We start from the raw sequence: 144,179 nt of genomic DNA on the forward strand, positions 1-144,179 counted from the left end.
AAGAGAATCACCTAAGCCCAAGAGTTGGAGATTCCTACCAGCAGTATGACACCACAGCACTCTACCGAGGGCGATAAAGTGAGACTCTGTCTCTAACAAAACAAACAAACAACAACAACAACAAACACATTGATTTTAGATCTCTTTTTGAAAGGTCCATGTGTGGGAGATGAGAAAGGCAAGATGGTGGAGACTGTTTACACTAAAGACATTTTAGCAACAGAACCTACAAAGAGTGTATCAACTATATCATCGACATCCAGTTCTTAGTCATTCTACTTATCAAAGAAAACAAGAAAAGAATTTTCTTCAGATATTCTTTGGGTGTAGTAACAATACCTTTTTTGGAATCAGCTTTTAGAAACTATAATTAAAGCTGTTTTATCGTGTTTATTAATTATTCTTATATAGTTAATCTCCCTGAAGCTTTATATAATTCTCTTTTTGTCACAAGCTTCCATTTCTCCCTAGGGCATTATGAATCCAAAAAGGTAAAGAGCTGAAGTGGTTAGAAACCATTGTATTGTAATACCTGTACAGCCAAGCATTTATTTTCAATTGAACTTAAACAATTACAATTTTTAACTTCCTTTACATTAGATAGAGCCAGCTATTTTAGAGGTTTTAGCTCTACCACTTGAAAAGAGTGAAGAAAAACAAAAACAGAAAAAAGATACATTTGTATTTCTTTCAGAAACAACACCAGGAATAGGAGGAGGTTTTTAATCAGCAGTTCCTAATAACCACCTGATGTTGCTGTCAAGCTGGCTAAGTTTCTGCCAACATTGGTGATCCTTTCATTCACCACTAGAGTGAAGTAGAGGAACCTGATGTTTAGAGAAGCAGCAAAACCTATTTCCCGTTTTCTTCCTTCAGCCAGATGGAAGTGCTTGCTGGGTGGTGTCATATTCCAGCACTTTGGTGCTGGTGATGCAAATCTTCTCTGCTCCACAGTAATTCTGTGTCACGGAATTGAAGAGACAGGAGTGAACCCTGCTTCATTTTCTTCCAAGTAAGCATGTTTAAGAGCTTCTCAGATCCTGAGACTAATGGTCACATAGGGGTAGGCTCCAGGGGAGGGGCAGAATAGGGCAGTGCTAGTAACAGGTGCTATGGGGACAAAAATCAGCAAATTGAGAAATAAGTGTTGAACATTGTACCCCTCCCCAATCTACTTTCCTTTATTTAAGTTCATCTTCATTTCCCTTTTTTCAACCAAGCAGTGGTTAATATGCAATTGAGTACAGCTCAAGTTTTTACCATGCAATCTAGCAAAACACCTAGACATCAGGGACTCCTTATCTTTGGTTACTTGTAAAATGAAATCTCTAGCTCGCACTAGGCTGTGTGGACAGGACTTGTATCTTTGTAAAGCAAATAGAGGCATTTCTCTTACTCTTTTCTGATTTCTCTCCATTTTCTTTTCCACTTGTAGTCCCTTCTTCTCTCAAGCTAACCGGAACCATGCACAAAACCATCCTTGGATAAATATAAACATCAACGCTTCAGCAGGTTAACTACCAGAGAGGTGTCTTAAAAAGGCGCGGTATATAAATGCAAAGTTTTATAGAGCCTCAGAGCTCTCTAAGAATACTGTAAATATCCTTGGTTTAATTAGTAGTCCTTGAGTTAGGTAATGGCCTGTGGCTTTCTGAGCTAGGCCTCTTGGGAATTCTAGTCTTCAGGGGCTACCTGCAACTATGATGTGCACATATACAATCTTTTTACACCCTGCATAAATCCTCTTCAGACCTTATCACGCTCTACTCACAATTATGGCAACACACACAGATTCTCATTTTCTCAAATTTTGAAAAACACCCGAGTGCCTAGCCTAGGTTTCAAATAAGATATTTTGGACTTGAATTGTCATCTTGGGTTCTACTTCCCCAGGGAAAAAATAAAATCCTAGATTGATGTTGAAGCCCATTCTCTTTTATGCATAACGGGGACTACTTTGTAGCTTTCTGGTGTCAGGGGAAATGTACTTCAGCTCAGCATTTCTGAACAAGCGCTCTCATGAGGACAGGTCAACCAATCCGGGGCTGTAAGCAGACTTTATAGGTTCGTTTGGGGCTGATAGGCCCTTGACTAGGTTCCCGGACCAGATACGTCACTTGGCTGAGTCTACAGTAGGTGGGGCGCGCTCACCAGCTCAGGGGTAGTGATTGGAAGTTTGTTGCAACACTAGGGAATCCAAGCAGCGAGCTGCACCTGGAGATACCCTTTTGCTTCGGGAGCACAGAACCAAAAGGGTTCACTCGAAGTGGCAGGGCATCAGCGAGGGAGATTCCCCAGATCCCTTGCGCCGGGCTTCTTTTCCCACGTTATTGGGAACGCGCAGGAAAGGTCGATCCAGAGCAGAGTGTCAGTTCTCGGCCTTTGGCTTGCTCTGTTGGTCGCATGCCCAAGAGTGGGTCCAGCCTGGGGTCTCCGTTCCGGTATTCTGCAAGAATTGGCAGCGGCCAGCAGAGCCGGGAGGCGGAGGCACGTGTTGGGATGTGGGTGCTTGTGTAACCAGTTCCGCCAGCGCTAGCCCCGACAGCGCTCCTCCGGGAGGCTCATCTGATCCCCTTTTCCCGCCGCGACCGGGATGGGACTCTGGTCCCGTTGCTTGCAGCCGGCCGAGGCTCCCTAGGCAAAGGACGCATAACACTTGCCTCCGGAGCTATCATAGGGGAGTGGGAATTTGGAAAGTTCCCCAACTAGAACACACGTGACCCCCTTCAGAAAGTAGTTCCGACTGCGGCCCGTGTATCCCTCCACCTCCTTTTGAACCCTCCAGAGCCTCCTCGCCCCGCCCACTCGCGGGGCTGCAGCTTCCTACCGTTCAGTACTTCGCACTCGGGCCGGGTAACCTCGGCCACGCGTGTAAACGGCCAGGCCTGGTAGCGCCAACCGGTTGCCCCGGGCGATCCGCACTGCCACGTTTTCTCAGAGGCCAAAAGGGGGCGGGGCAAGGTAGCCTCTAAGGACCGAACTTGAGTTCGACCTGGTGAATCCACCTGGAGCCGAAGGGGTAGAGATGCTCCACTCTCCAAGGCTAGCGGAGGAGGCTGAGGGGTGCGTCCCATTCACGGAATCTACTGTCGGCCCACCTAGATAGGTGTCCTTTGGGCCTTGGAAATTCAGGGGCGACGTGTTCACACCCTGCGCTAGGCTGGAAGCTTTTGTTTTTAGGGCAAACGAGCAGAGTTGCCGGGGAAGCGAGAGGTGGGGCCGTGGAAGGGAGCCGGATGAGGTGATCCACGCTGGAGACACAATAGGAGGTTGTTCTTTGTGCTAAGACTGACACCTTGAGGACAAGGGGGATGGGGAAATGGCTAGGCAAAGGCTGCGAACGACTGTGATCCGACAGCAGTGCAAAAGGGAAGAGTGGATGCCGGCCATTCCGGGGAAATCTAGGGGCGCAGTCAGGGAAAGGAGGTCCTCGCTGCAGGGACTGTCCCTGCATTTCCCTGTACACTTACTAGCGCGTTCACCTGGTCCCTTCCACCTGTGCAAAGGTAACCTCAGGCCGAGTCAGTGACACTGCTCAACGCGCCCGCTCAGCTTTCGTCATCAGCCCTCCACTCCCAACCCCAAGAGCCTGCCCTGCCTTGGGCTGGATTCTGGGCAGGGTCCGAGGCACAGTTCAATCCCCTAGCCCCGCGTTGCCGCAAAAGCAGCCGCGGCAAGTGCAGCTACTGACCCACGCCTGGGAACAAGCCCGAGCGAGCCCCCAGCAGTCATACTGGGCATGCTCAGTAGCGCCTGCAGGTTGGGGGCTCTGCGTTCGCCCCCGGAGCTGCAGTTCCAGCCCCCGCCTACTGCCCCCGCCCTCCCCACCCCGGCGTGGTCGCGTCCGCCTGGCGCTCACCTCCCGCCTCCCCTCTGGCTCCCGAGGCGACCGGACTCCCCGTGAGGCCGCGGAGGGGGCGGGCAGGCTGGCGGACGGTGATGTGGCGGGACTCTTTGTGCACTGCGGCAGGATACGCTTTGGGGCGCCGAGACGCGGCTGCGCTCAGTTCTCTCCTCTCGGAAGCTGCAGCCATGATGGAAGTTTAAGAGTTGAGCCGCTTGAGGCGAGGCCGGGCTCAGGCTAGGGAGATGAGAGACGGCGGCGGCCGCGGCCCCGAGCCCCTCTCAGCGCCCGTGAGCAGCGGCGGGGGCAGCGCCCTCAGGGAGCCGGCCGGCCTGCGGCGGCGGCAGCGGCGGCGTTTCTCGCCTCCTCTTCGTCTTCTTTTCTAACCGTGCAGCCTCTTCCTCGGCTTCTGAAAGGGAAGGTGGAAGCCGTCGGCTCGGGCGGGAGCCGGCTGAGGCGCGGCGGCGGCACCTCCCGCTCCTGGAGCGGGGGGGAGAAGCGGCGGCGGCCGCGGCCGCGGCGGCTGCAGCTCCAGGGAGGGGGTCGGAATCGCCTGTCACCATTTCCAGGGCTGGGAACGCCGGAGAGTTGGTCTCTCCCCTTCTACTGCCTCCAACACGGCGGCGGCGGCGGCGGCACATCCAGGGACCCGGGCAGGTTTTAAACCTCCCCTCCGCCGCCGCCGCACCCCCCCTGGCCCGGGCTCCGGAGGCCGCCGGAGGAGGCAGCCGTTGCGAGGATTATTCGTCTTCTCCCCATTCCGCTGCCGCCGCTGCCAGGCCTCTGGCTGCTGAGGAGAAGCAGGCCCAGTCGCTGCAACCATCCAGCAGCCGCCGCAGCAGCCATTACCCGGCTGCGGTCCAGAGCCAAGCGGCAGCAGAACGAGGGGCATCAGCTACCGCCAAGTCCAGAGCCATTTCCATCCTGCAGAAGAAGCCCCGCCACCAGCAGCTTCTGCCATCTCTCTCCTCCTTTTTCTTCAGCCACAGGCTCCCAGACATGACAGCCATCATCAAAGAGATCGTTAGCAGAAACAAAAGGAGATATCAAGAGGATGGATTCGACTTAGACTTGACCTGTATCCATTTCTGCTGCTGCTCCTCTTTGCCTTTCTGTCACTCTCTCTTAGAACATGGGAGTAGACGGATGCGAAAAATTTCGTAGTTGGGGTGACTATAACATTTAACCCTGGTCAAATTTATAGATCTTGCAATTTGTGTTTCTTTTCAGTGTAGTCAATCTAGGGTGTGTGGAACTCTTGCCTGGCTGCAAGTGTCAAGGCACCGATTGGTTTCTTTATCTGTCTATATGGTCTCTTCCTGAGACTATTGTCCGTTAATACAGAATACGGTACACTTTTAGTGGATTAGTGAGCTCGATAATCCAGTCTACTAAATGAACAAAAAAGCAGACGCTTTGAAGTTGAGCATATTTCGATTAAATCTTGGCTTAGGCCCTAGATCAAGGGTATAGATCAGATTAAAATGAAAATTTGTGTTGCACGTACGCATATTGCATCAGAACCTTGCAGTGATTCTTTTTAGTTTCCTGAGTTGCATTGATAGATTCTTTTATAACGTGTTGTGGACTGATTTGCATAACTTTATAGAAGCAGAGTCGATTTTCAGCATATATGGTGCGCGTTTGAAGGCAAAAGGTAGATTTTTTTTTTTAATGTCTAAGCAAAGTTAATTATAACTTTGAACTGCATTTGAAAGTTTTAGAGTTTGAAATCAATAGTTCTATAGTATACCTTATAAGGCACTTTTACTAGGTCTTTGTTATATTTGCCTTTTTCTCTTCCAGTGGGGTGATGAAGAATAATAGAGCATGAAATTTGCAGTTTGGTAGCATTTCATTTTCATTGCTCTTATCATACATAATACAATGACAATTGAGTAGTTTTTGACCCAAGTTGATAGTATAGTTTAGGTTCAAGGGTATTATGTGTAGCAGATGATGATTGCAGAGATTAAACTTCAGTTCTCACTTGAAATTTAAGTATTAACTGTGATGCCAGAATTGCTGTTCACCTATTTTAGTAGTTTTAGGTTTTCTGTCACTTTTTGGTATCTATTAATTTTACTCTGACTTGTGTAGAATGTCAAGTGTATATGACCAGTTAATACCCAGAAACATTGGTAAGGGTCGTTTACTCCAGCAGCAGATTGTAGGTATGTTAGCTCTTTTCTTACAGTGTATTAAATTTACTGAGTCAGCTTGTTGAGTGAGACAGAAAACTAAGGATTTTAACGGTGTATAGTTTTGGTTGTTCAAAAGTTAGGCCTTTGTACTTCAAAAGTTAGTGGTTATCGAAAAGCATTGGTTTTCGCAGTTTCGGGTACAACAAACTGGTTTTGATCAAGGATGAGGAGTAGAGCCCTCCTTTTTTGCAGAATGGAAAGTATGACAGGAATTGAGAGCTGTCACAGAATTAAGTTATTGGACTCTGATTGAGGTGGGGAACCTGCATCCTTGAGGCCACATGTGGCTTTCTGGATCCTTAAGTGCAGCTTTTTGACTGAATCCAAATTTTGCAGAACAAATCCTTTCAATAAAGGGTTTTATCCTATGAAGTTTGGATTTGGTAGAGGGGCCGCACTTGGAGTTCTGGAGGGCCACATTTGGCCTGGAGGCCACAGTTTTCCCGCCCCTTTTTATCAATTATCATTAAATATTTTGTTTAAAGGTAGAGTGACACGGAAGTGTCTTTCTGTCCTGCTAAAAATTATGGTGAAGATTTTTTTTTAGATGTTTTATATTAGAAGAGGTTTTATTCCCTTGGCTTATGTTAGCTGCATATAAATGCACATTTAATTTGCCCAGGTTTTCGTTTTGAAATAAATATAAAATTTACTGAAGAAGTAGCTTCATGAAAATTAATCTTCTGTTAAGTTTAAAATAACATTTTAAAAGCCTGTGGAAATTTTGGAGTCTGTGTTAATTGAAAAGGTTACTAAGGTTGAACTTGACCAGCTTGCCCAAAAGATAATTATGGAAAAATTCTTCTGATTTGCATTTTACTTCAAAAACAGTCCACAATTGGTGTGAATTAATGACCGTCGTGTAAATATATAGGAACAAAAGATTAAATGTTTATGTAACTTTTAAAAGTACGCCTCTATTCAAAAAAAATTAGCCGAATGCTGTCTGGGAGAGATTCTTTCAGCATTTAAGGTACATTTACATTATTTCTATTTTCTTTAGTTGATTTATCAGTGTTATAAGACCTTAAGTTTATTTTACCAGACTCTTACATGTGAGCAATGAGATGACTGAAAATTTCTTCTTTGATTTCATAGTCTCTACACATGAAATTTATGTGACTTAACTGTACTTTTAGTTATGAAATGCACAGAAAGCAGTATCAAATTTTGCATCAAATGACTGATAACAATTTCCAGAGTTGTGGTTTTATTGAGCCAAATGTTGATATGAAAAGAAGTCAGGAAAGTCAGTGAAGTGGTTGCTTTTTTTTTTGATCATTATACTCTCAATAATTTTGAAATATCAAACAAAGTAGTTTGCTTGGTTTCACTTTAGTGTCTTATGTTTGGGGGCAGGGGTTGGGGTGGGGGGCTTAAAATGGTCTTTGAAGACTGTCTCTGGCAAGTTGTATCTGTTGCGGCAGCCAACCCATTAAGAGTTAAATTCCTTTATGAACCTAGTGAGTTACAGTATTTTTATCTGATGAAGATTAATAATGAAGTCATTTCTTTAAGGAAAATTAACTGCAGTAATTTAGTTCTAAAATATTTTGACAAAATTGAATTATTTTAAAAATTTATTAGGGTTTTATTCTCGTTAGTCTGAAAGGTTGTGCTAAACTTGACTATACAAAGTTTGGTGACTTTAAGGTACACGGAAACTTTAGGCTTCTGTTGTATTTTTATTATTTGGTTGATTTGTATCTTTTCAAATACTGATCATCATAGGAAATACTTTTAACTTGTATAGTACAGTGAATATTGAAGTTAGCTAAATTACCTAGTAAGGTAAGTGATTGCTGAAACTAATGATGAAGTTGTTAAAAAAGATGGTATTTTACAATTTTTATTGTACATTGTATTTGCCAAGTTGTATTTCTTTCCTGAAAAACATGACCAGACCACCTAATTACTGTATGATAATTTACAAACTTCATTTTCTGTAAAGCCTGTTCAGGAGTAAAACACAACTGAAAGGAGTAATTTACAGTTTGTAAGTCTTTTAATATAAGGAAAAAAATTTTAGTACTGTCCATTGTAAATGTTTGCACAACAGTGCAGTTATCGGTGCAGATTATGTTGCTTAGAATATACTTAAGTATAATACTAAATGATTAATGGTAACAAAATATGGTGAGGTACAATCACCTTCATTTTAAACTAAATTTTAAAAAATAGTAGAGAAAGATTCCTTTATTTTCTTTTAGAATTTTATTTTAATAACATGGAAAGGTGATATTTTAATTTTTGTGCAGAACAGCATATTTGCTTTCTCAATAACCATATAAAAGATGTAAACTTTTTAGGGTTATGAAATTGCTTACTTTTTTTGGAAATGAAGCTGTCTTCAATTTTTGTTTTCAAATATTCTCATTTTAGAATTTGCCCCCATTTGCTATTTGTTCATTTGATGTAGCTTAATACTTTCTAAGAATTTTTAAGCCACTTCTAAAGTAATCAGTTCAGTTCAGTGATTTTTAATGGAGATATATTCATTATGGGAAAATCACTTCACAAAGTTTCAGTGGTAATTCACTTTCAGTAAACACTCCATTTTTACATTTTTATCTCAGTCTTTTCAGTAAGACAAAAACATGGGAAATGTTTTTATATCGATAGTGTATGTGAATTCACCGTTTGTAAAGAGAACTTTAGACGTGTGTGTGCATAGGATATAGTTTTCCATTTACTTGAAATGTAAGGTCTTTGCCATACGATAAGATTTAGCTTCCAGAAAATGTGTTGTTAAGGTAGTTTAAGAAATTTATTTGGTACCATTTTTTTTTTTTTTCTGTAGAAACCATTGAGTTAAAGAAACAGTTCTTAAGTTATATTGCATAGAACTCATTACTCCTCACTTTTCCCTTTTCGTTCTCTTTTTTCAAAATCAGCATTGAAGAATTCACTTTGTGGCTTGAATTCATTAAGAAAAGGTGTTAGGATTTGTTCTAAAAATAGCAGTTTGGTACAAAATGTATCAACTTGTGGGATTTGGGTCAGTAATGATTTCAGCAAATATTTAGTTCTGTTTTACAATTATTTTCTATCTGGTAGCTTTGAAACTAATGCAGTTACTATAGAAATAGCAATAATGTTGAGGTTAGACTAAATAACCTTAAGTTGGTAAGGATTTGCTGACCAAACTGACAGCTTTAATTCTCTTATATAGGCCTTATCACTGTCTTGCTAGGTGGTTAAAAATGTTTTGGTCTGTGAATAATGGTTCTTCTTAGAAATACTGAACTTACACATTCATGAATGTAAAATAGTTTCATTTGTCAGGATAGGTCAAATTTTGACTTTTCACAGTTCCTTGAAATTTTTGAATTTTCATTGGTTACAGAAGAGGTATTAGCATTTTATTCTTTTAAAATAATTTGCACTGGAATAAAAAAGGCTATTGGCAGATATTAATACAAGAAGAGTAAATGTAATTTGGGAGTGAATTAGTGTTAGATGAGAAGTTTTGATTTAGTATAATTAAGGAAGACCCTTCATTTGTAACAGTTGACATGAATGGACCTCTTCAAGGTATTAGGTATTCATATATTTGTTGGCAGTGTTAAGAATATCAAGAAGTGAATGTTGTGGCGGCACCTGACAGCAAAAGAATATTTTTGACCTGCATATGGTATGGGAAAGAAGCCTGTTGAGGCATTACGTTTTATTTATTTATTTTTGCTAGAGACAGAGTCTCACTTTTATCACCCTCGGTAGAGTGTTGAGTGCTGTGGCCTCACACAGCTCACAGCAACCTCCAGCTCCTGGGCTTAGGTGATTCTCTTGCCTCAGCCTCCGGAGTAGCTGGGACTACAGGCGCCTGCCACAACGCCTGACTATTTTTTTATTGCAGTTTGGCCGGGGCCAGGTTTGAACCCACCACCCTGGGTATATGGGGCCAGCGCCCTACCCATTGAGCCACAGGTGCCGCGTAAGCATTACATTTTAAATAATTATACATATAGAGTAGAATCTCTGTAAATTGAGCACTCAAGGAACTGTGACTAGTTAACATATGCAGGTGGACCACATAAGGAACCAGGCTTACTGTACTTACCTATGTGCTTGTAGTGCATGACTGGCTATGAATATTCGGTCATCTTACAGAGGTGGTCAATGTAGGGAGGTGGTCAACTGTAGAGGTTCAACCATAATTATCATTAGTAGTCATTTCTTAAAATACAAACAATGAGTCTAATTTATAAGGCTTCAAATTCTCTGTGTTGTTATGTAAATAAATACAAAGTTGGCAGAACTATCTTAGTATTTCAAAAAAATATTTTCTTCTCTTTAAAGAAGAGATTACCTTGGAAGATACGGTTTTATAATTTTAAAATAAGGTAAAATTTATTTTAAATTGCATTAAAATATTGAGTATATGTTTTATCTGTGCTTTAAGTATATACATTGTTTCATTTTAGATTTTAGTGAGGCAGTGTGGGTTCTGGAGCCAGACTGCCTGGGTTATAATCTTGGCTCTGTAAAATGGGGATAATAGAATTTACCACTTAAGTTTATCTTAAACAATAGATAATATAAGTAATTCTCTTAGCGTAGTACCTGCCCAGATTGTAAAATACTTAAATGGCAGCTGCTGCTCTTAAAAATTATAATTTCAGATGAACTATGTAGAGAATTATTTATATTTTCATTTATGGGATGAGCAGTAATTGTAACTAAATTTTCTCAGTTTTGGACACGTTAGAATTTTAATTGGCTCAAGCTGTAAGTGTTTTGTTTAAAAAATAGGGATATTCCTTTAGGAGCTCTGAATGTGACATGTCTGTGATTTTTCTGTTTTGTCACAAATAGAATGTGAAGTTCTACTCATATTGTTGACCGAAGTAAAGTTAATCATGCTAATCAAAAAATATTTGCTCAAAATATTTAAGATGAAATTATAGCATAATGAAGTAGAATTTAAAAATGAAAATGTATTAATATTAAATTTTCTTCAGTATTGAAGATAAATTTAAATATGTATTTTTATTCACAAAAAAGTAATCTGTGCCTCAAATGTAATAAAACTTGTCTGATAAGAGTTACATAAATTTTTATGAGTAAAAGTATATTTCTTAGCATTTTCTTTTAATTCAGCTTTTTGGAGGAGTTATGCAGCTGAATGCCAAGTTACAGTTATTACAATAAAATTTCTATTTAATGTAATCCGTAATGGGCTAATACAGGAACTTTAATGTTAAACCTCTATATTTCTGTGTCCCAGTTTCACATTTGGCCAAGATTCTCAGTATATTTTAGGCCCTAGGAATGAAAAGAAAGAGCTAAAAGATTATTTTTCTTTATACTTTCTTATCAAGTATGGAGAAAAACAGAATAAGCTTGCATTCTGCCCAGTAAAGACATAAGAATCTTTTTTTTTTGTTTTGCTTTGCCTTCTACTGGTCTTTCATCTGTATCACAGTACTCTTCAACAGTAAATCAGTTGATTTCCAATTAGGTTTTTTTTTTCCTGTTTTGTATTACAGAATAAATATACTCTAATTATATATGTGACTATCTGGTTATGTGATTTTTGTGTATTTTATGTGTTTTGTAAATTAGCTGTATTTTAATACAACTCTTTAATAATTGAATATGCTTTTTTTTTTTTTTTTTTTTTTTTTTTTTTTGCAGTTTCTGGCCGGGGTGGGTTTGAACCCACCAACTCCAGGTATATGGGGCCGGCGCCCTACTCCTTTGAGCCACAGGTGGTGCTGCCCTAAATATGGATTTTGATACCTGAGCACAAGCTGAGTTAAAAACCAGTTTCTCTTCCAACTCCCCCATGCACTTATTTTTTGTTTTTGCTTTATATCACTACCTACCTAAAACTTATTGTTGATTTAATATTATTATGGCCCTTCAGAATAGCTTAAGACTTTTATTTCCTTTGATGTTTGTAGATTTTTCAGGCTATAGTTCAGTAATATTTTCTCTTTAGTAGTAATTGCAAAGATTGTATTTTGTGACTTTTATTTAATATTTTCCATCTTTTGAAAAAGATGTAAATATTTAAGGTATTATGAAATTTATTGGGATTTGAATCAGGTATTCCTTAGATTAGATGTATTTTAAAGTGATTGATAAATATGGTATCAGGTTTAAAGTTGTCAACAACCTTTTGCTCATTTCAAAATGCAGTATTTTTCCCATTTGAAAGTCTTATGTCTTGAATTAGTGAGACTTCTTTTTGAGTGTTCTGGTTGCTCCAGACTGATTAGAGACTAAATAAAATAGAACTGAAAACTTTTAAAATAAGTTTTAGGGATGTTATTAAGCTTGATTTTTTTTTTTTTTTTTTTTTAGGTATTAATTTCTTAAATGTGTAAGTATGAATTATTTTATTCTGAATCTGTCAGATAGTGTTAAGTGGCATACTTAAGCTTTTCTTTTTCTCTCTTTCTTTTCCTTTTTTCATAATAATGGAAATAGTGCTTGTCAGGCTTATTTTGACCATGTAAAATTTATTCAACATTTTGACATAATTGTTTATGTAAAATGTTGAGGGCTGGAATCTAAGGTTATATTCTTTTTAATAAATGTAGTAGAATTAACTAGCATATTCTCTGACAGTGTCTTATTTGTTTAGTATTTTTTGTGTAACAAAACAATTTCTTAATCATTAGCTCATTTGATTTTGCAGAGAAAAATAGAGGTAACCTAAGAGGCAGACGGAGCAAGCATTACATTTTTCTTTTCTTTTTTTTTTTTTTGTGTGTGTGTATGTATGTGTCGTTTAGGAATTAGCTCAGTTTGAATCGGTAATATGTTGAAACCTTCTTGAGTCCAAAGAAGAATGTGGGGTTTGGGAGCACTTTGATGCAGTGTTTTTCCCATTATGTTACATAACAGGTTCTCATACTTTGGTGTCCATCAGAATAACCTGAAGGGCTTGTTAAACTATAGATGGCTTGCTCCATCCCTGAATTTTGATTTAGTAGGTCTGGGTTGGGGCCTAAGAATTTATAGTTCTAAGGATGATGGTGATGCTGCTGGTCTGGGAATCACATTTTGAGAACTATGATATTACCTTATCTCCCATCAAGCAAACCCTTAATATGTTATACTCCTTTACATAATAGAGTTTATACATGTAATGTCTCATCTGACCTGGAAACTCAAAAAGTTCAGCATGGAAAATATTATCCTTATTTTATAGCTGAGTCAGTGAAGTTAGAAAGGATGCGTGGTGGAATGGAAGAAGCATAGATTTGGAGTCCGTCAGACCTAAAGTATAGATTAACTCCCTGCACAGCCACTTACCAGTTGTGTAATAATAAAGGACACGCTGCTTAATCTTAGTGAATCCCAGTTTCCACAACCCCATTGTAGGGGAAAAATCCTTAATTTGTACTATGGTTTTTAGGTTTTATGAGGGCTTTGGTTGACATCCGGGGGTGATCCCCTCCTACCTGTTCTGGAATTTTTGGCAGTGTAGACATTTTGTTTTTTTGTCACCTCTGGGGCAGTGGGGTGTGTTATTGGTTAGTGGGTTGAAGCCAGCCAGGGGTGCTACTAACCATCCTACAGTGCATAGGACCCCTGCCCCACGATTATCTTGCCCAAAATGCTGTATAAAGTGTCTGGTATATGTATACTTTACCCTCTGGTGTGGAATTTAAGAATTACTAATAAATGTTGGAACCGTGTCTAGCATCTAGGTTTTGGGGTGACTGCTGCTAGGCCAGTATTCTTTCTGATAAGAAGTTTGTCACAAAAGGTATCCCTAGTAACAAAAAAGGTTTAGTTGAAGAGGTCTTACGTGTTCTTTGGCTGATTGTGAAAGTGTTGCTTTGAACTTCTGCTAGAAAAGGTTAAAGATTTTTTTTTTAACTTTTGTAAGTGTAATAGTGTATGTAGTATTAGAAGGAAGATACATAGAACTGCTAGCAAGATGGATATGCTTTATTAAAAGAAAGCAATTTTAACGTTACTTTGCCAGTACTTTTTAATCTTTTTTTTAGTTATGTAATTGCTGAGCTGCTAGGAGTTACTTTGCTCCCAGTATTTTTTTGTTGTTGTTTAATACATTCTTTAATCTTTTTTATTCTAAAGCTGCTTTTTGATATAGTCAGATATAACGATTAAATGTACAGACGTAAAATGGCAAATTTCTGACAAGTTATAAAAACTTTTCAAATCTTTTGAGGAGAAGAGACTAGGGCTGACTCTAAGGTTCTTTGATTCATGTGTTAAATTGTTTTCTAAGCTGTAGATTTGCTGTCTCAGCCTTTTGAATTAAAGTGCTTTATTTAAATTAAAAGCTTTAATTAATAAGAAATTTTAGGGAAAGAGTGGATTGGGAAGATGCCAAGGGAATAGCTTTAGTAAATTCTGAATTTTTGGTTTGGTTTTGTTTTTAGGGCCGACACACGTAATTACGAAAGTGTTCTAGGAATAGGTTGTTTGCTATGAATTTTTTCTGTTTGCTTAATTTTACAATTTACTTTTCTTCTAGCTTTGCACGTGCATAATAAAATGTCAAGGCCTTGTTTTTAAAATTCTTATGAAATGAAAATTTTGAGTGTTAAAATTCTTTTTGAAGTTACAGGAGCTATTCAGAGATACTGATAAATATTTTAAAACCAGAATAAATAATTAGCTAAAAAAAAACAACAGCATTCTTTGCTGTAATGTAAATGAATAAGGCTTATGGTATTTATTTCATAAATATAATAAACTCCATATAAATATTAAAAACTCCATATAAAAAACCCCATTTGCTTATTGTACTTAAGAACATTTTTTATAGAAACATGACTAAAGAGATTTTAAAAAATCACCCATTGTCCTACTTCTCTAAAATTTCGTGTTTTCATATTAGCTTCCAGTTTTCATTTGCATATATTTTAAAGTCTAATTCATTGTGAACTTAAGGTTGGTTTTTTATTTTAAACACAATTTTCATAGCACTCCATAATTGCCTTAATTATTTTAAATGGTGAAATCATCAGAAATACTTAATCATTTTCTTGTACTTATACATTAAACTCCTTTCCTTTTTGGGTGATATCTTTTCTCTTATTTTCTGATTTCTTTTTTTAGAGGAGACTTAAGATTTTCATGATTTTGATTCACAAAATCAGAATCTCTTAAATAAAAAATATCTGAAGTATTGGAGGCTTAAAACTTTTTTTTTTCCTAAATTACTTGTAGGACCTCTATTGATTACTCAATATTGAAAGCTTATTTTACTTATGTAAGTGAGACAAAATAAAATTTTATCTAAATACTTTTGACTTATCAATTTATTTTTCCTATTGTAGGAATATTATATTTTCTTGAAATTAAAGTAGACATAGAAGGTAATTTGAATAAATAATCCCATTAGTTTTATACTAAATTGGTTACAACACACTGTTGCTTTTTGTTTTTCAGTCAGAAGGGGTATTGGCTTGTAATGATATTACTGTTCTCTGAAGCATATTTTGGATGATATGGTTTATATTTGGATAATTGTTTAGGAAATTGATGTGATATTTATGTACATTTGCATTTTAATCAGTAGTAGTTTGTGGTTAAAAATTGCATTTGCTTTATCAGATTGTATTTTGAAGTATCAGATACTAACACAAATAATTTTATTAGGTAAATGATAATTCTTGTGTGTTTGTGCCTCAGGCCTTTTTATTTGATCATTTTTTAATTAATGGACTAGAACCAGTGTGCAAGCTAGTGAAAGTTGTAGGACTTATGTTGAAATAAATGATCTGACAAATGACTCCCTCCGATATCCAAGTGTAATACAGAAATAATTATTTATTGGGGAGGTATATTCATTAAATTCATGTCATTAGAAAAAATATTTTAAATATTAGGTAGAAACATTATTCTCTTTTTAAAAACAAAATTAACATTAAAGTAACATTTTCCAAACGAGACAAAATTGTTTCAACTCTTAAGTAAATTTTGATTTAGGTGTGGTATACATCTTCTTGGATGCTAATGAAAACAGTAATGGCAAAATATTTTATTTGAGAGTATATGTATAGGTTTTTTTGGCAACCCAAGAAACACTCTTACATCTGAGTAATTCTCATGGACTAGCTGTAGGACATCTATATAAAATAAATAACTAGTATACTGAAGTATGATATAATTTTGCATGTCTAGGCTGTAGTCATGTTTATGTGTAATATTGTAAAATATGGTAAGGTGTTTTTTAAGTCTATTTGAATTCTTTTTAATATTGAAAAGGTCACACAGATTGTGGTTATTGTGTAGTGTCCAAGAACTAAGGCCTGCCATCTGTTACTCAAATGCAGGGAAAAGTTAAGATAATTTAGTGATATAAGTGGTTTTGACATCTCTGTCTTTGGAATCACCTACTAATTATGTGAGTTTTTTGTTTGTTTGTTTGTTTTTAAGACTAACACCAAATCATAAACTTTTACAAAAATGAAACCTAATAGGCTACTGTTTATATTTTTCTACTAAAATACAAAGGTGCTGGTTGAGAACTAAAGATTATGTAATGAAAGCCTGGCTTTTAGTCATTCACTTTTACTAGATTGTTTGGATCGTTAACTCAAGGCATCATGTTTTATCTTGAGATACTAAGTTATGTAAGATTTTGATATGTTTAAATTGTAGTTTTCCTATCAAGTAGAGACATTTAGGAATTTATTACTGTAGAAAACAGGAAACTAATTTAGTAAGAATACCTTAAAGATTTGCTTTAAATATTTTTCAAGATCTCACTTTTTTTTCTTGTTCAACTTCAGTTTTGTTAGTATGCAAATGAGCTTCCCTATTTAAAATTTTGCTATTGAATTTTAAGCCACTCTAGAATTTGAATCTATAACTTTTCTGTTCACTGCTAGGCACTTGGTCTTACCAGGTTGTATAGAAGTCTTTAAAATTACATATTTGGCTTAATAGAATCTGATTAATCTATTTTTTTTTTATTATGTCAACATTGTTTTTATTTTCTTGGGAAGTTTATCATGCCAAGTAATAAAATATGATCAAAAATAATATTTACGTTTAAATGTGAGTTTGATTTTACATTTTCAAAAGATACTTTGTGTCTGGGGGCCAATGTATTTTGTGCAAGAAGCATCTTGTAAATTTTTAGATTAATATCTTTTAGAAAAGTAGATTGGTTTATTAGCATCAGTTTATAGACTTTGGTCAGGACTGAATTGTAGGCCTTGTAAAGAATGATACTATTTTGGACCTTTGTGGATAGACAGATGTGCACATAAATTATCTCTCTTAAGTAAGGCACACATGTAGGTAAGAATTTTATCCAAATACTAAAAGTTTGTCTGTTTACTTAATAGTATTAAAAGGGTACGAGGTGTTAAGAGTTACCATCCCTTGTTTTGATTCCTATGCTTCCCATTTAACTATTGGTATTTTTATTTTCCTGTGTATTGAACTTTGTGTTTTAAAAGTTTATTTACTAGTCGAAAAGGCTGACATTCTTTATATTTTTTTCTTTTAAGTTTTAGTTTAGTGCTTTTCTAAATTTTGTGTATAGTCTTTGAATATAAAGATTTCACAACCAATTATGATCAGTAATTGTGCTTTCCCACACAATTATAATAATTGGGTTCATACTAAAGTAGTATTCTTTCCATAACAGGCATTTATAGGTAGCTTACCAATAGTAAGTGTGTTATTTATTCAAACCAAGTATTGTATACTTATTCTAGTATCTAGTAGTGCATTTTATTTTACCTTTTTTTTTGGGACAGAGTCTCAACTATGTTGCCCTGGGTAGAGGGCCGTGGGGTCACAGTTCAAAGCAACATCTAACTCTTGGGCTTAGATTCTCTTGTCTCAGCCTCCCAAGTAGCTGGGACTACAGGCTCCCACCACAATGCCTGGCTATGTTTTTTGCTGCTGTTGTTGTAGTTATCATTGTTGTTTATCAGGCCCGGGCCAGGTTCAAACCTCCCAGCCCTGATGTATGTGGCTGGCACCGTAATCACTGAGCTACTGGCACCCAGCCTCTCTATTAGTGCATTTTAAAATTGCCTGTGATTAAACTTTAAACTATGGATTTGGACTAGTATTTTAGTATTTGTGATTTCAAAATTTTTAAATAATTTATTTTTCAAATTATTTTAAAGTTGAGAAAATGATTAAAATCTATCAGTGGAAATAGTAAATTTATAATATTAGAACAAGACAGTTATAAAATCTGTGATTCATTCATATTAATGGATGGACACACAATATATTTGTCTTTATATTTTAAAATTCACATACATTTCTAGTTCACTTTTTTCTCTAATCTACAATTCTGCACTTAGGCAAAGCTGTTTTTGCCAATTGGGAAAAAAGCAACTCATTTCCAAGTGATTTCCTGGGTTACAGTATAGAATAAAGAGATTTGATTTTATTATTTTCAAGCCAAATATAAAATGAAGCTGTTCAGCACACACTTGTTTGGAACTTATCTCATTTAAAATGTTTTCAAATGAACAGGACTTTCATTGAAAGGTAAATTTTGATTGTTAAGCAAATACAAGAGTTTTGCGATTATTGTTTATTAGGGAAAAGAAAACCCACTTGCTGGAGACACTTTTATATTAGAACTACGTTTTCTTAGTACTTAGTGTATATTAGGTTTTTAATATTGGTAAATGAGTTCATGTTTGTACCTACAAAATCAGTACAGATGGAAATTTTGGAATTTTTTTTTTCTTCAGGTAGAATATGTGAATTGGTACTACAACTAGGTTTTTGTTCTCAGACTACTTGGCATCTTTTGCACCTTATCTGTTAGAATGTTTTCATTTCTATAAAAGTTACTGGTCTTATATCTTTTTGCATAATCATAGAGTCACAAAAACCTAGCATCTTAGGGTAATCACTTTTGGTAAAATATATGATAAAAGCATGGCTTTTATAAGCAGAATGAACTATATTTATAAAAATGTATCATTGAATATAAATATTAGAGTAATTAAAAATACTCTCGGGAACTTCATAGTAATGTTGAACCAGTATAATTTTAACTTTTGCAATTTTTATATGCCTTATTGTGATTTTGCTATAGAAAATTATTAATAGTTAGCATTTGGGGACGGCGCCTGTGGCTCAGTCGGTAAGGCGCCGGCCCCATATACCGAGGGTGGCGGGTTCAAACTCCGCCCCAGCTGAACTGCAACCAAAAAATAGCCGGGCGTTGTGGCGGGCGCCTGTAGTCCCAGCTACTCGGGAGGCTGAGGCAAGAGAATCACTTAAGCCCAGGAGTTGGAGGTTGCTGTGAGCTGTGTGATGCCATGGCCCTCTACCGAGGGCCATAAAGTGAGACTCTGTCTCTACAAAAAAAAAAAAAAAAAAAAAAAATAGTTAGCATTTGGCTTAGTCCATGTATATAATGCTGTTGACAAGTATGTCTAATGCATTCATTGAGCTGGTAATCTTTTTGAAAGCTGTTATGTAAGTTAAATCCATGTTTTATTTGATTTAGTCATTAATGATCAGTCCTAAATTTCTTTTAGGGAGAGCAAAACTGTAGAGGAATATATGTATTGTGTGTTTTAACAGCAGCAGAGTTCTGAAACAGGAAATCGTATTCATCTAGAGAGCTGGGAAGAAGGTAATTGGTATACTCATTAAAACCAGTTAATTGGGCAACTTAAATTTTTAAAGGTTCACGATGTAAGCTTGACAGATTATTTCATAATAAACTGCCTATGAAAAGAAATTGATAAAGTTAGTTAGGAGGGCTAATAAGCCTTTACCCAATACAATGAGTACATTATACTTTGGATTTTAAAGTATTGCTAACATTATCAATGTAAAAAGAGAATTTTCTTGTTTTCTTTTCTTTTTTTTTTTTTTGAGACAAAGTCTTACTGTGTCACCCTCGATAGAGTAACTCTTGGGCTTAAGCAATTCTCTGGCCTCAGCCTCCCAAGTAGCTGGGATTATAGGCACCCACCACAATGCCTGGCTATTTTTTGTTGCATTTATCATTGTTGGTTAGCTGGCCTGGGCTGGGTTCAAACCCGCTACCTTCTGTGTATGTGACTGGCGCCATAACCACTGTGTTACAGGTGCTGAGCCAAGATATTTTTCTGAAGTACTAATTTGCTTAAAATTAAATAGTTGAGGTTCATAATCTTTCATTGTTTCTTTAAAAACTTAATTTTTTAACTGAGTATAATTTTAATATATCTGCTATTAATTGCTTTAAAATTAACTTAAATATAATGAGTTCAGTTGGAAAAAAAGTTAGTTCTATTTCAGGTTTGTCACAGAAATTATTTTTCTCTGTTAATGTATATGTGCACATATTACATAGTTGTAATCAGTGTTTTTGTCCTGTTCTATGGTCTGTTTTTTCACAAATATGATTCTTACCTGTTAATAGGTACTTACTTTTAAGGCTAGATAGGTAATATTTCATCAGGCTAGGCTGAATACCATGGTTTGCTTACCATACTGTTACAGGGTTATTTCTCTTTTTCTTTCTTATATAAACAACACTGTTGTGATTATCTGTATAGAATTTACTTTTTGTTTATTTTCCTAGAGTATATTGCTAGAATGGTACGGCTGGATTAAAAGCATAACAGTGTGGCTTGGTTCCATGGCTCATGCCTATAAATCCTAATACTGGGAGGCCAAGTGGGAGAATTACTTGAGGCCAGGAGTTAGAGACAAGCCTGAATAAGACTCTATTTCTACAAAAAATAGAAAAATTAGCCAGATGTGGTGGCCTCTGCCTGTAGTTCTAGCTACTCAGGAGGCTGAGATGGGAGGATTGCTTGAGCCCAGGAGTTTGAGGGTTCTGTGAGCTATTACAAGACCACTACACTCTAGCCTGAGTGACAGAGTGGGACTCTGTCTTAAGAAAGAAAAAAAAAATTATAACAGTTTTATAGTTCTTTCTTACAAGTTGCTAGATTTCTTGCTAAATGAACCAATTTATAGCACTACACAGTAGAAAAATTTCTAGCAATTCTTATGTTACTTTTGAAGAGTGTGATATTTCCATATAGAAAGTGAGATCATAACTTGTTTCTAAGCAAAAAATGTGCAAAAAACTTTAGCCATACCAAGATCATATAATATAAAAAAATGAAATATTAGCAATTAGGATTATTTGGAGAAGTAAAAACTATAATTAGAGTTCAGAGATTATTTGAGAGTCAGTTTGCCTTTCTTAAATTGGCAATTCTAAAAGATTAACTAGAAAGTATTAAAAGAAACCTAAAATTTGTGCTTCAGTTAATATATCAGAATTCCTTCTTTTGTAATTTGTTTATAAAAGCACCACACTGAAGTTGCCTCGTGAACTAAACAGGACGTTTTTAACTTATACAACCTCTAATAATCTCCTATTTACAATTATAGAGCCCTTTGCACTTTTATAGATTTAAAGATACTTTTAGATATCCATTTGGTTTGTCAGACAGTCAGTGAAGAGATTATAGCAAGAGCTATTATCATTATTGTGCAGAAGAACAAAACAAAAATATTTGAGACCCAGAGATTGAATGACTTACCTGAGGTCATAGGCTTTAAGTTGCACAGCTGGGAATGAAACCTTGGTCTTCTATATTAAATGACAATATTCATTAAGTGCTTAGTACAGGATCCAGGACCTCGTAAATATTTAAATGTTCGTGTGTTATTCCTTCTTTACTCTTAAAACTCCCACTTTGGGAGCACTCATTCTCTTTAAAAATTTTAGTTAAAGCTTTTATACCTATGTACGTTTTTCCCTTTAGAAAATAAGTTTTTAGCCTACATTAATTTGATCTATACAGGAATAAGCTTTATGTATTAAGACAAACTGTTCTTAAAAAATGAACAATTAGGACTTTATCCTCGAAAATTCAAGGAACTTCGCTATTTCTGCTTTGCTTTCAATGTGAATCTTCAACTAGGAAGGCAAAGCCATTGTCAACATTCAGCAAACTTAATGGGGAAAAACAAAATCTAGTAAGAAATATAAAATCTTTCATTAAGGAAGTCTTAAGAGTGCACAACAGTGATATTTAAAGCATAATTAAATTAGAAGAGTTGATAATAAGAATTTAACTGTGACATACTTGAAAGTATTTAAGTTTAAATTGGACAAAAGTTTGTTGAAAGAAATGTAAACCTGTTGATGTAACTTAAGAATTTCTTGTCCTCTCATAATAAGCCTGTGTGTTGGTTGAAAGCACTGACAGAAAGCAGGGAAAAGCTCCTGAAATTCCTGGTAAATAAAATTAATGGGTAAGTCCTAGTATTGACTAACTTGCTTATTCCTTTTATCTTCTCTTGTTTGACTTTATTCTTAGCTCAGTGTTCCTTTTATGAGCCAGACAATATCAGATTTACTTTTGATGCTTTTTATTTATTACCTCTCTAAAACTGCATTATCTTTTTCTATTTTGTCACTCACATGTTACAGCTTTATGTTGTTACTGCAACTTTTAGTTTACTGTAATTTTAAAAATAACATCTCTGGTCTCTAGAAATTATTTTTCTTAAAATGATTATGGCAGAATAAATCATGATTTGTAAATACATAATGTACATAATGATTTGTAAAATTAAATTTTAGTTTATAAGTTATTTAGTGATAAGGATGCATATGTATGTTAAACACTATAACTGCTTTATTTTTAGTGAACTTAGAATAAGATTTAGTATACATGTCAGGAACATATTCTTTTGTATTAATTAATTTATTTATTGAGACAGAGTCTTACTTTGTCACCTTCAGTAGAATGCCATGGCATCCCAGCTCACAGCAACCTCAAACTCTTGGGATCAAGCTATTCTCTTGTCTCAGCCTCCCAAGTAGTTGGGATTACTGGCGCCTGCTACAGTGCTTGGCTTTTTTTACAGATGGGGTCTCACTCTTGCACTGGCTGGATTCGAGCTTTGAGCTCAAGCAGTCCACCTGCCTCAGCCTTCCAGAGTGCTAGGATTATAGTGTGAGCCACCACATCTGGCCAGGAACATATTCTTATAAAACAGATTTATGGAGCTATTTTTAGTTTTATCCTATTTGAAAACTATTGTTAAATTTCTAGCATAATTTAAGTGCAAATGTAAATTTGAAATAAGATTTTATTTAGATTTTTGACTCAGAGGTTGTTTAATAAAAGATATTTTGTTAATTAGATGAAACTTGGAACATATTTTCAGTGCTTTCATTTATGACTGGAAACCTAGACAGACAATAAGAATTTACTTAGACCAAGCAAGGCTGCTCACACCTATAATCCTAACACATTGGGAGGCGGAGATAGGTATATCACTTGAGCCCAGGAGTTTGAGACCAGCCTGAGCAACCTAGCAAGTACATGAGAACCTGTCTCTATAAAAAATAAAAAAAATTATCCAGGTGTGGTGGCTACTTGGGAGGCTGAGGCGAAGATTTCTTGAACACAGGAGTTTGAAGGTGCAGTGAGCTGTGTTGATGCCACTGAACTTTAGCCTAGACAGCAGAGTGAGACCCTGTCTCAATAAATCAAACAAAAGATTTACTTAGCTGATAAAATAGCCCCATTATTATATGATAAATTTATTGTATTAGGGATTAAATTAACTTCTATGGACAGACTTTAGAACTTAATTACTATTAATTTTCTTCCTTTGCACATTATTCTGTGGTGAAAAAGGATCTTTGTATCACCAAAATCAAGACTGTTCAAACATGGTTATATGTAATTATCAAAATTCATCAAAACTAATCACTTAAGATCTGTGTATTTTGTTGTATATAAATTATACTCATTTAAAACAAAACAAATTTAATTCATCTGCTCAGAGGTGGAGGGGAAAAAACTGTTTAGTATATCTCAAATCTCCCGGAACTGTGGCAGCCATCCACCCTAGACAAGATAAAACGTGCCCTGTATGCATTTTTTCTACTTCTCTTCTTAAGGTGTATATAACCTTCACTGATACTGTAAGAAAATGATTTTTTTCTTTTGAAATAATATTTTACATATTTTAAATTTTATAATAAAACAAATACGGGATTTAGGTCAGGTATGGTAGCTCATGCCTGAAATCCTAGCACTCTGGGAGGCTAAGGCAGGAAGATCACTTGAGGTCAGGAGTTCCAGACCAGCCTGAGCAAAAGTGAGACCCTTGTCTCTACAAAAAAAAAAATGGAAAAATTAGCTGAATGTGGTGACTCAGGCTGGTGGTACCAGCTGTTAGGGAGGCTGAGGCAGAAGGATTGCTTGAGCCTAGGAGTTTGAGGCTGCAGTGAGCTATGATGACCCCACTGCACTCCAGCCTGTGATGGAGTGAGATCCTGTCTCAAAGAAAAGACATGCTTAAAAGGCAAATTGATATAATAAAGATTTCAAAGAGTTAAATTTCTGTTATGCTTTGATACTCTTCAGAAGGATTAGGTTATTTCACATGTCACTCATTGAAAAAAGTAGTAATGATGGCTTCTTATGGGATAAGGCAGTACCATTTGTTCATCACTATGTTATAAGTGTTGATATACTAGCTCATTTAATCCTCATAACAACTCTATATCTATATCTAACTATATCATACATATCTTTTTTAGCCCCATTTTACTTAGAAACAGGCACAGAGTATGTAACTTGCCTAAAGTTACACAGTAAATAAAGCTGGGAGTTTCAAGTTCAGGCTATTTGGCTCTAGAATATATGTCACTAATCATTGTGCCACACTGCCTGCAAGTAGATCTCTAGATGCCAGAAATATTCAGCTTTCCTTAGTCAGTATAATTCTTTATACTTAGTACTTAGAAGTCATTAGATTAAGATTTCACATTAAACACTCCATATTCAGAAAAATGTCAGGTGTGAATTTGTTTTGTATTAGAAATTATATATATATATTTTTTTTCTTTTTAGTTCCTCAATTCCTAGGTGGCTTAAAGTACTTTTTAGAAAAGTATGTCATAAAAAATTTTAGTGCATGTCATATGAAACTAACGCATAGAGAAGCATAAATGATGGATATTAGAAAATATATATATATATATTTTTTTTGTAGAGACAGAGTCTCACTTTATGGCACTCGGTAGAGTGCCATGGCATCACACAGCTCACAGCAACCTCTAACTCCTGGGCTTAAGCGATTCTCTTGCCTCAGCCTCCCAAGCAGCTGGGACTACAGGCACCCGCCACAACGCCCGGATATTTTTTGGTTGCAGTTCAGCCGGGGCCGGGTTTGAACCCGCCACCCTCAGTATATGGGGCCGGCGCCTTACCAACTGAGCCACAGGCGCCGCCTAGAAAACTTTTTTTATTAGTATAATTCTCAGCATAAGAAATATTTGGCTCAAGATTCAGTGCTCATTTAGATAGATGCCAACATTAGTTTTGTATTGTCTTTTAGAAATTTTTCAGTTTTAGCATTTCATTAGTAATGTAACTGTAAATTGGTAAAACGCTTTTATTTGAATGTGCTTTGAAAAATTATATTTTTATTTGGAAATACAAAACTCTTAATCTCTGGTGAGGCAATATGGTATTTAAAAGTTTAGGCTGTGGAGTTTTGTATATAACTTGGATTAGAATCATGACTTATTACTTATTGACTTTGGGACCTTGGGCAAATTACACAGTCTTTTTGACCCTCACTGTTGTCATCTGTGAGATTGTATTATTACATTATAAGATTGTTAGGATTAAGTGAGAAAGCAATGGCGTGCTGTTTGGCACAAGATACTCACAAGATACCAGTTGTCTATGTCTTTCTACTAATGGATGACATTGTGTTAGGTAAAATCTCAAACTGTATGAATAAAGAAGGTGAGAATTTGAGGCAAATGAAACCTTAATTAAAAGATTGAATTTCTAAACTCTGTTTAAAGGACTATGAACAAGATTATTGTGCTGCAAGGGGCTCCCATGTAGATCCTGGCCTTTGACTCCTTATCTGTCTGATTATTTTGAACGACCTGCCATAGCATCCTTAAAATTGTACCCCACATTCTTCAGATAGTTTGTGTGTAAGCTGCACTGAACTGCTTGCTTTTTGCTGAATATTAAAAAAATTTTTTTTTCTTTTTTAATTGGAAGTCTCACTAGGTATTAGTATTTTATGTATCTCCCTATCTCTGTTCTAGCCTCTGCTTGGAATGTTCTAACTACTATTATTTCTTTCTCGACCTATTGGTATCTAACTTACCTCTTAAGGATTATCTAATATATTACCTAGTTGGTGAAGCTTTATTTATGCTCACACAGAATTGATCCCTGCCTCTTTATCTCAAATATCTTGATCTTTTATATGAAAGAGGCTTTATCACTATTGTACATCTGAGTCCTCACATAGCCCTTTATTCTCAGACTCCTTACACAGAATGTTCACTGTGTTGTCTGTTTGAATAATTGTGTGAATGAAGTAGGGGGCCCTCTGAGTTTACATTAAAAAGTATGTACATTAAAAGTATGTAACACCCATTTATGTATAGTTACAGGCAAGTTTTCTTAAGCAAATCCTTTGCTACCTTATTTGCTGGTATGGTTTTAATGTCCTATCCATAACTCATATTCAAATTTAATTGCCATTGTGATGTTATTAAGAGATGGGACCTTTAAAAAGTGATTAGGTCACAAGGGTTTTGTCATTAGGAATGGATTGTTTTTTATCATGGTAGCAGATAAGATAATCTTGGGAGCTTTGCTCCCTTTTTTCTATTCATGCATTTCTTTATCTTTCACTTTCTATCATGGGATAACTCAGCAAAAAGGTCCTTGCCTGATGTAATGCCATGCCCTTTGACTTTGTAGCCTTTAGAGCAGTGAGCAAAATAAATTTTTGTTGATTGTAAGTTGCGTAGTCTGTAGTATTCTACAGCAGCAAAAATGGACTGAGGCTAATTTGAGCTTATTCCTGGCTAGGATGACCACATTTCAAGGTGGCTTTGTACTTCTGTGCTTTTCTGTGAGGAGAATGTCTTACTAGAAATCTTACTGAAATTAATGGTTTAGGGTAGATAAACTCTAGGGTTAGTGGTAATACTAACTATTATTATTATTATTATTATTTTTTTTTTTTTTGGTTTTTGGCCGGGGCTAGGTTTGAACCCGCCACCTCCGGCATATGGGACCGGCGCCCCACTCCTTAAGCCACAGGCGCCGCCCTATTATTATTCTTTTAATAAAGAATTGCATTGGGGTGGCATCCGTAGCTCAGTGGGTAGGGTGCCAGCCACATACACTGAGGCTGATGGCTTCGAACCCAGGCCCAGTCCAACTAAAACAACAATAATAACTGCAACAACAAAACAGCCATAAGTTGTGGTGGGCGCCTGTAGTCCCAGGTATGTGGGACGCTGGGGCAAGAGACTCGCTTAAGCCCAATAGTTTGAGGTTGCTGTGAGCTGTGACACAACAGCATTTTACCCAGGGCGACAGCTTGAGAATCTGTCTCATTAAAAAAATAATAATAAAATAAAATAAAAAAGAATTTCATTGTTCAGAAAAACATAGATGATTCAATTTATATTTTTGACCAAAATATATTTATATCATTTTTATAGGAATTCCAGAGTGATGGGAGCTACAACTGCTTTGCATTCTTTACTGCTGCTTCTGTGCCTTATTTTTTCCTGACATTTTCCATTGCCTTACACTTGAGGCAGAAATAAAAAGTAAAGATTTTTCACTTAGAAGAATGGCATTGCTCGGCTCGGTGCCCGTAGCTCAGTGAGTAGCGGGTTCAAGCCCAGCCTAGGTCTGCTAAACAACAATGTCAACTGTAACCAAAAAGTATCGGGGCATTGTGGCGGGTGCCTGTAGTCCCAGCTACTCAGGAGGCTGAGGCAAGAGAATCGCTTAAGCCCAAGAGTTTGAGGTTGCTGTGTGCTGTGATGTCACCACACTGTACCGAGAGCCACGTCTTAAGACTCTGTCTCCAAAAAATAAATAAAGAATTGCATTGCTGGCTTGGCACTGTAGCACAGTGGTTACAGTGCCAGCCACATACACCTACCCAGGCTGGCGGGTTCGAACCTGGCCAGCTAAACAATGACAACTGCAACAAAAAATAGCCGGCCATCGTGGAGGCTGCCAGCTACTCGGGAGGCTGAGGCAAGAGAATCGCTTAAGCCCAAGAGTTTGAGGTTGCTGTGAACTGTGACATCACCACACTCTACAGAGGGCGACATAGTGAGACTGTCTCAAAAAAAAAAAAAAAAAGATTGCATTGCTAAATTTAGGCTGGATCAAGCCTCTGCTCTCTTCTATTTTTTTCATGAATGAAATGTTTGGATAATTGGATAAGAGCTACATTTTTAGGTGAAGTTGTTTTCTTATATGAGAATAACATGGCTTGGCTTGGTGCCTGTAGCTCAGGTTTGAATCCAGTCAGCCAGGGCCAAAAAATAGCTGGGCATTGTGGCAGGCGCCTATAAGTCCCAGCTGCTTGTGAGGCTGAGGCAAAAGAATCACCTGGGCCCAGGAGTTTGAGGTTGCTGTGAGCTGTGATGCCATGGCACTCTACCCAGGGCGACAGCTTGGGACTCTGTCTCAAAAAAAGAAAAAACAACATAGCAGGTAACATTTGTGTTGTTAAAGTGATGATCATAATAGTTCTGGGGGGGAGTCTTTAGGGTGAGTTTTATGTGTTCTTTAAGTGGCAAAAATTGTTCCTGGGACATAATAAAATGTTATTTAAATCGTAGGTGCTTTAAATTTTTTTTTTTTGGTGTGGATTTAGCACTTTTAAAAACTATACACAGAGCTGATTCTTCCGGGCAAGATAATATTTTGCCATGACATTTAGTAAATAGACTTGGATATAATTATAAAGCACATAACTTTTAAAATCTGTTACAGAAATGGTACAGGTGTATTGTAACAAAAATAGGGAACAAAACAAGTTAAAAATGAGGGGGGAAACTATATTCTGACCACCTATAGGTTATTACTTTTAGTATGTTAGTTTATAATCATTTTTATCTGTTACACTGTACATTCTGCTTTGAAATCTTTCTCTTTTTTTAGTTAATTATATCAACTTTCCATTTCAGTAAATTTTCGTCTGATGAAATACCCGGATCACATTAAAATTTTTCTAGTTGGCTCAAAAATGTCCTTTGTGGCTGTTTTATCTAAAATAATATCCAAACCAGCATTGTACCTATGAAATTGACTGTTAGAAAATTTGTCTTTAAAAATCAAGGGCAGCCACCTATCCTCCTTTTTTTTTTTTCAAAGACACTTGTTGAAGGGAAACTGGGTCTTATCTTACAGACTTCTTATTTTGTCTAGTTTATTCTCTCAGATTTTCTTAAAATATTTCATAGATCTCCCATGTATTTCCTGCAGATAAAAATTTAAAGGCTTGATGGATTTAAGTTGGTATCTTTACACAGATACCATCATCTATGAGAGCCAATTATATGTGATCTCTACTTGACTCATGTTGATGCTGAAATTGGGCACTGAAAGTGGGCAGTGATGATCTTTTTGTTAATTGTTCAGTTACATGCATTTGTCTCCTTACATTACAAAATATTTTGTGTAATGTTTTGGTTCTATTAAAAAGTTCATTTCCTTGTCAACCGTTTACTGGTTTAGCACCATATGTTGATCTTTGCATATATCAGTTAATATCATTAGGCTTGTAAAATAGGACTTTTCTCATTCTATCCTTTTACATTTATTAACTGGTGTTTTCTGTAGAGTAGAGCCTGTTAAGTGGGGCTGTTTGGTTGCCCTAAGTAGAGTTACTACAGGAAAAGCAAGATGAATATTTGACTCTCTTTCTACCATTTTTCAAAGTGAAGAGCTAAGGTGATAAATGAATAAGGTATTTTTTGTTTTTTTTCTTTTGAGTGTCTTTATAGACTCAGGGATTTTTGTTTTGTTCAGGGTTTTAAAATTTATTTTACCATTTAAAATTTGTCTTTGATACTTAGGACATCACAGCTAGTCATTAGGACCTTTGTGCCAGCTCCTATGTCTATTTGACATAGACCATTAATCCTCTGTAAGCCTTTTTTGTTGTCTGGCACCAAAAAGCATCCCAGGTTTACCTGTGCTTTCCCTTCCTCAGACCGGGTATCAACTCCTTTTCCAAGAAGTTTGGTACCTTTTAGTGTACTATATTAAAGACAAAAATTTGTGTTCTAGGAGTGTTTACTACTGTTAGGGTGATGTTTCTAGGCCATTTCAGTGAAAATGCCTAAAAAATACAGGCTTTTTACAAACATACACTGATATTTTTAATTAATTTTTTACTTCATTTCTTGATTTTACAATTTTATCTCTTTTCTTATACTAATTGTGAATCTTAAAATTATTACCATAACTTCATTGCTTATTCTTAAAATAATTTGAGACTATCAATAATATTACTAAAACCAAGGTGGTGCCCGTAGCTCAGTGGGTGGGCACTGGCCACATACACTGGGACTGGCGGATTTGAACCCTGCCCAGGCCAGCTAAAACAATGACAACTGCAACAATAACAAAAAATAGCCAGGCATTGTGGAGGGTGCCTATAGTCCCAGCTACTTGGAAGGCTGAGGCAAGAGAATAGTTTAAGCTGAAGAGTCTGAAGTTGCTGTGAGCTGTGATTCCATGACACTCTCAAGCAACAGCTTGAGGCTCAGTCTCCAAAAAAAATATATGTATATATATTACTAAAACCAGTAAAGTGATTGAAAATAGTTTAATATTTTTACTAGTTTCTCATCATTCGTGTTACACGTGTGTTGAGGGTAGGCGCTCAAATTAAAGCAAATATATATGTAAATACCCTTTCTTCCGTCCTTCTACAAAAGATATACTCTGTATACATTATTGGGCAGAGTTTTTTTCTTTTTTTTTTTTGTAGAAGACAGAGTCTCACTTCATGGCCCTCGGTAGAGTGCCGTGGCCTCACACAGCTCACAGCAACCTCCAACTCCTGGGCTTAAGCGATTCTCTTGCCTCAGCCTCCCAAGTAGCTGGGACTACAGGTGCCTGCCACAACGCCCAGCTATTTTTTGGTTGCAGTTCAGCTGGGGCTGGGTTTGAACCCGCCACCCTCGGTATATAGGGCCGGCGCCTTACCGACTGAGCCACAGGCGCCGCCCAAGGGCAGAGTTTTTTCCTTAAAATATTCCGTAGATCTCTCTGGTCAGTACATAGTTATCTTACAGATAGAACATATAGTTTATAATAACCTTTTTTAAAAAATTAAAGTATCAAAAGCTTTCAGCAATTTGATAACTTTTTGGATTGAAAATATTACTGAAGTCAGCTCAATAATGTGAAGGTTGTAGAAAGAAAGATAATGTGAAAAGGGCAGTGGATTAGATTCATTTTGAATTGTATTTGGAAGATAAATGGGTTAAGAAGTGGATGAACAGACATTATTACAGATAATCTTAAAGGGCGGTTTTAGGCAGATTAGCTTTCTTTTAATTGTTGTACCTGAAAGTAGGGAACACTTTCTTTTTTAGATTAGAGAGGATTGATGGAGCTCAAGAAAAAATGAGAACTGGTGTGATGGATGGGCAAGAATCGTAAAAACATAGATTGTTGGTGATTTTTATAGTTGCACATAAATTCTTCTTGAGTGTTGAGGTTTATTTTTACGCAAATACAGTCTGGAACATAATTGAATGTAACACACAACTTGGGAGTTAAGGGTACGAACCCCTGCCTACTTGAAAATTCAGGTATGACTTTTGATTCCCTCAATTTAAAGTTTTACTAAATAGCTACTAGTGACTGAAACCTTACCAAGAATATGTGTCATTTATAACACATATTTTGTGTATGTATTACATAGCATATTACTAAAATAAGCTAAAGAAAAAATGTTCTTTAGAAAATTATAAGGAAGAGAAAATGTATTTACTGTTCATTAAATTAAAGTTGATTATCATAAAAGTCTTCATCCTCATCATCTTCATGTTGAGTAAGCCGAGGAAGAAAATGGGTTGGTTTTGCTGTCTCAGGTGACAGAGGTAGAAGAAAGTCCATATTGAAGTGCAAGTGCATAGTTTAAACTCAGATTCTGCAAGGGTCAACTGTGCATTGATTGGAAGGGGGAATAATAAATTTTCTATCTCATTTCAGTATTATCAAGTCATAGATAGCAAGGCATGGAATAGACCTTAGTGGTTGGTTATCTCTTTGAACCTAATCATCATGTACAATAGAGAACTAAGGTCTAGAAATGTTAAGTGTCTTGTTCAAATTATATGGATCACTATGAAAGGTTTGAGGCAGACTGTTAGGGTGCATTATTTCACTTCCAAGAAACATGGTCGATAGTGTACTTTCTGATTGGTGAGTGCAGGTTTCAACTTGCTTGGCTTATTGGTGTTGCAAGGAGAGCTTCATTTGTTTCCATCCACATGGCTATTATGTTTCTTGATTTGTGTGTCTCCAAACTTCAAAAATGACCCATGTATAACAGGTTAGAGGCACAGCCAGCTCTTAAATCTGACTTCCTGAGTCTTATTGTATCTACTATTTTACTACACTGTGGTGTCTTCTTTGGCTGTGAAAAAATAGAAGTTGAACTGTTAAGTCATTTTAGGCAAGTGTAGATTTTTTTGTTTTGATTTTTTGCTTTCGTTCCAAAATACTTTAGTTCTGTGATTTCAAAGCCCTTGGCTTTTGTTTTTCTTCTGTACCTAAATACTGTAAATATGCAGGTTACTTTTTTTTTTTTTGCCTTATATTCATTTTTAATGTACCAAGTACAGGGATTTGAAAATTATTTTGCTAATTGTTTTAAAAGTTTTGAGGTTCTCTTTTGCAATTAATGTATTTGTCACTATTTCTTAATTGCCCATAAAAGGTTATAGATAAAATACATTGATGGCTTTTAATTGTTGTACCTGTAAGTAGGGGACGCTTTCTTTTTATAATTAGGTAATATTTTAAATATGTGCATTCTTGCCTATTTCCTTAATTTAAGTACTCAGATATTTATCCAAACATTATTGCTATGGGATTTCCTGCAGAAAGACTTGAAGGCGTATACAGGAACAATATTGATGATGTAGTAAGGTAAGAATGCTTTTGATTTTCTGTTTCAAATATTAATGTTTATATTCTTGAATTTTGATTTAGAAAAGATTTTTAAGCCACAGAAAAATCTTATTGTGGTGCTTTGTAACTCCTTTTTTTTCCTTAATGTGCCTTATGGCCTTTCATAGGATACACCTCATTTGATAAGAACTAACCTTATACATAATCAGGTACTTATGTGATGTGATTTCTTGGACTCAATAAAATTCCTTGCACAAAGTTAATGCCTGGATTCCATTACAGTATGATTTTTGGGTTTTATTTCACAGTTGAGGATTAAAGCTTAAAATCCTTGGGTGGATTTATTCAGTAAAACTTATTCATGTTAAGGTGTAGATGACTAATACTGTGGGTATTTTTATGTAGAACAGTTTTTAATGGGCCATGCATTTGATACAAGGGATATAGAAAGGAATTGCCAGGTGTAACAAAGTCTAAATTAATCAGTTTTATTATTTTGCATGATTTTCTAAGTATAATTATCATTCAGTTGAGAACAATGTATTTCTCAAGGCTAACTTAAATATTGCTTTTAAAATATACTTACGACCTAAGAATACATGGTATATTTTATAGGGAAGTAATTTATGTCTGCTATGTAAGAGGTCTTAATATACTTTATGTTTTCAGAGCAAAAAAATATGTATTTATGAATAAATTAACTTTAAATTGTCAGTAGGAAATTTAATGACTTTCAAAGTTTAAATTCTGAGCCAGGCATGGTGGCACACACCTGTAAGTCCTAGCTATTTGGGAGGCTGAGATGTGTGGATCACCTGCACCCAAATTTTTAGGCCAACCTGGCAACATAGCAAGAGCTCATCCTTTTTAACATGTTTTTATTTTTTATTTTTTTAGAGACAGGGTCTTGCTCTATTTCCTAGGCTGTAGCCTGATTTCCTGGGCTCAAGTGATCTTCCTATCTCAGCCCCCTGACCCCTGAGTAGCTGTGACTACAGGTGTGAACTAGTATGCCCAGCTCATTTTTTTATCTTTTGTACAAAGAGACAAGGTCTCACTATATGGCCCAGGCTGGTCTTATACTCCTGGCCTTAAGTTATCTTCCTGCATTGGCCTCTCAAAGTTCTGAGATTATAGATACAAACCACTGTGCCTGGCCTGAAGCCTTATCTCTTAAAAAAGAAAAAGTTCTCAGTTATTTCTTATATAGTATTTCATAAAACTTCCCATTTAAATTTTTAGTGCTAATGAGAGTTAAATGTTAAAATGGATAGGAAAGTACTTATTTTTTTTTTTTAAGATAGTATCACTTGGTCACCCTTGGTAGAGTACCGTGGTGTCTTAGCTCACAGCAACCTCAAACTCTTGGGTTCAAGTGATCTTCTTGCCTCAGCCTCCCAAGTAGCTGGGACTTCAGGCGCCTGCCACAATGCCCAGCTATTTTTTTAGAGACGGGGTCTCTCTCTGGCTCAGGCTAGTCTCAAACCTGTGAGCTCAGGCAGTCCACCACCTCTGCCTTCCAGAAGCTGATGAGCCACCACACCCAGCCAGGAAGGCACTTTTTTTTTTTTTTGGCAGTTTTTGGCCAGAGCTGGGTTTGAACCTGCAACCTCTGGCACATGGGGCCACCACACTACTCCTTTGAGCCACAGATGCTGCACAGGAAGGCACTTTTTAAAAGCAATATGCAGATATAGAATCCTTTCGTAAAAGAGTAACACTACCTGTCCCCTTTTATGAGCCAGTCATAAGTTGTTTCAGTAAGCAGTTAATATTTAGTAACTTGCTTATAACCACAATATACTTACATTTTGCAGTATTGAGTTGTTTTCAGTTGGAGTTTGGTAGTATTTATATTGTATTCAAAATTAAACTTTAATATCTATAAGAACTGCAAAAAAAACCCCTACTATTTTATAGTTTCTATTAAAATTATAGGTGTTGCATGGAGGTATTAGAGGTGCTGATTCAGAACTTAAAGAGGTGGTACCCGTAGCTCAGTGGGTAGGGTGCTGGCCACATACACCCAGACTGGTGGGTTTGAACCCGGCCTGGGCCAGCTATACAACAATGGCAACTGCAACAACAACAGCAACAAAAATAGCTGGGTGGTGTTGTGGGCACCTGTAGTCCCAGCTGTTTGGGCGGCTGAGGCAAGAGAATTGCTTATGTCCAAGAGTTTAAGGTTACTGTGAGCTGTGTTGCCAGGGCACTCTACCAAGGGCAACATAGTGAGACTCCTTCTCAAAAAAAAAAAAGAACTTAATAGGGAAACGAATTTGCCTTCTCATAGTTAGGCAAGACATAGTTGGAGGATGCTTAACATTTAGGCTCCTAAGAGCAGTAACTTAGTATAACTTGTGAGAATAACCTATTTAAAGAAAATGGAATGAGCCATGAAAAAAGAATTGACAGAGGTAAAATTTGAATCGAGAGATGGAGAATCTGGAACACATGTGGTATAGTCACTACACGTGTATTCTTTGCTATGGTGCAGAAGTGTTCATCAGGCCAGGAAGAAAGACCTCACAAGATGATCTACTTCACATTACTGTATTCAACTAAGTACCAATTCAACCCAGCCAGATAGTGCTCATGCTGAGAAATAGTATGAGTACTCTGAATAAAGGGCAAGTTTTCTAACTATGGTAAGGATATCCTCATGGTAAATTAATATAGTTTGATGGTTTTTACATTGGTCACTTCTGAGTGTGTATTAGTCACTGAGGCCAGCTGATTGTCGTTTAAGTTACTGATGTTCAGTTTCTAGACCTGTACCACTGATGATCATCAGACCTTAGATGATAATAACTTAACTAAGAAAAGACTATAGTGGGAACCAGTTTTGTCCCTCATCTTCTGATTTCATAACTTCTATCATACCTCTGAATTAAAAAACTGACATTAGGTTTATGATCATTAATCAAGGCTATATTTTATTCTATCTAGCTTTATCTAGCTTGTTTTATTCTAGCCTTATGGCTTTCAAATATGCTTTCCTAAAAAATAGTTTGTGTCTGGCTTGTTTTTTAGCCAATTGATATTGCTACATGGCATAGTGGCAGTTTAATAGTGTATCAAACTGAAGGATTATCAGCTGAATGTAACAGTTATGCTGCCCTTGTTTTGTTTGTCTTGTTCTTTTTTTGATTGTAGGATAAATGGCCAATAAGGCTTTGAGAGCTTCAATTGCCCAGCACACTCTCCTTCTTTTATAAGAGAAAGAATGAATAGTAACTAGGAAGGAAGGTGTAGTTAGTCCTTCCGTAAATGAAAAGGAAAATAAGTAAGTCCTAATAATTTGCCTTTTAGCATTAACCTCTCTAAGGTATAGCTGTTTTCTAGTACCTGAGTGAGTGATTTCCCTGATTGGTTTACATTATGTTGGGGACAGTATTAATAATCAGTAATTATTCTGTTTTTGGTTCAAAGGTGACTATGTCTCAGTGAAAAATGTGTTTTTATTTCTGTATACCTTTACTTTTCTGTTAAAGCTATTTTCAGTTGAATTTTTCTTTGCCCTCACTATTTAAATGTCCAAAGGATATTTAAAATTATTCTTTTTTATTTAAACCAACATTTTTCCTGTGATGTTTTTCCCCCAAACGGGAAATATTGTGCAGAGTCCAGATTTTTGTTAACTATTGTACTACATCATTGCTTTGACTAAAATAAATTGCAAATACATTCATATTTAAATTGTTTAGTATTTAAATGTTTGGGGGATGTGCTTTACTATGGCAATGTGAAATTTTATACTTGAGGTACTTGGAATACAGATTTCTCTTTTTGAGAATATCCTCTAGGCTTAGGTGTAAACGTAAAAAATAAGCCGAAGATGAGGGGAAGTGTACCAAGCTGAACATTTTTACTATGTTAAGTGGAAATGTTTTGCTTAATAAGCAGTCCTAATTGACAGGGCAGGACAGAGACATCTTACAGAAGGGAAGTTAAAGAGCTTCCCAAGTTGTTTTTTTCTTCCTTTCTTCTTACTACTGCCCCTTTTCTTCCTCCTTTCTTGTTTTAAAGCTCTTGCCTTGACATGCTGGAAGTATGAAACAGTGTTTTATTCAGATAATCAATTATTCTTTGACATGTATGTTAATCTTGTCCCTTGGGCTAGTATTGAAGTTATCTAATTTATGTTATCTGGTATAAATCCAAGTAGTCTTTAACAAATTGGTACTTCATGTGTTCAAGAGGTGTAACTTAAGATCTGTTTTGTCTCTAATAAAAATCTGGAAAATGTAGTTTTAATAGAAGTTAACTGGATCTCTCACTGCAGAAGTTTTAAAATGCACTATGCCTTATAATCTCCTAAGAGTGAGATTCTACTATGCTGCTTTTCTTTTCCTATTCTTCTCTTTTCTTTCCCTTTCCCTGTGCCTCCTCTTTCATTTCTTTTGTTGTACATTAAATAACATCTCATTTTCACAGAGCATTGTTTGGGAAATTTTATAAAATGAAAAAAGATGCATGTAACAATATTTTACTTTCCGTAACTTTAGGAAATAATACATATTTTTTCCATTTACTAGGAAGTTTTTGGAAACTTCCAAAAAACTTACTATATTTTGGAAATATAGTAATCGAGAAGATTACTATATTTATAGGAAAATAACTGAGAGTACAATCTTGTGATATGTAATGATTTTTTATAAAACAATTTATTGTCTGGTTTGGCGCCCATAGCACAGTGGTTATGGTGCTAGCCACATACACTGAGGCTGGTGGGTTCAAACTCAGCCCGGGCGGGCTAATCCACAATAACAGCAGCAACAAAAACTAGCTATGCATTGTGGTGGGTGCTATACTCTCAGCTACTTGGAAGGGTGAGGTAAGAGAATGGCTTGAGCCCAAGAGTTTGAGGTTGCTGTGAGTTGTGATGTTACAGCACTCTACTGAAGGCGACAAAGTGAGACTCTTGTCTCTAAAAAAATCATAACTATGATAATAATAAAGGAATTAAGAAGAGATTATTTAGAGGCAAGTGTCAATATAATTTAGAGGAAAGTGTATCAGTTCCGTTCTTCCCTTCTAACATTTTCTGACTTCTTCTCTTGTATTATCTCCCTGTTTCCTACTTTTTTCTTTATTGAGATGACATTCACGTAACACAGAATTAATCATTTTAAAGTGTACAGTTCAATTAATACTTTCACAATGTTATGGAACTACCACCTGTATTAAATACCAAAACATTTTTGTCACTCCAAGAGAAACCACTGTGCCCATTGGCTGCTGTCCACTTATTGTGTTAGTCTTATTTTCTTACAAATGGGGAACCTTCATGAATTAGATGCTGTTTATTATCATCACCAATCTGGGTTTTGTTTTTTGTTTTGTTTTGTTTTTTTGGTATTTTAATATAGGTAACGTTTTGAGCATTTATTTGCATATTATTTACACAAGTAACTGTTATGTAAGCCTATGTCATCTTACTAAATCTGTACAGTAAGTCTGTCCCTATTTCATAGATAGCTTAAAAGAAGTTAATTTTCCCATGTGCCATAACTCTGGTAAGTAGTGAGGCTGAAGGTTGAGTCCAGGTCTTTTAGATTCCAGAGCTGATTTCCTTAGTAACTGTATTTCGTATATATCAAAAGACCCAAAGTGGAAATTCTTGAGCTTATCTAGCCTGTTGATATCCTTTGTTTGGTCTAACAAAGTGTTGGTTCATGTGGGGCTTACCACTGGAATTTATTGCCTATATTTAAAAATCAAGGGACCTCACATAAAAAGCCATATTTCTAGCTTCTGTAAAGTTGGTGGATCTGGACAAAACTTAACTTACATTGCTGTGTGGCAAAAATTAGCAGGAGTTGTGTAGTGCCTGACTTATCCCTGTTTGTTGCCATTTAGCTTCTATACTGCTCTTTCCTTAAATTGTTTGAACAACTACCAGGCATTTGATTCTGTATAATTAACAGAATCAGTATGTAAACCTGTATGTTTAAGTTACTACATTATTGGTACATGTAAAAAGACTGCTTTAGATGTTTAGTACAGTATTATAGAATGTTGTATGCAAATTGTATCTGTTAAAATGTACTTTAAGTCTGGTAGCCAATAAACAGAATCCATACAGAGAAAACAAAGGGGAGAAATCAAAAAAATAATAACTAGAAAATTTCTTTAGGATTTGAGTCTTTAGGTGGTACTAACTGTAGTAAATGAAAGAAGTTTCATATGAGGCAAATTATTATGAAATTTCTTTGACATCATTGGGAGTAAAGACAATATAAAGAAGGCTTTTTTTTTTATTGTTAAATCATACCTGTGTACATTAGTGTAATCAAGGGATACAATGTGCTGGTTTCATATACAATCTGAAATATTCTCATCAAACTGTTCAACGTAGCCTTCATGGCATTTTCTTAGTTATTGTATGTAGACATTTGTATTCTGCCTTTAGTAAGTTTCGCCTGTACCCATTCTAAGATGTACCGTAGGTGTGGCCCCACCCATTACCCTGCCTCTACCTTAACCTCCCCCTTCCCTTCCCCTCCCTTGGCCCTTTCCCCATATTCTTGTGCTATAGTTGGGTTATAGCCTTCATGTGAAAGCTATAAATTAGCTTCATAGTAGGGCTGAGTACATTGTATACTTTTTCTTCCATTCCTGAGATACTTTGCTAAGAAGAATATGTTCCAGCTCCATCCACGTAAACATGAAAGAGGTAAAGTCTCCATCTTTCTTTAAGGCTGCATAATATTCCATGGTATATATGTACCACAATTTGTTAGTCCATTCATGGGTCCATGGACACTTGGGCTTCTTCCATGACTCAGCAATTATGAATTGGGCTGCAATAAACATTCTGGAACAGATGTCTTTGTTATATTGTGATTTTTGGTCTTCTGGGTATAAACCTAGTAAAGGAATTACAGGATCGAACGGCAGGTCTATTTTTAGGTCTCTAAGTATTCTCCAAACATCCTTCCAGAAGGAACGTATTAGTGTGCATTTCCAGCAGCAGTGTAGAAGTGTGCCCTTTTCTCCACATCCACGCCAACATCTCTGGTTTTGGGATTTTGTTATGTGGGCTACTCTTACTGGGGTTAGGTGATATCTCAGAGTAGTTTTGATTTGCATTTCTATGATGATTAAGGATGATGAGCTTTTTTTCATGTGTTTGTAGATCTTGCGTCGGTCTTCTTTAGAGAAGTTTCTCTTCAAGTCCCTTGCCCACCCTGAGATGGGATCACGTGTTCTTTTCTTGCTAATATGTTTGAGTTCTGTGTGGATTCTGGCTGTTAGACCTTTATCGGAGGTATAACCTGCAAATATTTTCTCCCATTCTGAGGGCTGTCTGTTTGCTTTACTTACTACATTCTTGGCTGTGCAAAAGCTTTTTAGTTTGATCAGGTCCCAGTAGTGTATTTTTGATACTGCTTCAATTACCTGGGGAGTCCTCCTCATAAAATAATCACCCAGGCCGATTCCTTCAAGAGTTTTCCCTTGAAGGGGAAAAGTATTTTTATAGTTTCATGTCTTAAGTTTAAATCTCTTATCCATTGAGAGTCTATCTTAGTTAATGGTGAAAGATGTGGGTCCAGTTTCAATCTTCTACAGGTTGCCAGCCAGTTCACCTAGCACCATTTGCTAAATAGGGAATGTTTTCCCCACTGAATGTTTTTAATGGGCTTGTCAAAGATCAAATAATGGTAAGTAGCTGGATTCATCTCTTGGTTCTCTATTCTGTTCCAGACATCTACTTCTCTGTTTTCGTGCCAATACCATGCTGTTTTCATCACTGTTGATTTGTAGTACAGTCTCAAGTCTGGTAGCGTGATTCCTCCTGCTGTGTTTTTATTGCTGAGTAATGTTTTGGCTATTCAAGGTTTTTTCTGATTCCATATAAAACCAAGTATTATTTTTTCAAGATCTTTAAAATATGACAATGGAGCTTTAATAGGAATTGCATTAAAATTATATATTGCTTTGGGTAGTATAGACATTTTAACAATGTTGATTCTTCCCAGCCATGAGCATGGTATGTTTTTCCATTTGTTAACATCTTCAGCTATTTCTTTTCTTAAAGTTTCATAGTTCTCTTTGTAGAGATCTTTCACGTCCTTTGTTAGGTATACTCCCAAATATTTCATCTTCTTTGGCACTACTGTGAAAGGAATAGAGTCCTTGACTGTTTGTTCGGCTTAGTTATTGTTGGTATATATAAAGGCTACAGATTTATGGGTGTTGATTTTGTAGCCTGAGACATTGCTGTATTCCTCGATCACTTCTAAAAGTTTTGTAGTAGAATCCCTAATGTTTTCCAGATATACGATCATATCATCTGCCAAGAGTGAAAGTTTGATCTCTTCTGACCCTATATGGATACCCTTGATCGCCTTTTCTTCCCTAATTAGCAATGGCTAAAACTTCCATTACAATGTTAAAGAGCAATGGAGACAATGGGCAACCTTGCCTGGTTCCTGATCTAAGTGGAAATGATTTCAATTTAACTCCATTCAATATGATATTGGCTGTGGGTTTGCTGTAGATGGCCTCTATTAGTTGAAGAAATGTCCCTTCTATACCAATTTTCTTAAGTGTTCTGGTTATGAAGGGATACTGGATGTTATCAAAAGCTTTTTCTGCATCAATTTAAAGAGTCATATGGTCCTTATTTTTTAGTTTGTTTATGTGTTGAATTACATTTATAGCTTTACGTATATTGAACCATCAGCCTTGAGACCCTGGGATAAATCCTACTTGGTTGTGGTGTATAATTTTTTTGATGTGTTGTTGGATTCTGTTTGTTAGGATCTTATTGAGTATTTTAGCATCAATAGCATCAATATTCATTAGTGATATTGGTCTGTAATTTTCTTTTCTTGTTGGGTCTTTCCCTGGTTTGGAGATCAAGGTGATGTTTGCTTCGTACAATGTGTTGGGTAATATTCCTTCTTTTTCTATATTTTGGAAGAGGTTTAGTAATATAGGTACTAGTTCTTCTTTAAAGGTTTGGTAGAATTTGTGACGTAAAGCCATCTGGTCCTGGGCTTTTCTTTCTAGGAGATTTTTGTATAGTTGATGCTATTTCAGAACTTGATATGGGCCTGTTCAACATTTCCACTTTGTTCTGGCTAAGTCTTGGTAGGTGGCGTACTTCTAGGTATTGGTCGATTTCTTTTGGCTTTTCATCTTTCTGAGAGTAGAGTTTCTTATAGTATTCTTTAAGGATTTTTTGAATTTCTGAGGAGTCTGTTGTTATTTCATCGTTACCATTTCTGATTGATGAAATTAGAGATTTTACTCTCTTTTTCCTGGTTTGGTTGGCCAAAGGTTTATCTATTTTATTGATCTTTTCAAAAAACCAACTTTTGGATTTATTGATCTGTTGTATAATTCTTTTGTTTTCAATTTCATTTAATTCTGCTCTGATTTTGGTTATTTCTTTTCTTCTGCTGGGTTTGGGGTTGAAGTGTTCTTCTTTCTCCAGTTGCTTGAGATGTCCCATTAAGTTATTAACTTCCTCTCTTTCCGTTTTCTTGAGGAAGGCTTGCAGTGCTATAAATTTCCCTCTTAGGACTGCCTTTGCTGTATCCCAGATATTCTGGTAATTCGTGTCTTGATTGTTGTTTTGTTCCAAAAATTTGGTAATTTCCTTCTTAATCTCATCTATAACCCATATATCTTTCAGCATAAGATATCCTTATCCTATCCAGCATAAGGATATTGCTGGATATACGTGGTATCCTTATGCTGAAGTTAGGTAAGGTTGTTTAGCTTCCATGTTTTTGTACGGGTATGTAGGTTCCTATTGTTATTGAGTTCAACTTTTATTCCATGATGGTCTGAGAAGATGCGAGGAATAATTTCTATTATTTTAAATTTGCTGAGGTTAGATTTGTGGCCTAGGATGTGGTCGATTTTGGAGTATGTCCCGTGGGCTGATGAGAAGAATGTGTATTCAGTTTTGTTGGGATGAAATGTTCTGTAGATGTCTGTCAACTCCAGATGTTGAATGGTTGAGTTTAAATCTAAAATTTCTTTGCTTAGCTTCTTTTTGGAGGATCTGTCCAGCACTGCTAAAGGGGTATTAAAATCTCCCACTACTATGGAACTGGAGGAAATCAAGTTGCTCATGTCTGTTATAGTTTCTCTTATAAATTGAGGTGTGTTCTGGTTGGGTGCATAAATATTAATAATTGAAATCTCATCATATTGAGTATTACCTTTAACAAATATGAAGTGTCCATCCTTATTGCATCTGTGAACAGGATTGCAACGCCTGCTTTTTTCTGCTTTCCATTTGCCTGGAGTATAGATGACCATTGCTTCACCTTGAGTCTATATTTGTCTTTTAATGTAAGATGCGATTCTTGTATGCAGCAGGTATCTGGCTTGAGTTTTTGTATCCAGTCCGCCAACCTTTGCCTCTTTAGAGGACAATTTAAACCATTCACATTAATTGAGAATATTGATAAGCCTTTCGAGAGTCCGGTGGACATTTTTAATCCTTTTGTGACTGTGGAAGTTGGAATTTCAGCAAAATTTTCTGGGTTGGATTACTTTTGTGGTGGAGGATTATGCTGGTCTGTATGGAGGATAGGTCTGAGAATATACTGGAGAGCTGGTTTAGTTATGGCAAATTTCTTCAACATGTAAATGTCATTAAAGTATTTAATTTCTCCGTCATAAATGAAACTCAGTTTAGCTGGGTACAGGATCCTGGGTTGAAAGTTATTTTGTTTTAGGAGATTAAAAGTCGATGACCATCCTCTTCTAGCTTGAAAGGTTTCAGCAGAGAGATCTGCAGTTATTCTAATGTTCTTGCCCTTGTGGGTGATGGTTTTCTTTCGTCTGGCTGCTTTCAGAATTTTCTCCTTCATTTTAACTTTAGTGAAATTGATTATGATGTGTCTGGGGGATGTCTTATTTGGGTTGAGTCGTGCTGGAATTTGAAACTGTCTGCTATCTGAATTTCGGAATCTCTTGGCATGTCTGGAAACTGGAAAGTTCTCCTTCATAATCTTATGGAGAAGAGACTCTGTGCCTTGCAAAGCCAGTTCGCCGCTTTCGGGGATCCCAATAAGATGAATATTGATTTCCTTCGAATTATCCCAGAGCTCTCAGAGAGAGTGATCTGTTTTTGCCCTCCATTTCTCTTCTTCTTTGAGAAAACTTTGTCTTCAATGTCAGAAATCCTTTCTTCTCCTTGCTCCATTCTGTTACTGAGTGATTCTGCTGTTGTTCTCTGATCTTTGAGGGCTGCAACTCCTTGTCTCAATGTGTCAGAAATCTTTGGTCATTTGGTCTTTGAATTCGTTGAATTCTTGAGACATCTTTTGGGTTACTGCTTGGAATTCTAATTCGATCTTATTTGCTATCCAGATTCTGAATTCGATTTCTGATATCTCAGCTATTTATTTGTGCATGGGATCTTGTGCCGTATCTGCCTCATTGATCCTTGGGGGAGTTGATCTACTCTGATTATTCATATTGCCAGAGTTTTTCTGTTGATTTCGCCTCATGATTGTTTTTCACCGTTGCCTCTGACTGTCCTCAGAGTTGGAGGTGTCTCTCCAAGATTAGACCCCAGCGGGATCACTCTTATTGTTGCTGGATCTTTGTAGGGAGTGACCCTTTGTAGTTTTCTGGGGCTGCCCCAGCCAGTGATTTCTGGTTGTGGAAGCAGCTCCGGAGTGTGACACCCGGATCCAGCAACAGGGCGGGAGGTGGTGTGCACGGTTCTGGGAGTGCCTGGCGCCCAGTGACTTTGGCACAGAGAGCCCAAGGCTCCAGCAGTCTCTGTCGGGTTGAAGGGCTCTGCGCAGAGGCAGGGAGGGCTCCGGAGGGCATGCGGCTGCCAGAGTCCCTGTCCAGACGAGCAGGCTGGTGTGGAGGCAGGGAGGGTAGAGGAGGGAGGACGCAGGGTTGCACGGCTCCCGCAGTTCCTGGTCAGGGCATGCGGAGGCCCAGCGGGTGTGGGTCAGGGGTCGTGGTGCAGCTCTTATGGAGGTCCGGGCGGCGCCAAGCCCAGGAGTTTGAGGTTGCTATGAGCTGTGATGCCACGGCACTCTACCCAGTGCAACAGCCCGAGGCTCCAGTCTGCCAAAACCAGTCTCACTCTGCCCCTGAGGGTGAAGGCTGTAAGCAGGTCAGTCCCCGCCTTTAGGCTGCTCAGTCACTAGGTTAGTAGCTTCACCTCCAACCTTGCTCTGCGAGCCTGAGTGCGGAGCTTGCTGGGGCAGTTCTCAGAATGGCTCCCTGCGACCCACAGCCGAACACTATTAGGTCCGTCCGGCTCAGCGGCTCAGTCTGGCACCCTAGACAATGCTCAAAGTTCTCTGCACTCCTGCTCAAGCTCTCCCCAAGGCAGTTCAACTGAGTGCCAAGTCCAAAAACAGTGTAACAGTTCACAGGTGAGGCCTTTCCGGTTTGCAGTCTCATTGCTGCTTGTACTTACAGCTGCCGACAGGATTAGGTTGATGGAACATATGCAACCCCTTGCCAGTTTTCCACTGTTTTTGTCCTCCTCTTGGGATCCAGAAGTCCCTTACTGACTCTGTATCCTCACAGGGATGATTATAGGCAGACCCCACCAGCCAGAGATGCCCGGAGTCTTATCTCCCCCGACTCACCGTGCCCAATTGCAGGGAAGCTGTTACTTGGCCTCCATCTTGCTCAAAGCCCCCCCCCACCCCAAGAGGGCTTTTAGGCTCTTAGACTCGGTTATGGCGCTAGCCACATACACTGAGGGTGGTGGGATTTGAACCTGGCCTGGCCAGCTAAACCACAATGACAACTCTAACCCACCCACCCCACCCCACCCCAAATAAAATAGCCAAGCTTTGTGGCAGGAGCCTGTAGTCCCAGCTACTTGGGAGGCTGAGGCAAGAGAATCACTTAAGCCCACGAGTTCGAGGTTGCTGTGAGCTGTGACGTAACGGCACTCTACTGAGGGCAATATAATGAGACTCTCAAAAAATAAATAAATAAAAATAAAGGCTTTTGGGATCATTTAGGAAGGATTATCATTATTAATAGCATCTAACTTCTTGGTTAGATGAAAGGCAAAAGATAATGAAACACCCCTTCAAAAGCTGTATGTTCAGCCTATAATTCTGTGTTCAGCCAAACTGTCAATCAAGTGTGAAAACAGAAAAAAATATGTATTCATGATAAACATTTTTTTAGGAGAGTACTAGGTGATATGCTCCAGCAAAACAAGGGAATAAACCAAGAAAGGAAAGAAAAGGGTTTGAGTACACAGTCCAATTAAAAGCTACCAGTTGTGATGAGAGCAAGAGAGGGCTTCAGTAAGAAAATTCTGAACTGATAGATGAATGTTGAAATATTTGGGGGAAAATGCAATAAATTCTGAGAAAACTAAACAAATTTTAAAAAGTAAGCAAATATTAACATTGTTCAATTGATTTAACCCCAAATCGTGATATTATTACATTGAGGAGAATAAAAGAAGTGAAATGTATATGTGGAGTACTACTAGTTTCGGAAGCTTCTGTCGTGGCAGGAAATGAATAGGTAACAAATCTATGAGAAGCAGTATTAATATTTAGAAACTGAATTAAATACAAGGAAAAAGAATCAGTAGTTAAGAATGGTTGCATGGGGGGAGAAACAAGAATAAGGGTTTGAAAATGGAGACAGAAATGAGTCGTTTGTGTTTTTTTAATTATGATAATATATATATTTTTATATACGTATAAAAATGTAACACTATTTCCCATCCCCTCAGCTCCTGGTAACCACTGTTGTACTTTTGTCTTTATGTATATGATAATTCTAGGTACCTCATATAGGAGGAATTGTACAATAATTTGTTTTTTCTTGTGACTGACTTATTTTACTTACCATAATGTCCTCAAAAATCAGTTGTGTTATAACATAGGACAGGATTTTCTTTTAAAGGATGAATGACATTCTATTATGTGTATATGCTACAAGTTTGTTTATATGTTCACCGATGGACACTTGTATTGTACCTTTTGTCTATAGTGAATACTGCTGCTGTGAACATGTGTGTGTAAATACCTGTTTGAGTTACTTGCTTTTATTTCTTTGTGTTTGTATACCCAGATGTAACATTGCTGAATCAAATGGTAATTCTGTTTCAATTCTTGAGGAACCACTGTACTGTTTGCCACAGTGGCCACATGATTTTGCATTTCTACTAGCAACGCACAAGGGTTCTGATTTCTCCAAATCCTCACCAACCATTTTATTTTATTTTTTTGAGACAGAGTCTCACTATTTTGTCCTCGGTAGAGTGCCATAACATCACAGCTCACAGCAACCTTAAACTCATAGGCTTAATTGATTCTCTTGCCTCAATCTCCCACATAGCCAGGACTACAGGTGCCCGCCACAATGCCCAGCTATTTCTTTGTTATTGTTGTTGTAGTTGTCATTGTTGTTTGTCAGGCCCTGGCTGGGTGTGAACCCGCCAGCCATGGTCTATGTGGCTGGTGCCCTAACCGCTGAGCTACAGGCTCTGAGCCCTCACCAACATGTTTTATTTTGTTTTTTTTTATAGTAGCCATCCTAATGTATGTGAATTGGTATCATTTTAATTTTGTTTTTCATTTCCCTAATGATTAGTGATTTGAACGTTTTCCTGTGTATCGTCTTTGGAGCAATGTCCAGTCAAGCCCTTTGCCAGTTTTTAGATGTATGTGTGAGGGGGTTGTTATGTTTTAGGGGTTCTTTATATGTTCTGGATGTTAATCTCTTTAATGTGATTTGCAGATACGTAGTTGACCATCTCCCTACATTCACCATCTCCTTAAGTTGACCTCATTTTCATAGACCAGACATGCACCACGTGTACTCAGTGGAAGTTTCTTATGTTGGCCACATCCGTATGTTGACCAGTTTGTTAAAATCCTGTAGATGGGCAGTGCCCATAACTCAGTGGGTAGGGCTCCAGCCACATACACCCAGGCTGGCTGGTTTGAATCTGGCCCACGCCAGCTAAACATTGACAACTGCAACAAAAAAATAGCTGGGTGTTGTGGCTGGCACCTGTAGTCCCAGCTACTTGGGAGGCTGAGGCAAGAGAATTGCTTAAGCCCAGGAGTTTGAGGTTGCTGTGAGCTGTGACTCCAGAACACTTTACCAAGGGTGACATAGTGAGACTCTGTCCCCAAAAAAATAAAAAAGAAAAAGCCCCTACATGGTCAACTTACAGAGATTCTACTGTATTTTTGCTAATTTAGTAGGTTGCTTTTTTGATGTTTGCTTTGCAGAAGCTTTTTAGTTTGATGAAGTCCAACTTGTCTGATTTATTTTCTGTGCCTTTGGTGTGACATTTGAAAAAGCATTGTCAAATTCATGCCATGAAATTTTGCTCCCATGTTTTCTTATAAGATTTTTATATTTTTAGCTCTTTCATTTAGGTCTTTGATACATTTTGAGTTAATTTTTGTATAAGGTGATAGCAAAGGGTCCAGCTTCACACTTTTGAATGTGGTGTCTAGTTTTCCCAGTCATTTTTGTTGAGAAGACAGTCCTTTCCTTTTTGGATTGTCTTGGCACCCTTGTTGGATATCATTTGACCGTAGATACCAGGGTTTGTTTGGTCTATGTTTGTCTTTATGGCACTACCACACTATGTTTATTACTGTAAGTTTTGAAATCAGGAAGTGTATGTCTCTAACTTTGTTCTTCTATTTCAAGATTTTTTTTGCCATTCAGGAGCTTTTATTAATTTTAGGATGTATTTTTCTATTTATGAAAAAAATTGGTATTTTGATTGGGATCTCATTTAAAAATTGGACTAGGTAGTATCGACATTTTAATAGAGTTAAGTCATTTATTTCATCTATGAACTTAGGATGTCTTTCCATTTATTTATGTCTTTAATTTCTTTCAGCAATGTTTTATAGTTTTCAGCATGCCAAGAAATCACTTCTGTGGTTAATTCTTAAGTTCTTTATTCATTTTGATGGTATTGTAAATCTAATTGTTTTGTTAGTTTCCTTTTTGAATTCTTCATTTGTGGAGTATAGAAATGAAACTTATTTTTTGTATGTTAATTTTGTGCCCTGCTTCTTTGCTTAATTAGTTAATCAATCATGGAATCCTTGGGGTTTTCTACGTCTGAAACCGTGCCATATGAAAACATATAATTATACTTGCTCCTTTCCAATTTGGGATGACTTTTATTTCTTGTTCTTACTTATTTCTGTTGAGCACTCAATATTATGTTGGACAGAAGTGGTGAAAGCAGGTATCCTGTCTTGTTTCAGACCCCAGAGGAAAAGCTTTCAGATTTTCACCATTGAATATAATGTTAGCTATGGGATGTTCATATATGGTATTACTTTATTGGCATAATTCCTTTTTATTCCTAGTTTGTTGAGTGTTTTAATGATAAAGTGGCATTGAATTTTTTCAAATGCTTTTTCTGTGCTAGTTGAGGTGATCTTGTGTTGTTGTTTTTTTTCTTCTTTCTGTTAACATGGTGTATTGCATTGTTTTTCATTCTTGCATTACAGGAATAAATTCCACTTGGTCCTCATATGTAATCCATTTAATATGCTGTGGAATTCAGTTTGCTGGTATTGTGTTTTTTTGAGACTTTTGCACCAGTGTTCATAATGGGTATTGGTCTACAATTTTCTTGGAATGGCTTCATCTGATTTTGGTATCAGAGCAATGTTGGCCTCATAAAATGTGTTGGAGTTCCCTCCTCTTCAATTTTTGGGAGAAATTTGAGAAAAATTTGTATTCTTTTAATGTTTGATAGAATTCATGAGTGAAGTCATCAGGTCTAGAGCTTTTCTTGCTGTGGAAGTTTTTTATTATTGACTAAACGCCTAACTAGCTATAGGTCTATTGAGATTTTCTACTTTTTTGTGATTCAGTCTAGGTAGATTTTGTGTTTGTAGATATTTGTCCATTTAATCTAGATTATTTGATTTATTGCCACACAATTGTTCGTATTACTCTTACTATCTTTATTTCTCTAGTATTTCTAGTAATAGTGCACTTTTATTTTGGATTTTAGTGATTTGAGGCTTCTCTTTTCTTTCATAGTAAATCTAGCTAAAAGTTTGCCAATTTTATTAATCTTTCAGAGAACCAAATTTTGGTCTCATTGATTTTTTTTTCTATTATTTTTCTATTCCCTATTTTGTTTATATCTGCTCTAATATTTATTTCCTTCTTTCTGCTAGCTTTGGGTTTATTAATTCTTTGTCTCATTCCTTAAGGTTTGAAGTTATATTGTTGACTTGAGCTCTTTTTTCTTTTGTAATGTATAAATTTCCCTCTTCGTACTGATTTCTCTGTATCCCATCACTTGGTACACTGCATTTTTATTTGTTTTTAAGTATTCTCTAAGTTTCCTTGTAATTTCTTCTTTAAGAATATTTTTTGTTAATTACCACAATTTTCTGAATTTTCTAGTTTTTCTTTTTTGATTGATTTTTAATGTTATTCTGTTATAAAACAGTGATTCTCAACCTTCCTATTGCCGCGACCCTTTAATACAGTTACTCATGTTGTGGTGACCCCCAACAATAAAATTATTTTTAGTTATTACTTCATAACTGTAATTTTGCAATTGTTATGAATCGTAATGTAAATATCTGATATGCAGGATGGTCTTAGATGAGCCCCTGTGAAAGGGTCGTTTGACCCCCAAAGGAGTTGCGACCCACAGTTGAGAACTGCTGTTATAGAAGATACTTATATGATGTCTATTAAAATTTTATTGAGTGTTTGTGGCCTAAAGTCAGTCTATTCTGGACAAATTTCCTATATTTAATCCCCTAAAATTACAACACGCTAGTTTTGTTTGTTTCTTCAATTTTCAGGGTATTTCTGTCCTGGAAATCCAGCTTACAGTATAAATGGAAGATCTTCTCAGCCTGTGTTTTTTCTCTGGGCATGTGGAGTGACTGTCTGAAATCCCTGTATACATGGTTCCTTTCCAATGTTACCAACTTTAGATGTCTGGCTCCTAAAAGGCTCCTAAAATAACTTTGAATCTTTAAGTCTCCTGAAAACTATTTCAGCTGGTGGAGGTTGCAACAGTGGCGGCCTGCCCCTGTGTTGATATATCCATGATCAGAAGCAGCAATTAGCAATCAGAACATAGATTCCTGGTATTTGGAGGACAAGGAAGATCCTTTTTGCCAGCCTTGACTCTTACAAGCTGGATGCAGGCTGCTCCAGAAACATGTGCATGGCCGTCTATTGTGGAGGTCAGGGATGTGTAGCTACAACTGCATTAATTGCTGAAATTGGCTCATGCTAACTGTGATTTACCATCCAAACCTTCCCTAAGGAGCTGACAACCTTTGCAATGACTCCATAGTTCTAAAATTGTTTCACCAGATAGAGTCTGTCACTACATTTGTTGTCTAGGTGGGGAGATGGGTTCCTTGTGCTTCTTACTCTGCCATATTTATTTGACTAATTTTTTATTATAAGCTTTTTATATAATTTGAATTATGTACATTTATATATTTAGACAAAAGTAATTTTAAAATGTACTCTTGCAGCTTGTTTAAATCTTTTTCATAGTAACTCTTTAAAGCAAGTAAAGAATTATTAAAAATAGTGTTCTCAAATGTGAGTTACTAATGAATTCTGATTTTTTTTATATTGAAATTACTTCACGTAAGGTATAGTTAGAAAGATTTATATTCTAGATTATCCAAGTTCTGAGAGATTACCTCTCTGCTTTTGTCTATCTAATTTTTTAGTTCTGCTTTCCAAATATCTATAGGCAGATTTTCCCATATCCCTTTGGAAAGTGCTGTTTTCTTGTCCCGTCCCCCCCACCTTTCCATTGTGTCAGACTAATAAGGCAATAAGCCAACTGTGGATATGAAATCCTTGGGAAGAGTGTGGAGGAAGAGGGAGGGGCAGCCATGGTGAATGTTTTCTTAAGTAATATTCAAGTTTTTTGAGAGATTAGCACCTCCCCTTCTTAAAATGCTATAATATACCCTTTTAAATAGATTGTTTAATTCTCCTGTTGCCCACAGTGCTATATAAGATACCAGAAAGCTCACATATTAAAGGAAATGCCCAAAAAAGTGTGTTTTCACCATCTCTTGCTCACACCAAAATTACAGAAAAATAAAACAAGTTAGCGTTCTTGGTTTGCAGATGATATAAAGTGGCTCTAATTTACATAATCAGAAAGGCATTTTTTTGAAAAGTATTTGGTAGCTCATAGCTTAAGAACCAATCTTAGAAGATGTTTAAAAAGCTTAAAAGCAAAGGATGGTCAGGAAATTGCAACAAGAGCTCTCTGCGCAGGTCACTGCTGTTTGGACGCCTGATGTACTAGGTACTGCTGCCATGACTCAGTACTGGTGACTCTGCTTATGAACTTTCAGCTCTTTTGGTGATCTCCATGGACAATCTCTGACTCTTCTGTACCTTGTCCTCACTCAATAGGATTCAGTGTCCAAAGCAAAAGGGCATAATTAGTATTAGCCCTGTACATGTGATGAAAGAAGAATGAGGAAAGAGATATCTGTTTCTAATCCCTGGAAATTATTTCCAAATTGGAATGGTATTTGATTGCTGAACAGACTAAAGATGACAAATATCCCCTATAAATTTTTCCTACTTTTATGTTCCCTATCCTTTAAATCTTGTTTCCAATTACACCTACAATGAAAAGCTTTATATATTTTTTTACAAATTATTTTGTTTACCCACTTTAAAAACAAAAATGCAAATAGGAACATACTGCACACTGTTCTATACCTTGCTTTTTTTTTCATTTAATGTATCTTAAGACTCTTACATGTTGATGTTGATACATAATCTGATTCTTTTTTTTGTTTTTTTTAATTGACACAGAGTCTTACTTTGTTGCCCTAGAGAGAGAGAGCTTAACAAAGTAAGCTCACAGCAGCCTCAAACTCGTGGGCTCAAGCGATTCTCTTGCCTCAGCCTCCCAAGAAGCTGGGACTACAGGCACCTGCCACAAGGCCTAGCTAATTTTTTTTTTTTTTTTAGCAGGCCTGGGTCCCAGTTCAAACCCACTAGCCCTGGAAGCCCTGGTGCATGTGGCTGGGACCCTACACACTGAGCCACGGGTACCGCCAATACCTGATTCTTTTATTGTCTACCTTTTATTCTACTGTATGATCATATCATAATAAACAGGTCCTTATGATGGATATTTTGGTTATTTCCAGTTGTTTGCCATTGAAAATAGTGTTCTGATAAACATTTTCGCACTTGTATTTTAGTGTTCTTTTCCAAGTACATTCTTAAGGTAAATTCTTAGTAGTGAAGTTGCTAGGTCCACTGCATAAACTTTTGCCTTCAAATATGGTATTTTATATTCTCACCAATATATTTAAGTGCTTCTCTTCCCACTCCCACCAGCAAACTGAATATTATCAAACTTTAACTTTTTGCAATTTGTTGACCAATAGTGGTATCCTATAATTAGATTTCTTTTCTTTGTGAGGTCAGGCCTCTTTTTGATATATTTTTAGGGTATTTGTGTATACTACATATATGTTTAGTGACCCTATCTTCAACCTGCTTTTCTTTTAGGTTATTTGTTGTTTTTCTTTTTTTTATTTTTATTTTTTTTTGAGACAGAACCTCAAGCTGTTGCCCTGGGTAGAGTGCCATGGCATCATAGTTCACAGCAACCTCAAACTCCTGGGCTCAAGCGAGTCTCCTGTCTCTGCCTCCCAAGTAGCTGGGACTTACAGGCGCCGCCACAATGCCCGGCTATTTTTTGGTTGCCACCATCATTGTTGTTTGGCGGGCCCGGGCTGGATTCAAAACCGCCAGTTCAGGTGTATGTGGCTGGCGCCTTAGCCTCTTGAGCCACAGGCGCCGAGCCTTTTATTTTTTTTTTTTTGTAGAGACAGTCTCACTTTACTGCCCTCGGCAGAGTGCCATGATATCACAGGACTCACACAGCAACCTCCAACTCCTGGGCTTACGCAATTCTCTTGCCTCAGCCTCCCTAGTAGCTGGGATGACAGGTGCCCACCACAATGCCCGGCTATTTTTTTGTTGTAGTTTGGCCGGGGCTGGGTTCAAACCTGCCACCCTCGGTATATGGGGCCGGCGCCCTAGTCACTGAGCCACAGGCGCTACCCCATTTGTTGTTTTTCTTAATGAACAATAAGGAAACTAGTTGTACTCTTTCTTCAATTTTATCATGACTGCCTCAGTTGCTATTTAAATTTTGTGATTACAAGATTCAGATGAAGCAGTGTATAGTATAAAGATCTTGGTGGATCATCTTTTGGTTTGAATTATTGATTGCTATCTGCTGTACTAATATGTATAATAATAGAATATCAAAGATTTTTCTATTGATAGCTATTAAGAAAATTCTTTTAAAAATAGCTTTGCTTAAATTAGCACATAGAAAATGTTTTTAATCCATAGAAATGTTATGTACTCATTACTCCTGATTTATTGAATTAGAGGAATATTCTCTTAGAGAAGATGGAAGTAAAAGAAGAATTTAGGAATTCCTGCTTTTTTTTTTTTTTTTTGGAATTCCTGCTTTTTTCCCTGTCTCTAGCATTATACAGCTGTTTAACTTATGGAATTCTAATTTCTTTATTTTCTTTTCAGTCTCCCCTCCTCCAAGCCTTTTCTTTTGTTTTTACCATTTTGATATTCCTTTGTGTATGCTGCTGTTAAATATATTCATCTGAATATTCTCCCACTCCTTTTTGCATACACACACACCCTTTAAACCTGAGCTTTGTGTAAATTCTCTGCAGCTATGTTGGTTGGTCTTAGATAATTTCTGTTTTTCCTGCTTTGTATTTTTAAAACTGGAATCTTTTGTTTTATATAGAATTTTAGGTTTTAAAGCTTCTAATGTCTTTTAGATTGAGTTATGAATTCTTAGTCTGTTCCTTAAACGAAGCTTTTGAAATCTGTTTTACTGATCTCTATCATATCTAACTATGCCAGTATTTCCTTCCTTGTCTGACGTGAACTCTAAAATTATATGAACACTTTCTCCCTGTTTCCTGGCATTTGCACTTCAAGTTGTTCCTCATTCTAAGTTAGAAATAGGGCTAAAGTTGTAGTTTCTTTCTGCTCTAATGACAAAAGAAAATGAAGTATATTAAGAATTTGTTAGAAAACTGCATATAGTTAAAAGTATTTTGGTAGATATTTTGAGAGGTGCGAAGTCCTTGTTATTTACTGTTTCTATGCTCTATTCTAAGATTATATCCATTTCTACTACCTGAGGAGACGTGTATTGTGCTTCAGTGGATTTTTTTTATATATATAGATATGTAGCAGGGTGTCTAACATGCAGCCTGTGGACCCCTTGTTGATTTTGGGAGGACTTATTTTGCTTGTCTATGGTGTCAGGTATCACAAAAAGTTGGCAAGGACCTTTTTTGCTAATCAGCTTTCGTTAGTTTTGTTACCGTGAGGCCTAAGACAACTCTTACTCTTCCAGTGTGCAAGAAAGAAAAAGGGTCAGACACCCCTGTAAGAGCTCTATCCAGTTGGTAGCCACAAGCTACGTGTAGCCATTATATTTAAATTTAAATTAGTTAAAAAAAAATAAATTTACTTATTTGCATTAGCTACATTTCAAGTGCTCAAAAATAGTAGCATGTGGCTAGGGACTACCGTATTGGACAGCATGGAGACAGAACATTTTCCTATTGGATAGTGCTGTTCTAGGCAATTGGTGCTATTCTGCTTTTCATTCCAAAATGTTCTAATTTCTGACGATAATGTATTCCTTTTATTTCTGTTCTCTGTTGTTAATCAAAAGAAATTTGAGGTTTGTTTGAATGTAGGCTATATTTTACAAACTGATACTTACAAATTAATTTTTGAGGTATGATTTGTATGTAATAAAATACCCATTTTAAACTTAAAGTTCACTGAGTTTTCACACACACCCATGTAAACACCACCAAATTAAGATTTAGAATATTTGTTTTATAAAAAGTTGCCTTGTGCCCATTTGCAGATAGTCTCCAAACCTGGTCCCAAGCAGTCTCTGATCTGCTTTCTATCACTATAGAAAGTTTTACCTGTACTAGAATTTCGTATTAAATAGTCATAATATATGCACTCCTTTTGTCTTCTTTCTCTTAGCATAATATTTTTGAAATTCATCTTTTGCTTGTATCAGTAATTTTTGTTGCTAAATAGTATTCCTTTGTATAAATACAACACATTTATCAATTATGGTAGACGTTGGAGTTATTTTCAGTTTGGGTTTATTATGAAGAAAGCTGCTGTGAGTATTCATGTACAAAAGTTTTGTGGACATACTTTTTTATTTCTGTTGATTAAATACTTGTGAATAGAATGTTGAGTCATATGAATCTATCTAAGCACAGGAAAAAAATTTTGTGACCTTTGGTTTAAAGATATCTCAGACAGACCATACATAATTTACCATATAAGAAAAAATGGACAAATTAGACTTCATCAACATCAAAACTTTCGCTCTTCGAAGATTCAATTAAGAAAATGGAAAAGCAGCCAGGTACTGTGGCTCACACCTGTAATCCTAGCGCTCTGGGAGGCAAGAGAATCGTGCCAAGAGTTTGAGGTTGCTGTGAGCTCTAACACCTTGGTACTCTACCCAGGGCAACAGAGTGAGTCTCAAAAAAAAAAAAAAAAGAAAGAAAGAAAGAAGAAGGCAATCACAGTTTTGTAGAAAATATTTGCAATTTGTATATCTTACAAAGGACATGAACCTGCTATATATAAACTTTCTGAATTTCCTCAGTGAGTTACAGGTCTCTTCTTCCAATGTGTTCTTTTCCTTCCAGTTTTATGCCTCTGTAGAGAGAGTAGATTTTCTTAAGTACTAGGAATCACTAGTTTGGAGCAGAATCATGAGTACTGTTCTTTTTTTTCTTTAACCTGAGGTGATGTAAGAGAAAGTAGTACTGTGCAAATAAAGAGTTACAAGTCCATTTTCAATAAGATAGCTACCTTCTTGTATTGGATATATAACTGATAAAGTAATTCTGACAACTGGAAGGTGACCAAGAGCCAGGTAAAGATTAGAATGTTGGAGCAGTGTTGAGGTGTTTTATTTCTTTTTAATGACCCAAGTCTATGTATTAGTAACAGCAGTAAAAGCTGTAGTTATACTAGGGTTCTAAGATTGATTAAGCATGAATACAGCAGGAGAAATATGTATGGTTACCAACTAGTAAGTTCGCTATAGGAAAAAGCAAATATTTTGTTTTTTTCATTTACTGATTTTTCTTTTTCACCTTTCTTAGGATTAGTAGGAGCTGTCCAATGTCCGTTGGTTGTTTTGTTAAAAGCTGGTTCTCTACCAAGTTTATTATGATGCTAGGAGCATTCATTATTGTGGTTGTCATTAACTTGGAGTTACCACTGTGGCTACAGTAGTGTTTGTCACATAGCAAGTGCTCAATAGATATTTGTTACATTATTTTTTTGAAAATATAGTCTGCCACATCTTTCTTCTGCAATCTCCAATCTTCTTTAAAGATCATTCAGTGGATTTTTTTCCTCAGATATTATATTTTTCAGGCCTAGAATTTCTGACTTTTATATTTTCTTCATCTTTGTTAAGACTTTTCATATTTTGACTCATTATAATCATTTCCTTTACATTCTTGTATATATTAATATTAGCATCCTTTAACATCCTTTTCTGCTAATTCTAAAATCTAGTTCATCTTGGAAACTGATTGTATTGACTGCTTTTTTTTTCTTAGTAAAAAAAGTGACCTTAGTAGGTCACATTTTTCTGCTTTATTTAGTAAATTTTAATTATGTGTTGAATGTCATAGGGATTCTGGATTGTTCCTTTAAGGGTGTTAAGTTTCATTTTGGCAGGCATTTAAATTAGTTGTTGATCTAGTGTTGTTGTAGTTGGTGTTCCTTGTTAGGGCTGGCCTAATTCAGATTAGTCCTTTATCCTACTGCATGGTCCTTACTTCCAAGGTGTGGCCTTTCTGGAGTCTCAGCTGAATATCTGAAGAGCCCAGGCTAAAATCAAGGAGTGGAGTGTTTTTTTCTTAAGGATCATAGCTTATTTGCAACACTGTAGTATGATATAAAAATAAGTTAGAAATATGCTTGTATTACTGTATAACATAATTTTTCATATTAAAGTTCATGAACTCTTTTTTGTTTTTTCTTCATCTCACCACATATGTGTTTTAGGACTTCCTCCCAGTAGTTTTATTGTAATTTTGGTTACACTGTGTATCAATATTGAATTTGTATGTGATTATATAAATACTATTCACTTAAGCATTGTAGTATATTGGGACTGCTTTTTCCTGTATGTTGTTTTCCCTGGAGTTGTAATTGTCTCTTTTTTCACTTGTTTAGTTTTCACTGTTGTTAATTTTAATTAATAAACTTACCTTTAATTGTATAAACTTCAACATATTTGATCATACTTGGTATTATATCCATTTCATCTTCTTCAGAAGCCTTCTGATCTGCCTAATGTGCTTAAGTGCTCTCTAGACTCTCTGTATGACTGTTTGAGATGTCCTTTCACCATCATTCTGGGGATTCTCTTTGCCTCTCCTTCAAGTTGAATTCTTCACTTCCTAGAACCTATTGTCATTTTTTATGGTTTCCCACCTTCATTTTGGTGGAACACATCTTTTAGTCACTTCAAAAGTGTAATGAAACCAAAATTCTTAGAGATTTTGCCTATTTTAAAATGCCTTTAGGGCGGCGCCTGTGGCTCAGTGAGTAAGGCGCCGGCCCCATATGCCAAGGGTGATGGGTTCAAGCCTGGCACCGGCCCCATATGCCGAGGGTGGTGGGTTCAAGCCCAGCCCCAGCCAAACTGCAACAACAACAAAAAAATAGCCGGGCGTTGTGGCGGGCGCCTGTGGTCTCAGCTGCTCGGGAGGCTGACGCAAGAGAATCGCGTAAGCCCAAGAGTTAGAGGTTGCTGTGAGCTGTGTGATGCCACGGCACTCTACCGAGGACGATAAAGTGAGACTGTCTCTACAAAAAAAAAAAAAAAATGACTTTAGTATATAGTCACACTTGAATCATCTTGGTATAGAATTCTAGGGTGAGAATAATTTTTCCTCAAAATTTTTCTCTATTATTTTTTAGCTCCTAGTGTTGCTGTTAAAAAAGGTAATGTCATTTTGCTTACAGATTATTTTTATGAAACCACTTTCTTCTCAGGCAGCTTTTGGAATCTCTTATTTGCTTCATCAGTACTCAGAAATTTCACAAAGATATGCCCCTCTTTGGGTCTATTTTCATCAATTTTGCTAAGTACTAATGCATCCTTTCGGTGTGAAGCCATGTCCTTTTAGTTTGGAATATTTTTCTTGAGTTATATCATTGATTTATTCTCATGTCTATGTCTCTGGAACTCCTAATTATGTGTTGAACATCCTGGACTCCAAATTTTTTTTTTTTAGTCTTTTGTTTTTTATTTATTTCTTAGCCTTATAGTCTTCTAATCCTTCTATTGCCTACCTCATTGGATTGAGGATTAAAACATTAATATATATAAAGTGGTTAAAACAATGGTTGGCATGTAGTAAGTGCTTGTGTTAGCTGTAATTGTTGTTCAGTTTCTTAACTATCTTGAGGGAAAGGTTTTTGGTCTTTATTGTTTGACTTATTAGCTGTACATGACCTTGGGCAAGTCCTATAAATCTCTTCGAGACCTGCTTTCTTCTTCTGTGAGTAAGCCCTACCTCTCAGGTGTTTGTGAAGGTCTAATGAGAATATATATGTGAAAAACTTAACAAACTTTTTACAGAGGTAGTAGTTAGTTAATACTTGCATCTTGAAGTATCAAAAGTCTGATTGACAGGGTTATATATTAAGAAGTATTTGCTATGACTTTCTTGAAAATCTGTGTGAACTAGGTAAACTTGAACTAAATGTTAAAGCTGCTTTTTAAAGAAATTATTTCTTTTCAGTCTTACATTAGATTGAAGACAGGATTATGAAAATATTCTATGAAAAGCTGTGTCTTTACTTCAGATTGTATAAATCTATGTAATGTAATAATTATATGAGAATGACATGATTACCAGCCTAAAAGCATGGAATATTCAATTATTTATTTGGATTAATAAATTGTTTGGATTATTTATTTATTTTTGCTTAAATGGTATTGAGATTAGGAAAAATAGAATCTGTCTTTTGGTTTTTCTTGATAGTATTAATATAATTTCAAATGTTAGCTCGTTTTTGTTAATGGTGCCTTTTTGTTTGTTTTGTCTTAAGGTTTTTGGATTCAAAGCATAAAAACCATTACAAGATATACAATCTGTAAGTATGTTTTCTTATTTGTATGCTTGCAAATATCTTCTAAAATAACTATTACCTATAAGTTATTTCCTTGTTAGAATGAGAGTTAAATAATATTCCTAAAGCAATTAATTCAAAAAGTCTGATTGAAAAACATTGTCTGATCATTGTTAGAACATTGTTAGATTTAGAAAGTCTAGTGGTGAGGTAAAACAATGTTGGCATAGATTCATGTTACTTGATCTGCTTTAAATGACTTGTCATCCAGCCCATCTTTGAGCCTGTAACCATGTGGTAATTTGAAGTATTATTCACAGGAGAGCTTCTGTTAAAGCATTAATGGCATCTTCCATGGAGGTATGCTCTAGAACAAATGTAATTTTGTTTATTCTGTGTCTCTAGGTCAATGACCTGAAAAGCTATCATTAGGATATTCTTTAGCTGTATATAAGAGAAATATGTTATCTAAAAATGTTGAATTGGGTGGTTTCTGTTGTGTGGGAAGGGTTTTAAGGATTGCCCACTAGGTAGAGCTAAGTGACAATTAACTTTTCTTTTTCTTTGACTTTGGGGGTAAAGATGTGAAAAGTTAAAAAAAAAAAAAAAAGGAAGGAAGGAAAAAAGAAAATCTTCAATTATGAAGATATAGTTCTTTCCCGAAATACTGCCAATATTCTAAATTTTTTATTAAATTTAATAAAATAAAAAATTGAATGTTAAATTAGCACATAAAATGTTATTTTTCTCCCTGGCCCTTATCTTTACCATGTGATACCTATAAATTATAAATAGGAAATTTTAAAATGAAAAGTTATGTATACTAATTCGCTGTTAAAATTTTTCTGTAGAGTTTATTTGTGAAGTGTAAGAACAAGATTCTCCTCTGTCTCTGGTGGGCATTTAAATCTTCACCAAAAAAGATGAAAGCTTCTATGTGCCTTGCTGGCTTGCAGAGTGGTTTTTTTTTTTTTTTTAATCTTTAATTCAGTAATCTTTCTGTTCTTAGTGTACTTTCCTCAAAAGTACTGAGAATGAGTAGACACTGACGTTGTTAGTCTTAGTGAGCTTTCACTCATTTTCTCAGATTCATAAAGAAGCAAATATTTGTTGAGTGCTTACTGCATTCTAGAAATTGTAAAACACGTTGAGCATGGAGGTAAGATGTAGTTCCTGTCCTCATGTAGCCTTATATCTAATGTGAAAGGTAGACAAAATATTATAGAAGAGGTAATTCTTGTATGGAAGAGAGCTGTGAATAGTGGAAATGGTAAATAGTAATTCTTTCACTAGCTCATAGTGAAAGAAGGTTTGATGAAGAAGGCTTGTTTGAGCAGAGGTGAAAAGGATCAGTAGGGGTTGATCCTCAGGAGAGGAAATGGATGGCATTCCAGGCTGAAGGAATGGCAAGTAAGGTTATTTGCATAATAGTGTTTAGATTTTAGAATATGGTAGGTAAGTCATTATGATCAGACTGTGGTATATGTGTGGGGAGAATTACAGTGTTAATAGATAACAAGATAAAATAAAAGGTACAATAGAAACTTAAGTTTACGTGGACCGAGCTTATAAATTGCCGGTGCATTTAGGGCGTCTTCCTCTTTTCCTCATGAACCTCTATGAGCCTCATCGCAGGAGTCATAGTGTTTCTTTAGAGGCAAATAACTACCACAAAGCTGTGTACTTTTTGCACAACTAGATTCAGCCCAGTTAGATTTAAAAGAAAAAAAAAAAAAGGACAACTATCATAAGCTAGAATTCACTAAACAAGTCACTTAGACTTAGATTCTCAGTATTGGGCGTTTAGAAAGTGCCAGAATGGAGGTTGAAAGACACTAAAGACAAATTCTTCCTTTTTCAAAATGTTATTCTAGTTTTACATATCCAGAGAAAGGGAAGGAAATTCTTTTCATTACTATATGTATTAGCTTCCTGCTTCTAGAACTTAAGACTTAGGCTCATAGTATCAGTATTGTAAGCCGCTTACATTATTATGGTTAAAATTGGTGTTGGGGGATAGCCAGGGAACTTGACTGCCTATTTGTTTTTTTATTTCCAAACATTAGACTGCCAAGTTAATGAACTATCTCTTTATTAGCTGAGTATAATTTTTGTTTGTTTTAACGTCTCCAAGTTTTACTGACTTAGAAGTTTCTAGAACTACCAAATTGTAACATGTTTTAGTTTCTGATGGCACTTTCTCATCTTCTCTACCTTCTTTCTGCCCCTGTTTATATTTCTGATTCTGGTTGAGTCTGGCAAGCAGCAGGTGTTTCTGTTTTATTTATTTTATTTTTAGAATTAGAATTCCATGTGATGTAAATATCTTTGCAAACACACAAATTTGAACATCTGAAAATATTTATGCTAGGCATAACTATAATTAACAGTGTTAAACTTTTCATAGGAATTATGGTATATATGGATAAAGAAGAGTTGTTAATGTAGACTTTCTAATAATTTAACCATATCTGTTTAAATCTCTGTATTTTTTCAGGCATTTAAGAAAGGAAAAAATTAGCTCCATAACATTAATCAGATTTAGGCATACTGATAGTTAATCAGTTTGTTTTCTGCATATATATTTCATTTTTGTTTCTTTCATACAACCTGCAGTCTAGAAGGGATGCGGGAAGAAGGGCAGGTTGGGAATAAAGGCAAATATAGTTTTTTTGAGGAACTTAAGTATGCACTGGATACTAATTTTTAAAAGGCATTATACTGCATATTCTATTTGACATACTCTTCATCATTTTGTGGTAAACCTTTGTTTAGCTATTATTATCTATTAAGTTTTCTTTTGAAAGGTAGGAATAGCTTCGTTGAAGACAGCAAAGAAGAGACCTATCTACCTTCCTAGCTAATTCTGTAGCAAGTCTGCAAGTCTTCACTTCTCTGGAAGCTTTTCCTATTAATCTCATCCCTTCACTTTGTCTATTAATTCATAAAAACTCGTTTCCAATGCTTCTTCATTTCTCTTATCTCATATAAGCAAGTATGAGGTAATGATGAAAAAAGTAGTATCTTTTGAGTGTTAGTTACAAGGAAATATAAATGGTTAAGCCCTATTCGCTATTTGTGTATCTTTAATTTCAGTTTGTTGAGAGACTTATGACTAACATACAACAAAAAATGTTAAAAGAATATGTGTGGGGGGGAGGAAAAGCAGGAAGAGGGACGAAGGCGGGGGTGGGGCCTTGGTGTGTGTCACACTTTATGGGGGCAAGACATGATTGCAAGAGGGACTTTGCCTAACAATTGCAATCAATGTAACCTGGCTTATTGTACCCTGAATGAATGCCCAACAATAAAAAAAAAAAAAGAATATGTATGTATGTGTATAAAGAGGACATTTATCAGACAAGGTTTTAATTAAGAATGTCTTCATCCTCACCCTGTCAGTTCTGCCCCTGAGTTCATTTATCATTACCAGTCCCAGCATATGCACACCTGTATTCCCTATGCTTATCTGTAAAGGTTTTCCTAACTTTTTCTTATTTTCTATTGTCACTGTTGGTTCTTTTTTGTGATAAATACTGCTAGGAAGGCTGGCTTTGGCAAAAATTTATTATTGCTTTTGTATAGAAAGTTTTTGTACATTTTGTTAAAAGTGGAATTATGGAGTAAGTAGTAGAGAAAGTTTGACTTTTGTAATTAGAGATACTAAGCTTTAATATTGGTTCTTTGATTTACATATTGTGATTTGGAGCAAGTTTTTAAATGTTCTAAATCTCCACTTTCTCATAAAATGAGGAAAACATTAACTATTATCACATTTGTGAAGATGAAACAAAAAACATGGAAACATCTCTGTAAGGCGTGTGCATGTAGTAGACACTTAGTGGTCATTATTTACACTTTTCTTCTAGATACTTCTCTTAACAGTAATATTTGAGAACCATTTTATGAGGGAGAGCTTAAGCAATATTTGCAAACCAGACATTCTGAGATCCTGAGAAAGTGTGGGAATTTTAGAGAACTGAAGCTGCTCAAAATTATGTTTATTTTCTATTGTGCTGTCGTAAGACCAGCTAATTAGATTCTGTTTCTTAGCCCTACAACTCTCTTCTACCCTCTAAACCTTTACATTATTCCTTATAAAATAATTATGAATTCTTCACAATTCTTAACTATTGACCATTTTTCCTCTTTAGTATGTACCCAATAAAACATAAAATATGAGCATTTTCATGGCCGGTCCTCTTTCCCTGTCATATTTTTCATTAGTGGGTATGAAATTATTTAGCAAGGATGCATATATGTGCATGTGTCATAATTAAATAAATTTTCTTTCTGGCAAAGCTTAATATACTAACTTATATCATGCTAAAAGGAAAAAAAAACTTGTTTTGAGTGGTAATATGAAAGTTGATTTATTTCGGTTCTGGCCAGTTAGAAACCAATGGATTGCAATTTGTTTATAATTAGTTCAGCCTTCATTCAGAGTTGGTTTTGAAACTGTATAAAGTAGAGAAACTATATAGATGTTTTCAGAGTTTCTAAATGTATAATACAAGTCCACAATCACTTACTTGAAACTTTTGGGGCCAGGATACCTTTCAGTAGTCAGAATTTTTCAGTTTTCAAAGTATATGTATTACATAAACACCACAGTGGTGTTTGAGACAGTACATAGAATGAAATGGGTTCACTGAGTGCATTAATTTAAGACTGTACACAGTCGCATAATTTCAGATCAGGATTTGCTGCAGTTGAGTCTGCCAGAAGCTTAGAAAATGTTAGATGTTTTGAACTTTCAGAATTTTGAAATTGGTTAAGGAACTTATGAACCTGTATTGGTTTTTAAAATGCTATGTTTTTATTTTAAATAACTTTAAACTTTTTGTTTTCATTAGTAGTTGGAGTTACCAGGATGCTACTGACCCCAGCTGATATAGAACCTCTTTCTGTGCCTTTTAATGTTTATAAACGTGGCCAATTAATTATTAATAAGCCAGTGCACAATGACAAACATGACTATTAAAAGGACAAATACTGACATATTTTAGTAATGCGAAATAAGCATTTTACTCTTCTGTACTGATTTTATTTTTTTTTTCATTACTTCAGACTTTAATTAAAACTTGTAACCTGACAGATTATTGAAAAAGATGAACTGTAGCTTTTCAAAAAGGAGAAAGATCTGGCTTTAAAAAGTTTAGGGAGCATTATGTACAAGTAGATTAGCATCATTCAGTTTTCTTTACATTTCTTTTACCTTTCTGCTTTTAACATACATCTTTTTGAAGAATAGTTTGAGAATTGTATATGCTCAACTCTGAGGTAAAGATAATACTGAAAATAGTTGTTTATATTTTCTTGTGAAATGAAAATAGATTCCTTAAAATAGCATTCAACCTACTAAAAAAAAAAGAAAAGGAAAAATACATCCCAATAGCCCGCAAAATTTCATAGAAGAAATCTGAAGGTATAGATACAGCTGAATTTGCAGTATTTCTTATTAATAGCATCATAGGTTTTTTTCTTTTTAACATAACCTTTAGTAGCTATATCGCAAATTTTGTAAGCAAATGTAGAGACTCTTGATTGCATACTCTTAACCTTTTAAGACTCAGTTTCTTGAATTATAAAATGAGGCTAACAGTATCTACTTCATAGAATTCTTGAGATTAAATGAAATAGTGAATGTAAAACACTTAGCAAAATGCATGACACATTATAAAAGTTCAGGAAATGTTTGTTTACATTGATACTCTCCTCTCCAAGTACAAAAGGTAACTTTATATCACATTTAAACTTTTCTTTTAGATGTGCTGAAAGACATTATGACACCGCCAAATTTAACTGCAGAGGTAGGTATAAATGTGTTGTGAAACTTAAAACCAATGAACTATATCATAACAATAATGAATCCTCTAGATTATGGAGGTATTTATCTTAAGAATGGTCTTAGATAATTTGAAAAAAGAAGTTTAATTTTGCTGTTGTACTTTTGGAACAAGTATCACATAAACCTGTAATATTGTCAGGAAGATTAAAGTTCAGAATAGCTGCAATTCCTAGATTTACAGTAGAGTAAGGAGAGAGTTTACCTATTATTTGAGGCAGTTGGACTAACAGTAAGTGATTATAGAGAAGAAACAAAGCTGCTTAACTCTTACGTGTTGAGCAATGATACAAAAGTTGAGAAAGAAAATTATAAGAAATATGGATAAGAGGAGCTTGATAGATGAGAATAAGGATCTGCTTTATAAGAGCTTTACTGTAGATTGAATAAATTCTACATCAGCGCCTGCAAAAAACTTCTATCTGTGGAACCCCTTAAAGCATGAGAGAACTAAAGAGTTGAGAATCTTGGCAGATGCTGCATGATAGACAAAAAGAGAATACAGGTGCCACAAGCTACTGCTGGATATGTTTGCCATTGATCTATCCTAAAAATCTAGAATGGACTTTAAATGGATGTTTTGAGAATTCTAAGTCACTGATGATTGAGGTTGAATATAGATTAACTAAGAATGATTCTTTTTTGGTGGATTTAGGCTGTTGCTTGCTAGGCAAAAACATGCTTTCATTGAGGTTTATCTACCTTTAAATAGATGTGTAGCAGACTTTCGTGAAATTTTTTGTGTGCCACTGGCAAAATGAAGATGGAATGATGGTACTGTTTGTTAGATACTAAGTGAAAACTGTCCTGCTGAATACCTACAATGGTAGTTGTCTACCTGAAGAGCTTTTCTATCACACCAAAGGACTTCACTGTATTTTGTACCATGTTATATGTGACTTCAAGATATAAGACATACTTTTCATATATTTAGGCAACACTATCAGTTATTTTTAAGGATCTTAATAATAATAAGTTATTTTTAAGGATCTTAATAATAATAATAAGGTGCAGCCAACATGGATACTAAGAAAATTTAATGGTGATATAGCTAAAATCCTATTTTTAGACACATTTTTAAAAACCTCACCTCCGACTGTAGAAGAGAGAAGTCTTAGATTCTTAATAATTCATGTGAAAAGATCTGAAACTTCATTTGATAAACTTTACCACGATTTTATACTTTTTACAAGTAATTTTTTCCAGCGTCATTTGTAAATGCCTTTAAAGTCATATGTGTATAACACTAACATTTGCAGGACTACTTTTAAGTAGCACATTTAACATTTTTATTTTATGGTATATGAAATGCAAGTCCTCCTATAGTTGAGTCTATGAATAATTTATAATTTCTTTGGAATATGTTTTGTGATGATACAGTATTATAAATATTATTATTTTTGTTAGAAAATGCATTGAGAGTCCTGGCAAAAGACCATGTCACATTTCTTTTTGAGTTCAGCTCACCTTTTGACATGTTTTAACCTGTGTTACCTCTCTGGATAGTATAAATTCCCAAAATTTATGCTCCTACATAAAGTACAGAAGTAATACTTGACTTCCCTGTCTAATGAGTATATTTAAAAGTTGGTGAGAGGTAAGATTCTCTATTCAAAAATTAGAACACTAACAGGCAATAGATTATTTTTCTCTGAAATCTAGTTTTTAAATACATTTGTTAAGTTAATTTGCAACATTTCTAAAGTTAACTTACTTTTAAATAAAAATTCAGGAGAGATTTTTTTTCTCATTCTGAGGTTATCTTTTTGCCACAGTTGCACAGTATCCTTTTGAAGACCATAACCCACCACAGCTAGAACTTATCAAACCCTTTTGTGAGGATCTTGACCAATGGCTAAGTGAAGATGACAATCACGTGGCAGCAATTCACTGTAAAGCTGGAAAGGGACGCACTGGTGTAATGATCTGTGCATATTTATTACATCGGGGCAAATTTTTAAAGGCACAAGAGGCCCTAGATTTCTATGGGGAAGTAAGGACCAGAGACAAAAAGGTAAGTTATATTTGATATTTTTCCTTTCCTTTTCCTAAATCTGAGTTTTGTTGGAAAAGAGATTTTGGTATTGTTTTTTCTTCAGCTTTATCGAAGTACGTAATTAACAAATAAAAATTGTATATATTTACAGTATATAATGTGATGTTTTGATATATCTATAAATTGTGAAATGATTACCACAGTCAAGCTACTTAACCTATCTGTTACCTCACATAAATGTTCTCACCGCTCCTATTCCTGTGGTAAGAACATTTAAGACCTCTCTTCAGCTTTCAAGTGCAATAAAAACATTATTATTAACTATAGATCTAGTAGATCTCCAGATCTCACTCATCTGACTGAAACTTTGTGCCATTTGAACATTTCCCTATTTTCCCACGAGTCCCTGGAAAACAGATTTCAAAAGATAATTAATAATCTTTATTTCTTCTAAATTTTTTAGTCCCTCAATTTTTATAGGGGCAAACAAGTGATTTCATTCCATTTTTCTGTTCATGCTACGATTTTCATAGCATGCTAGCAAATCTTGCCCATTAACCATATTACAAATTTAGTCTTATAAAATCCTTCTAAAATAGCATTTTAAAAAGCATATTGATCAGAAAGTGAGCTTTATATTTGTGAAGCTTGCTTGACAATTGAATGCCTTTGGATAATAACTCAAATGCCATTACCTAGTAAATACAGTACGGTCCTTTTATAATACATAAACATTTTTCTTCAATATGAGTATTCATAAATGTAGTTCAAAATAGATTAATCAAAAATTATCCAACTATTCAAAAATAAAGACTATATTTAAAATTAGTGACAAATTTAATTTGTGTAGTATATTTGAAAGCAAGAAGAAAACTCTTGTAAGAACTTTCACAATGATTTTCAAAGGATCTATTTCTTTGGATATTAAGTAATCATGTTAACATTTAATACAAAGAGATTTTGTACATTTCTCCCATTTCTGAGAAGGGCAAAACTGAAACCGCTCTAAGTAGGTGGAACTCAATTACAGAGTTCTAAGGAGGAAGACATCATCACTTTTTTTTTTTTTTTTTTTTTTTTTTGAGACAGAGTCTCAAGCTGTTGCCCTGGGTAGGGTGCCATGGCATTGTAGCTCACAGCAACCCACTCTTGAGCTCAAGCGATCCTCATGTCTCAGATTTTCTATTTTTAGTGGCGACAGTGTCTCGCTTTTGCTCAGGCTGGTTGTGAACTTGTGAGCTTAAACAAATCCTCCCGCCTCGGCCTCCCAGAGTGCTAGGATTACAGGTGTGAGCCACTGCACCTGGCCAAAACATTATAATTTTATGTGAAAATTTTATTCTAGTTTTAATAGTTTTTGTAATCAGGAAGGTTCTATAACAGATTAAGCAAATTCTTAATTCAACTTCAGGAATGGAGGTGATCATATCCATCATTTTAAAGTGTGTAGTTACATTGATTCTTTGTTCCTTTACCCCTTCCTCATTTCTTATTTTCTAGCTCTTTGTCTTTGTGACTTTTTCGAATTAAATATAAGGATGCCAATGTACTATTTATTGGTTTTAGTTTACAAAATTGAATCTTAGTAATTTTGTGTAATTTTGGTAAATGTTGAAAATTATGGTAGATTGGCCTACATTTCTGCATACTGTTTGCACCCTGGGATGATTGCACTAGAATGAATTATAGAACTGAGGATCTGAAGATGTTTACTTCGGTTTATGCGATCATCATCTGGAGGAAAACAATTGCTTTTGCTGATTAAAAGTATAGAAAGTAAATTGTCCTACGTGCAAGTGAATAAATGTAGGGCAGCACTAGGAAAGGAGATTGATGGGAAGAAAAACATAGAGAAATGGATAAAATTAAAATATAATAGCAAAGGTAGTAGTAGAAATTTAAAACAAGGTTGATGAGCAGCAGACATTTTTGTAGTTAGAAATTAGTAAAAAAAATTTTACTAAAATAGAAAATGAGAATACTTGATTTAACATCTTCATGTCATATACCTTTTAAAAATATGATGAAAGGGCCAGGCACAAGTAGCTCATGCCTGTACTCCCAGTGATTTTTGGAGACCCAGGCAGGAAGATAACTTAAGGCCAGGAGTTCAAGACTAGCCTGGGCAACATAGTGAGACCTTGTCTCTGCAAAAAATTTTAAAATTATCCAGACACGTTGGTATGTGCCTACAATCCTCATTACTTGGGAGGTTGAGGAGTATCACTTGAGCCCAGGACTTTGAAGTTACATTGAGCTGTGATTATGCCACTGCACTCTAGCCAGGGCAAGAGAAAGACCTTGTCTCTTAAAAGAAAAAATGGTAAAAGCTATAAATGTTCTTCTAGATATACATAGTGTACATAAACAAAATTTTGCTTATAGTATTTATTGTACTGAAACTTACTTTTTTAAGCATAGAATGTAATAAGAACCTTCATAAGAATTATGTCACACTTTTCAAGGCAAAAACCAGTGCCCACTACTTGGAAGCAATGAATAAATCTAAGTGGTACAAATTAACCAAAGTTAAGCTTTTAGTTCTGCTCAGAACTAAACAGAACTAAACTAAACTAAGTCTACACTATCAAGTCTCTTAATGAAAGAATTACCAATATTTAACTTTCAAAATAACAAGTTGAAACTACACCATTGGTTTTGATTTTGCAAATTTTATCTCCTCTTTGATAAGAATTTTGACTTTGGTTTTAGTGAAAACATACCCTGAAAACCCTATTTCATGAAAATGTAAATGAAATCTGTGCATTCTTTTGCCCAGTGAAAGTAGGCTTGTGTCATCAAATAAGAATTCTCTTATGAGTTTTCAGGTAGGCTCGGTGCCTATAGCTCAGCGGCTAGGGCACCAGCCACATACACCCGGGTGGGTTCGAAGTACCAGGCCTGCCAAACAACAATGACAACTACAACCAGAAAATAGCCGGGCATTGTGGTAGGTGCCCGTAGTTCCAGCTAGTTGGGAGGCTGAGGCTGAGGCAAGAGAATCACTTGAGCCCAGGAGTTTGAGGTTGCTGTGAGCTGTGATGTCATGGCACTCTACCCAGGGCAACATAGTGAGACTTTGTCTCTCACACACAAGACTTTTCAGATAAATTCATAATTGCATCATTTTGTTCGCCTTTAAGTTAATGAGATCGTTTTTGACAAGATTCATTATCATTGGTGTTATGTTAGGAAGGAAAGGATTATGACTCCACATTTTAGTTTAATGTTGAAGAGTTAAACTCTTCACACTTGATCTTAGCCAAAAGGCCAAGAAGCAATTCGAAGAGTTAAACGCTTTTTAAAGAGTTTGTATTTTATCCATTGAACCAGCAGTATTGGGCTATAGAATATGTCTTTGAAAGCCATTGAATTTTTTTTTTTTTTGAGACACAAGCTTTCCCCCTGGGTAGAGTGTCGTGACATCAAAGCTCACAGCAACCTCCAACTCCTGGACTCAAGAGATTCTCCTGCCTCCCAAGTAGCTGGGACTACAGGTGCCTGCCACAACACAACACAACACCTGGCTGTTGTTTTTTTTTGTTTTGTTTATTTGTTTTTTGGTTGCAGCCATCGTTGTTTGGTGGGCCCAGGCTGGATTGGAACCCGCCAGCTCAGGTGTATGTGGCTGGTGCCTTAGCTGCTTGAGCCACAGGCACCGAGCCAAGCCAGTGAACTTCCGTGTAGCAAAGAATTTCATAGTTGCTCCCATTTCTTAACAAAGCCTCTTGATAAGTCCTTGATTGAACATCTTGGCTTTTATAAATTTGGCAACTTCGCAACAGTAGATTTTTTTTTTTTTTTTTTTTTAATAACAAATCCTCTTACACAGGCTGTAATTCAAGGCTTGGCATTCTTAAGGGAGAATAGTTTGACAATAGATAAGATTCCTTTCAGGATTGATGATAGAGACTTGTACCCCACTACATACTAATGAAGAAAGCAGAAGGCAACAAAAACATGGAGAGCTTTTATCTCTACTTGTATCCCAGAACCACATGTGTTGCCAGACATTAAGGTGTACTATCTGTAGACTACTGAGGTTTCTTCAGAAGTTTTTTTGGCAAAGAAAAACTTTTTACCATTTTGGAACTGTCGGCGTTTCACGAAGTTTCTGAAAAGGACTCCAAAATAAGAATTATTCTGACCGGGCATGGTGGCTCATGCCTGTAATCCCAGCACTTTAGGAGGCCGAATTGGGTGGATTGCCTGAGCCCACAAGTTCAAGAACAACCTGAACTAGAGCAAGACCCCGCCTCTAAAAGTAGCTGGTGTTGTGGTAGACGCCTGTAGTCCCAGCTACTCAGGAGGCTGAGGCAAGAGAATCAGTTGAGCCCCAAGAGTTTGAGGTCAGGCCACGGCAGTCTTCCAAGGGCAACAAATTGAGAATCTGTCTCAAAAAAATGAATTATTCTTTGTGTCACAAGCATGCATTTGATGAAAATTAGTCGCTGGCTAAACTGAGAAGTCATACATGGAAAGGAATGGTATTTCCGATCTTTTCATGACCTGCTTCAGTGTTTTTTGATATTTTTTAATGTCTTTTTGGAATGGATGAAAATATTTGATAGAAATACTATATCTCTCTTTTTCTGTTTCAAGCTACAAATGTGTTTGTTACTGAAATACTTGGCCTTCACCATGGGTTTTGATTGTATGATATTTTGAGTTGGGGCAAATAAAAGGTTTTTGTAATGGTCTAGGCTTTTTTAACTAAGCTGTACTCTCACATGTTCTTTTTTCTCTCTGTCTCCACTCACCCACACTCTGATATAGGTGTTTCTTCAGAATAGTTAGCTATATACTGTGCTGTTGATAGGTTAGAATCTCTCCCAAGTGGAAGGTAATGTACTAAAAGAAGTAAAAAATGGAGATCTGTACATACTGTTAAGGATGTATTTGGTAAAATTCTTATGTTTAGCTGTTAGATGAAGATGATCACTTTTAGCATCTTAGAGTCAAATCACTGAGATCTACTGTGCTTAGCTCATGCTTAATTAATTATATACCTAGAACATGTTTTAGATGAATTATTCACAGGATCCTAAAGGAGTATCCTAATTTGTTCCTACTTCTATCTCTGTGTTCATTTAAAAAATAATTTTATGAACAGATAAAGATATTGATTTTATTTTATTTTACTAAATGGTAGCATTTGCATTTTAGGTTGAAATAGCATTAGAAAGCTAGATAGAATGAATAAAAGTCTATGTTGATTTTATTTTATTAAATGGTAGCATTTGCATTTTAGGTTGAAATAGCATTAGAAAGCTAGATAGAATGAATAAAAGTCTATGAACGGGGTCCTTCCCTCAGGAATGTTTCTTTTTTAAAATAGATAATAAAACAGGCCCAGAAAAGAGAAGTATTATGATCAATGTTATCCACATAGTTAACATTCAGAGTAGAATTTGAGTTGTACACTACACTTAAATTTTTTTCTACACTATCAAATCCACAAATCGTGGCACAGCAAAAGAATTTTGAGACTGTTTAGGATGATTAATCTCTGTCCAGGGGTTAGGCTTTCTTACAGGGCTGTGTAATACTAAGTAGCTCTTTTTTTTTTTTTTTTTTTTTTTGGTTTTTGGCCGGGGCTGGGTTTGAACCCACCACCTCCGGCATATGGGACCGGCGCCCTACTCACTGAGCCACAGGCACCACCTTAGTTTGTACTCTCCCTTACAAGTGGTAGAACATTTAATGACTGCTGATTAAAAGAGAATGAGGGTTTATTGAGGCTGTTGGTCTTGAAAGTATAATGCTGCAGTCTCTATTAAAATCTTTGAAATTTAGGGCAGTGCCTATGGCTCAGTGGGTATGTTGCCGGCCCCATATACCAAGGGTGGCGAGTTCAAACCCAGCCTTGGCCAAACTGCAACAAAAGAATAGCTGGGCGTTGTGGCGGGCGCCTGTGGTCCCAGCTATTCTGGAGGCCTAGGCAAGAGAATTGCCTAAGCCCAGAAGCTGGAGGTTGGTGTGAGCTGTGTGACGTCATGGCACTCTACCAAGGGCGGTATCGCTACAAAAAAAAAAACAAAAAACTTTGAAATGTAATTGTCTTAAAACTTGCAAAGACACTACTTGTTGGGTGGCGCCTGTGGCTCAAGGGGTAGGGCACCGGTCCCATATGCCGGAGGTGGTGGGTTCAAACACAGCCCTGGCCAAAAACCAAAAAAAAAAAAAAGACACTACTTGTTTATCTGATGGTTAGAGTAGTGGCAAAATAATGAATTTTTAACCTTTGATAAAATAACTAATTTTATCATAAGAAAACTTTGCTAAGCATGGTAAAGCCACTACACAACTGCACAATCCTTTCTGAGAAGTATCTTGTAATTGATTATCTAGGGGTTTTTTGTTTGTTTTGAAACAGAGTCTCTCTTCCTTCCCCCCCCTACCCCCACCCGTAGAGTGCTATGATGTCACAGCTCACAGCAACCAGCCTCCCAAGTTGCTGGGACTACAGGCACCCACAGCCACGCCCAGCTATTTTTGTTGTTGTTGTTGTCATTGTTTAGCAGGCCCAGGCCAGGTTGGTACATGTGACCAGCACCCTAACTACTGAGCTAGGAGTGCTGAGCCCCCGCTATTTTTTTTTTAGAGATGGAGTTTCATTCTTGCTCAGGTTGATCTGGAACTGATGAGCTCAAGCTATCCACCCACCCTGGTCTCCCAGAGTGCTGGAATTACAGGCGTGAACCACCACACCTGGCTCTCTCAAGTAGTTTTATTATTGAAATGTTCAGTAGTAGGTTTATCTTCTTTTTGCCAATGTTTCCTTTTAGGTTGAGTTTGTGGAATTGCATTTTTCTGATTGTGAGTATGATTTCTGAGTATGTGTTTTGGAAGGACTTCCAAAGCTTCACTATTACATAAGATGCAGGTACTTTGTCCATTTTGTAATTTACTAATTTTATTAGAACTATCTTCAGTGTTATTTTATTTGTACGCTTGATTTTAATTATAGAGAAACATTAAGAAGCCAAAGAAAATTGTGTTCTGGTGACATACAGAAGCAGAATCTTTTTTTTTTTCTGTTTGTTTTATTATTTTTTTTTTTTTTTGAGACAGAGTCTCACTTTGTCACCCTCGGTAGAGTGCTGTGGTGTCACAGCTCACAGCAACCTCTAACTCTTGGGTTTATATATTTTATTTTGTTGTTTTAAAAGAAAAAAGGTAGTTGTCATGTTTTGGTGGTGAATTTGTAGACTTTGCAGAGACTCTTCAAAATAATCTGGCTCGGGGTCTTGATATATATATCTTCAGCAGACAAGGTGCAAATTAGGTGGCAGAGTGATGGGTGCAAGCTAACCATAAAATGTGGCGTATTAGTAACATCCAAATAATCCTTTAGGTTTTGAATTTTGCAGATTAGTCAAATAACTGATGTGTTGTAGAAATAAAAGTGTTCTGAGAATGAGGCAAATGCTTGAGGGAAAAAGATTCCTACTTTTTCCCCCATGATTTACAAGAAGGCAACTGTGTTACATTTCCTTAAAAGTCATTCATGAACATTTGGCAAATTATTCAAAAGCAAGCTGTCAATAGCTTTTTTTTCCTTCAAGAAAGCATGCTGCAGGGCAGTTCCTAGGGTTGGTTCTTTTCTAATCCTATGCCTCACACTATTTGCATGTGCACTTACATTACACAGTTATAATAGATAGTCACACATTTTTTGTAAACTATGAAAAAAACATTTAAAACATCCTGAAAACGCTGGTAAATATGTGTTTTGGAAGGACTTCCAAAATTTCTTGAGTTTAAAGATGTGATCTATTAACATGACAAACTTACCTAAATTCACTGCTGTTCCCCTTTCTTGCCCATTCTTCCCCCACCCCATTGCACACATAGTAAGTATTAATATTTATTTTCTTAGATTCGTCTTTTAGGGAAAAAATTTAAGCAGTTTTCAGTTTTCTTTGTCTTTGTCTTCATTTGTTATTAGAGATAAAGTTCCTATATATGATAAAGTCGGGGTACATGAGCTCATTGAGTTTACCTTTAATGAAGACTTAAATCTTTTAAAAATAATAAATGTTAACTTTAAATGATATAAAGAAAAGGACATTTCAGCCAGGCATGGTGGCTCATGCCTGTAATCCTATGTAATCCTAGCACTCTGGGGGCCAAAGCGGGTGGATTGCCAGAGCTCACTAGTTTGAGTACAGCCTGAGCAAGAGCAAGACCTTAAAAACAGCTGGGCATTGTGGCGTTGTGGCCTATAGTCCTAGCTACTCAGGAGGCTGAGGCACAAGAATCTCGAGTCCAAGAGTTTGAGGCTGCTGTGAGCTATGTCTCCATAGCACTCTACCGAGGGCAACAAATTAACACTTTGTCTCAAAAAAAAGGAAAGGAAATTTAGTTTTTCTGGGGAATTAATTTTTGTATTTTAATCTTACATCAGATTTTTTAATTCTGTTTACTAAATTTCCTTTTATTGTAAATTAATTTTTTTTATTTCTTTACTTAAAACAGGCTGTCTTTCTCTTTTAAAAAATACTCTAATGTAACATTGTTATTTTTTCCTAACATTAATTTTTCTGTACTAAACCGTGTACCTCTGATACATACTCTTTAAGCTTTTTATCCAGTCTACAGATTCATAAATCATAGAACATTTGTACCTTGAAGGATCATAGCAGTTATTTAATTCACACTCATTCTAATATAATCAATAAGACAGATTTGCAAAGATTACCCTGACTTAAATCATATAACTTATCAGTTTAACAACTCAAAACCCTAACTTCTCACCTCAAAACCAGTGTTCCTTCTGTTGTACTATGTTATGTACAAATTATTTTTCTTTGTTATTTTTGATTCCCAAAGTAAAAATAGAAACTTAAAAGAGGGGGGGAAAGCAGTTACTTTATAATGCATGAGGACTCTTTTATTGTCAAGTCAGAGAAACTTAAATCAAAGCAGCTTAAATAAAAAGAGACATTTATTGACTCGTATAATCTAAAAACTCTGTCCTGGAGTTAGATACTCAACAGATATCAGCAGTGCCTCTCGTTTTCTCTCTCTTTGTCTTTTTCCTTCCCTTTCTCTTCTTTTCTCTCTTCTCTATATACTTTATTTTCAGACTATATACAGTATTTTAAGTCAGTATTTTACTTTCTATCTATTTTTGCATCTGCAATGGGAAGAGAACTTCAATTTAAGCAAATATTGGTTGGGTTGATTCTGATTTCCCTGGGATGGGGTATGTGCCCATTCCTGAACCAAATATTCTGGCCAGGAAATGGAATTCTCTGATTAGGACATGTATGTGAAGCTGAAGAGTATGGTCCAACTCCCCACCCTTAAGCATTTTCTTCCAGAATAATAGCTTCCCAAAGAAGGAGGGGAAAGGATGCTGGGCAGAGAAAAAAATATTAGTTGTCTACTTTACCTTTATTCTCTAGGAGTCTGTGCATCATATGTAACTATTTAATACATAGTTACAGTTAGATTTGTAGAACTGAATATACTGTAACACTCTAAACTTTGAATATTCTTTGGAGGCAGGAAAGAATAAGACCTCAAAGAGGTTGTAACTCCATTCAAATCACGTAATTATTGTACATGCTATTAGTAAAATCCAGGACACCTGAGTAAAGAAATTTCTAGACTCAGGTTCAGATCTTGGTGTTGAGCAAGGTAATTGATGTGCAGTGGGGCTGTTCTCCTTTTTCTTTTTTTTTTTGAGACAGTTTTAGTATGTTACCCTCGGTAGAGTGCTGTGGCGTCAAAGCTCACAGTAACCTCCAGCTCTTGGGCTTAAGTGATTCTCTTGCCTCAGCCTCCCACGTAGCTGGGACTACAGGCACCTGCCACAACATTCGGCTATTTTTTGGTTGTAGTTGTCATTGTTGTTTGGCAGGCCTGGGCTGGGTTCAAAACCACCAACTCCAGTGTATGTGGCTAGAGCCCTAGCCACTGTTTATTTATCTTTAAGGTAGAGATGATAATATCTATCTTGTAAAGTTGTGATAGCATTAAGGTTTATTTGTTTATTTGTTTTTTATTTCAAAATGTTAAGGAAATACACATTTTTTTTTACATAGGTACCTTTTATAATGCTTAAGTCGGGGCTTTTAGTGTGGCCATCGCCTGAACGTATTTATTGTACCCAACAGGGAGGTTTTTACCCCCATCTTTCTTGATTTCTTATGACCGTTATATCTCTTGTGATCATTAGAGATTTTTGTAGAATGTTGGTAAATACTTTAACATACAGTAACTACTATATATGCTGTAATTGTAGCAATAGTCATTCCTAAGAGACATATTTCTTCCTTTATTTGAATTACTTTCCCGTGATAATCTTAACTGTGATCATTTTGAAATGTAGATTTCTAAGCTTCAAGCCAATACTATTATGTTGAAACATCTACATTATTTCTGATTTTAGATGTGTCAGTGAAAAGTTTACTGAAATAGAAAATTACTCTGAAGAGGTTAGATTGTGAATTTGTCTTAGAAGAACATCTGAGAGCATTTCACAGAATATGAACAAAACGTTACATACCTTGTGTTACAGTGTTAAGGTGGTATTCTGTTCTGGTAGTATTATTACAGTATTTTAAGTCTGAAAGATATAGCCTATACTAAATCTCTGTTTTAATCATATAAAAGGGATTTACATAAAACAACTCAAGTTTAAATGGTTGCTTAATATCAGGCAAATTTAAATTAGGCAAAAGCAGATTACAAGATCTCAGTATCATTAGCATGTAAAGCATAAAACTGGATCAAAAATATCAGTTCATACTGACAGGGCACACTACATGTGAAGGCTTAGCATTTATTCATATTATATATGCTAAGCATACTGTCAAAATTTATTAAGAAAAAATTATTAAGCAAAATCTAGAAGAAAAGAAAAATTAATAGAAAAGCAATGATTGGAATCTTTAATGCACTTGAAGAAGGTAAGAAAATGCAGTCATGTGCTGCCTAATGATGTTTGGGTCAACATCAGGCTGCATATACAGTGTAGTCCCACTGTATAGGCAGAAGCTGAAAATTCCTATCACCTAGTAGCACATCACATTACGTATGTGTTTGTGGTGATACTGGTATAAACAAACTTGGGTTGCAGTCGTAAAGAATAGTAATTATAGTTATGCGTAGTACATAATTCTTGATAAAGACACTAAATGAATGTTATTAGTTTGTGTATTTAGAATACCTTTTATTGTTATTTTAGTGTGTACTCATTCTACTTATTAATAAAAAGTTAACTGTAAACCACCTCAGGCAAGTCCTTTGGGAGGTATTCCAGAAGTCATGGTTGTCATAGGAGGTGACAGCTCCCTGCATATTACTGCCTCTGCAGACCTTCCAGTTGCACAAGATGTGGAGTTGGAAGAGAGTGATAGTGACGATCCTGACTCTGTGTAGGCTCTAGCCTAATGTGTGTTTGTGTCTTACTTTTTAATAAAAAAAGTTTGAAAGTTAAAAACATTTAAAATAGGAAAGACCACACAGAAAGACATAAAGAAAAAAAAAATTGCAAACAAATTATAGAAAGCTAAGATTAATTTATCATTGACAAAAGTAATATTTTTAAATAAATTTAATATAGCCAGTGTGTACAGTGTTTATAGAATGTACAGTGGTGTGCAGTAGTGTCCTAGGTCTTCAGAGGCACCCACCATTTACTTACTGGCTTATCCAGAGCAACTTCTGCCGTCCTGCACACTCCTTCTGTGATATGTGCCTTATACAGATATATCCTTTTTTATCCCTTATACTGTATTTTTACGGTTCCTGTGTTTAGATATACAAATACTTACCATTGTGTTATAGTTGTCTACAATATTCAGTGTAGTAACATGCTGTGCAGGTTTATAACCTAGGAATAATAGGCTATGTCATCTAGGTTTGTGTTCAGTACACTCCATGATACACATACGCTAACAAAATCATCCAAAGAGGTAATTCCTCTTAATAATTGTATATAGGTATTATGAATAATATAATAAAATTGGCCCATAGAGTTTCTCTTTTTTTCTGTCATTCACAAAACCACTTACCAACATTATTCATTAGGCAGACTACCAAAAAAACTCACTTGCAAGTAAACACTATATAAGCCCCTAAGGCCAAGTGCAATGGCTCATACCTATAATCCCAGCACTTAGGAGGCAGAGAGGTGGGTGGATTGCCTGACCTCACAGGCTCAAGACCAGCCTGAGCGAGAGCGAGACCTCATCTCTAAAAATAGCCAGGCATTGTGGCAGGTGCCTGTCATCCAACTACTGGGAAGGCTAAGGCAAGAGAATCGCTTAAAGCCCAAGAGTTTAAGGTTTCTGTGAGCTGTGACGCCACAGCACTTTACCGAGGGCTACAAAGTGAGACTCTTTCTCAAAAAACAAAACAAAAAAATATATATATAAGCCCCATTCCTTGATGACAATTCTATCGAACTAGAGAGTTTTTTTGTTAAAGTTCATATTTATACGGAACTACACTCTTAAATAATTTTCAAGTGAAAAAGGAAATAGAAATTTATATTAGAATTGATAAAAAATAAGTTAGAATTAATAAAGGCAAAAGTATTGATTAATGAAGTAGGAAATAGTAATCTACTTACATAAATACATCCAAATATTGATTGTGTCAAAGTGCTGATAAAACCAATACAGCTTTTGAAAAACTAATTAAGATGAAAGAAAAGAGGGAAAACAAAACCAAGATGTTAAATATGAGAAAGGAAATAAAACTACAGTGTGAGGCAATGGTAAAAATGATTTTCAGGTCTGTGATAGTCAATTTGAACATGTCAATGGGAAACAGGCAATTTTCGGTGAAAACATCATAAATGATTGAAGATGTGATACAAAATTTGATAGACTTTTAAGAACGAAAATGTCTAGAAGCCCTCAAGAAGTATCTGGTTTGAATTGCATTTCAGGTGACTGCTTATCAACCTGGAAGCATCAAGTGATTTTGTTGCCGAAATTGGTGCAGGTATTAGAAAATATGTGAAACTTCACGGGGGGCTGCTTGTAGAACCCTTATACCTTAATTTGATATAGGTAGCATATTTTAAAGAAAGAGAGAAAGCCAGAAAGTGCAATTTAGGGGAAATGAAATACTTCATCTTGGCCAAAAGTAAGAGTACATGCAAGGCAATTGTGAGAGGTAAGAGTAAAAAAAGAAGTTGTGGCTATATATTCATTTTATGATTGAATTATAGTTTTTGGCTAGATACAGGATACCATTTTGAATTAATAGGTAATGGGATTAATCTTATGCTTTTGTAAAATTAATCCAAATGTAGTATTAAAGATAGATTGGAGAAAGTCTGATAATTAGTTGGCTATGGCATGTTGTAGGAAGAAACAGAAATAGGCCACAGAAAACCAGAACTGATACATTTTTTTTTTTTTTAGCCAAAACTTTTTTTTTTTTTATTGTTGGGGATTCATTGACGGTACAATAAGCCAGGTTACACTGATTGCAATTGTTAGGTAAAGTCCCTCTTGCAATCATGTCTTGCCCCCATAAAGTGTGACACACACCAAGGCCCCACCCACCTCCCTCCTTCCCTCTTTCTGTTTCCCCCCCCATAACCATAATTGTCATTAATTGTCCTCATATCAAAATTGAGTACATAGGATTCATGCTTCTCCATTCTTGTGATGCTTTACTAAGAATAATGTCTTCCACGTCCATCCACGTTAATACGAAGGATGTAAAGTCTCCATTTTTTTTAATGGCTGAATAGTATTCCATGGTATACATATACCACAGCTTGTTAATCCATTCCTGGGTTGGTGGGCATTTAGGCTGTTCCGGCATTTTGGCGATTGTAAATTGAGCTGCAGTAAACAGTCTAGTACAAGTGTCCTTATGATAAAAGGATTTCTTTCCTTCTGGGTAGATGCCCAGTAATGGGATTGCAGGATCAAATGGGAGGTCTAGCTTGAGTGCTTTGAGGTTTCTCCATACTTCCTTCCAGAAAGGTTGTACTAGTTTGCAGTCCCACCAGCAGTGTAAAAGTGTTCCCTTCTCTCCACATCCACGCCAGCATCTGCAGTTTTGAGATTTTGTAATGTGGGCCATTCTCACTGGGGTTAGATGATATCTCAGGGTTGTTTTGATTTGCATTTCTCTAATATATAGAGATGATGAACATTTTTTCATGCGTTTGTTAGCCATTTGTCTGTCGTCTTTAGAGAAAGTTCTATTCATGTCTCTTGCCCATTGATATAAGGGATTGTTGGCTTTTTTCATGTGGATTAATTTGAGTTCTCTATAGATCCTAGTTATCAAGCTTTTGTCTGATTGAAAATATGCAAATATCCTTTCCCATTGTGTAGGTTGTCTCTTTGCTTTCTCCTTAGCTGTACAGAAGCTTTTCAGTTTAATGAAGTCCCATTTGTTTATTTTTGTTGTTATTGCAATTGCCATGGCAGTCTTCTTCATGAAGTCTTTCCCCAGGCCAATATCTTCCAGTGTTTTTCCTATGCTTTCTTGGAGGATTTTTATTGTTTCATGCCTTAAGTTTAAGTCCTTTATCCATCTTGAATCGATTTTTGTGAGTGGGGAAAGGTGTGGGTCCAGTTTCAGTCTTTTACATGTAGACATCCAGTTCTCCCAACACCATTTATTGAATAGGGAGTCTTTACCCCAAGGTATGTTCTTGTTTGGTTTATCAAAGATTAGGTGGTTGTAAGATGTTAGTTTCATTTCTTGGTTTTCAATTCGATTCCAAGTGTCTATGTCTCTGTTTTTGTGCCAGTACCATGCTGTCTTGAGCACTATGGCTTTGTAGTACAGACTAAAATCTGGTATGCTGATGCCCCCAGCTTTATTTTTGTTACAGAGAACTGCCTTAGCTATACGGGGTTTTTTCCGGTTCCATACAAAACGCAGAATCATTTTTTCCAAATCTTGAAAGTATGATGTTGGTATTTTGATAGGAATGGCATTGAATAGGTAGATTGCTTTGGAAAGTATAGACATTTTAACAATGTTGATTCTTCCCATCCACGAGCATGGTATGTTCTTCCATTTGTTAATATCCTCTGCTATTTCCTTTCTGAGGATTTCATAGTTTTCTTTATAGAGGTCCTTCACCTCCTTCGTTAGGTATACTCCTAGGTATTTATTTTCTTTGAGACTATGGTGAAGGGAGTTGTGTCCTTAATTAGCTTCTCATCTTGACTGTTATTGGTGTACACAAAGGCTACTGACTTGTGGACATTGATTTTATATCCTGAAACATTACTGTATTTTTTGATGACTTCTAGGAGTCTTGTGGTTGAGTCTTTGGGGTTGTCTAAGTATAAGATCATGTCGTCAGCAAAGAGGGAGAGTTTGACCTCCTCTGCTCCCATTTGGATTCCCTTTATTTCCTTGTCTTGCCTAATTGTATTGGCTAGAACTTCCAGCACTACGTTGAATAGTAAAGGTGACAGAGGTCAACCTTGTCTGGTTCCAGTTCTAAGAGGAAAAGCTTTCAGTTTTACTCCATTTAGTAAAATATTGGCTGTGGGTTTGTCATAGATAGCTTCAATCAGTTTTAGAAATGTGCCACCTATGCCTATACTCTTCAGTGTTCTAATTAGAAAAGGATGCTGGATTTTATCAAATGCTTTTTCTGCATCTATTGAGAGAATCATGTGATCTTTATTTTTGCCTCTGTTAATATGGTGGATAACGTTTATAGACTTGCGTATGTTAAACCAGCCTTGCATCTCTGGGATGAAGCCTACTTGATCATGATGAATGACTTTTTTGATGATAAGCTGTAATCTATTGGCTAGGATTTTGTTGAGAATTTTTGCATCTATGTTCATGAGTGAGATTGGTCTGAAATTCTCCTTTTTGTTTGGGTCTTTTCCTGGTTTTGGTATCAGGGTGATGTTTGCTTCATAGAATGTGTTGGGAAAGATTCCTTCTTCCTCAATTTTTTGGAATAATTTCTGTAGTACAGGAATAAGCTCTTCTTTGAAGGTTTGATAGAATTCTGGAGTGAAGCCATCTGGACCAGGGCATTTTTTGGTTGGAAGATTTTTTATTGTTTCTTTGATCTCAGTGCTTGAAATTGGTCTGTTCAGGAGCTCTATTTCTTCCTGGCTGAGTCTAGGGAGAGGGTGTGATTCCAAATATTGATCCATTTCTTTCACATTGTCAAATTTCTGGCCATAGAGTTTCTAGTAGTATTCAGAGATGATCTCTTGTATCTGTGGGATCAGTTGTTATTTCCCCTTTATCATTTCTGATTGAGGTTACTAGAGATTTTACTTTTCTATTCCTCGTTAGTCTGGCCAATGGTTTATCTATTTTATTTATTTTTTCAAAAAACCAACTCCTTATTTCATTGATTTTCTGAATGATTCTTTTGTTTTCAATTTCATTGATCTCTGATTTGATTTTGGATATTTCTTTTCTTCTACTGAGTTTAGGCTTAGATTGTTCTTCTTTTTCGAATTCCATAAGATCTCTTGTGAGATTGTTGATGTGCTCTCTTTCTGTTTTTCGAATGTAGGCATCTAAAGCGATGAATTTTCCTCTCAAAACTGCTTTTGCAGTATCCCACAGGTTTTGGTAGCTTGTGTCTTCATTGTTGTTATGCTCAAGGAAGTTAATGATTTCCTGTTTTATTTCTTCCTGCACCCATTTGTTATTCAACAGAAGATTGTTTAATTTCCATGCCTTTGGGTGGGGTCGAGCGTTTTTGTTAGAGTTGAGTTCCACCTTTAGTGCCTTATGGTCTGAGAAGATACAAGGTAAAATTTCAATTCTTTTGATTCTGTTGATATTTGTTTTGTGTCCCAGGATATGATCAATTTTGGAGAATGTTCCATGGGGTGATGAGAAGAATGTATATTCTTTATCTTTGGGATGGAGTGTTCTATATGCGTCTATAAAGCACAGTTGTTCTAGGGTCTCATTTAAGTCTCTTATATCCTCGTTTAATTTCTGTTTAGAGGATCTGTCCAGCTCTGTAAGAGGAGTGTTAAGGTCCCTTGTTATTATGGTATTATCAGATATCATATTGCTCAGACTGAGTAAGGTCTGTTTCAAGAATCTGGGAGCATTTAAATTGGGTGCATAGATATTTAGAATTGAAATGTCTTCTTGTTGTATTTTTCCCTTGACCAATATAAAGTGACCATCTTTGTCTTTTTTGACTTTAGTTGCTTTAAATCCACATGTATCTGAAAATAAGATTGCAACTCCTCTTTTCTTTGAATTCCATTTGCCTGAAAAATTGTCTTCCAACCCTTGACTCGGAGCTTTAATTTGTCTTTTGAAGCCAGGTGTGTTTCTTGCAGACAGCAAATGGATGGCTTGTGTTTTTTAATCCAGTCAACCAATCTATGTCTCTTCCGTGGGGAATTCAAGCCATTCACATTTATTGAGATAATTGATAAGTGTGGTAGTATTCTATTCGTCTTATTTGGTGAGAGTCCATTGCTTAGTTTTATCTTTTCCATCAGTGTGGAGGTTAGGTTCTGTCCTTTAATTTCTGAGTTCTTACTTTGCTGCTGATCCATTGTGGTGGTCCGTGTGCAGAACAGGTTGAAGTATTTCCTGTAGAGCTGGTCTTGTTGTGGCGAATTTCCTCAATGTTTGTATATCCGTAAATGATTTGATTTCTCCGTCAATTTTGAAGCTTAGCTTAGCAGGGTACAGAATTCTAGGCTGGAAATTGTTCTGTTTAAGTAGATTAAAGGTAGATGACCATTGTCTTCTTGCTTGGAAAGTTTTATTAGAGAAGTCTGCGGTCACTCTGATGGATTTGCCCCTGTAGGTCAACTGGCGCTTACTCCTGGCAGCTTGCAGAATCTTTTCTTTTGTCTTGACTTTGGACAGGTTCATCACAATGTGTCTTGGAGAAGCTCGGTTAGAGTTGAGGCAACCTGGGGTCCAATATCCCTCTGAAAGCAGTGTGTCGGAATCTTTGGTGATATTTGGGAAATTTTCTTTTATAATATTCTCTAGTATGGCTTCCATTCCTCTGGGGCATTCTTCTTCCCCTTCTGGAATTCCCATAACTCGTATGTTGGAACGCTTCATAAAGTCCCATAATTCTGACAGGGAACGTTCTGCTTTCTCTCTCTTCTTTTCTGCCTCTTTTACTATCTGAGTTATCTCAAGAACTTTGTCTTCTACCTCTGAAATTCTTTCTTCTGCATGGTCTAACCTGTTGCTGATACTTTCCATTGCATCTTTAAGTTCCCTGATTGACTGTTTCATTTCCTTCAGCTCTGCTATATCCTTTTTATGTTCTTCATATCGTTCATCTCTTATTTGATTCTGTTTTTGAATTTCCTTTTGGTCATTTTCTACTTTATTAGCAGTTTCCTTCATTGTTTCCATCATTTCTTTCATTGTTTTCAACATGTGTATTGTAAATTCCCTTTGTGTCATTCCTAACATTTCTGTATAGGTGGAATCCTCTGCAGTAGCTACCTCATGGTCCCTTGGCGGGGTTGTTCTGGTCTGGTTCTTCATGTTGCCTGGAGTTTTCTGCTGATTCTTCCTCATGAATGATTTCTTTTATCTGTTTCCTTGCCCTAATTTTCCTTTCACTTCCTCTTGCTCTTTTAGTTCTCGTGCCTGTGGACTAAGGGTTACAGGACCAGAAGGGTGAGAAGGTTGAAGAGCAAAAAAGGGAATGAAAGAAAGGAGGACCAAGTGATAAGAAAAAAAAAAGAAAAAAAGAAAAATAGAGAAAGGAGAGGGGGTGGGTAAAAGGAATATTGACAAAAAGAAGAGAGGCACAGAAAGAGGGAGACAGAGCAATATAGGTGTACAGTAGGGTACTTTGATACAACCTTAAAAAAAAAAAAAAACACCTTCTGGGGGTGCCCAGTTGGGTGGTTCCCTTGAGGTCAGCAGCTCTTTGCTAACCTGATCAGACACAGTACCCCACCTCCACCAAGTAGAGAGGAAAGAGAAAAATGCTATAAATCAAACCAAAACAAGCAAACAGAAAACTTTACGGGATAAAATTGGCTGGAAAAACCAAATAATAGCGGTAGAAACACTAACAAAAATGAAGTTCTAATTATTGAAATAGGCAGCAATGGGAAATTATAATTAAACTAGAAAAATTGAGAAAGAAAAAGGATCTGTATGGAAAAGGTTGAACTTAAAAAACAAAACAACAATCAACAACATCAAAATAAACAAAAAAAACAACCAAACCAAAAAAAAAGACAAACAACCAAAAACAAAGCATTATGTATATGTTATTGAATATTGTCTGGGCAACACGTGGTCTTCTGGGGTATGAGATGTTAATCACAGTTCTGATATGACTGGAGGCTGCTAGTTTCTCAAACCCCAGCAGGTAGACACCCTAAATCTCTCTTCAGCCCACTTAAAAGGCACTTTGAACTGTTCAGTTGCTGAGCAGAAGCTTTCCCAGGGAAGTGCTTGTCGCTGGAATCTCTGCTGAAGTGGCTATCCACTTACCCTGTGTGCCAAAACTGGTCGCCCTCTGCCCCCAAGGGTTAGGTCTGCAAGGCGGCTCAGACCCCGCCCTTAGGCTATTTGGTCACTGGGTTACCAGCTCCCACCCAATTCCAGCTCTGTGACCCTGAGGGCGGAGCTTGCCGGGGCAGATCGCTCACAATGGCTGCCTGTGACCCAGAGCCAAACACTTATTAGCTCCGTCTGGCTCAGCGGCTCAGACTGGGGCCCTAGACAAAGGCCAAAGTTCTCCGCACTCCCGCTCAGGCTCTCCCCAAGGCAGTTCAGCTGAGTGCCAAGTCCAAAGACACCAAAACAGTTCACAGGTAAGGCTTTCTTGTTTGCAGTCTCGCTGCTACTGAACTTACAGTTGCGGGAGGGTTTAGACGGATTGAACATACGCGACCACTTGCCGGTTTTCCACTGTTTTAGTCCTCCTCTTGGGGTCCAGAAGTCTCTCGCTGACTCCCTGTATCCTCTCAGGAGTGATGATAGGCAGATCCCACCAGCCAGAGATGCCTGGAGTCCTATATCCCCAGACTCACGGTGCCCAGATGCAAGGAAGCTGTTACTCGGCTGCCATCTTGCTCCGCCTCCCCCCAGAACTGATATTTTTAAAAGTATTTCAGAGTCAAAATCTGCGTAGATTAAGTGGAATCAAAGATGAGTATACTAAATGAACTTAATCTCTGGTTTATTTCCCATGGTGTGTATGCTCTGTGTGTGTGCATGTATTTATGTATGTCTATAGAGGACTGACAATTAACATGCTGACTGGGTCTGTTACCTGTACTCTGCTGCCTGGACCTAAAGACATTCGTTGAAGGAGACAGGTTTTACAGTTATTGTGTAAGATTGGTAATTAAAGTACTAGAAGAGATGGGATATACATAGAGAAGGGACAGAACTTTTGAGATATACCTACATTTAGAGACAAGAGACTAGACAGCCTGTAAGGGTAGGAGGAGAAATTATTAGATAGTAAGTTCTATTACAGAAGCAGGGATTTTCACAATGGCTGCCAAAAGATCAGCCAGGGTGAGACTAGGAAAACAGTAGGAAATCGAGCGTTAAGAAAGTGATCATTGCCATTACTAAATCAGCCTCATAATAACCAGTTTTTCTGCCTATTAACACTTGATTTCCTACTAGGCACAGTGGCTCACGCCTGTAATCCTAGCAATCTATGAGGCCAAGGCCGGTGGATTGTCTGAGCTCAGGAGTTTGAGACCAGCCTGAGCAAGAGCAAGATCCTGTCTATTAAAAAAAGGGGGCGGGGAGTGCGGAGGTAGGTGTTGTGGCAGGCACCTGTAGTCCCAGCTACCAGGGAGGCTGAGGCAAGAGAATTGCTCTAAGTCCAAGAGTTTGAGGTTGCTGTAAGCTACGATTCTGTGGCACTTTCCTGAGGGTGACAAAGTAACACTGTCTCAAAAAAAAAGCAGAAGAAAAGAAATGGAGAGTTGGAGTAAATAGAGTATGGTCATCAATCATTGCAGTCAAGAATTTAATAAGTGCATACTACAAGAGTTACTGAGTGATACGGATTTGAAATAGCTGAAGCTGTGAAAAAGTGGGCTTCAAGGAATAGTGAAAGTAATACCATATGTATACTTCTGAGTTGTACTTCCTAGTCTGTGAACATAAGAGAATTGAAGAAGCAATGGCTGACTTTTTGAGATGACGGCCAGGAACATAATGCTAAGTCAACCAGAAGTACACTAACTTTAGGTAAAGTTTAGAATGTATTGAAAATTGAGGGAAAAAAAGTTAAGACTATAGTTGACCCTTTAAACAATGCGGGGACTAGGTGTGTCAATCCCCACATAGTTGAAAATTTTTGACTCCCCCAAAACTTAACCAGTCATAGTCTATTGCTGACCGGAAAGCTTACCGGTAACACATATTTTGAATGTTTGTATGTTATATATGTTTATATACTGTATTCTTACAATAAAATACTAGGTAGAGACTAGAACATATTAAGAAAATCATAAGGAAGAGAAGAGTACATTTATGGTACTGTACTATATTTATTGATACCATAAGACTACATTGTGTGTTTACAAGATAGAATATCTGTCTGAAATGCCAGGCAACCACAGCTGCTGAGCTCAATCTATACTACATAGGAAGCAATTCAGCTTTTTCTCTGCTTCTTGGAGTGTTTCCAGCATCACTGGTGGCACTTCATATGGGTCCCCTAGTGTTATTAAAGGTTTACAGTATTGCATTTAACATGGTGAAAAATATGGGAGAACCACAAGAAATTGCTTTTTTACTGCAACATGCAATTTACTGGAGAGACAAACCACTCAGTCAGTGTCATATGATGTTTTAAATAGATTCTTGCAATACTTGATCTCACCTCAGTAGCAGTAGGAGGTAGCTGCAAAGTTATTACAGTAGTAGAGTGTGTACTATAATTAATTTATGTGGTTATGATAAAATAATGAATCTTTGTTTACATTTCTCTCAACTGCACGTGTAGCCATGTATGGTCTTCTTTAAGTGTTTGTGTACATAAATAAGATAAATTATAACTCTTTATGACCTATTCATGTATGTTTCATAATAATGAATGACAAAATAGACTAGTATCAACATATTTTTTCTTAATTGTTTAAATGTTCTATGGGCGGCGCCTGTGGCTCAAGGGGTAGGGCGCCGGTCCCATATGCCGGAGGTGGCGGGTTCAAACCCAGCCCCGGCCAAAAACCAAAAAAAAAAATAAATAAATGTTCTAGACTATGTGATTTGTTTGCAAGTTTTTTCAAATTGTTGCCCATCTCCAAAAATTCCCGGGATGTTTATTAGGGGTAAAAAACACTTTTAAGTGAACCTGTGCAGTTGAAACCCCCATTGTTCAAGAGACCACTGTGCAAATAATTTTCTTCACAATTAGAGTTACTAGTGGTGGAAAGTAAACCTGTGTCTTTGGCATGTGATTGTAGACCAGTTTAACTTATTGGCTAGAAAATAAAACTCATTTTTATTAATTGTAATTTAAATGGAAAATAGAAAACTTGAAAACATGGACTATTTTTTAATCTTAAGAGTTTAAAAGTTCAGCCCTTTTCTCATATGTATAAAATAGGTTTTTGGAGATCAGTAAAATTTTAATTTCTTAGATTTTAAAAAGGTAAATGTTTTAAATTTTGATAATCAGAATGCTATAAGTAAATCATACACATAAATCATGGTTTTCAATTTATGTATTTAAGAATGATGATATTTGAAGTATAAGTTGCATTGTTAACTTAGTGTGGACTTTATACGCATTTTATTTGAAATCTAGATTGCGGAGTATTAAATTTCAGTGAACATACCTTATGGCCTAGAGAGATAGGACTAGCGTGAGGAAGACGTATTTTTGACTGTGGCGCATACACACATGGGCTGTCCAACCTTTTAGTTTTTTGTTGATCAGGGCATATTGAATTTACCTTGCTGGCAAGGTTAACAGGTGGATAAGAATTGCAAAGTTAAGAAATGGAAGCCTAAGTATGCATTATTTTGATAGTAAACTCAATTTTAAAACGTGCTTTTCTTTGAATTGCATCAGCAATTTTGGTTTGCCTGGGATTCACACGTAAATTATTCGCCCATTGTTGAGAACTAGAAGATTCATATATTCTTTATATGTTTGCCTAGCCCTTTGGGGGGAGGTTTAACTAAATGTATAAACACCTGCACTAGAGACAAGCTACCAATCCTTGCTACTTGGGAAAACTCAAAGCTTTGAAAACCTTTTATTGTACACAAACTTATACCAAAAGTGGAGATAAAAGGAAAAAAATCCACTGAACCACAGCACACGATAACTTGACAGTCTGGTTTTCTTACAGATTTGCATTGACTTAAAAATGTGTTAAATTTATTTAATTTTTGAGTAGATAATAAAGTCATATAGTCTGAAAATTCTCATGGTTTAAAAAAGTACCCTACCCACCCATGTTCCATCTGCTCTTTCCTCTACCCTTCCTGCTAAGCAATGTTATATTCTGTCTTGATAAACATGAAGGGTAGGTTGTTTACCAAAGTTGCATTAAATAATGGGGTATGATAAAAATTAAATTTAAATATTCTTTAAACTTTAATGATAATTTTTAGTTTTTCAAAGTTGTTTAATTTTACTACTTTTTCTTTAAGAAAAATACGTAGAAGTAAAATTCCAGCTATTTCAAAACTATATCTTAAATATAGGTAGAAATTGTAAAACTGTTAATTAGTATTTGTGTACCATTTTATAGTTTTAGCATGTTTCATATAACTGCATTTGGTATTTGATGCTCATGAGAACATTGTTGAGAAGGAAGGGTATATGTCATTGTCTTCATTTTCCTGAGGAAACACATTAGAGTTTGTGTTTTAATTGTCATCATTCAAATTCATATCTCTGACTACAAAATATATGGTCTTCGCACTATGGCCAAAATCTTAAATCACTTATCATGATTTGAAATGGTTTATATGTATTTTTTGATACTAATTTATATACACGTATGTTTGTCTATAATAAAATTATGCTAACCTTAAAAAAACTGAGAATACTGCAGTAGATACCTAACTACCTGTTTCTATTCACAATACCTGTTATAAAATTCACTTAAGTGCACTTTGTACTTTTCATTAGGGGAAAGAAGGATCTTTGTGTCCAGAATTTTTAACACATTGGTGAGATTTAGATAGTAATAGTAACTTAGAGAAATTGAAAATTATTTTTCCTCCTGAGTATTACTTATATTTAAGGTGCAGTTTTCTGTAAGTCACTTCTGTTAGACTTCTTAATTTTGTTTATTATTTGCCTTATATATGTAAATTGAACTTTGTATCATAAAAAAGAAACCTTAGATAATCACCCTGTTACCTCATTTAATCCACATTATTAGTGAATACATCATTGCACATATTTGATTTTTTTTTAGTTAACTAAAGTTTCCATTAAATACCACAAGAATATATATATATGTATGTATGTATGCCTTTGTAATACTTACATTTTCTAGGCATTTTATATTTTTTTCTCTGGCTTCTTTAACAAAAAGATACATGTAGGATAGGGATATTTTTAAGTACCCTTGTTAGTGGGTTGCTGCACAAATATATATTACCTGCATATTCCTGTTTTTGTTGGGCTCTAAGGCTTGCATCACTTTTTGCTACAGTTTTTTACACCTCTGAAAGGCAGCATGCCTCTATCTACTTTGCTGATTCTGATATGCTTTTCCCTGGTAATTGTTTGTGAGGAATTGTGTGTTTAATAAGAGTTCATAAATCCTTGTGGAGAGCTGAAGGTATAAAGAGCATAACTGTCATACAGAGGCCTTTGACAGTTATTTGGGATATGCAGTGGCCTTTATAATGGGGTTCATGGGTCAAAACATTGTTGTGGCCTTTGAATAAATAGGGTGTTATGTATTGTATTCTAAGGGAGGGAAGTAATTTTGATACTGTCCTCAGTATTGATGTTACTCTGATTTACTCTTGTTATTGAGCTGGATTGTTCAAGGTCAAATCTCTAATGTGTACATGTTCTTCGCTAGCTACCACCTGGTTACTGTAGCAATTTAGTCAAGTAACTATAATGAAAATTTTTTTTTGAATTTGGCTTCTCTCTCTCTCTCTCTCTCTTTTTTTTTTTTTTTTCTGTCCACCAGGGAGTAACTATTCCCAGTCAGAGGCGCTATGTGTATTATTATAGCTACCTGCTAAAGAATCATCTGGATTATAGACCAGTGGCACTGTTGTTTCACAAGATGATGTTTGAAACTATTCCAATGTTCAGTGGCGGAACTTGCAGTAAGTGCTCAAAATTCTCATCCTTTCGTGTATTGAACATGTTTCCTACCATATCTATAAGTTTATATTAAAAATCTATAAAGAAATTTACCAGGAGAGTGTATTTCTGAGGTATTTGAACTAATTAATCCATTGTTCAGCTCATTGAGCTAAGGAAACCAAGTCACATTTATGAAAGAAATACCCTTCATCCACCGAAGGCAGGCTAAATTCTGACCAGATGATTAAAAAATCTATTCCATCAGATGTCTAGCATGAGATTAACAGTGGAATTCATCAGTTTACTGATCTTTGGGCAGGGACCAATTCTCTTACATCTTGGGAAGACTAGGTATTAATGGTAATGTTGAAAAGGAATGGAAAGGAATTATACACAACAGGCTGAAATATAATGAGTGAAGAATAGGATTGAGTCAAAACTTGTGGGGTATTAGAGACGACCTGGATTTAGATTTGGGTTCCAGTCCCAGTTACTGTTCTTTGTAACCCTGGGCATATTATCTGTCTCTCTTTGAGTCTGCTTATCAATAAAATGAAGAGACTTTGAAATCTGGAACTTCCTGCATAAGTGCTAAGTATAGATCATGTCATTAGTGTCTGCCTCTAATTATTTTTCTTTAGCCTAACCTCTGTAATTATTTTTATACACAATATGATATATATGCTGTCAACAAGTAGTTATCTACTATAAGCAAAATAAAAGTTTATTAGCTTATCTAGAAACTATAAAATTGTTTCTTAACAATTTAATGAAGGAACATTATTTCTTTTAATAATTCAGTGATATTTTATAGTTTGCTAACTGATTTTTAGCTTTCAGCTTTAAGTTTTGCTTTTCAGTATTTATGTAATTAAAAAGTTTTCTATCCCCAAATTAATTTATGCCCAGAAATTGATTTCTTTATGTTGTTTATCTTTGTCAACTAGATGTTATCACCTTCCTCAGATCTTTCCTGTATTCTCAGAGCAAGAGAACTTTATCAAAGACCACAGATTTACTCTTACTGCATGCTAAAGGCTTTTAAATAGTCTTACTAATACTTTTTTCACCTCAGTACAGTTTTTAAAACTGCTAAGTGCAAGGTACTGAGCTGTTGGAGGTAATTAGGAATTTAACAGATTTATAGAAAAGGGAAAAGGGAGAAAATACCCATTTCCTATAACACAGATAAGAGCCGATAGAAAGATATAAAATAGTATGGAGGTAATAAGGGAGAACATTCAGCTCAGTAATCTTATCTAATATAATTTCTTCACAGTGGCCTCTCTAGCAAAAATCTCTTGTCAATTCTGCTCTGTTTGCCTACGTTTATTTATACTCCATTTTATTTTTTTTCTTATGGTTTCATAGTATTACATTTAAACTTTTACTGTTACTGACTACTGAAATCTTGTTAATCCTTGCTAATTTTCTAGTTTCCTATTTATGCTGTGATTTAAAATACTATGTAACAAAACGGTATTATAATACCAGTCTTAAGTACTTAGTGAAGATTATATGTGTAAATAATAAATGGTATGTTCAAAAAAATTTTTGACAAGGATTGTCAGTTTCATGGAGGAAATCCACCTGTTTATTGAATATTGGACAAAGCACACATTTGATGACAGATTATCGTTAAAACAAAAGGAAGTATTAGAGGCAATGGGAAATAGCTTGAATTAAAGCCCAACAGAAGGAAATGAGTTGGGTAAGAAACGTAGTGACAGAGAATAGAGTGGGAAGGAAATGTGGGACTTAGTGTTAGAGGATCATGAGATGACAGGCTTGGTTTGATAAATACTATAATATCATGGTACTACTAGAGACTTAAACCATGTTTTAAGGACAGTGTATATGAAGTTGTGATTGTAAAGGGGGGAAAAATAGTGAAAAGGAAACTAGTGATGAGACTTGCCTAAATCTAGAGCAATTAAATGGGATTTTGCCAAAGATTTTGTCGAAGTTTTAATCCTCGTCAGGTGAATGATTGCACAGAAAGGAGAATATCAGAATTAGAGACATGAAAGCTGATATTTTAGTTTTAAACGTATTTTAAATTGGCTGAAAGTGAGCCATTCATGTGAGATACTCAGTACTTGGAAGTATAAGTTTGAATCTAGGTGATAGATACCTGATTATTTTGAGGAAGTATCAGGGAGAAAGTAGTTAAACCTATCATGTAAATATGTGTGGAGTTAGGGGAAAGAAGAGCGTGAGGACTGAGATTAGAGGAATGGTAGCTTGAGTTCAGGAGGAAGAGGAGAAATCATGAAGAAAACTAAACCAGGGGTGAAAAATATAGAGTGTGGGGCTGCACCTGTGGCTCAGTGGGTAGGGCACCGGCCTCATACCAAGGGTGGCAGGTTTGAACCCGGCCCTGGCCAAACTGCAACAACAAAAAAATAGCTGGGCATTGTGGCAGACGCCTGTAGTCCCAGCTACTTGGGAGGCTGAGGCAAAAGAATTGCTTAAGCCTAGGAGTTGGAGGCTGTGAGCTGTGACTTTATAGCACTCTACAGTGGGCAATAAAGTGAGACTGTGTCTCTAAAAAAGAAAGAAAAATAGAGTATGAGACAACTGCAAAGTCATCAGAGGTGTTAACTTCTTAATTAATTGTCTTAATATTTTTAAATGAAGGAAAAGTTAACTATAGGATTAAAAATGTTAATAAAAGATGATCAATGTGATTTTTTCCTCAAGATTATATCAATATGTATATATCCAAGAAAAGTCAATTTATATCAAAGGATATATATGAGAATTGTCTGAGAAGTCCACAGGATCATACTAATGTTGGACTTCTTCAGGGATCCTCAAACTTTTTAAACAGGGGGCCAGTTCACTGTCCCTCAGACCGTTGGAGGGCTGGATTATAGTTTAAAAAAAAAGAAAAACTATGAACAAATTCCTATGCATACTGCACATAACTTATTTTGAAGTAAAGAAACAAAACAGGAACAAATAGTCACACCACCGCATGTGGCCCGCTGGCCGTAGTTTGAGGACCCCTGATAGGTATATGTATAACGTAGGATTCACATAGAGGTAATCTCGTAATCTCATGTAGAAATTTTCTTTAGTCATTTAAGCTTTACTGCTTATTTTTATCAAAACAATTTTAGCTTAGTTTTATAAGAGAGGTTTTAAGTAGTATTGATTTAATTAGGTTATGAATTATTAATGCAATCCTAAAATTCTTGAATTTCAGCTGTAGTTTACTTAAAAACTGGCTATACTGTTAGTTTACTTTCTAAAGTCCTACAATCAGGATTCAGATTCTGAATTAGCGGAGTTGAGATTAATAAGATGTTAAGATAAATAAGAAGTTAAGATTAATAAGGTGTTTTTGTCCCTGTTAATTTTATCACAGCTATGAAATCAGACCTTGTTCATTTGCTTCTTCATACTAGACTTCCCAGAGAAATTTTCAGTATCACATAAAGTTTTGTGAAATGGCCCATTGCACTTTGAACCTTGAGTCAAGGAAGTAAAATTTGTAGACAGATTGTTGTTGTAATATTTCTCCTTTTTGAGGTAGCTTTTCCTCGTAATAAATGTTTTATAAATCCATATCAGAATAACCCTGCATGCTTTTATCAAATATATTTTTTGACTGATATTGCTTTAGATATCACATAGATGAGGTAGTAGGTGTTTCTTAAATTAAAATTTTCATTACTTTGATTTAGCTTTTACCTTGTTATTGGTCACATGATACTTCAAGTGTAATGACACCTTTTGATGCTAAGTATTTTGTTTACAGGTATAGGTATATATTTCTTACATACTTTATTCAAGCTTGTGTTTCTGTTTCCTGATTATCTTGGCATATTTTCTTCAAAAGCCACTTTCTAAAGTTAATCAGTTTCTTTTTAAATAGACTTTTATAACTCCTTGGTGTACTACAAATGAATTATATTGTGTCATATTATTTAGGTAACTTTAGATTTTTAAATCTTAACATTCATTAGTCTTTAATTTCTTTAATCATTAATGTTAGCTAAAAATGACTTATTAAAAAAATAAAATACATACTCCTTCTCTTTCTATACTTTACCCCCTCTTGGTTGAATTGCTAATGTAAAAGTATGAGGGATTTTGAGAATTTATTTTACCAGTTATTTTAAAACAGACATGTGCCAAAACCAAAATAGTTACTAATGAAAATGGTGTGTTTTGGAGAGAAAGGAGGTTGGGTTGCAATTTTTACGTGAGGTCTGTTGCATTTTTCTGCAGACATTTCAAATCTCTTCCTTCCTGTTTCTCGTGATGGTGGCTTTATACACCTTACAAAATGAAATACAGGCTGTAGGTAAAATGAATGTTGGTTAATATTTTTATGAGTATTTAGATGTGTGGTTTTTTGGATTTATTATAACTTCCTCTTGTGAGCATGTAATGATAATGTATTTGTGATTTTTGTTACATACTAGAGACTTCAAAATACTACAGCAAAGGGCGGCACCTATGGTTCAGTGGGTAGGGCGCTGGCCCCATATACCAAGGGTGGCGGGTTCCAACCCATCCTGGCCAAATTGCAAAAAAAAAAAGCCGGGCATTGTGGCGGAAGCCTGTGTCCCAGCTACTCCGGAGGCTGAGGCGAGAGAATCGCCTAAGCCCTGGAGTTGGAGGTTGCTGTGAGCTGTGACTCCCCTGCACTCTACTGAGGGTGATGGAGTAAGACTCTGTCTCTTAAAAAAAAAAAAAAAAACTAAATACTACAACAAATATTTGTTTTAAAAGTTACTTTTCTGCAGTTGACAAATGTGCCAGAAAATCATTTTTAATGCTTACGGTAATTTATATTAGAATTTTTAGGATAATTTTAATGTTAAAGTTTTGATGTCATACTGCTAGAAATCTAATCTTGGGATTTGCTGTTCGTCAAATAGGAATTGATTTTTAATATCAGCAACAGAATTTTATTTTGAAGGTTCAAACATTGGAGGAACTCTTGTATTGATTATATTTTTTATCTAATTTATTTCCATTGATTTGTTTAATCAGGATAACAGATGCAGAATCACTATTTTGTATATATTGCTGATATTTGTCATTAAAATCATTTTTGATGGTAGACAATTAAAGGCATTTCCTGTGAAATGATGCTAGTATGTATTTAACCATGCAGATCCTCAGTTTGTGGTCTGCCAGCTAAAGGTGAAGATATATTCCTCCACTTCAGGACCCACCCGACGAGAAGACAAGTTCATGTATTTCGAGTTCCCTCAGCCGTTACCTGTATGTGGTGACATCAAAGTAGAGTTCTTCCACAAACAGAACAAGATGCTAAAAAAGGTTTGCATTTTACTTTTATTGGGAAAAAATATCCAAAATAGCCATATTTTGAAGAGTAACCTCAGATCTTTTGCGTAAAGCCTTTGGTTGGGCAGAAATCATTTTTTATGACTGGCCTCTAATGAACTACAATTAGTTTTCTTTTTCTTTTTTGGAGACAGTGACGCCCATTCTGTTGCCTGGGTAGAGTGCCATGGTGTCAGAGCTCACAGCAACCTCAAACTCTTTGGGCTCATGCGAGCCTCCTGGCTCAGCCTCCTGTGTGACTGAGACTACAGTTATATGCCACCATGCCAGGCTAGTTTTTTCTATTTTTAGTAGAGGCAGGTTCTTTCTTGGACTAGTCTTGAACTGCTGAGCTCTGGCAATCCACAGGCTTTGATCTACCCGCTTCGGGCTCCCAGAGGGCTAGGATTACAGGCATGAGCCACCTCACCGGCCTACAATTAGTTTTCTATTAGATCTGCAGGTGCTTTGCTTACTGTAGCATTGATGAGGCATTATAATGGTAATAATCCTGTTAGAAGGAAGCGGCCATGGGCAGCATGTAATACATGAGATGAATTTTCCTGAACAAGAATGGTTAATTAGCTGAGGCCCTAACTTTAAAAAAATTTTGTTCTATAGGTAGGAATAAGATTTGTTCTGTAGTCTTATACAATGACATAAACCACCTTTTCCTCCATTTTGGTTTATGTTTTTTTAAGACTGAGTTATTTTAGCTTCCTCAGATTTATTGATTATTTAGTTTTTTAGCTGAGAGAGAAATCAGTATGAAGAGGAAGTAATAAAGAATGAAAAAAATGTTCAAATATGCAGGTTTAGAAAATTAGTCAGGTTTGTCTTTTACTGAGCTATATTTAGAGAAGGCAAGAGCTCATTTTAAAACAAATTATCTTTGTTTAAAATATTAAATGTGACTATTTAAAATGACCCTAGGTATAGAATTTTTAGTTAGTAATGAAGCAAAGGACTAGCTTTGTATAGTGTTGTTACCTTGTTAAATATGTTATATGTTGTTGGCTTATTGGAAGCCTTTAGACATACTTAGGAATACCATTAAGGTTTTTTTTTATCTTTTTCTTTTGAAAGAAAATAAGAGGAAATTTCATTTACTGAAGAAATTTTAAATGCTACTTTGACATTAACCAGAAGTCAAAGAAATATAATTTCCTTTATTTAGAATCCAATTAGCTGGAAAACCCACAAAATATTAAACTGATTTTTTTCTTTTTTTTACCAGAAACTCATTTCCTACCTTTTCTGTATAAATTAGTTAAATATATCTCAGTAACTTTGAAATGTTATTTTTATTCCCAGAGGTGTTAGTAAATGTTTTAAAATTAAGATAATTTGTATGTTTGGGGATTCCCCCCCATTCATTATAATACTTAATATACATAAAATTTTACATTTTGCATTTAAAAATAGTCAATCCAAATTACCATTTTCCTACAACTTTAGAATGTACTAATTCTTGTTTTAGTTCTTATCACCAGTACATTAACATATTTAAAATTAATTAAATAATTTGTAATGTGTATGTGTCTTAAACTTCCATTTTAATTTCCCTGCCTCATTTAAATGTCTGCTGTGATTTAAACAAAAACAATTTTAATATAATCTGTGCACATAAGAAATTGACATTTTCAATTTTGACATTACAAAAGTAAGTAATGTTAGCTTACTTTCTTCTGACTTTAAGTAAAATATAAATACTAATTCAATGACTTTGCTAAAATACTTGAAATTAACAGATTAACTTGTCAGGTATAAAATGGCCTTACTAAGTTCTGTTAAAAGGATATAATGAAATTTAAGGCATAGATCCTTAAGACTTTTACTTACATTCTTGGAGAAAAACACAAAACTTGAAGATAAATTAGAATAAAAGATTTAAATGGCACTTTAAGACACCAGATAAGATGACACATATTCCATTATTGTTAAATGATTCATGTCAGGCCAAATTTCTGTGTTGGTCAAGAAAGGTTTGAAGTAATGAACTTCTATTGTGGTTTTTGATTAAGAAAGCTTCCATATTACTGCTATTTTTTTTTTTTTTAAGAATAGGCAATTTTATAACATAAGAAATCAGAGGCATTCCTCCCTGACCCCTCATATTTTCCATGCTTCATCAGGGAAGTCGCACTAATCTTCCAAGAACTTTTGTCAAAAGAAATTTTGAAATAGCTCATTTGAAATATAGACAAAATTAAATCCATATCTGAATTTTTTTGTACATCCACACAAATATTTGTTTATGCTAGTATTAGAGTAGAAAAGGTATTTTACTTTAAAATTTTAAGACAAAAGTAGGTTATCTTCATTCTTGTGAGATTATATTTTGGTCTAGAATATGATTGCCAAAAAATACTGTTTGGGTTTACCTTAATTCAAAATATCAAATGATACATAATTTCTTTGTTGAATATAGATGACATTTTCTTTATTAAATATTTAATAAAAATAAGTGTCTTTTTTTTTCTTAGGATAAAATGTTTCATTTTTGGGTAAATACGTTCTTCATACCAGGACCAGAGGAAACCTCAGAAAAAGTAGAAAATGGAAGTCTATGTGATCAAGAAATTGATAGCATTTGTAGTATAGAGCGTGCAGATAATGACAAAGAATATCTAGTACTTACTTTAACAAAAAATGATCTTGACAAAGCAAATAAAGACAAGGCCAACCGATACTTTTCTCCAAATTTTAAGGTCAGTTAAAACATTTTGGTGAGGTGATGGTGATATGTGTGTGTGTATGTGTGTGTTTTAAGACATTGTATCTTCATTGAGAAAGGTGTAGAGCTAATGAAGAACTTGCTTGACTAGTTTTTAAGTTATGTATTATTTAGAAGCAATATTTATGTATTAATAGCAGTAACCTGAAAGTTTCTAATCAAATACCTTGATGCATACGTAGTCAAAAAAGCTGCATTTTTCCTTACCTGATTCTTTGTTGCTATTGTTGTTTGCTGAAATCTGGTACAGAGGTACAGGAGGGGAGTTAAGTAAGTAGGAATCAAATTAGGAATGGGGGAAGAAAAATGGATGGAACTCAGTTATTTGGGAATGTTTTCACTGCTTCCACTCTTGTCTCCTTTCCAAGTTAGTCTCCACTTCCTTGAGTGATCTTAAAAATAGACTTGATTGTGTCACTCCTATTGATACTTTATAAAGACCTTGTGGGGTTTTTTACCCTGACCTACAAGGATGTGCATCAACTCCAGCTACCTTCTCTCCTTGCTCCCTGAGATTCTATTGTACTGGTCTCTCTTCAGATCTTCACAGTACTAAGCTTCTGCATCTGGTCTTTCCACTTATTTTTCTTCTTGTACCTTTCCACCCCAGTCTTTCCCCTGTCCTTCACATGGCTGTTCTCATCTTTCCACCCTTCAGTCTGTTCACCTTTCAAAGGCCTTCTCTGATTGTCCTCACCTTTTATTCTTTTTCTATAACCCTTTTTATTTCCTCATGTTGTATCTTGTTTCATTTCCATTTCATTGTATCACTCATTGTATCTCTGTTTCATTTTTATATATTGTGATATATGTATTTCTTTTTATATAGGCAAGAATTCTTCAGATTAAAAGATCTGATATGTAATTACTCCCAACGGTTGTCATTTTTTCTTCTCCTTTTCTATTTTATATACTTCCTGATTTTTTTACCTTTCCATTCACCATACTCTTCTCTTTCTTCTTTTTGATTCTCTTATTTTTTATTCCATTTTTATAACACGTAACAAACTTAACCATAGCTTATAAGCACAAGAATATTGCTAGTCATACTTTTAAAAAATGAGGCAGGGCCTTAAGCAAAAATACATCTAAAATTAAATGCCTCTGCATCTTAAATTTAAGTATTTCAAAGTTTCTTCTTTTTTTTTATTTTTAATTGACATGTAATAGTTGTACATATTTGGGGTTGCAGAATGATATCTCCATGCATGTATGCAATGTGTAATGATTAAGTCAGGGTAATTAGCAGACGCATCACCTCCAACATCTGTTATTTATTTGCTTTGGGAAAATTCAAAATCCTCCCTTCTGGACTCGGCACCTGTAGCACAGTGGTTACAGCGTCACCACATACACCAAGGCTGGTGGGTTCAAACCCGGCCCAGGCCAGCTAAACAATGATAACTGCAACAAAAAATAGTTGGGCATTGTGGCAGGCGCCTATAGTCCCAGCTACTTTGGAGGCTGAAGCAAGAGAATTGCTTGAGCCCAAGAGTTTGAGGTTGCTGTGAGCTGTGACAACATAGCACTCTACTGAGGGTGACGTAGTGAGCCTCTGTCTCAAAAAAAAAAAAAAATCCTCCTTTCTGTTTATTTAAAAATATACAATAAATTACTGTTGACTATAGTCGTCCAACAGTAGTACAGAACACTAGAACTTACTTCTCCTAGCAAGGTGGAATTTCGTACCTGTCAACCAGCCTCCCCCTCCACTATTATTCTCACCCTGTAATAACCACAATTTTATCTCTACTTTTAGGGACGCAACACTTTTAGCTCCCGCATTTCAGTGAGAATATGTGGTATTTATCTGTCTGTGCATGACTTAACTTTACTTGACATAACGTCCTCCAGGCTAGACATTTCTGTTAGAATTGATATTTCCTTTCTTTTTTTCTAAATCTGCATTTTTCTTGAACGTTAGCTTTTAAAGTATCTTTTTTCAAAAAGTTTTATATTTGCAATTACAAATAAATTGCAAAAAATTTTTTTGGTTATTAAACAAATTTTTTTTTCTTCCTTTTTTTTTTTTATTGTTGGGGATTCATTGAGGGTACAATAAGCCAGGTTACACTGATTGCAATTGTTAGGTAAAGTCCCTCTTGCAATCATGTCTTGCCCCCATAAAGTGTGACACACACCAAGGCCCCACCCACCTCCCTCCTTCCCTCTTTCTGTTTCCCCCCCCATAACCATAATTGTCATTAATTGTCCTCATATCAAAACTGAGTACATAGGATTCATGCTTCTCCATTCTTGTGATGCTTTACTAAGAATAATGTCTTCCACGTCCATCCACGTTAATACGAAGGATGTAAAGTCTCCATTTTTTTTAATGGCTGAATAGTATTCCATGGTATACATATACCACAGCTTGTTAATCCATTCCTGGGTTGGTGGGCATTTAGGCTGTTTCCACATTTTGGCGATTGTAAATTGAGCTGCAATAAACAGTCTAGTACAAGTGTCCTTATGATAAAAGGATTTTTTTCCTTCTGGGTAGATGCCCAGTAATGGGATTGCAGGATCAAATGGGAGGTCTAGCTTGAGTGCTTTGAGGTTTCTCCATACTTCCTTCCAGAAAGGTTGTACTAGTTTGCAGTCCCATTAGCAGTGTAAAAGTGTTCCCTTCTCTCCACATCCATGCCAGCATCTGCAGTTTTGAGATTTTGTGATGTGGGCCATTCTCACTGGGGTTAGATGATATCTCAGGGTTGTAGTAAACAAATTTTAAAATGTCATACTGTGCTAAGTGCTGTGAAGAATAGACTTGAGTCAGAAAATAGTCTTGGTATGTGTTTTTGTTTGTTTGTTTGTTTTTTAAGCTAGGATGATTAGAGGAAGTCCTGACCAAGCAGACGACATTTAAGCAGAGGTGTAAATAAATACTAGTGAGCTATACTGATATCTGGGAATAGAGGGAAGAATAGAGATGCAAAAGCCCTGACGCAGGAATGAGCTTGGTATGTGTATATGAAGAGTGACAAGTCAATTTTGACTGAAACAGAGTAGGCAAGAAAACCAATCCAAGTGTGAAGATACTAGAGTGCTTTCAGTAAAGGAGAGAAGTAATCCGAATTCTGTCTTTAAATGTCCACTCTGTTCAACATCATTAAAATATAAGCTGGCAAGGAAAATAGGGAACAAGAATGGAAGCTGGAAGATGAGTTAAGGGGTGAGAGATAGTGGTTGCTTGCGCTAAAATAGTGCCAGTGAGGGATAACAAGAAGCTGTCAGATTAACTCAATTTACTGGAGTATGGATGAGGGTTGTAAGAGAAGAATTGATAATAATGCTTGAATAATAGGGGAGGGGCTTTGGATAGAATGAGAAAGGGATTTCAGTTCATTTAAATCTCACATCCACTGCCTGCTTTAGCAAGTTCCCTAACCTTTCTGGCCTTTAACTTTCTCTGCTTTAAAATGGAAATACCTAACTTGTAATGTTGTTTTGATAATTATTCTGACTATGCATGTAAAGGTCCTTGGCTTGTTTTGACCGCTATTTTATGTTAACTTCCTTTTTCTCACTTTAGTTGAAGTTTTTAGAACTAATAGATCCTAAACATCATTGTCGATCACATATTTTGTGTGTTGTAATGTGTTGTTTATATAAAAAAAGAACATTTGAATTTTTAGACAGGTAGTAAGAGAAATATTCTTTTGGAACACAATCATTCATGGATTGAAGTTGGTAATCGAAAAACTATTGATGACCTTCAAACTGCATATGTTTCATAGAACTATTTAGTTAATACTTGGAGCTTATTTTTTTTAATAGTGTATTAAAATCTCATATCCACTGCGGTTGCCTTCTAAAGATCATGTTTGGTATACTACTTAAAAATCAATCTTTTAAAAATACATGTCTTCACTAATTTATAAGATTACTCATATTCGTGGATTTTCATTTTAAATTTTTTCTTTCTCTAGGTGAAGCTGTACTTCACAAAAACAGTAGAGGAGCCATCAAATCCAGAAGCTAGCAGTTCAACTTCTGTAACGCCAGATGTTAGTGACAATGAACCTGATCATTATAGATATTCTGACACCACTGACTCTGATCCAGAGAATGAACCTTTTGATGAAGATCAGCATACACAAATTACAAAAGTCTGAATTTTTTTTTTATCAAGAGGGATAAAACACCATGAAAACAAACTTGAATAAACTGAAAATGGACCTTTTTTTTTAATGGCAATAGGACATTGTGTCAGATTACCAGTTATAGGAACAATTCTCTTTTCCTGACCAATCTTGTTTTACCCTATACATCCACAGGGTTTTGACACTTGTTGTCCAGTTGAAAAAAGGTTGTGTAGCTGTGTCATGTATATACCTTTTTGTGTCAAAAGGACATTTAAAATTCAATTAGGATTAATAAAGAAAGATGGCACTTTCCCATTTATTCCAGTTTTATAAAAAGTGGAGACAGACTGATACGTATCCGTAGGAATTTTTCCTTTTGTGTTCTGTCACCAACTGAAGTGACTAAAGAGCTTTGTGATGTACTGGTTCACATCCTACCCCTTTGCACTTGTGGCAACAGATAAGCTTGCAGTTGGCTAAGAGATGTTTCTAAAGGGTTTTGCTACATTCTAATACATGTAATTTGGGTTAGGGGATTGGACGGAATGCTCAGAAAGGAGTATATTTTATGCTGGACTCTGGACCATATACCATCTCCAGCTATTCACACACACCTTTCTTTAGCATGCTACAGTTATTTAATCTGGACATTTGAGGAAGTGGCCGCTGTCACTGCTTGTTGTTCGTGCATTTTTTTTTAAAGCATATTGGTGCTAGAAAAGGCAGCTAGAGGAAGTAAATCTGTATTGGGGTACAGGAATGAACCTTCTGCAACATCTTAAGAATCCACAAATGAAGGGATATAAAAATAATGTGGTCATAGGTAAGAAACACAGCAGCAATGACTTAACCATATAAATGTGGAGGCTATCAACAAAGAATGGGCTTGAAACATGAAAATTTGACAATGATTTATTAAATATGTTTTCTCAATTGTAATGACTGCTCCATCTCCTGTGTAATCAAGGCCAGTGCTAAAAGTCAGATGCTATTAGTACCTACATCAGTCAACAACTTACACTTATTAGTTTTCAATCATATACCTGCTGTGGATGCTTCATGTGCTGCCTGCAAGCTTCTTTTTTCTCATTAAATATAAAACATTTTGTAATGCTACAAGGAAATTTCAATTTGAGATTCTTCAGTAAGTATTTTTTTCTTTGAAGATTTATGATGCACTTATTCAATCCAATAGCTGTCAGCCGTTCCACCCTTTTGACCTTACACATTCTATTACAATGAGTTTTGCAGTTTTGCACATTTTTTTAAATGTCATTAACTGTTAGGGAATTTTACTTGAATATTGAATACATATGATGTTTATATTAAAAAGGATATTATTTGTGTTAAAACGAAAACTAGTGTTGCAGTACATTTTCAACACTGCACAAATACTAAGACATTTAATTTTTTAGTAGAAATTGTCCTACATATGCTTTATTGATTTCCTATTGAAAGAATAGATTTTTCTTTTTAATGTGCAGTGTTGTATCATTTCTTCATAGTGCTAGAGTTGGGACTAGGGCTTCAATTTCACTTAAATATCATCATATATTTGATATGCCCAGACTGCATACAATTTTAAGCAGAGTACAACTACTATTGTAAAGCTAATGTGAAAATACTATTAAAAAGGATTTTTCTCCAGAAATTTGGTGTCTTTCAAATTATACTTTGACCTTGACATTTGAATATCCAGCCATTATATTTCTTAGTGATATAAAATTCCATTTTCAATAATTAATGGTGCTGAAATTGTTCACTAGCTGTGGTCTGACTTAGTTAATTTACAAATACAGATTGCATAGGACCTACTAGAGCAGCATTTATATGGTGGTAAATAGATTAGGCAGAACTTCATCCAAAATACTTTCCATCAATGTTGACATGTTTTCCATACCTCATCAGTTTCATTCAACAAATAAAATTTTTAAATTTTTAACAAAGCTCTTAGGATTTACACCTTTATATTTAAACATTGATAGAGTTGTTGATTGACCACTCATAAGTTAAATTGGTAAAGTTAGAGATGACTATTCTAAGATCTCACCACTGAAATTTATATACCACCTTGTTTTTCATAAAAGGTGAAAATTGTTGACTAAAATGAAAATCAACTTCATGTTTTGAAGATATTAATACTGTTCTTTATTACAATTTTGGGCACAGCATGTTAAGTCACAACTTGTATTGTTCCAATATGTAACATGGAGGGCCAGGTCATAAATGATGACATTATAATGGGCTTTTGCACTGTTATTATTTTTCCTTTGGAATGTGAAGGTCTGAATGAGGGTTTTGATTTTGAATGTTTCAATGTTTTTGAGAAGCCTTGCTTACATTTTATGGTGTAGTCATTGGAAATGGAAAAATGGCATTATATATATTATATATATAAATATATATATTATACATACTCTCCTTTATTTCAGTTACAATTCCCATAGAATTTGACAAGAATTGCTCTGACTGAAAGATTTTCGAGTCCTAATTAAAACTTTATTTATGACAGTATTCATAATTAGCCTGAAATGCATTCTGTAGGTAATCTCTCTGAGTTTCTGGAATGTTTTCTTAGACTTTTTGGATGTGCAGCAGCTTACACGTCTGAAGTTACTTGAAGGCATCTCTTTTTAAGAAAGCTTACAATTGGGCCCTGTCCCATCCCAAGTCCTTTGTAGCTCCTCTTGAACATTTTTGCCATAATTACAAAAGGTTAGTTGAAAAAATAGCATAACCATTCTTTGCTGTGGCACAGGTTATAAACTTAAGTGGAGTTTACCGGCAGCATCAAATGTTTCAGCTTTAAAAAAATAAAAGTAGGGTACAAGTTACATGTTTAGTTCTAGAAAATTTGTGCAATATGTTCATAACGATGGCTGTGGTTGCCCCAAAGTGCCTCGTTTCCCTTTAAATACATTACTGTGTCATGCATGCAGATGGAAGGGGTGGAACTGTGCACTAAAGTGGGGGCTTTAATTGTAGTGTTGGGCAGAGTTGCCTTCTACCTGCCAGTTCAAAAGTTCAGTCTGTTTTCATATAGAGTATATATACTAAAAATTTCAGTCTGTTCAACAGCCTTACTGATTCAGCCTCTTCAGATACTCTTGTGCTGTGCAGCAGTGGCTCTGTGTGTAAATGCTATGCACTGAGGATACACAAAAATCCCAATATGATGTGTACAGGATAATGCCTCATACCAATCAGATGTCCATTTGTTATTGTGTTTGTTAACAACCCTTTATCTCTTAGTGTTATAAACTCCACTTAAAACTGATTAAAGTCTCATTCTTGTCATTGTGTGGGTGTTTTATTAAATTAGAGTTTATAATTTAAATTTCTCAAATCCATTGAAATTTTAAATAATGGGCAGCCAAATGCGATTAAGAAGTTTTCTGTAAGTTTTTTTTTCCCCTCCCTGTTGTCCTTCAAAGCCTACCATTATAAAAGCATGGCCTTTGTCAGCTTGGGAGTAGAGTATCTTGTCTACTCCTGTCTAAGAGAAGCATTTTTAGGGCTTTAGTCATAAGCACATTAAATAGCATTCTAATCCTGAAAATTCGAGAATTTGGGGAAATTGTGCAATTTTTTATTAAATAAGCCAGGTGTCTAAAGATAATTCCCCAGAATCAGTTTTCAATTTTGTGGCTGTTCCTTTTAATTTTATGCTCTGCCATCAACATATGGGGCGCTTTATCTACTCATTGTGACTTGTGCCATATAAAAATTCGTATTGCAGAGTAGTTAAAGGACTTTTGTGTACTTGAATTTAACCTTGTTTCTAACTTTCTTAAAAGCTTAAAGACGAAATCATATCCTTTCAACAAAGCATAGTAAGGTAGTTAAGTGGAAATGTAACTTGTTACCAGTGTTTTGAAAATAAAACAGACTATTAATGTAACAATGGATTTAATGTTATTAAGTTTACATCTCCATGTGACTTTTTAAAAGTAAATGTGAATAATGTGCAATAATGTAAAGAAGTATAAAGTGTATAATTGTGTGTGTGTACACACATTTTATTTTTAGGTATCTTAGGTAAAATTACGGTTGGAAAGTATACTTGAGTCTGAGATTATTCAGATTTATAAGAAGATATTTTGGTGATGTTTGAAAAATAGGAATTTTCTGACAATTTTGTTTTTATATCATGCCCTCACTACACTGTAATTTGAGCTGGCTTGGTTCAGTGAATGCCATCACCATTTCCATTGAGAATTTGAAAATCACCAAGGTGTAACATGCAGGCTTCCAAAGGCTTCCCCAAAAATCAAGACCCTTAAATCTGGTTGATTTGCTGCTAACATGAAACTTTTGGTTCTTTTAATTTTGCCAGATAATTAGCCACACTTCTAAAGCTTAGTCTTGAATGGTTTAAGTATAACTTGATTAGCAGTGCTGTTGCTTGTGAAGAAACACGAGTGTAAACAAAAATATTCAATCCTCATGTAGGAACAGTACATAAAAGCTGGCAAGATAATGGAGAAAAACTTTTAAACATGAGATGTTAGAGACTCAATTTTCCTATAGATTTATATACCTATAGGAAGCCTAATGATTAAGTTGCTTATCAGCTTTTAATTTTAGAGCAAATCATTTATGCTATTTTTCCATCTTTGGAGAGATCTTTTCTTTGAATACAGGTAGCCACTCTGACAAATTCACATTGGTTTGTAGCTTTAAAAAAATTGTAATGTGAAGACAGGAAAGGACAAAATAGTTTCATTTGGTGGTAATGTACTGGCTTTTAAGTTAGATATTTTGAAAATACTTTCCCGTTACAACAGCGTAATCCTACCACCTGGAGACATAGCCATTATTAATACTTAAGTGATTATACAATCATTTTTTTCTCCTATATATGTATATATTTTCTTTAAAAGGTTTAAATTTATACTGCGCATACTCTCAAAGCCTTTTAGCTTAGTATGTCTGTCATGAATTTGTAGAATGTTCCATTGCCTTGGAAAACGGGCAGTTAATTTGATTATTTTCTAATGCTACAGGTGAAGATTATGTGCAGTTACTGTGAGTCCTTTCCAATTCATTGGGTTATCCATAAATGTTGAAATACTTTTGGCATAGACATATATCTAAGCAAATGAAACAGTTACATTAATTTAACATAGACAAGCTTAACGTTGTAGATAACTTCTCTTCAAATAATCTTAAAACATTTGCATCTGGAAGTTTGTGTTAAATAGTTCAACAGAATGTGTGAAACACTATATTAGTAGTTAACTTCATCACCTTTCTATTTCAGGTTGGAAAAGAAAGATGAGCTTTTCAGTCTTTATAGTTCCCAAATAGTTGCTCAATTTAGATCAAATTAATAATAACACCTGCAATAAAAAGGAGGTTACTGCTGGTTTAGCACTTAGTTGTCTTTAAATGTGAGTGCTCATGTGACTTCCATCACATCAAAAACTTAGTAATTCATAATGATTCACCTTTAGTTCCAAATTTATCATGTTTAGTATTATGGTAGGCTTAGAATGTGCAAGTTTTTTTGACAGTCGTTTGAGAAGGTGAGAAAACAATTAGCTGAGGTCAGTATATAATTTATAAACCAATGTATGGATATTTTAAAAACATTTTACAGATGAGTGAAGTTAACTGCCATCTTTCAGCATAAGTACATTTAAAAATAAAGCTGCATATTTTTAAATGAAGTGTTTAACCAAGGATTTATATTTTTCATTTTTAAAAATTAAAAATAATTTATATTTACTCTGTTGCATGTGAATTCTCATCTGTCCTTATAATAGTTAGAGATTTTGTTTGTGTAGAATGGAGCAAGGCTTATAGTCCTGGTTCTAGTGTTTCGGTTTGCCAGATCTGTTCACTACAGTGGAATTCATGACATGTTTAGGTATGGTTTTCTGTAGCCTGTCACTTACTGGGTAATATTTATATGCACCTTTAGGATTGCTGCCTGTTCTATCCAGTTGTCCAAATAATAGTCCCACGTTTACAAATGCCCTTTGAAGTTTCAATTTTCGTTTTCCACTAAATTGCTCTCATGCCCCAATGAGCAGTTTATAAGTGTGTGTATACATGTGTTTGTGTGTGTGGTTGTGTGTGTTGTGTGGGGGTGAATTAGACTTTCAAAAGTTTTGAACTCCAGCTTTAGAGATTACTAGTTTGATTCAGGCAAACATTTCTCACTGGAATTTCACAGTTCATTGTAATAAAAATGTTAACCCTGGATGACCTCTGACCTGCAGTACTGAATCTTTGGATATTAATGAATTTGTTAGTAGCATCTCGGTGTGTGCTTTAATGAGTTATTTTCAAAGTTGTGCATTAAACCAAAGTTGGCATATTTGGAAATGTTTATATAATGTTCCATTTGGCTACTGATGGACATAAAAATAGAAATGCCTTCCTATGGAGAGTATTTTTCCTTTAAAAAATTAAAAAGGTTAATTATTTTGACTATTTGGTTTTAAACTTTTTATTTATCTAACAAATATTTATCAAGTCTGCTGCATATAACTGGTGTTTGAAGTATATTGGTGTTCAGAACAGACATTCTTATCCTTGCCTTTGGAAAGTTTACCCTCCAGTAAAGGAAAACAGACTTTACCAGAATAATTATAAACTATGATTGCTGTGAAATATGAGATGCATAAGATAAAGTAATGACCATCAAAACTTCCATATGCCCCTAAATGTCCACCCCCTTGGAGTTAGATGAGGCTTATGTAACTTACTCAATAAAATAACAGTGAAAGTGACTGACACTTAAAGGCAGTTTCTCTCTTCCCTGCTGCTGTGGCCAAGGTATGGCCAAGGCCAAGACCCACTGTCATCCTGGGTCTTGACTGACCCCTTGAAGAAGCAGAACTTCAAATTCTCCCTCCCCAACTTTGAACTTTTTGCAAGATACTAACAAGAAATAAAGTATCTACACTGATACTTGGGGACAATTTATTATCATGGCAGACATTATGTCCTGACTAATATGGTGCTTTGGAAAGATGAAGGGTTTCTTTTTTTTTTTTTCTTTTTTTTTGAGACAGTTTCACTATGTCACCCTTTGGTAGAGTGCTGTGACATCACAGCTCACAGTAACCTCAAACTCTTGGGCTTAAGCGATCCTCTTGCCTCAGCCTCCCAAGTAGCTGGGACTACAGGTGCCTGCCCCAACACCTGGTTATTTTATTTATTTATTTATTTTGTTATTGTTGTTTGGCAGGCCCAAGCTGGGTTCAAACCCACCAGCCCCGGTACATGTGGCCAGCTCCCTAACCACTGAGCTACAAATGCCAAGCCAAGGGAAGGGTTTCTTGAGCAATAACAAGGGAGTTTAAAATGAAGCAAAATGAAAAAAATGGCATCTTTAGAAAACATGATGCAATTAATTCTAAATTGCAAGTAATTCAATAGTTACTGACCACCCGCCTGGTGTCAGGTGCTATTCTAGATGCCTGCATACAAACGAACAGCAGATCTTTGCCCTCCTGGAGCTTACATTCTAGCAAGGGAAAATAGACAATAAACAGTCAAGGTGGGGGGATGCCGAACAGTTAAGGGAGATCAGGATTGCAGGGTAGAGTGATTGCAGTGCTAAATAGGGTAGTGAAGAATAGGCCTCATTGGAGAGGTAAGATTTGAAGACTACTGAACGAGTGAGTTAGTATCTTCTTTAACCCTTTCAACCAGCAAGATGCACTCAGAATCCTTTATAAAACTTTATTTTCACCTTACACAATTCTGTACCTTAATTTCTGAGTTTTAAAGATTATTATTGGGCGGCGCCTGTGGCTCAGTCGGTAAGGCGCCGGCCCCATATACCAAGGGTGGCGGGTTCAAACCCAGCCCTGGCTGAACTGCAACCAAAAAAAAATAGCCGGGCGTTTGTGGTGGGCGCCTATAGTCCCAGCTACTCGGGAGGCTGAGGCAAGAGAATCGCTTAAGCCCAGGAGTTGGAGGTTGCTGTGAGCTGTGTGAGGCCACGGCACTCTACCGAGGGCCATAAAGTGAGACTCTGTCTCTATAAAAAAAAAAATAATAATAATAAAGATTATTATTGGTGTATCTAGGGAGGATTTTTAAGAATACCACCCAAAATGTCACAATATTCTGAATCACTCTCTCCTCTCCTCCCTTCTCTTCTTCCCTCTCTTTGCTGTTTTGAGCCAGAGTCTCACTCAGTTACCCTTGGATAGAGTGCTGCGACATTATAGCTCACAGCAACCTCGAACTCTTGAGCTCAAGCCATCCTCCTGCCTCAGCCTTCCAAGTAGCTGGGACTACAGGTGCCCACCACAATGCCTGTCTAGTTTTTCTATTTTTAGTAGAGATAGGTTCTTGCTTTGTTCAGGCTTGTCCCGAACTCCTGAGTTCATGTGATCCACCCACCTCGGCCTCCCAGATTGCCACAGGATTACAGGTGTGAGCTACCTGGCCCAGCTTGTATTATTATTATTATTTTTTTTTTCTTGTAAGAAATGATTGTTGGGCGGCGCCTGTGGCTCAGTGAGTAGGGCGCCGGCCCCATATGCCGAGGGTGGCGGGTTCAAACCCAGCCCCGGCCAAACTGCAACAAAAAAATAGCCGGGTGCTGTGGCGGGCACCTGTAGTCCCAGCTGCTCGGGAGGCTGAGGCAAGAGAATCGCTTAAGCCCAGGAGCTGGAGGTTGCTGTGAGCTGTGTGATGCCACGGCACTCTACCAAGGGCCATAAAGTGAGACTATGTCTCTACAAAAAAAAAAAAAAAAAGAAATGATTGTCACTCTTTGGTCCAGGCTCACAGCAGCCTCAAACTCCTGGCCTCAAGTGATCCTCCTGCCTCAGCCTCCCAAGTAGCTAGGACTACAGGTGTGTGCCACCACAATTAGCTAATAATGTTTTTATTTCTATTTTTTGCCCAGACAGGTCTTGAACTGGCTTTGGGTATCTTTCTACCTCAGCCCCCCAATTTGCTGGGATTATAGGAATGAGCTACTAGGACTTGCTCTTTTTTTTTTTTTTTTTCTTTTCTGAGACAGAGTCTCACTCTGTTGCCCAGGCTGGAGTGTCCTGGTGTCATAGCTCACAGCAACCTCAAACTCTTGGGCTCAAGCAATCCTCTTGCCTCAGCCTCCCTAGTAGCTGGAGCTACAGGTGCCTGACACAACACTGGGCCATGTTTAGGCTGGTCTCCAACTCTTGAGCTCAGGCAGTCCACCTGCCTCGGCTTCCCACAGTGCTAGGATTACAGGCATGAGCCCCTGTGCCCGGCCTCATTTTGTTTTCTAAGTTGTTTAGAAAAATATATACAATCTGTTGCTTTTTACTGTCAGAGCTGAATTTATTTTTAAATTTTAATATTTAAAATATTTTTAATTTTTCTTACGCTTTTTAAAGTGTATATTTTGAAAAGATTTACTATCACTTTTCAGAATAAGTTAAAGTTCTCTCATGGCCTTAAATATCTATAACACTGGAAGGAAATGTCATTTATGATTTATTGATGGGAAACGAGTTATAAATTTTGAGTTACTTGAGAAACAAAAGGGATGAGATTTATAGCCTAAGTGTGTATGTTTTAATTCTTAGTCTGTAAGCAAAATCTCTGGAAAAGTACTAATATCTAAACAGCAAAAGAAAAACTTTTTCACAAAGAAGGAACCTCTCTTCTCCCATTTCACTTCAAAGTTTCGAAATTTAAATTTGTGATCAAGGGAAAATGGTATAATTGAATTAATTTGCTACAGTAGACATTGCAACTATTTATTTATTGAGGCATTTTTCTTTTCTTTCTTTTCTTTTTTAGAGACAAAGTCACATTTTGTTGCCCTTGGTAGAGTGCCATCACATCACAGGTCTCAGCAACCTCAAAATCTTAGGCTTAAGCCATTCTCTTGCCTCAGCCTCCCAGGTAGCTGAGACTACAGGCGCCCGCCACAACACTCAGCTAGTTTTTTGTTGCAGTTTGGCCAGGGCTGTATTTAAACCTGCCACCCTCGGTATATGGGGCTAGCACCCTACTCACTGAGCCACAGGTGCTGCCCAACATTTTTCTTTTATTTTTTATTTATTTATTTATTTATTGCAGCTTTTGCAGTTTTTGACCAGGGCTGGGTTTGAACCCGCCACCTCTGGTATAGGGAGCCAGCGCCTTACTCCTTTGAGCCACAGGTGCTGCCCTTAATTTTTTTATTTTTTGAGACAGAGTCTTAGTCACCCTGGAATTGAGTGCTATGATGTCATAGCTCACAGCAACCTCAAACTCTTGAGCTCAAGCGATCCTCTTGTCTCAGCCTCCCATACAGGCACCCGCCACAACACCTGGCTATTTTTACAGACTGGGCTTCCCTCTTGCTGAGGCTGATCTCGAACTCCTGAGCCCAGGAGATCCACCTACCTCAGCCCCCAGAGTGCTAGGATTATAGGCATAAGCCACCGCACTCAGCCCACAAAACTGTATTTAAATTTCACGAATGCATGTGAAAATTACCAAACTTTTTAATTTTATTCAATGTTTCCATGAAGATATCATTGGCGAGAAAGCCCAACCTTTGTTTTACATGAATACCTTTAACAAGGGAATTATAAGCGGTTCTTTAAGTAATGGATTAATATTTTGTTTACTGTAAATAGCCATCATAATTCACGTGACTAATATAAAAGCCTCTTAGGATTATTAGTACTGTGTATTACATGGATGTTCAAAAGGAAAAATAACTTTTAATCTTTGGTAACAGAGTAGATATACAGTAAAATTTCCCTTTTGTCAGACTCAGCAGACACTAATGTGTTTAGCTGTCCTTGGAAAAGACTGCAGCGATTGCTTCAATAAAAATCCAATAAGGTTAAAAGTAAAATATGACTTTGAACATGATTTACTGAGTAAAATCTTGGGTAAGAGGAACTTGAAAGCCACAAGCAACTTTGAATCTTTCTCCAGAAAGTTGAACACAGTTCTACCCAAAAAAACTTGAAGACATTTAAAATTCATAGGAATTCCGTCATGTCAGCTCATCTACTTAGAGACCAAAAATTATATAGGAGCACCAAGGAAAGAAAGCTGAAGAAAGAAGAGAAAAGAAAACAGGAGGAAAAGAAGTGTGGGAAGAATCCAAACTAATTCTGACTGCTGAAGGCTACTCCAAGGATGGGCATCTGTTCTGAGCTGGCAGCATGTGCCAAACACTGTAGTGGCCATTTCACAAGCTTGACCCACCCTCCAAGGTGGGATTTTATCTCATGTTAAGCACAAAAACTAAAAGCCATTGTATCTAAATTACCCAGGTCTCTCTCACAACTAGAAAGTAGGGAACTGGATTTGAACCCAGGCAGTCCGCTATTTCTACCATACTATGAACCACTAGTAGTTCCCTATTTAAAGGTAGTCATGTTAACTCTTTAATCAAGCTTTTGCAAAAGGACCTTTCTCCAAATGTGAACTTATTATAGAGATGGCATACAAAAGTTGATTTGTCGGGAAGGCACAATGCTGCTTTTCAATTTTACAACAAAAAAAAATGCAGTGTTTAAGTAGGAAATGACATTGAGGTAAGTTCAGAGAAAAATTGAACTGGTAATATGTTTAGAGAAATTACTTCCTGATGAAAAAAAGAGAATTTCAAGGCTTTTGGAATCTCCAATTGTTATATTAGAACCATATTACTTTCCTTTTTATTTATTTATTTATTTATTTGAGACAGAGTCTCACTCTGTCCCCTTGGGGAGAGTGAAGTGGTGTCCTCATAGCTGACGGCAACCTCAAACTCTTGGGCTCAAGTGATCTTCTTGCCTCACTTTCCCAAGTAACTGGGACTACAGGCACCAACCTAATTTTTTTTTTCTATTTTTAGTAGAGACAGGGGTCTTGCTCTTGCTCAGGCTGATCTCAAACTCCTGAGCTCAAGCGATCTGCCCATCTTTGCCTCCCAGAGTGCTAGGATTACAGGCATGAGTCACTGCGCCCGGCCAGAACCATTTTACTTTTGAAAGGTAGTATAAATTTTTGTAAGAGCGATGATAATTTGGGGTTTAAGAGTTGAACACATGTTGCCATTTAATTCCCATAAGGCGGGAAGTACAATTATATCCATCTTATACATGAGGAGCTGAAGTATAGAAAGGTTTAATAACTCGTTGAACATAGCAGGGCTAGTTAAGTGGTAGAGCCAAGATTTAAATCCAAGTCAATTTGATTGCCAAGCCTAGGCCATTAACTACTATGTTGTATGTGTTACTTCCTGTAAAAACTTAATGAGACCTTTCATTTTCTTTAAAATGCATAGTTGTTTCTTTTTTTAATTAATTAATTTTTTTTCAAGTGCATAGTTTTCAAACTAGAATGGGCAGAGCAGTGGGGTAAGTAGTGGTTCTCAAGCTTTTCGGCCTCAGGACTCCTTTGCACTTTTAAAATTTATTAAGGACCTCAAAGAGCCTTTGTTATTGACATTTACCATGTAAGAAATTAAAACTGAGGCATTATCATCTGGCAAATAGTCTAAAATAACATTAATAAACTTATTATATGTTAATATAAATAAGAAGGCTCACGCCTGTCATTCTAGCATTCTGAGAGGCTGAAGGAGGTGGTTGGCTTGAGCCCAGGAGCTTGGCTGAGCAAGAGTGAGACCCTGTCTCAACACTAAAATAGAAAAATTAGCCAGGCACTGGTGGTGGGCACCTGTAGTCCCAGCTACTGGGATGGGGTGGGAGTTGGGGTCTGAACCCAGAAGTTTGAGGTTACAGTGAGCTATGATGGTGCCACTGCATTCTAGCCTGAGTAACAGAGCAAGACCCTGTCTCAAACAAAATAAAACCAAAACAACATAAGTAATATTTTAGTAAAAATAACTATATTTTCCAAAACAAAAATTTTATTGATAAAGTATAGGTTTGGGTTTTTTTTTTTTTTTTTACATTTTTTTCTTTAATGCCTGGTTTCATAGAAAACAGCTGAATATTTCATATACGCTTCTGCATGTGATCTGTTGTGATCTGTTGTTTTGGTTATAGCATATGAAGAAAATGTGATCTCACATAGATATAAACTTAGAAAAGAGTGTTTTTTTTTTTTGACAGAGTCTCACTTATGTCACCCTCGGTAGAGTGCGGTGGTGTCACAGCTCACAGCAATCTTAAACTCTTGGGTTTAAGTGATTCTCTTGCCTCAGCCTCCCAAGTAGCTGGGACTACAGGCACCCACCACAATGCCCAGGTATTTTTTTGTTGCAGTTGTCATTGTTTAGCAGGCTCTGGCCGGTCTTGAACCCGCCACCCTTGGTGTATGTAGTGGCACCCTACCCACTGAGCTACGGGCACCAACCCGAAAAGGGTGATATTTTCAAAGCCTTTTCAGATAACTATAGATGATCTTCTTTGATACTACCAAACTGGTCAGTTTAATTTTTTAAAGGTTAGTTGCAATAATGGAATTGAAACCCCTCAATAACTTTTTGTACTGTGTTTCAGTCAAACCCACTGGTTTTCTTATTTTTTTGAATAAGTCTTTTACCTATGCATGATTTTGTGACATCTAGGGATTAGTTGGAAAATATTAGTTTACTGAGTTTTGCAGATCTCCCCAATGTTGATGCATTTTATTATAGTATAATACGTAAAAGAAAAATCATGTTTGTTAATATCACCACTGAGCTCACCAGAACAGTCTTTAAATATTGGGAAGCTGTCAAGTTCATGCTGCCAGGTACAAGACTTAACAAATATTAATTTTCATGTAAAAGCTTGAATTTTATCACTGATAACAAATAATGCTAATTGTTTTTCTGAAAGGGTCTCGGTATCCTATAGGGGTCATGGGCTACACTTTGAGGATCACTAGTAGGAGGTTTGATTAAAGAGATGTAAGTAAGAGAACATTTACCTTCTAAAAGGCCCAAACATATCAATTTTCAGAGTGCTGAAGGGTTTCAAAAATGAGGCCTCAAAATCACTAGTAATAATCTCTGATAAATTGAGAAAAAAGAGAGAGAGAGTTCAGACACTTAGAAATGAGAAAATACTGCCTCAGCTCTTCAGAGGGATGAATTCTGGGTAACAAAGGCCAGTACATTTAACACTGATTCCCAGAAAAGGTCTTTAATATATTTGGTAGCAGGTAGTTTAAGGACATTAGAAAATAATTTAGTGATTACCAGATGTCAGTGGAGGTAGGTAGGTCATCTCAAAATCATCTCAAATTTCTTTCTTTCTTTTTTTTTTTTGAGACAGAGTCTCAAGCTGTTGCCCTGGGTAGAGTGCTGTGGCATCACAACTCATAGCAACCTCAAACTCTTGGGCTTAAGCGATTCTCTCGCGTCAGCCTCCCAAGTAGCTGGGCTACAGGAGCCCGCCACAATACACGGCTATTTTTTGGTGTTGTTGCAGTTGTCATTGTTGTTTTAGCTGGCCCGGGCCGGGTTTGAATCCCCTAGCCTCAGTGTATGTAGCCGGCGCCCTACCTACTAAACTACAGGTGCCACCCTCAAATTTCATTCTTCCTTTATGATCATCTGGCACAATGCTTTACATACTGAAATGTTTGAATAATCATGTAAAATAGTTGAATAATAAATTGTGTATTGCTTATATGAACTGCACAAATCTCATTTGAATAAAAACTATGTGTAGACTAGTTAGGGCAGGTCTAAGAGGCACCTATAAGGAAAACTAAAAGAATTTGCCTTGAGAACAGAAGTCCAAGGGTATTTTCAAGTATCATAAAATATTTGTAGTCTACCTTGTGAGAAAAGGCGGCACTGGATTGTGGGAAGAACACAGGTCAAGGAACAGGTCAGAACATGAGTGCTCCTCCGGTTCCACTATCAACTTAATGGATTCAGTTACTTCATTTCTAACCCCAGGTTCTACTCTGCAATGTACGAAAGGCTAGATAATCTTCACTAAGGCCTCTGAAAAGGACAGAGTTGTATTCTCTCACTCTGTGGAACATAACAGAACTCACAAACAGAATTTTGGAGAAACCAAGTTTGCCTCATGATGAGTAACTTCCTGGCTCTGCGCCATCTATACCGTAGCCACTAACCACGTGTAGCTCAGGAGCCCTGGAAAGTGAGATTTGCTGTAAGCATAAACTACACTCCAGACTTTAAAGACTTAGTATGAAAAGTAGAAGGCAAAATATCTTGTTAGTAATTTTTGTATTGATTACATGTTGAAATAGAATTTTAGATAAATAGTGGATAAATTAATATATTTTAAAATTCATTTTACCTTTCCTTTTACTTTGAAAAATATATGGCTACTGGAAAATGCATATATGGCTTAGATTATACTTCTAATGGACAGAGCTAGTGTACCTAATAGAGTTTCCAACAAAAAAATAATAACTTGAAGAAGAACCTAATTTTACTGTTAATTTTACCTTTTGAAGTACCCAAGCAGAGGCTGGGTCACAAGACAGCCTCGCAAACAACTCTACTTGGTATGAATTTGGTATATATTTGTATTCTCAGTCTGCGCTCAGAGGAAATGCTAAGGCTCCTTGTTAGTCTACTTGTGTTGCTATAAAAAACATGCCTGAGGTCAAATAATTTATAAAGAAAAGAGTTTTATTTAGCTCACCAAACTGAGGACTGTACAGGGAGCATTGTGCCAGGATCTGAGGGCTTCGGGAAACTTACTTTAAGGCAGAAGATGGGCAGGCCCGTCACGGGTGGGAGAAGGAGCGGGGGGGGGGGGGGGGCGGAGGTAGTGCCAGGTTCTTTGAAGCCACCAGCTCTCCCATGAACTAATAGAGGGGGCACTCGCTCATTATCGTAGGGAGGGCAGCAGGGCATTCATGAAGGATCAGCCCCCATGCCCTCGATACCTCCCATGCGGCCCCACCTCCAACACTAGTGACCAAATTTCAATGTGGTACTTGGAGGAGACGAACCTCCCCCATCAGACCCCACCAGCACTGCTCCCAGCTTTGTCAATGATGGAGTGGAGGGGACAAAGGATGATGCCGGTGGTGGGTGGGTGGGGAACTGATCAGGATACATCAACTGAATAGATGAATGAGTATACAAAATATGGGTAATTCAGGTAAGATGGATGATGGTTTAGGGTTGAGGTTTAGGCTCAGGCCACCAGTTCGACTTTCAGCGCTACTGCTTACTCGCTCTGTGACCTCACTCTTGTGCCTCAGTTTCTTCATCTGTAAAACGTGGGGCTCACATGAACAATTTTGCATACAGTATGGTACATTTGCCTAGAAACATGGCTTGGGACTACACACTATTTGGCTATGCTACCGCATGAATCTCATCTTGCAAGACAAACCTACACACAACAACAAGAAACTCTTTATAAAATATCTTGCCTATAAACAGGTTGTTAAACACGTTCTCACTTCCTTGCCTTCTGTCACCACCTGTGGAGCAAGTTTCTGAAGCAGTTCTGCAGTGGTTGTGATTAAAGCAGATTTACACACTGCCCGGACACCCTTAGCAACTTGATCTTATGGTAGGAGAACCTTTCCTGAGAACCGGAAACGTCATATTCAGTAAGGTGCAAAATGATTCAAGGTGCTCTCTCTCTACTTCTGCCTTCCCCCTCAAACATGACCCTGCCATCTGGCAGCAGGGAAAGGGGAGCTGTTTATCCCATACACCTGCTATCTGACTCTCAGGATTCTGAAACTTAGGCCTGCATGGTGAGTTGTGATGACTTCTGTATCCCAGCACCACTTGGCAGCCTATTACACTGCTCTGGCCAGCTCTCTCCGTTTCCGCAGATCTTCTCTGCCCTGCTCAGTGTATCCCTCTCACCTGTGTTTCCACTCGCAGAACCTAATCTTGCCTTCTATTGAATGGAGAAAATTAAGGCTACCATACTTCATAGCCTGCTTCAACTTCCTGTCCTCTCTATTACAAACCAATCCTCAACCTCCCTCACCTGCTTCTTTCTCACTTCATTTTATTTATTAATTAAATTAAAAATAATTTTTCTTTTTGCCACAAGATCTTATTCCATTGCCCAGACTAGAGTGCAGCGGTCTCATCACAGTTCACTACAACTTCAAATTCTTGGGCTCCAGTGATCCTTCTTCCTCAGCCTCCCAACTAGTGAGGTCTACAGGCATGCACCACCACACCTGGTTAACTTATTTTATTTTATTTTTTGTAGAGTTGGGCTCTTGCTATGTTGCACAGTCTGGTCTTGAACTCCTGGACTCAAGTGATCCTCCTATCTTGGCCTCCAAAAGTGCTAGGGTTTCAGGCATGAGCTACTGCACTCAGCCTCTTCCTCTCATTTTACAGGAAAAAACACCTCCCTTCTTGTTTTAGTCTAACTTTTCTACCGTACTCTTACTGCTTTCTTTGGACAAAGATCATGTTTATTGGATTAGCTATTCCTTAATCCCTCCATTATGTTTTTTTTTTTTTTTAATAAAAAGAGAAAGAAGAAAGCCTTCTCTACCTTATATTCTAATTATCACTCTCTCTCTCTCTTTTTTTTCTTTTTTTTTGAGACCGAGTCTCAAGCTATCATCCTGGGTAGAAGGCCATGTCATCATACCTCACAGCAACCTCAAGCTCTTGGCTCAAGCGATCCTCTTGTCTCAGTTTTTTTCTATTTTTTTCAGTAGAGACGGGAATCTCGTTTTTTGCTCAGACTGGTCTCGAACTCGTGAGCTTAAACAATCCACCTGCCTCGGCCTCCTAGAGTATATCACTTTTTTTTAAAAGTCAAGTTCAAAAAGGAAAATCTACCCTGTCTCTACTTCTTCCTCACATCTTCTTTTATTTTTCTTATCATTATATTTATTATTTTAACTTAGCTACAAATGCACATTCAAAAATCACATATGTAAAATAATATGTCAATTAGGAAACATTCTATACTTCCTCAAATTATCAGTCAAGTATACAACAGTAGAATATACACATTTTCAGATATTTAGGGATTCAGAAATATTATCTCTCATGGAATTTTTCTTGGAAAGATGTCAGAGAATATGTTCCACCAAAGAGGATGGCATGGTATCCAGAAAAGGTAGAACAACAAAAGGAAGCCCTAAGTTAGCCCACTTAGAGAAAAAGTGGTCCTGATCAAAGGGGGAACGTGGAGAGCTCAGGGAGAAAAATTGCCAAGTGAAAAAAATATGAAACCAACATACTTGAATATATGCAAAAGGTGTTCTTTTTTTATTATCTGGGATTCATGGAGGGTACTAAGAATTAGGTTACACTGATTGCATTTGTTAAAGTCCCTCTTATAATTGTGTCCCACCCCCAAGAGATGCGCCATGCACTGTGACCCCCTCTCCCTCCCTCCTGCTCTCTCCCTGCCCCCTCATTCCCCTACACCCCACCCTTCGTATTAGCTCATCTACTGCCTTCATATCAGAATTGAGTACATTGGATTCTTGCGTCTCTATTCTCGTGATACTTTACTAAGAACGTGTTCCACCTCCATCCAGGTTAATACAAAAGATGTGAAGACTCTGTCTTTTTAATGGCTGAATAGTATACTACGGTGCACATATACCACAGCTCGTTAATCCATTCCTGGGTTAGTAGGCGTTTAGATTGTTTCCACATTTTGGCCATTGTAAATCAAGCTGCAATGAGAGTCTAGTACAAATGTCACTATGATAAAATTATTTGTTTCTTCTGAGTAGATGCCTAGTAATGGGATTGCAGCATCAAATGGGGGGTCTAATTTGAGTTCTTTGAGGATTCTCCATATTTCCTCCCAAAAAGGTTGTATTAGTTTTATGCAAAAGTTTTTTTTAATAGGTACGTGATAGAGATGTTGGAGGATTTGTGTGGGAATGTTAGTGGTACATTGAAAATCAAACAATTGAGCCAATGGCTGAGTGGCTAAGGCATTGGACCCAAAAATCAAACAATTGAAAATAATCCACTTTTGTTTGTTTGATTTTCAATGTGCCACTACAATTCCAACCCGAGGAAAAATGAGGTGCTAGATAAGACTTGATGTATGGAAGCTGGGTCCTCAACCATCATAACAGGAAGTCAATGACTACTACCATAAACCTAAAACTGATGAATCCAGAGATAGAAGCATAATGTTTAGCTAAGAATATGACAGCAAATACTAGAAACAATGAGACTAATTAAGAATGGATTTGGGAGATTGTCTCTGGACAGTCAGGCTGGGGTACGAAGTGGGTTAGTAGTAAGGATTCTTTTTTGTTATAATTTTTTAAATATTACTAGGGGGTTTTAAATTATGTGCCTGTGTTATTTTAATAAAAATAGCTAAACATTAGACATAATATTTTGGTGTCAGTGTTCTCCATGACTCTGACCATTTCTGTTTTCTCTTCTCCACTGAAAGTCTGCCTAGGTGATTTTTTCTGGTTAGGATAGTAACTGTCCTTAGTACTCTGTAACTGATATCTGGCTTTCCCCAAGAGTCACTGCTTCTCCCCGTGGCCCTATCAAGTGGATGCTAATTTTACTTTCACATTTCAGATAAGTCAAGATTTGGCTGGGCTGGGGTGATAGGTAGGTAAGGACCTTGCTTTTACTGTCACTTCCAAGTAATTCATCCTTCTCTTGTCCTAAAGAAAATCACATCTCCTCTGAAGCCTGTTAGGGCCATTAGACTTTACAGTTCAGTACTCCGTGTTGCAATTTCTTGGTGATCTGCTCTTCTTCACAGATGTCTCAAGTATCCAGCTTACTATTCCTCTACCCATCTCTTTTTTTTTTAGAGACAGAGTCTCACTTTATCACCCTTGGTAGAGTGCTGTGGAGTCACAGCTCACAGCAACCTCCAACTCCTGGGCTTAGGCTATTCTCTTGCCTCAGCCTCCCAAGTAGCTGGGACTATAGGTGCCCACCACAACACCTGGCTATTTTTTGTTGTTGTTACAGTTTGAACTCGCCACCCTTGGTATATGGGGGCAGCACCCTACCCACTGAGCCACAGGTGCCGCCCCCTTTACCTACTTCTTAATCCTGTTGCAATTCCTGGTAGATTGTCTAACTAACACTTTGGACCCATAGTTCTGTGACATAATCACTTCCATTGATGTTTTCCTTTCCTCCACCTCAACCAACAGCTATCATTGTCATAGGCTTGATCCTGCCATTTCCAATTAACAGTTATCTCCCAAACCTATTTCTGAGCATCTTCCTACTCCAGCATATCTGAATCCTCTCCTACTCCAGCATATCTGAATCTCTTCGGGCTTCTGGTCCATTGACTCTAACTCTTTTTCATTATTCACTCCCCTTACATACCCTCATGCCCTTCATGGCCCAGTCAAGTTGACACATAAAATTGACCATCATGGGCAGTCTGCCGGCAGAATTCCTTCTTGCTCAGGGGAAGTCAGTTTGTATTCTGTTAAGGTCTTCGGCTAATTAGATGAAGCACACTCACATCAAGATAGGTAATCTGTTTACTCAAAATCCACCAATTTAAGTGTTAATCTCACCCAAAATATATTATCACAGAAACATGTAGAATAATGTTTGACCAAGTATCTGGGCACTGTGTCCCAGCAAAGTCAATATGTAAAACTATCACAATAATTAATAATTTAAAATATAATAAAAACATAATGTAGAATTTATTCTATATATATAGAATCAAAATGTGTGGCAAATAGCAATACAAAGGATGGGCAAGAGGAAATGGAAGTATAGGTATACTGTTGTAAGGTTCTTATACTATACTTATTGTGGCATAAAGTATTTGTAGATAGATTATGATTTGTTAAAGATGTACTTTGTAAAGCCTACAGCAACCACACCAAAACCAAACTAAAAGGTATAGCTATTAAGCCATTAAGAAAAATAAATGCTATCATTAAAAAATTCAAATCATTCAAAAAATGCAGAAAAAGAGAACATAAAAACAGTTGGAACAAGTAGAAAACAAATAGAAAGAAGATTGATTTAAAGTCAACCAAATGAATAATACATCAAGTGTAAATGGCCTAAATACTCCATTTTACAGGCAGAGATTATTGGATTGGATTAAAAGAAAAGCTACACTGAACTACATGCTGTCTACAACTAATATTTTATATAAAGATGCAGATAGGTTAAAAATGGAAAGAATAAGAGAATATATACTATGCAACTCCTAATCACAAAAAGCTGAGGTGGCTACATTAACCTCAGACAATATAAAATTAAGAATAGGTAATATTACAAGGATTAAAGGGGACATTTCCTAATGATAAAGGAGTCAATTTATCAATAAAACATAATTATTTTAAGTGTGGGTGCTTCTGATAAGAAAGCTTCAAATATATGAAAAAACTGAAGAACTGAAAGGAGAAATAGGCAAATCTATAATTATAAGTGGAGACTGCACTTGCAAATATGAAGTACACTATAACTAGGCAAAATTAATTTAATTTCAATTTCTTTTAAACAAGTATTCCATTCACATGGTTTAAAATCAGAATGATATACCTTGACGAGTCTTACTGCATTGTCACACATTCCTTAGCCAGTTCTCATTGGAGGCGACTACTGTTAGCACTTTTTATGTATTACCTAAAGATACTTTATGTATGTGCAAAAAAGTTTATTTTCTTAAAAAATATTTTTTTTTTCAAGTGAGGACAAGTGTGGTGGCTCATGCCTTTAATCCTAACTGAGGCTGAGGCAGGTGGACTAAGTGGATTGAGTGAGCTCAGGAGCTCAGGAATTCCAGAGCAGTCTGAACAAGAGTGACACCCTCTCCACCTCCATCTCTACTAAAAATAGAAAAACTACCTGGACTTCATGGTGGGCACCTGCAGTCCTAGTTACTTGGGAGGCAGAGGCAAGAGGATGACTTGAGCCCAAGAGTTTGAGGTTACTGTGAGCTATGATACTACAGCACTGTACCAAGGGCAACAGAGTAAGATTCTGTCTCAATACAAATAATAAAAAAATTCAAATGGTAGCATACTATACACATGTCAGAACAGCTGTTTATTTTATTACTTAATATTTTAACTTAGATTAAATAAGCTTCAGGGCTTGGCGCCAGCTGCAAAGACCATGGATTCTTCTTTTGCATGCAATTGCAGGTGCTATGGCTTAAAATTTGTCAACAGGTCCTAAGTACCCAGGGAGATTAGAATTTTTTTGTTGAGCTGTCATTCACATATCATACAACTTACCTTTTAAAACAGTATGCTCTTGTGGTTTTTACTATACTCAAAAGTAATGCAATCATCACCAAAACTAGTTTCTAATTCCAAAACATGGTCATCACCTATATCCTTTAGTAGTCACTTCATTCTTTTTTGTAACTGATTATTTCATTGTGTGAATATACTACATTTTGTTTGTATTAGAATTTTAAACATCCTTGTTAACATTTGTATAATTGAATCAGTATGGGACCATGTGGTACTCTACAGCATACATTAAAACATAGGGCTTTTTAGGTTGTGAATTTGAAAAGACCTATTTTCAACATACTGCTGTTAAACACTTTTTACAGAAATATTTAGATATGACATAAACACACTTAGGAGAACCAAGAACCTTGCCACAAGTTCCTGGGAAAGACGGTAGGTATGTGTAAGTTTTTGAAGCTTTTCCCAGAATTGGAAATAGCCAAGAGACATTAAAAAAATGAAAAACAAAATACCCCCCAACTAATTTGTTTTGAAACCAGGGAATGGTGCCAACCACATTCCACACAATTCAAAGAATTTCTATTAGATATGGTGCAATGAGAACAGACTGAAGTGACAGACAGGAAAGGAAATCCTGGAAACCCTAATGGACCTTTTACTTTAAAGAGATAGGGTGAAGACTGAAGGTAGACGTGGCTATAAAAGTATGACACACAGCTTATAGCAATGAAAAAGCAAGTTGAGAATTTTCTTTGTTCCATTTTCTTAGTAACTTAGAGCTTCACATAAAGGCAGATAAGGATTTTTCCAAAGAGGAATAGTAGCAGTGCTCACTTTCCCATTGAGAGAAGGGAGGATCCAGCTGGGTGTGGTAGCTCATTAGAAATCCTAGCATTCTGGGAGGCTGAGGCAGGTGGATTGCTTGAGCTCAGGAGTTCGAGACCAGCAAGAGTGAGACCCCATCTCTACTAAAAAATAGAAAAATTAGCCAGGTGTTGTAATGGTCACTTGTAGTTTCAGCTACTCAGGAGGCTGAGGCAAGAGGATCCCTTTGAGGTTGCTGTGAGCTGTGATGCCACACTGCTCTACCCAAGGTGACAGAGTAAGACTGTCTCCCCAAAAGAATAAAAAAGAGAGAACAAGAGACCATTCCAAATGGGTGGATGTGCCCAGAGTGGCCATCACATAGCAAACTAGACAAGGAAAACTGCCTTCCTAAGAAAGAGAATCAAGTATGGAAGTTAAATAACAAACTCCCTTATCCTCCCCTGATCCTAGGAAGGTCATCTGACCTTGTTTAGATTTCTTTTGGAATGGTTTTGAGAAAACACACCATCAGCTCTTCAGCTGGATTTAAGAGGTGCTTTTAAGGTTCTGCACTGTGGCTCGTGCCTGTAATCCTAGCACTCTGGGAGGCCCAGGCAGGTGGATTCCCTGAGCTCAGGAATTCGAGACCAGCCTGAGCAAGAGCGAGACCCTGTCCAGGCATTGTAGCAGGTGCCTGTATTCCCAGCTACTCGGGACCCTGAGGCAAGAGAATAGTTTGAGCCCAAGAGTTTGAGGTTGCTGTGAGCTATGACACTAAGATACTCCAGCCTGGGCAAAAGGGTGAGACTCTGTCTCAAAAAAAAAAGAACAGGCTTTAGGTGGTGCCCAGGGTCAGTGAGGAGACATAGGAGAACCCACGCATTCTATTTGGGGTAAATATCAGTCTGATGTTTACTCCCATATTTCTACTAAAGCGTATGTCAATACTCTATCTTTTTAATTTTAGAGATTATATTCACCTCCTATTTTGGTAGATGCTCTTTAGCACACATGTCTCCCAACTTATCCCTTTTTAATCCACTGGTATTATTGCCTCACCATTTTTAGTTAAATCACTATTAAATATTTGCATTTCTGGACTACAAGTTATTGCATTCTGCTTTGCCAAGTAGTGTGCCTTCATTTCCTTTCCTATTCAACTTTTTCTTTTCCCCTTAGTAATTTTCTAATTTAGTTTTATTTGTTCATTTCCTTGGACCTTGAACCCTTTGCTAATTTTTTGTCTGCCTTTAGTACAATGTTCCACATGGCCAGATTCGGCAAGAATCCATCCATTTCATTTATTTTCCTAAAAATTTGTCACTAGTTACCCTCTAAACCTAGTATCCTGCCTTCATCTTGAGAATTTCCTTTGCCTTTCTCCTGTGTTAGATTCCCTATTTCCTGGCTAGTGTACCTCTTTTTTCCTTCTTGGTTTAAGCCAGCGGTTCTCAACCTGTGGCTCGCGACCCCTTTGTAACAGTGAAAATGCATCTCGGCATTAGGAAGGTTGAGAACCACTGGGTCCCTATGTTAGTGATGTTTGTAAATGTGGAGCTTACCAAAAAAAGGTACAGAGGAAGTGAGTTTTTTTTTCTATTCTCATACCCGTTTGGAAGATGCGGTTTGTTAGGTATGGATTTCTGGGTCAATAGGTACAAGTTATATATTGACTTCTAGATCTTTATATAACTCTGTCACCCTGGGTAGAGTGCCAGAGCATCATAGCTCACAGCAACCTCAAACTCTTGGGCTTGAGCGATCCTCTTGCGTCAGCCTCGTGAGTAGCTGCGACTTCAGGCAGGAGCCACTATGCCTCGCTAGTTTCTTTTCTTTTTTTTTTTTTTTTTCCTCGCTAGTTTCTTATATTTTTAGTAGAGATGACTAGTATTTCTATTTTTAGTAGAGGGGGGGGCTTGCTTTTGCTCAGGCTGGTCTCAACCTGAGCGATCCACCTGCCTTGGCCTCTTAGAGTGCTAGAATTACAGGCGCAAGCCACTGTGCCTGACTTTGTTTTATGTTCCTATAAAAATTAACAAATAGAACAAAGAGGATTATTGTTTCATTGCTAGCATATACAAACCATACTAAACACGTAACTGTAGTGAAATTGTATACACTGAACACAATAACAAAATACATAATGCAAAATAATGTATGAAAAAAATATCTGTTATAAGGGAATATTAGCATATTCCTTTGAGTCCTTCACTAACCAACCAGAGACAAAGTATATGTGTGTGTGATTATAGAGAAATTGAATATAATTAATGATCTTTATTTGAATATATAACATTTCATTCTTTGCTAAAAGCCATTCTTTTTAATATTTTATGTTTATAAACTAATCTATTTTTATGTATATCTGTAATATAGCTTTTATCTATAGGAATAAATACATATACTCATATAGATAAACATTGAGCAAGTTGGAGACTAGTCTTTTTTTTTTTTTTTTTTTTTTGTAGAGACAGAGTCTCGCTTTATGGCCCTCGGCCCTCCTCATACAGCTCACAGCAACCTCTAACTCCTGGGCTTAGGCGATTCTCTTGCCTCAGCCTCCCGAGTAGCTGGGACTACAGAAACCCGCCACAACGCCCGGCTATTTTTTGGTTGCAGTTTGGCCGGGGCCGGGTTTGAACCCACCACCCTTGGTATATGGGGCCGGTGCCCTACTCACTGAGCCACAGGTGCCACCCTGGAGACTGTAGTCTTAACAGTGATTTTTTTCTGGGTACTGGTATTTCTAATTATCAATAGTTTCCTTTTATTTATATGTGTTTTCTAATATTTCTACAATGAAGGTGAATTGCTTGTATAATTAGAAGAAGGGAAGGGATGTGCTAGCCCATCCGTGATAAATGAAGTAGAGAGATCCCTGTAAGAGAGAGGTGATTAAGAAGGAGGAGGAAATGTGTACAGAGGGAGACAAAAACTTCAGGGTGCTTTTGGAAGCTTTAATAAACTATGAGAATTGACTGGCTGGGCGTGGTGGCCCATGCTTATAATCCTAGCCCTTTGGGAGGCTGAGGTAGGTGGATGGCTTGAACTCAGGAGTTCGAGACTAGCATGAGCAAGAGCATGACCCCATCTCTAAAAAATAGCCGGGCGTTGTGGCAGGCACCTGTAGTCCCAGCTTCTTGGGAGGCTGAGACAAGAGGTCACTGGAGCCCAAGAGTTTGAGGTTGCTGTGAGCTATGATGCCGTGGCACTCTACCAAGGGCAACAAAGTGAGACTCTGTCTCAAAATAAATAAATAAATAAATATAAATATGTCGCGACCGCATAAATGATCACTCGAGAGTCACAAGAGATTTCCAGGCTTGCCAGGAAATTGTCATGTTCTCAGCAATTCCTCAGATGAGTTATCAGATTTGTGGCTGTTGTAGTAAGTATGATTTTTAATCCTCTGCATAAATAAATAAACTACGACAACTGAGAGAAATTCAAGAAAAATACATTATTAGGTCGTATATGCAAAGGGAGGCCAAGGTAGAGCAAAACAAGAAAGAAAACTCTCATCACAGGCAGAATGTGCTCCCAAGCAGAGTAAGCCCAGGGTAAGGAAGAAAGAGAAATAGACCTCAAAGGAATATAGATATTAAAATAAATGCTGACTCTGGAAGGATTGCATTACTACACTGCTGATTTTGGAAAGTGAGGAAGATTTCAATCCTCCCAAAATGATAAAAGACTCTGTGGTGTATTAAAAAGAATCCCATGGAGTTGGCCTTGGGATTCTAACTTGAGTTAGAATTCAAGGCCTGTCACTTAACCAGCTTGTAACTTGATCACTTACGGGTCTCTGACCCTCATTTTCTCATCTATAAAATGGGGAGAATATGTTTACTTTGGATGATCGTCCTACTGAGTTATCCAAAGAAAGTAGATATACATACGCATACGTGTGTGTGCATGTGTTTGAGTGCATGTATATACACAAAGGAGAAGCTTTTGAAAGTGATCAAGTGGGGTCTTAAAGGATTAATTTGGTAATGAATAGGTATTGAGTACTTGATACATATCAGGCACAGGGGATTTAAGGGGAAACAATATGAACCTGGTCTCTGCCCTCAGGAAGCTTAATTCCAGTGACAAGGATTAATTTTCTAAGCAAAGATGGTATGCCCTTGAGGTAGAGAATAGTGGAAGTTGGATTAAATGATATATATCAAATACTGTATGAATAATTATGAAAACCTTGTCTTAAGCCAGGCACAATGGCTCACGCCTGTAATCCCAGCACTGTGGGAGGCTGAGGAGGGAGAATTTCTTGAGCTCAGGAGTTCGAGACTTGCCTGAGTGGGAGTGAGACCCTCGACTCATTAAAAAAAATAAAATAAAATACCAGCCAGGCCAGCGGCGAGCGCCTGTAATCCCAGCAGCTTCTGGAGGCTGAGGCAGTGGGATGACCCATAGCCCGAGTCTGAGGTTGCAGTGAGCTATGATGCCATTGCACTCTGCTCAGGGCATAGTGTGGGACTCTGTCTCAACAACAACACAACAACAACAACATCAAAAAAGCAGAGAAATAAAAATTAAAAAATAAAAACTAAGCAAGGAAATTAAAAAAAAAACCTTGTCCCAATCTATCTTAATTCTTCATTAAAATCTTTAAAACACCCAGTTAGCTAACATAGCAGTTTATATGCAAAAAATTATTCATTTAACAAACACTTGATGAGAACAGTCTGTACAGTCAGTAGTCTGATAGATCCTTAAGGAAATAGCAGCATGTGTATTTTTTTTTTAAGAAACTTGTAGTGCAGGAGACAAGAGAAAAGTTAAGACGTGTGTAGGGCCAGGCATAGTGGCTCACACCTGTAATCCCAGCACTCTGGGAGGCTGAGGAGGAGGCGGCCGATTGTTTGAGCTCAGGAGTTCAAGACCAGCCTGAGCAAGAGTGAGACCTCGTCGCTACCAAACAGCTGGGTGTTATGGTGGGAGCCTGTAGTCCCAGCTGCTTGGGAGGCTGAGGCAAGATAATCACTTGAGCCCAGGAGTTTGAGGTTGCTGTGAGCTATGACATCATGGCACTCTACCCCAGGGTGAGTGAGTGAGACTCTGTCTCCAAAAAAAAAGGTGTGTAGTAACATCCATGATGCAGCATAAAATACTATAGAAGGGACTATATTGAGGACAGAAAGATTACGTTAGGATCCAGGATCGCAACATGGACATTTCATAGAGAGATATGGCATTCAAACCAGGCCTTTGACTAAAGTTAGAATCTGTATATCCTAACCCCTGGGCAGGAGGCAGTGTGATAAAATACAAGTGTGGGATATAAAAAAGAATGAAAAAAGGCTAGACAAGAAAAATAGGCTAGTAACAATCGAATAATTGAATTTGATTAGATCAATAATAATCACAGCATCATTTTTTTCTTTCTACCTAATTTTGAAGATTATTGCTTGGGGTGATGATGCAGGCATTAGACCTGAGTAGGTGATTACAGCAAGCTGGTAAAAATCAAATTCGTAAGTACACAGATTTATTTCTGACAGCCTGCTTGCGACCAGCATTTCTCAAAATGAGTGGAAAATTAGTACCCACAAGCTGAGTAAGATGTTCACGGGAATGTCAAAGAGCCTGTTTGTCAACCTTAATTGACAACTGATGTTTAAAAGACAATAGAGTAATTCTCATAATTTAACGGGAACATGTTACTGTTTAATGCGGGAAGAGGAAGAACTAATATATGCAAAGGCCTGGAGAAATGAGGAATATGGACAAAATAATCCCCCTTTTGTTTTAGGAAAATGTAAAGCAGTGCCCCGGGGATTGTTGGCAAACATTGTCATCGTTGAAAGCTACTGCTTAACACAAATTCTGGGAAGCTGGAGGCTTCTGGGTAATATGAATCACAAGGAAAGAATGCCCTGTTTTGTGGTTGAAACTTTTTAATGGAATACTGGTTGATCTTAGTAAAGAAGGCCAAGGGTCATGGTTAGTTTGGAAGAATTTTCAGTCTGTTCTTGTAAAGGTCCTTATGTAGGGCCCTGAATCTGCTCTGCTCTTTTTGGTCTATCTGGTTAGAACGTTTCATGTGAACACCTGTCTATGGGAGCCACTTCTATTTTTAGGGAAACAGCTTTCTTTCTCCCTAATATATAGAATTATAGGTCCAAGAATTTCGCTAAGACCTTGCTTAACAGGACTCTACTCATCCTTTTAAACCAATGATTCTCAACCTTCCTAATGCCGTGGCCCTTTAATACAGTTCCTGTGGGTCATGACCCACAGGTTGAGAACTGCTGTTTTAAATGAGTATTTACTAAGTACTGATTGGTTTTTGCCTTTGAGGATTTTGTTTTAGTGGTGAAAAGTGTGTGGGTGTGTATCATGATCCAGTCAGTAAAAGGCATAAACAATAATTAAAAAATTATGCTTATAATGTGATCAGTGGTGAAGTAGTTCTCTACAGTAAATGCTATGAAAATGGGTTGTATGAACCTCTGTGTGCTGGAGGTGACTTTAAAAAATATATTATTTGAGCCTCTTTGTGAAAAAATGTTTATGGTAGAAAAAGGCAAGGTGTGAGGTAGGGGGAAAAGGGCACTTTGAAAGGGAGAGTGAAAGACTTGGAAGGGTAAAGCCTCTGCTATAGTCAAGGAATTACAAACAGCTCTGTGGGGCTAGAGCATCAACGAATAAAAATAGCACAGGGGATGTGGCTGGAAAGGTTTTGGGACGGACCAGGACTAGACTTGAGTTTAGGACTAGGAGTCAGCATTGGCTTGGACTGGCTAGTGTCATTGAAAGCTTCTCCCCAGATCTACTCCACATGAAAATGTGTAGAGTAAGAGACTAAGAGACAGAAGAGAGTTAGGAGGAGGACAAGGGAGAAAGGTTTAACTTGCCAGGGAGCACACAGGGGGCAGGGGAGCTCAGCAATGCAAGGATGTAGCATGCCTAGGACTTGGTGATCTTAGTGTAAACAATCAGGGGAGATAAAGGGAGGGCTGCAGTTCCACAGCTGATGGAATTTTAAATGAAGAATGTTAAAGGTGGTCGCAAATGTTTGCAACCTCATTGCTGACTGGGAAAGAGTAGATGGCTCACCTCTTAGCCAGCTTGCTTCCCAGAGAAGGGTTCAGCAAGCACAGAGTAACAAGGCAGAGTGACAGTTGCTAAGATCCCTGCAAGGTGCTTTTAAAAAGCTGTAGGAAGAGTTGGCCTCCAATTTAGCCTGGGTTGGAAGCTGAAGTTAAGGTGTTAGTAAAGGCTTCCTACAAGGAAGGGACCCTTGAACTGAAGCTTCAGAGATGAGTGGGGATTTTGTAGGTAGAAAAGCAAGAAGAAAACGACATGCAAACATATAACAAATGAGGGAACAAGGTTTATTTGGGCAATGGCAAATGGTCTAGTTTCTTTAATCCTAGTGTGAGAGGGACAGAATGACATGAAATGAGGCTGGGAAGGTAATCAAGGGCAGAACAGTAAAGGTCTTGATGCAATGATGAGAAATTACAATTTTAACCCTACTGTTGATGAGGAGCCATTGGAGATTTTTTTTTTTTTTTCCAGAGTCTCACTCTGTTGCCCTGGGTAGAATACCCTGGTGTCATTTAGCTCACAGCAACCTCAAACTCTTGGGTTCAAGAGATACTCCTGTCTCAGCATCTTAAGTAGCTGGGACTACAGGCACCTGACAGGGTCTCACTCTTGCTCAGGCTGGTCTTCAACTCCTGAGGTCAAGGGATCCAACCACCTCAGTCTCCTGGAGTGCAAGGATCACAGGTGTGAGCCATCACGCCCAGCCTTGAGGAGAATCTTTATAGCTGCCAATCACCTGCTCACTGCCTCTTTCACTCACTCACCAAATAAGATTTAAGTTCAATGTCGGGCCACTCTGTTGGCAATGTGAACAATGAATAAACAAAAGATATTTGGCAGAGAACACCAGCTGTTTTCTAAAATGTGCTCCTGCCTGGATAGACAGCTGGATCACAGTTCTCAATCTCTCTTGTAGTTAGGTGTGGCTATATGACCTTAGGCTGCTCTATGACTTGTCTGCAAAAGGAAAAGTGTAACATTTTGTCTAGGCCCATGAAAACCTCTCATACTGGTTGGGTTTTATGCTTTTCCTATACTAGTTGACAGGGTTGGGACTTTGGAAACCAAGTCGTGGAGATACTAATGCTACTATCAGTGTAGGTTTCCCTACTGTCTTGAAACACACCCTGGACTGTTATGTGAGCCAGAAGTAAATATTTATGATGTTGAGTCATTGTGTGTTTAGATCTATTGCCATAGCTTAGCCTACCCTAATAATACAAAGTGAGATAAAAGGTTGGGTGAGAACATGAAGTTCTCAGCTGGGGGACAGTGGAAGTGGGGACAGAAAAGAGGGAGAGATGATAAATAGCTACTTAAGGCTGGCTGGTGGCTCATGCCTGTAAACCGATCACTCTGAGAGGTCAAGACAGGAGGATCACTTGAGTTCAAGAGTTCAAGATCAGCTGAACAAGAGCGAGACCTTATCTCTACAAAAATACCCAGCCAGGCATTGTGGTGGGCACTTATCATCCCAGCTACTCCTTGAGTTTAGGAGTCTGAGGTTGCAGTGAACTGTCACAAGGCTACTGCATTCTAGCCCAGGAGACAGAGTAAGGCCTTATCTGGAAAAAAAAAGGGCAGCTATTCAGGCTGTAGAACTAATAGGACTGAAATGTTGAAATGTAGTCGCCTGTACTGGGTGAGAGTGAAGGCAAGTCCAGCATGACTCCCGGGTTTCTGACTTGGTCAGATAATGGTGACATCTATGAAGGCAGGATATACCATAGGGAGAGCAGGTGTGGGAGGAAAGATGTTTGATTTTAAAAATGTTGAGTTTACCATGTTAGATCTGCAGATCTGGCTTAGCGCATAAGTCTGGGATTGAAATAATATTTGGGAGACAATAAGATTATGAAGATACAAAATCATTCATTTAAGTATACAAATGAGTGGAAAGAAGAGGTTAAATAATGGACTTCTTTTTTTTTTTTTTGAGACAGAGTCTTGCTTTGTCGCCCTGGATAGAGTGCCCTGGTGTCACAGCTCACAACAACCTCAGACTCTTGGTCTCAAGTGATCCTCTTGCCTCAGACTCCCAAGTCACTGGGACTACAGGTGCCCCCCACAACGCCTGGCTATTTTTGGAGACAAGGTCTTGCTCTTGTTCAGGCTGATCTTGAACCTGTAAGCTCAGGCAATCCACTGCCTCAGCCTCCCAGAGTGCTAGAATTACAGGCATGAGCCCCTGTGCTCAGTCCTAGTTAATGGACTTCTAAGAAACTCAAATATTTGTTTTTGAATTAAAATATATTCTTAAAATATATTCTTATGAAATTTCAAACATGTATAAAGTTGAAAGAATGATATAATGGACTCCACGTGCATCCATCATCATGCTTCAACTGCTTAATTTAATTTATTTATTTTTGAGACAGAGCCTCACTCTGTTGCCCCAAGCTAGAGTGGAGTGATGTCAGCCTATCTCACAGCAACCTCACACTTTGTGGTTTAAAGGGTCCTCCTGCCTTAGCCTCCAAGTAGCTGGGACTACAGGTGCCCACCACAATGTCCAGCTAATTTTTCTATCTTTGGTAGAGATGGGTCTTACTCTTGTTCAGACTGGTCTTGAACTCTAGAGCTCAAGCAATCCGCCTGTCTTAGCCTCCCAGAGTGCTGGGATTATAGGTGTGAGCCACCACAACTGGCTTAACAATTTTATTTTTTACTAGCTACCTATTGCTCAGAGAAAATTACCAAAATCTTAGTAACTTACCACAATAAATATTTATCATTGCACGCGGTTTTAGTGGGTCATAAATCCAGGAGAGGCTTAGCTATGTGGATCTGGCTCCAATAGGGACTGTGTTCATCTGAAGGCTCACCTGGAGCTGGAAGATCTTCTTCCAAGGTGGTTCATTTGCATACCTGGCAAGCCAGTGCTGGTTGTTGGCAGGAGATTTCCATGTGGCTTTCTACATATGGATCTCTCCATAGAGTTGCTTGAGTGTCCTCATGACATGTGAGCTGCCTTCTCCTAAAGTGAGTAATTTTAGAGATAACAAGGTAGAAGCTATGTCAGAACCTTCATTTCCATAACAATGGAAAATGTTATGGACAGGTCAACCCCATTCTATGTGGGAAAAGATTACTCAAGTTCATGAATATCAGGTGGTGGGGGTTGTTTGTGCCTTTTTTCCTAAATAGGCTGTCATTCTATAGCCTGGGCTAGAGAGCAGTGGTATCATCATAGCTCACTGCAACCTCAATGCCTGAGCTCATGCAATCTTGCCTCAGATTCTTGAATAGGTGGGACTGCGGTCACATACCACCACACTTGACTAATTGTTACTTTTTGTAGGGGTCTCATTATGTTGCTCAGCCTGGTCTTGAACTGCTTGCCTCAAGTGATCCTCCTGCCTCAGTATCCTAAAGTGTTAGGATTTACAGGTATGAGCCACTGGCCTGGTCCTTCTGGGCCATCTTTTTGGTGGCTATTTCACCTATGCAATCTTTTTTTTTTTTTTATTTTGAGACAGAGTCTCACTTTGTCACCCTCACTAGAGTGCCATGGCCTCATAGCTCACTGTAATCTCAGACTTTTGGGCTCAAGAGATTCTCTTGCCTCAGCCTCCCAAGCAGCTGGGACTATAGGCACCTGCCCAGCTATTTTTAGAGATGAGGTCTCACTCTGGCTCGGGCTGGCCTTGAACTGTGAGCTCAGGAAATCCACCTACCTCTGCTTCCCAGAGTGCTAATATTATAAGTGTGCCCTACCTCACCTAGACAATCTTGTTTCATCTATACTCCTATCTCACTCCCTTCAACATTGTATTATTTTATTAATAAATATTTCAATAGTTAGCTCTAAAAAAAACTCATACCATTTTTATACCTAAAAAGTTAATATTCTCTTATTGGAATCTAGTATTCAGTCACCATTTAAATTCTCTTAACTATTTTGTATACACTTATATAAATACACATACACATGAATCTTTTAATTTTACAATTTGTTTATTTGAGTGACCCTACTAAATTCTATATATTAAAATTAGTTGGTATGATTATTAGGTCTCAATCTGTGGGTCCATCCTTCTTTTTTTTTTTTTTTAAAGGATTACATTTGTCTGTTAAGGAAACAAGGTTATTTGTCTTGTCCCATAGTCTGTATTTTGATGGTTGCATATTTCTTTCCTCCCTGTATTTCTTGTAGAGACATCAATATCTAAGGGGTGATCAAAGAAAGAGGGGTAAATAAATAGACAACTTTGCTGAATGGCCTAGTGTGAGGATTCATATTTGGCCTAAACTTAATGCATTATTCACAGAATGAAATTTTGACCTAAAGAATAAATTTGAATTCTTATTTTGAAATGTAATTATTGTCACTGTTTTATTGCTTAAAAATTGAGCATTAAATTTGAAAAACTTGATATTTGTGAAATAGAAACAATCCTTTCTGAGAACTATCTCTTCCTAGATGTCTTCTGTGGTCAAGGATCTGTCCGTTCATAATACGGAATTTTTATTTGTTTTCAGTCAAAGTCAGTGGAGAAGCAAGGTATTTTGGGATACCCTACTGTTCTCTAATATTTTGTCTTTGTATGCTTCAAATTCTTTCCTATGTTTGCATCAGATGGAACTTGTTGTGTCTGGATTTTGAAGCGTTTTCTAATTGCAAAATTTTGAGGTGGCAAAATTGACATTTTCCTTTTAATGTAACCTTATAAGACACAAAAGGATCTTGAAAAGGACTATTTCTTCAGATACTCATGGCTTAATGCAATTACACAGTGGAAAATTAAATATCATTCTCTCTCTGTCTTTTTCTTTTTTTCTCGAGACAGAGTCTTGCTTTGATAACTCTCGGTAGAGTGCCATAGCTTCAATGGCACAGCAACCTCAAACTCTTGGGCTTACGTGATCCTCTTGCCTCAGCCTCCCAAGTAGTTGGGACAACAGGTGCCAGCCACAAGGCCCAGCTAATTTTAGAGAGGAGGTCTTGCTCTGGTTCAGGCTGGTCTTGAACCCGTGAGCTCAGGCAATCCACTGCCTCGGCCTCCCAGCGTGCTAGGATTACAGGAGTGAGCCACTGGGCCCGGTCTTTAAAAATAGCATTCCTAAAAGTAATTTTATTTATTTTAATGAATGCTAGTATACCAAGAAATCCCACAAAAGGTAAATTTATAACTTATCTTTACTATTTTGACTTATATTATTTTTATTTAAAAATTTAGAAATATTTTACTTCAAAAGATATGATATTCTTACTAAAGGTACCTAGGAATATATCTTTTACATTTATAAGCCATTACAAATCAGTTAACCAAATATATTTCCTTTAAGTATTTGAAAGTCTTTGTTTTTGTCATGAAACGGACAGCTTTCACAACGGTTATTATGATTTTACTTTTGTAGTGACACATCATTTTCAGCTGTTATAGAGCTGATGCATCCACAGCACTCAAGGTTTTCATTCTAAGTTACATCAAGAGTGTTTATATTTGAAAGTCAATATTGTTCATTAATAATAATAATGGAAAGTAATAAGTAATAAACCATTAGAGAGTTCAAATAAAAAAGATACTGTGTTATTCATAAAGCAACAAATTTTGAATAAATCCAATAAGAAATCTTAAACAATGATATGAATAACATAAAAGAAAACCTGAATAAGTGGAGATATATCATTGTTTTCAATGGTAATATATGATACTTTTTAAAAAGTGAATCAAAATCTCAACAGAAAAATTTCTAGAACTTGACAAACTGCTTTTAAATTCCTATGAAGAAAAAAAAAATGAGAGGCTCGGCGCCTGTACTTAGTGGCTAGGGCACCAGTCACATACACCGGAGCTGGCAGGTTTGAAACCCGCCTGGACCTGCCAAGCAACAATGACAATTAAAACAAAAAAATAGCTGGGCATTGTGGCAAGCACCTGTAGTCCCAGCTGCTTGGGAGGCTGAGGCAAGAGAATTGCTTAAGCCCAAGAGTTTGAGGTTGCTGGGAGCTGTGATGCTACAGCACACTATGGAGGGTGACATGGTGAGACTCTGTCTCAAAAAAAATAAAATAAAATAAAAAAATAATGGCAAGGGAGAACTTGATGAATACAAAAAAGCTAAGGTAAAATATGTAATATTAACTAGTAGATAAAGAGCCCACTGAAACAAAATACTCAAAAATGCTACATATACATGTACACTTAAAATATTATAAAGGTTAGTAAAGTTAATAAAGGATAGTTGTGATATTGTAAAAATAAATGAATATTAATTGGGTCACTACCTCATGCCATGCTAAAATTAAATTCCAGATTAAAGAACAAAATATTAAAAAATAAAATTTAAGTTTACAAAACAGGAACTATCTTTCTGAAAAATCTTATGAATATTTAGTGTGGGACAGAAAACCCAGAAGTCAAAAGCAAAAATAATGGTGGAGATTATATGAAAATTTTAAACATCTGTATACTGATAGATACCATACAAATGTTAAAACACAATCAACAGACTGAGAAAAGACACAATTAACAATAGCTACTCATAATTCAGAAAAACCAATTACAAACGAGTAAGGAAATGCCAGACCACCCAATAGAAAATGAGCATAATTAGAACATACAAGTCATATAAGAAATACAGATGGATGGTAAACGTGAGATTTTGCTCAGCCTCAAGAGAGTCGGGGAAATGCAACTTAAAACAATAAATTTGTTTGGCCTAAAATGAAAAGAATGAAAAAGATTAATAACATCCAATATCAGCAAAGCTATAAGGAAACTTTATCGCTATAAGTAAAATAGAAAATCCATGGCAAAACCCTTCTGCAGAAGAATATGAAAGCGCGCTACTAGCATTTCCACAATTTGTGAAAATACAAAGAGCCCTGCCTAACGATACTGTGTTTTCTTTCGTTGGAGTACATGTACAACTATCTGATAGATGCAAGTTGGCTGCTTCTCTGTACCATTCCTCTGCAGGGCCAGAGATTTGAATGTTCAGCTTCTATCGCCAAAAGCCCAGGAGTGTAAGAGGCATAGAAAATAACAACGGAAAAACTCACCCCTTGCTTCCTTGCCCACTCTCAGGGGCAGTTTGACTATTTGAAGGGTCAACAGAGAGGGCCTGTACCAGCCAGGATGGCCTCAGTGTGAACAGCACTGTGACCGAGTGGATGGCAAGAAATTGGAAAGTGAAGTGAAAATCCACACCGTACATTGTAATTTCTGACTAAGGGTGCGATTCAACTCAACAAGCATTTACGTAGACACTGTTCGGGGTCATGTGCTGGGAATATGTGGATGAGCAAGACACAATTTATGACCTCAAGGATTTCTGTCTTTGTTTTTGCTTTCTACTGCAGACACGTAGTGATAATTGTGGCTCCCTGGATCTCACAGTAAGGCCACAGCATCAGCAGAATCAGCATCTCCTGGAAATATGTTAGATGCGCTGGTTCTCAGACCCAACTCCAAATCTACTGGATCAGAGTTTCTGGGGTAAGGGGAGTCCTCCAAGTGACTCTGATGTACCATTACATTTGAGAAGCACCACTACTTACTATTACTACATTTTAAGCATCTAAGCAATGTCTAGATTGTTTTCCTTGTAACAATTTTGCTTAAGATCACTTGCAAATACAAAAGAAACCACTGTATAATTTGTATATGCTCTTTGATTACAAAACAGTGGTACCGATTTTGTGCATATGACTTCTGAGACCACCCCATTATTGTAGAGCTGCCCTCTGTGTGAAATGTTCCCATAGCAGAAACCTAAATTTACTGCTAGATCAATGCATAATTACTTCTTGAGGTCCTATTATTTATCAGACACTCTAGATAACGTTGTAATGAACAATTTCATATATTAATAGGTAGCTTAAAAATTTCCAGACATGGGATAACTGTGTGGGGAAAAAAAGAACAGGAACATCTTTATAGCTCTTGGTGCGTGTTGCCATACTGGTTTCCAAATGAGTTTGTCCTCAAATGATGCCAGCTGTCCTAGGAGTGTAACAGTTTCATCACCCACTTCCCCACACTGGCATAATCCTTCAATTTTGATGTGTATAAAATGTTGCCTCCAGGCTGCCCTATTCTACTTTCTTTGTTTTCTAATGAGGTTGCAGATTTTTCTCATGTGTTTCTTTAACATTCTCATTGCCACTGTGTGACTCATCTGTGGATGACTCCTTGGCTATCAGAGATTCACTTGAAAATACACCCACTCAAGAAGTCCCTACTAGACTCTGGGAACAGAATTGTGTTCTGGGTGTAGGAGAGTGTGGAATTAAGCTTCCAAAAGATAAGGAATCATTCCCTTGTCTGAGTCAGTGGGCAGAGCTTCTGTACCAGGAGCTGTTTGAGTTTACCCAGGCTGCTGTTAGCTCCTGTAGGAATTTAGAAGTCTTTTTAAAGAAGAAGACTGGGGCTGCAGTCCCATGCCCATGCTCCAGGTGGGAGGCTTGGTGAACAGAGGGTTTTGGGTCCCCATTTGTACCCTAGCCCAGATGCCCTTGAACAGTGAACAATCTGCTTGACCTTATCCTACCACTCAGAGGCTGTGACTCCGAGTTCCTATGCAGAACTTCCGATTTTCTGGAAATCAAACAGAGCAGCAGGCCCACTGCCATTTCCTCATTTCTACGGCCTAAGCTTCTTGCTGGTGGCTTCAGGATTGAGGGACTCTTACCATGTCTGAATGTCCTTTCCGCAGTTTGGAGAGAAGCTCTGTGCTCAGGCAGTTTGGCTCTTAACAAAGACCCAGCAGTTGGAGGTCATCACCTGCCATGGCTCTTGAAAATAAGTGCAATGGGTGTATGTCGCTGTTTCCTGACAGTGAAATGGAGTTTATTGATCGGGTCATGTCAGTACAGTCTAAGGAAATGCCCTACATCACTGGCACCTTCAAAGAACTTTCCACCTAACATCACCCCTGATCACTGGCCTCTTCCTAATTCTTTCTATTCTTCTAGATATTGATGCTCCTTTGTAC

The 144,179-nt window shown here is 36.7% G+C and overlaps 2 protein-coding genes across 2 annotated transcripts; one reads left to right on the forward strand and one right to left on the reverse strand.

Annotated features, from left to right (window-relative positions):
• Positions 1–707: 707 nt before the first annotated feature.
• On the reverse strand, positions 708–3,454 carry KLLN (killin, p53 regulated DNA replication inhibitor). Its single transcript, XM_053583504.1, is given in 5 exon segments — positions 708–2,471; positions 2,473–2,711; positions 2,714–2,855; positions 2,858–2,968; positions 3,188–3,454. Coding segments are annotated over 5 exon segments (903 nt in total). The 3' UTR covers positions 708–2,327.
• A 1,257-nt stretch (positions 3,455–4,711) lies between these two features.
• Positions 4,712–108,647, forward strand: PTEN (phosphatase and tensin homolog). Its single transcript, XM_053582504.1, has 9 exons — positions 4,712–4,922; positions 32,894–32,978; positions 60,144–60,188; positions 65,934–65,977; positions 67,788–68,026; positions 93,097–93,238; positions 98,353–98,519; positions 101,012–101,236; positions 105,195–108,647. The coding sequence occupies exons 1-9, from the start codon at positions 4,844–4,846 to the stop codon at positions 105,378–105,380; spliced, it is 1,212 nt and encodes a 403-aa protein (XP_053438479.1). The 5' UTR covers positions 4,712–4,843; the 3' UTR covers positions 105,381–108,647.
• Positions 108,648–144,179: the final 35,532 nt, after the last annotated feature.

This window comes from Nycticebus coucang, chromosome 3 (assembly GCF_027406575.1).
Source record: "Nycticebus coucang isolate mNycCou1 chromosome 3, mNycCou1.pri, whole genome shotgun sequence".
In the NCBI taxonomy this organism is placed as follows: domain Eukaryota; kingdom Metazoa; phylum Chordata; class Mammalia; order Primates; family Lorisidae; genus Nycticebus; species Nycticebus coucang.

Bases quoted from the DNA above. Each gene is read 5' to 3' on its own strand.
- PTEN (XM_053582504.1), top strand. From the start codon at position 4,844: ATGACAGCCATCATCAAAGAGATCGTTAGCAGAAACAAAAGGAGATAT. The intron at 65,978-67,787 runs GTAGGTATAAAT...TTTTTGCCACAG, and splicing joins CGCCAAATTTAACTGCAGAG to TTGCACAGTATCCTTTTGAA. The intron at 93,239-98,352 runs GTAAGTGCTCAA...TTAACCATGCAG, and splicing joins GTTCAGTGGCGGAACTTGCA to ATCCTCAGTTTGTGGTCTGC.